Source organism: Ciconia boyciana, chromosome 1 (genome assembly GCF_034638445.1).
Source record: "Ciconia boyciana chromosome 1, ASM3463844v1, whole genome shotgun sequence".
Classification (NCBI taxonomy): Eukaryota; Metazoa; Chordata; class Aves; order Ciconiiformes; family Ciconiidae; genus Ciconia; species Ciconia boyciana.
Genome location: NC_132934.1, coordinates 109,848,431 through 109,992,609, shown reverse-complemented (window position 1 = coordinate 109,992,609; position 144,179 = coordinate 109,848,431). Strand labels below are relative to the sequence as shown.

At 39.1% G+C, this 144,179-nt stretch overlaps 1 protein-coding gene across 3 annotated transcripts; it reads right to left on the bottom strand.

Moving 5' to 3' along the window:
* Positions 1-44,453: 44,453 nt before the first annotated feature.
* Positions 44,454-140,028, bottom strand: USP25 (ubiquitin specific peptidase 25). Of its 3 annotated transcripts, XM_072886251.1 has the most exons (26): positions 139,729-140,028; positions 117,667-117,744; positions 116,456-116,600; positions 106,895-107,018; positions 100,784-100,946; positions 86,524-86,610; positions 81,513-81,650; positions 80,554-80,630; positions 79,985-80,058; positions 78,339-78,487; positions 74,474-74,601; positions 73,593-73,688; positions 73,143-73,304; positions 71,193-71,401; positions 70,406-70,476; positions 66,476-66,704; positions 64,910-65,107; positions 63,281-63,420; positions 60,399-60,512; positions 58,426-58,521; positions 54,719-54,897; positions 53,819-53,897; positions 51,925-52,004; positions 47,176-47,299; positions 46,308-46,503; positions 44,454-45,863 (listed from the first exon to the last, which is right to left on the bottom strand). In XM_072886251.1, the coding sequence occupies exons 1-26, from the start codon at positions 139,771-139,773 to the stop codon at positions 45,691-45,693; spliced, it is 3,354 nt and encodes a 1,117-aa protein (XP_072742352.1). In that variant the 5' UTR covers positions 139,774-140,028; the 3' UTR covers positions 44,454-45,690. The 3 variants fall into 3 exon arrangements, with proteins under 3 accessions (XP_072742352.1, XP_072742371.1, XP_072742361.1); XM_072886260.1 differs by lacking the exons at positions 58,426-58,521; positions 60,399-60,512 and having other exon boundaries at positions 44,462-45,863; positions 139,729-140,024; XM_072886270.1 differs by lacking the exons at positions 106,895-107,018; positions 117,667-117,744; positions 139,729-140,028 and having other exon boundaries at positions 116,456-116,597.
* Positions 140,029-144,179: the final 4,151 nt, after the last annotated feature.

Genomic DNA, 144,179 nt, shown 5'->3' with positions numbered 1-144,179 from the left:
CACTATTTTCTACTTTTAAAAGGAAATGTTAATTGTTCCCAAATAACTGCATGTCCATACCTGTACACTCACCACTACCCATCTTCCCTCCTGAAAAAACATAAGGAAGGAAAAATAAATTAAAATTTGGGAGAAAACACATTGTGGAAGTGCTTGTTACCAAGCCCATAGCTAGATTTTATAAAACAGAAATAAATGCTTTCCCTCAGTAAGTAGGCGATTCATTGTCAGAAATATAAAACAAGTTTGGGTTGGTTTCTTTGGGTTTTTTTAAAGAACATTTTGGGGGTTTGGGATCACAGATGGAAGAGCAGTTCTTGGCACGTGGTTGTCATTCTAGCTGGAGATAGATGATGAGAGGAAATGAACATGCTAGAAGACGGAATGGAGGTGCATCTCCTTCAAATGCACCTGTGATCACCTAGGACAAGTACTCTGCTGCTGGCACCCATCATCACTGGCACTGCTATTGATGGTGTCTAAGGAAACTAAACTCTGGATTCTCTTTGGTAGATCTCATTTGCCACTTAGGTATTTTATTATTTCTTGGGAATTAATAATAATTTCCAGCGTGGAAAAAATAATGACAACTAGGATTTTTCATTTTTAAACTCAGATTGCACACCCCTATTGCACCCATCATACATAGACGTAGAAAAAGCAAGAGCCCAGATTTCCGACTTAGAAGCAGAGAATAAAACTGAGTTTTTAACTAGAATGAGGGATCTCAAGCATGAGGAAGGCACAGATCAAAGGATACTACAAGTTCTGATAAAATTTGCTTCCCTAGCCCATGGGGGCTACAACAGTGCCACTAGCTGAAAATTTACATCATTTCTAAATGAACTGGAAGGCCTTTTAATCTGTAAAAACATGATTAATATGCATGCTTCCTGTGGAAGTGTGAGTGACATTGAAAATACAGAATAAGTATCTGAGGGAGAGGGGTTTTGTTGGTTTGGTGTTGTTTTTAATTTTTTTTGGAGGGGAGGTGGTTTGTTTGTTTTGTTTTGTTTTTTTTAATTTCTGGTGGTACAGTCAGTTTAAAGAATTATACCAGAGCCAACAATTAGAATCTCTTACAAGTTGTGTCTGTCTATTCTATGTTAAAATAGACTTTGAAGACTATTTTAATGATGCCATACATCTGGAAAATTTCAGTGACACTATGGGCACCAGTATTAAGCTCTCTAAAGCCACTACTTAATAGGCAAATAAATGACCTGGTAACAGGGCTTGATATGGACAGATTTTTAATGCCCAAAATCTAGGCTTGAATGAAAATGAAATAATGGCCTCACTCTGATTTCCTGAATCCACGACAAATCATTCTAAACTTCCCTGAGCACAAAGCATTTAGAGAGGGGGTTGTTGCTGGTTGGGGGGGAGGTTTTGTTTTGTTGGGGTTTGTTTGGGGTTTTTTCCCTTCAAAAAATGACTTTTGTTTCAAATTTTCCAAAAGAATTTGCAACCTAAACACAGACAGATCTAGTAAACTACAGACAATCAAACCACTGTCCAAACAGCAACCCTGTAAAATACCTTCAAGTAATGCAAGTTAAATTAAAACCATTCAATTTTAATAATCCACAAAAATTACTAGCAAAAAAATTCCATTTGTTGATTTAAAAGATGCCACCATTATGATTTGGTTAATCTGATAGTGTCTTTGTAAGCTGTTCACGTAAGACCTCTGGTTAAGAGGCAGCCAGTGATGGATGAAACAGGTCTAATTACATATCTCTTTGTAGGTTTGTCAAATGCATAAATATTGTACAAAGAAAATGGCTGTGTGATAAATTATAGTAAATTACTATAATAAAAAAGTTTACTTTTGTTTTAGATAATCAGCAAATTAATTGTGTTTGTTGCCAATTTAAAATGTATAATTAGTACTACATCTGTCTCATTTAAATCAGCTAAGCAATTCTCATTGTATCATTACTGGAGGAATTTGAAGTGTACTTAATGTATTAATGATTCACAATGGGGAAGAATTCTCATTAGTGGAAACTTTTGCATAGTCAATAACCAAGAAAATTAGTAAATAAATAAATGGGTTCTCCACCAACCTTTGAATTCCATGTAGGCAAATAGTTGCTATAAGGGTAAACCTCTCAACAAAATAAATTAGGTATACATCAAGGGTGGATGTTTGCAAAAGCCACACAATACTAGTTTAACCTTTTTGAACATTTAATGGAAAATTTGAAAAAATAAATAGGCAACACTTAACAGCTTAACAATTATGTACTAGGCAGAATCCAATGGTTTTACCCGTCCTTGCTACCAAATCTCTCATGCATTCCAGTCTGGTTGAAAACTATATAAATTACCAAAATTTCAAGGCATTCAAGCTGTTCACAATATTCTGCTTATGAAAAAGCAGAAAGAGTGAGCAGTAAAGCACATAAATGCAATATTCCAGTGTACTGAGATAGCCCTACCAGCAAATCTCAGCAGGAATATGGCTGGGACGAGACTGCTCACTAAGGGATGCAAGTGGCTACCGTAGACTACCTTATATTTGGTCAGCACTGCTTTCTTGCCCCTATGCAAAACAGGCAAATTCATGCAAGTGGTAATGAGTATCTGTTTTCATCTGGTCCGCAAGGACAGGTCAGCAGATGGACCACATTGCCAGCTGAAGACCCGAGATGGTTCAAAGCTCATTAGAGTATAGGCCTCATTGTCATCAATATACCTTTAATGTGTGCCATATAAGAACTCATAACGTTGAATAAATGAATAACTTATCCAGCTATTTTTAGCTGCTACACTGTTAACCTGGTCCCAAGTACCTTTCCACCTTAGTTATTCAAAGTGCTTTTTGGGGGGCTAAAGTGCAGGAACAAATGGGAAAAAGCGCAAGCAAATAGAGGTATTGGTTTCTGTACCTCTCTAAGACAAAATTCATATTCAAGTCACTCAGGCATTTGGGTTTGCAACATTTGAATTCAGACTAGCTGTAAGACTAAGATCTATTAGGAAGAACTTTATCAATCTGCTGTTCATGTAGCATACTGTTTAGTTCTGAAAAACAACATTCCTGTCAAACTGGAAAATATTTCATAGAATTTCTGGCTTTGAGCAATCACTGCCCTGATATTTAAATACATGTATCTTCAGGAAGCCAAGAGAATAATTTCAGTAAAACTGACTTCGCTAACCAGCCAAAAATCTAGGAGTTTGGCTTCTAAAAACTGGAAAAAATGAGTTAAGTTTAATGTCATTGAAAATAAACCTTAAAAAAAAAAAAGTATTTTTTTTTCAAAATTTCTTAATCTAGTTAGAAACTAGCAGAGCTGGAAACAAAGACTATACGAGTGAAAATAAAAAAAAACCTACTGCATTTAACTACTATCATTTTAATTTACTAAAGGTGAGAAGTGTGATAGTAGCCTGTATAAGCTTTTTTTCCCCTCAAACTATTCTTGGTATATATTAAAGATTTTCCTTTTCCTCACAGTTTAGTATAGATTCATTCAGGGCACTGAAATGAACATGAAAAATTAAATTATTGTACACACATGAAAAGACAATTTACTCCACTGTGTGACTAAAACCAGTACAAATTATGCCCTTAATTCTCTAATTCACTTCATCAGAAAAGCCAGAGATTAAAGCAAATGTCTGTGGAACTGATTGCATTGCCAGAGCCTATAAATATGTGCAAAAATAAAAACAGAATCAGTCTATTCTTTCAGGCTAGAAAGAGAACTGAAATACTCTCCCACTTCCCTCAGAAACTGAGGGAAGAAGTTTCCAGGTAAACTGGAGCAGTTTTTTCACCTCATGCCCATTTCAATGCCCAGGCACCAAGTTAGCAGGGATGTTGCGACCAAGGTAAGGGATTTGGGGTCAAACTCTAATTTCACTGTAGAAGGATGAAGGTTTCCATCTAAAGCAGAACAAGAAGAATCAGGCTCCCCATTTGAGAGAGGCCGGGGCCAGCTCTGGAGGAATATGAGGGCTGCTTGGTTTGTTTGTTTGAGACACTGTTTGGGTGTGTACGCGTATACTGTAAGTTGATTTCTATGTTGATTAAAAGCAATAAAACTGGAAACAATTTTGAAGCACCTCTCAGCTCTGCTATATACAAAAAAGTTATCTTTCAAGTTACCACTGAGACATTTAATTATATAAAAAAAAAACCAACGCTAACAATACAAAGCCCGTGTTTTGAAAAAGCCCACACTTTCCCCTTGGAGTAGCATGCAATTCCTATAAGGAATCAAGTGTAACGCTTTTCTCAAGGGCCTTTTGAGTGGATTATTTATTGCTGTTTCCTGTTCAAGTTTTTATGGGCAGGTCAAGTGCCAGAGTGTTGTTCTGCTCTGTCTGCCAAGAATGATAAAAGCTGGACTACAGTTTGACAACAGGACCATATCTAATTATTAAAGCAAGCACTGCATGGATTGCAGAGGGGTCTCCCCACCAACCCACTTGCCCTTGATTTTACTAATCTAACAGACATCATCTTCATGGAACAGCATACAGCACGACTGACAGTAATGTGTATTTATATGGGATTCTTTTCAAATTTCATTTTTAAAGTTTTCTTTTTCTTTTCTTTTTCAAAAAGTAAATAAATAAAAAAAGAATGTATTCTTGCTTCTTCCAATTTAAGCATATCGCAGCAATGGGGACTAAAGATTTCTTTAACAGCCATGAGCTAGTTGCAGTCATGCTGCTATACTTGAATCCCCCATGCTGTGCTGTCAGTGACCTCAGTGGTGACCTGAAGTAATGGTTATATTTCTTTTTTTTTTTCCTTAGGAGGAACAAGTAATGCAGCTTCTGTATTCTAGGCATTAGTTCTGCGCTTCTACTACTGAACAGAGACCAATCATTGTACCAGTGGGCATTTGTTATATCTTCTTACACAGTCAGATTTTCAGCGCAAGTTCATTTGAACATGTACACAACATATGTACGGCACATGATTTAGTTAAGGTGTTAATGGCAGCAGGGGTAAATGTATTTTCCTTGAGTGCTGCAGTGAAGTGGATTGCTTGCTTCCCATTGTAATCAGTCCCACAATTTGGAGACTTTTGAAGAGGTTCTCTTACTAAGAGCTTTCCGGGAAGAACATCAACTATTCCAGACAACAGTCAGTCAGTCCCAAATTTTATAATGAAAATTGCCATACACATTTACATTTGCAGTGAATACAAAGAAATGAGAAATGAATACAAATAAAACAGAAGCCAGAGCAAAATTTAACACAACTTTTGAGTCCCAAAGTTTTGTTAACATTGGGGTTTTTTTCACTTCTGGGTTTTTCATCTCTCTGTGCTTCTTTTGGAAGTTCAGAAGAAAAGTAAGCTAGAAATGTATATGGTGTAAACCATCTAATGCTTCAAGTGGGATGAAAGCAAGTAGAGCTTCTGCAGATGTGCATGTTAATGAAGATTTAATTGGGAGGCAGGTGCACGTAAATAAGGAGCATATGGAATGGGGCAACAGTAAACACAATAGGACAGAGCTCAACACAGATTTAAACACAACAGAATATAATCTTTTTTATACTTACAAGGTTTCCCACAAAAATGTACTCAGATAAACATTCAAAATTCAGGACACATAGCTTATATTTGTTGTCCAAACCATGATCTGAGAATAGTGATCAACACTATATTCCTGCTATCAAAATGGTGACACTGATTATAACTTTTTGGGTATTAAATATTTGATGTATTAAAAGAATTAAATTGGAAAGCAGGCTGCATGTAAGAAGAGACTACTGTTTCATGTATTCACTACATTATTTCAGAAACAGAGAAAAACCTGTCTTTAGAAATACTTCAGTGGACACTATTTGGATACCAGAGGTCAAAAAGGTGAGCACTTTGTGGATCTGAAATATAAAAGGTCATGTTCCAAATTACAGATAAGATATCTGGGCAAAAAGGAGAACAGGATAGGAGCTGAGCCTGTTCCCTTGATGCTCTGTGCCATTTTCAATTTAAATTTCAAACAAAAAACTACTGCTAATAAGAATGTAAAGTTTCTTACCTCTCTGCAAAGGAATCAGAAAAAGTGAAGTAAGCCTGGGGAAAAAACTTATATATGTAATAAAAATCAAGTATAAATCAGATCTTTGCATTTAAATTGGAAGCCAAACACTGATGAGTTACTACTTGGCAATAACTACAATAATTATAGTTATGGTAGGCCTTTTCCTCAGGACATCACATTCCTAAAACGCTACCCTGGAAAACAGGTACTTTATGTATTGCAGAAATAAGTGGACATTTTTTTCCAGAATGAAGTAAGAATGAAGTAGCAGACTTTAAAAATATTTTTGTGCTTTATTTCTTTAATATCTTCTCTGTTAATAGCGTTAGTTTTGTGCTTTGACCAGGAAGATACATGCTTTGACTTTATCCTTTTTACACATAACAAACAATGAGCTAGAATGAGCTGTGTTGTACCTACCAGCATAAAAGGACCAAAAAACACCACAAACAACAACAACAACAAATCCACCAACCTTTTCCAGTATTTTTGACAAAGTAGATATAATAGACGTAATAAGGCTCAAGAATAGAGAAGAGTTTGGCCAGCAAGATTAGAAGTTGGCAAAGTTGAAACAGATATCCTTCCTCCTCGCTGGTCTGCTAGATGCTGCAGAGATGTACATGATATCAGCAACAATGGAAAATGTTTTAGCTGGAGTAGAGAGTGGATAAGAGGTCAAGACCTTCCACTGGTGAAGCCTGGGTGATAGCTTTCTAGTTAGACAAAAGGCTATGTACTCTAGCATAGCAGAAGGCAGCTAGTCAGGAAAATAAATGTGAGGAGGACTCGAGAATCAGTACCCAATTTGAGACAGGACTGGTAACCATCAGTGTTGCCTTGCTCAGAGCCAGCTGGGTCTGGGGTAAGACAGGATGAGCACCATTGTGCAAGACCATCGGGAAATCTGCCATTTATGGGAAAGATGAGTTAAAGTCGGGCTGGCGACAGAAAACGGCTACCAGGGGAAGGAGGGAAGTTGTGGGACTGTCTTCTGGGAGACCTCTGCAGGAACGCAGCTTGCTTAAGCCCAGCAGAATAAAAGCTGGCAGAACCTGAGAGTGCTTTGTGTTCCTACACTGGGTGTAAACATCAGGCAGAGACAGACAAGAACTAAAAAGGGACTGGGCTAAAAATACCAAAGATGTCTCAGGCAGAACTCTTTATAAAGCCCAAGTAACCCAAGTGCCACCGCACTATCTACCAATAATACCTCTCCTCTTAAAAATACACTGAAGTAAAATAAATGACTAAAGTCTGCCATGTATATCTGCTACAGAATTACTTTTTTAATGATTGATTAGTGAAGACAAACCTGAATTTCAAGCACCCAGACAGTTCTCAGCTCAGAAGAAGGAGCTTGATCTTAATGGGCTGAACATCCCTGAGTTTGAGAGAAACACCGTCCTTCTTTACCCAGTAATTGTATCTCACGCCCAATGTATCAATGGACTTCTCTCAGGATTTCTGTGAAAGTAAGTATGTATTCATTTCCTAGTTAGGCAGACTTCTTAAATGGTAAGAATCACTACAAGGAAAGAGACCCCCTTTTTGGTAAGAAAACCTAACCTCCTAAAATGCAAGGTGACCTTGTCATTTGTAAACTATCCTTGCCTACTATGATAAATTATGGAGCATATAATGTGAGAGAGTATTGCTTTATTTCGTTTACAGCCATCTCGGTCTAGAACTGCTTGATTTCATAGTATCCTTGTTTCCAATAAAAAGATGAAACATCTATGTGAATATAAAATAATTCCTAAAACAGGAGAGATAAAGCATGATATTTAATTTTATTTTGTCACAATAAATAGATCAAAAAGACCAAATGAGCTACCTCATATGTCTCACTGAACTTTTTGATTCATTCCCTATAAGCATTCAAGGTTTTTCCAGTCTAGCTATTAATGTCACCAGCAATATGAACTTTCACCACTTCCCCTTGGAAAGTACGCCATGGCCTGATAAAACCTTTATTGTCAAGATAATTTAGAACAGGTGTCACGAAAAGCAGATTTTATTTCATTTTCATCTTATTGCACCTCACCCTCAGTTATTTATCTTCCTCCACAACATTTTATGTACTCAGAGATGGTGAACATCATATCCTCCATTTAGGTAACCAAGTTGCATTTTGGGGCCTGAATTTCAACATTATTTTGTAGTGGGTTCCTACCGAAAGCAGAGTAAGCCATTTTGTAGCTAGTCTAAGAGGCAGTAAACAACAGGCTGCTACAGCTCTTTTTGAACACAGATGCTGAAGTATGTCTGAACAGAGTGATTACATGAGTGTGCCAGGAGTTGATGCCCACTGAAAGCTTGGTTGCAAGAGTTAAATCATACACACATCCAGAGAAGAACAACACACACTGTTGTAGAAGAGCTTTGTGTGTGCATACATGTAAATTGCTGATGTGCCACTAAATGGTGTGCCACTAAGAACATGGAGCCTGAACGGCACAAATCTGTAATCTCAAGAAGGCATGTAATACACCACAGATAACTTCTTGTGTGTAGTGTCTGTGTGTGAGCACATGTGTGTGTATGTATTTGAGATCTTAATGCAAAGTAAGCCTGAAAATGAAAACATATACTCCAGTGTCAGCCACCACTGGACTGTGCAAAGTAAATGACTTAAGTTATTCTGTGATCTGCCTTTGTATGTGCACTAGCAAATCCACGGTGTTAGGTGAGAGCACCGGCACATGAGGCTACACATACTTTGTGGTTCTGCATTATAGAATCTGCCGCAAAATGTACCCCAGTCAGAAAACTATGTTCCAGAGTCTAGAAGATTTAATTTTTCAAAATACGTAGTGTGTTCCCTATCTCTTTTCAATCACCATGACAGCTTAGATAGTCCTTATTCCCTGAGCAGCCCAGTGCATTGTGTTGATATGTTTATTTGCATGGTTATGCTGCAAAACTGATCAAGCAATTGGTGCAGCTGGAAAAAAAAAAAAAATCCTGCTTGCATATTCCTGCTTACTTTTTCAGCCAGATCTGTTCTTTTACTTAAGCCAAGACACAGCAGCTACGATGACAAAGCAGAAATGAGTGGCCAAAGCAAAGGCTGCTTGAGTATTGCTGCTGTGTATGTGTAGCACAGTCTTAGATAAAAATATATGCATGCACATGTATATATGTATGTCTGTGTGTAGGTATGTGTGTGCACTATGCATACATATATATGTATATACACATATGTATGCATACACTTACATATACACACTCAATATAAATAATTAAAACAATTCTAAATTGATTTCCCAGGCCCCCTAGTCCTAACATACGTAGTGTAACAGACCTTTACCTCAATAGCAGCGTTAATTCTTCAGGGTCATCTCCTTCCCACTGTTTTTCCTCTATTCCCAACCTTCACAGTTTCTCAAGAAACTCGACACATTTGTCATCAAAGTTTACAAAGTTGCTGATGATATCCAGGGGAAACAAAAATAATTATGCAATGCTTTATCTGCATATTAAAAAGTAAAACAAACAAAACCCACCCAAACGTTTTGTCTGTGATAATAAGGAAAGTGTTGGAAGGGTCCTATTCAGGTCAAGACGTTTACAAAATATCTGACAATGTCATCCTGACCTCTACTGGAAACCCTAAGTATTTGCAGGCTGAAATCGTGGAACATCAGTAAACCCAGAGCAACACATCATTTAGAGATGTAACAAGTATTTCCCAGCATCTTTTCAACATTAATTACGAGACACCACAGGGGACAGTAGTGAAGAGTTGCAATACTACCAGGAACTAAAGAGGACATAACAAAAAATATTTTGCAATGTTCCAATACGCTCACTTCTATGGCTATGTATAGGGTTATGTCTTCTACGACTATATATAGGGTTTGTAGATGCACTCGCTTTCAATCTGATCATTTATCCATATTAGGTTTTGCATGTCCATTAAGGTAATATAAGGGACTAGGAGTTAGAGTCACAATAGGTACAAACAGTTACATCATGTCATGAGCTCCTAAAGCCCTTAGTATTTAGAAGATTAATCTGAAATTCAAAGTGACATTCAGAAAAAGGCAAGAAAACTATCTTCTGCTAAAATCTCTGGTACTTATAAAGGAGTGATTAACCCTTCCAGGTTCGTACCAGAAATCACAAATGCTGCACAATTCAGCTATGACAAATCCTGGAAGAGGTTAGAAAACTTACAGCCTGAAAACTGCAACTGAAATTTGCAGTTCTGCATTTCAACCTAACCATATAATTTACTAACATGTTAAAAATGACATCAAAACTCCTGGAATGGTTGTATTTAGGCTCACTACTTTTCTCAGTACATAAAAGTTATATAATAAGCCTGTGAGAGGCTCATAAAACTGTTCCTCATTTTGAGAAATTTTGGTGTTTGCCACTGCAATTGCTGAAGATGAGCCAAATTTAGAATTCTTCTACTCTGCTTGTATCAGATACATGGAAAGCCAGAGCTCGCCATCCCAGCTGGGACTTCTCTTGCAAAAGCAGTATATGCTAGGTGAGATCTCAGCTGGTGCAAACCACTGTAGCTCCAGGGATATGTATGAGAAGACATACACTCCTCTATATCTAGCTCTTATGGTTTTGCATTTAGCACCACCTTTGCCTCTGCTGAATTCACATAGCTTTTTTGGATAAAACGATAAGGAACTTTATTTAGTAAGTGTTGCTTAAGACATTATTCTTATTGGGACCATTTACAGTGGCCTCCCAGACAATCTCCTCTTTTAAATCTTTGCCCTGAACACAAGCAAAGGTAGTTGAATGTGAGGAACAGCAAAGGGAAGATTCAGTAGGAATGAAACACATACTGAGCAGCTGAAACCAGTCTCCCAAACTGCACAGGGAAGTGTGTATTCCACATACTATTAATCAAAGCCACCTGAAGCCATCTTGACTATGCAACAACACAAAGTCTCGATATAGCAAAGCACACAGAGTTGTCAGAAAAACTAGAATTTGGCCTACTGCAATAAAACTGAAAAAACCAAAGCTTCGGCAGAGAGCAAGAAACCTTTCTGAATAGGGGCATTTGGCAAGAATAGCGTTCAAAACAGCATTATTTTAACAGAACGGAATGACTGGATGTAACCTAATATTTCAATGGCACACACTTGGAAGAGCTCATATTGGTGCATACACAAACACGGCATTTTCCTCCAAAGGCAAATCTAGAAGTATGAAGGCTGAACTGGGGCAGGTGGGGGCACAGCCTTCCTGCCATTACAAGTTATGGAGCATCTCACATGCCCGCTTCCTTCTTACATAACATAAGGTGATAAACCTGCTTGACATAAATCAGTTATGGAAGAACACAAGCTTACTAAATGCATCTTTAAATCAAGGGCAGGATTCTCCCTCAGTACTAGATCAAAAGCTCAAGTTATATTTAAGCTCTAATGAGAAGCAGCCTTATTTATCGGTGGTTGGGACATAGGGCCAAGAAAGCTTCTGTGTTCCAACTCTATAGCATGCCAAATACTTTACAGTTTTGGACAAGTCTGTGACTCCGTTTCTCCATCACATAACCAGGGATTATAGTATTTGGTTACCTCATAATGGCCTTAGGAGAATATACACAGTCCTTCTGTGTTGCATTTAATAAACTCCTACCCTACAGGATCTCTAATATAAATCTAAAAGATTTTAGATCTAATTGAAAAGAAAGCATAGGAAAAGATGTGAAATAGAAAAATAAAGTGATTATTACATTAGAATAATACAGTTTCAGTTTTGAAGGTTTATTATAAGAACATCAGAAAGGGAGGGTCAAAGAAACCCTTGTTTATTTGATTGGCACATTGTTTAACAATGGGAGAAAACCAAACAATACCCCAAATGGTAAGCAACCAAAAAAAAATAGTCACCCTTGATTCTTTCTATATCTGTTAGTTTCATCCACAACAGCTATTTCTTACATCAAATTATGCCTTCAGCCACCCACATACAGCCCTGTAGCACCAAGGATACAGCTTAGTCTGCATGCCTCTCCCCCTTGTGCTCCAGAGACAGCAGTTCCTGTAGGAACTCATTGGGAAACAACGACAAAGCAAAATTAATTTTTTTTTGACAAAAAAAATTATTTTGACAAAATATTATATAATTATATAAAATAATTATACAATATATATAATAATATATTATTTTGACAAAATATTTTGACAAAAAAAATATTTTTTTTTTTTTTTACAAAGCCACAAGCCACTCCAGAGGGCACAATAAACAGGTATTACTGCCGTGAGGAGCAGGACATCTCCGGGAGCAGTTCTGTGCACCGCACTGCAGGCTCTAGCAACAGACACCTGATGTACATCTTGTATGCATCCACGGACCCACAGCCAGCATCGCTGCGGTGCATACGTACACACACTGCCTCTGCCCCCAAAAGCAAGAAAGTCTCAATGTGAAAATACAAGCACTGGCTCAGTTTCACTCTTCTCTTAACCCGCTGCCGATCCAGGTGAGAAGAGAGGTTTTTCACCCCATGCTAAATACAAGGTGACTTGTTGCATCGTGTGACTTTCTCAAAGGACTCGCGTGGTGACGCGCTAAAGGACACACCTGGCAGCTGTGGAGGTGGGAGATCTGGGAGTCGTGTACAGCGTGAGCCGATCACACAAGCGTTATGCTCAGGCACAAGATTTCTAATGCAGTATAAGCAGGTGCTAAATCAATGTGGTTTTAATAACAAACATGTTTATGGTGGTGCCTTTCACACTTTTTTAGTTGAAGTCTATCCAAGCACCCACGTGATTGACATTCCAGTATCATCGTAAAGAGAGGGACCACCTCTTACAGCAAAGCGTTCATGCGCCTTTTCAGGCTTTGTGAGCTGAAGAATCTCAAGAATCTACCCACAGTAAAATTTTACTGCATGCAGCACAAGAGAAGAAAGAAACAAAAAAGTCTCGCTTTCAAGTCTCAGACTGAATTTGCAGTATTTACATTTTGGAAAATATAACAACTTTTCCCCCATTCTTCATTCACTTTATACTCAGTGACACCTCACACTCACATTTTCTGGAATAGAAAAGGAGGTAAAGCTCAGACTTTTCTAAAGAGGCCTTGAACTTGCTGCAGCCTGTATGAACTCAGCTCTTTAGCTATCATCTAGAAAGTAGATGTATTTTCACAAAACCTCAGTAACATAAAATAGAAGTGACCTGGTAGAATAAGGGGAGATTTTGACTTTCAACAGTTTTAAGTTATTTTGAACTATATTCTATTTAATACTTCAGAGGAGGTGTAGAGAGAACGTATGGCTGCATAGCTAGATTCAGAAGTCTTAGAATGAGCCACAACATCTGATTTTATTAAGTAAATCAGAAAAGACCCTGGGATACAGGAAAAGAAAGTTAAAGTAAGCACATTATTCACATCTTTGTTTTTGACTCTTCTTACTTCTTTAAGATTATAACGGGAGACATTTTAACAAGTTTAACAAACTTGCAGAAACGTGAGTGAATCTTCTACTAAAAAAACCACCCCAGCAGCTCTTGAATGGAAACAGTTTCTCCACTGCAGAACAGCAACAGGGTTTCTAAAGAAGATGTAAATAGTGAGTTCTCTTGCAAGTCACTGTTGCTTATAAGCACAAAGTTTCAAAATTTGTGCCGCCTGTCAGTAAGAAGCTAAAATTAACTGGTAGTTGGAAAGGTGCTTCACCAACAGTGCATTCCATCTGTACTTACTTTGGACTACTGATATTTAAAATGAGAGGAAAACATGCAATGGTGACAAAATGGCATTATAGTTTAGAAAATTAATTTTTTAGAACTATTTTAATCTTCAAAATTGCTTAACCCCAAAACTATTTTCAACTTTATCTTAATTCAATTTCTGAAAATTTACAAATCCAATGGGAGTGTTTTATAAGTAGTAAGTGATAAGAAGGAAGAGAAACGATGGCCAGGGGTCATATTACCAGACAGAAGCTGAAGAGACTCAGAAACTGTGCTTCATCAGTCTCTATTTATAAGTGTGATGCAACCAACTTGCTTACACAAGGGTATTGTGAAGAAAAGATTCTCACAGTCTGCAAGATAAAAATTCTACAGAAGTGAAGGACATAAGAGTGAACATACAAGGAAAAGAAAAGATTATTAGGAGGTAATGCATTTGTCTATACAGAACACAATAAAATTGCGGCTACTGATTACGATTTTGACATGAAAGTTGTTCCCGCTGTAGTGCCAAAATGCCTATTTAATGGCAAAGGATTAATACAAAGACTTTTGAGGCCTAACAACCATTTCATTCAAAGTGATGTTTTTTATTTCCAAGGGTGGGGTTTTGGGGTTTGGGGTTGTTTTTTTTTCTTTGTAAGAGTAAGATTTGGGCAAGGTATAGATAAGTGTTCTAAACCAGATCAGCTTAATGAAATAGCGCTACTTATACTTTAAATACAAGTGACAAACAACTTCGGAAAAAAAGGATAGCATCTCATATTTAAATATGAAAAGTTTCTTTCAAGTTAAAACAATGAGACCCAAAGCTGGATGCCAAACCACAGTTCTTTATATACTAACTGCTAAAATAAGATGAGGGTTGTGTCCTAGAGTGGTCCTCTACTGGTAGGACTCCAAAGCTTAACAAATATTTTGCAACAATTCACTGATCATGCTATGGATTTAAACTACACATAAAACCTAGGGAAAAAAAGATAAGAGATGCCTTAAACTCTGCATTGAAAGTCAGTGAGATTCTTCCCACCTCTGCCAAAGGTTTCTTAGGTTATTTTTGTTAAATCAACCAGGAGCAGATTTCCCAATATCCAGAACTCAAAATCCTCAGCCTATATCTTCAAAATTGTTGAATATCCATTTGGCAAGTGAAGTACAGAGTAGAAGTCCATAGGCAGCCTACTGCCATGGGGACACTTAAGACCTGATTGTTCAGCACCTGAAATTGTCAACTTTTAAACAACTAAATTCCTTGTGTGGAGGTCATGAAAATTTGATCACTTCTCCCCTCCCCCCCCCCTTACTCTCTCTGCAAAACAAGCAATACTACTTTCTTTTCTCAAAGAAAGTCTTGTGTAATTAGATTACAAAAGGCTCGAGTTTTGTCTCTTTTCACACATACAGAAAGTGAGACAGCAGAACCATAATTCTGATGGGAGGTTTTAAGCACAACTACAAGAAAAATAACCCTCCAGTCCTTTCTATATATTACTCTTTCTTAACAGACAGTTACTAGATATGAAGGAAATTATATAAGGCATATAATAAAACAGAATATTTTGACAATGGAAACTGATAAATTGTTTCAATCTCAGCACAAAAGATGTATAATTCTAAACTGGTTACAGAATACATGCTATAGACAAAAATGTTCTCCATACATTTAACTGCATTTTAGAGGGGAACAAAAGGCTTTCTAAATACAGCTATATAGGCTTTCAGAACAAACGTGCATTAACAACAAATGTTATACTATGTGGCAATTATGACTTGGTGACAAAAAGCCATATGTCGATGACTGTCTACGTTGTTGAGACTAGAAAAAACACCACCTCTGAGCTTGCACAGTGTTACTTGGCCAAAGGGTATACCTGAGCAAATACAGACCTCCAGCCTGGTAACAAATTTCGGGCTAATCTGAAATGCTGTGAGACTTTCAAAGCCATTGACTTTGCAAGCTGGTTTAGACCACTTTTGTAGCTCTAATTTAAACACTCAAGGTCAATAGGTTCAATCATGAAATCAGTGTGAACTTCAGGAGAGATCACAGGACAGAGCCTATAATTAGCTATAAGGACATTCAAGGTAAGCATAAAATGGTCCTAAGAGCAAATCTGGGTAACTTAAAGCTGACAATGGTTACAGTTTCAGGTGGACAGACTTGCCTATTGTTTCTATATAATGCTATTACACACATACTAGCCACTCTTTCCTGATGTATTATATTTACACATGTGCTATTTTATTTAGAGCATCTGTTTCCTCCTCAGGAGGAGTTAGGACAGGAAGCATCTACACAAATGCAGCTCCAATTGTAGAACTTGACTAAAGGAAAATTATCCAACCTTTCTAGGCTTCCCATAAAAATAAAAAAAATAAAATTATATGTCAAAATCATAGTCATACCTTACTTCAAGGTGCACAACTATGAAAAAAAAAACCCATCAAGTGCACCATTACTGGTTTTCTTTTTCTTTTTTTATTCCTTAAAGCTGTATCTCCTTTTTACAACTTCCCACATGATTCCCACAAAAGCAGTAGATTCATTTTTACTTCATCATTATCATTCTTCCTTTTGCTCTCCTACAGCAACTTTACTCAAGGAAAAATCAATCAAGATACCGCCTTTCAAACGTATTTCCATGACTGAATTTGCATGTTCTGTAATACCCAGAAGTAGAGATCTACCAAAAATGAATCCTTAATATGTACACAGAAGTCCAAGAAGTGAAACTATCATCAAATCTGAAATTACAAGCAAGCTCTAGCAGAAAGCAATCTTTCCCAGGTCTTTTTAAACACTCAGATGCATCAATTTGCAGACCATTCTGTTCATCTTGCAGAGGTCCAGCACACTTTGGCTCACGAGTGTTATCAAGTGGGACCTCAAGGCATTTTCAATGGGGTTGAATGTACACAGGAAGCAAACAGATCACAGAGCACTGTACGGAGAATGTTAAGAGGGTAAACTGCATCCATGTCACAAAGCATTTTCACTTTTTTCAAAGAATCTAAGCTGCAGGCATTTTGCTGTCACTAAAATACAAGATTTTTTCCTGAGCTTCAAATCTGAAGAACACAATGTTAAAAAAGCACATTAAAAAACAGCGTCAGCAGCCACTACAATTTTTTTCAAATCTGAGGGAAAGGGGTAAGAGTGTCTATTACAGATTACATGAACCATATGAAAAAAAAAAGTATCACCAGATAGGGAGTTTATTCAATAAAATTCATATGTACATGCCAAGATAAGTCTTATTTAAATTGCATGGAGCCACAGAAGCAAGGCTAGGTTTGATAAATTAAAGTTGGATCTTACCGCTGTGCAGCTTGCTCTAGTCCCTCCTTTCCCACTTGCCCGTTCGGTCCCTGGACAACAGAATGAACTCATTTTATTTACAGTATAAATTGTCCTCCTACTGAGAAGGACAACATTGCACCTCTCGGCAGAGCAAGTTCAGTACATTATTTATAGTCCAATTTTAATTATTTAATTTTTCATAACCTACTGAGAAAAAAATTAACTAAAAAGACAAGCAACTTAATTGTCCCAATTTTTCCTTCTGCACACTCAGGAGGGAAATTCCTTGGGGTTTACCGTCTCAGGAACAAAAAGCTAATGCTACCCCCAAACAGAAGAGCATGTGTGGAGGCTTTCTTAAGAGTATCATGTTATATTCCTACAGGACACAGACTGCTTCTCAATGCTCTCTGAATTGTTAAGGAAAAAATAAAACTCGCTTCACACAGGTAGCTCTCAAATATGTGCCCACATGTTTTAGACAGAGGATAATTTGCTGTTACGGAGGCAGAGTTATGAAATCAGCTCTCTTGTGGAGAGCCACCTTTTACGTAACTAAATCAAATCCTCAGTTGATTGTCCACAAAAAGAAACTAAGATCCCTTTTCCAATCTCTAGAAGTAGCTTTTTAATTTTCTTCTTTTTTTTGTTTTTACAATAGACAACAATGTCTTTTTCTGTGGAAAAAAGGAGTAATACTAACCCTGTTTTACTCATAATACAAAAACTCCAAAATAAATGTATTGAAGCTTGCACCAAAATGCTTGTCTTAGTCTTTGTGAAATAGTAATTTAAAATAATATGAACTAAAAACTGATGAGCAACACTTTAGGGAGCAAGGAAATGCCAGAGAAACTTCCAGTAAGTGATGCAAGAATCAAACTATTAACCAGCTTGTCTACATTTAAACCAGAATAACCTTCCCTTTCTTGTATGTGTCTGCTTCAGTTATAGCCCTAGTTTTAAAACCAAATGGAGTATTGTAAATGACACTAAAACACACCTGATTTATGAAACACCGTTTAAACTACATCTTGAACAGGCAGTATTAAAGATCTAATGGTGACTGGTTCACGTCATTTACATTTTCCCCTCTGAGGGGAACAAAGATTTACAGGGCTTCATTTGAGTACTAACTTTGAATGCAGAAACAAAGTGGCCTAAGTACCTTATCCTGAATGAATGAAAATTGAAACCCTTTCAACACAACAATGCTGGTCACAAAGGCTTGCAGTATATACAACATTTACAATTACTAATGACTAATTATCTACTAATTAAACATAAGTGGTATTACACCCTAACCAATGGCTGTATTGGGATACCACAACATTTCTTTATTCTAAATGGTAATTACTGCAAAGCATAACATAAGGCTAGATCTACAAACAATACATGAAATTCAGATCTATTTGTGAGGGGACAAGGCTTTCTCACCAGAATTAGGCACTTCAGTATATGATTCAAGACAACCACCCTACTGAGGAGGCAAAGTTTGAATACTGGCATGTAACTATTTAGAGCTAGGTAATAGAAAATGCTGAGAATGAAGAAAAAAAACAGCTCTCCAGTCTTACGTCTCAACTGGACATTAGACTTTTTAATCAGAGTTTCAAGAAAGTGTCTATTATGCACTGGGGATCCAAAGCTGAAAAAAAATTACATCTACACTTTTTCCTGTCTGAGTCTTTTCTTGTGGCTTGAGACTTTCTGGCTGATTGGCCCTTAAGATAGCTAGTCTCTTATCACACGCTTTTTCCCTTCTAATGAGTTTGTAAGTTTTCATAATTTTCACTAACAACAAGTTACACCAGAGAGGGAGCTGTGTATCACAGTAAAAAGAAAGGTGGTTTTGAAAATGCAAGGAAAGTTGTCAGAAGCTTTGGCACAGGTTTACTGTGAAATTTGACATATATCTCAAAATATTTTATCAGGCATAAATTGAATTCTTCATAGGAACTTAGTATTTCTCTATCCTAAAAAAGCACACTGAAGGCAGACATTAGGAAAAGGGCTCAGGCACCTCTGCAGCCTTCCTTCCTACATCATAACATGGCACGGGAATGCTGTGATCATGGAGGTATGGGAGGGAGGAGACACCGTCCAACCAGGAAGCCTGGACACAGGAGGCAAAAAGAAGCATAAGGAAGAATGGCAAATAAGCTTGTTGAATCTTCTATAAAAATTGGAGTATTTGATTAGAGAATGCCAAGTGAAATAATTATTCTAATCACTGTTTTCCTGAGTGGTTCGTATTGTAGTGAACAAAAACCTGCAAATTTTTCTGGTTTCAAAGAAAACATTCTGATTCCATGGCATGAAATCCTGAGCTTTGATCTGTTCTTCTCGTAACAGGAGAGTTATTCTCAGAAGAAGAGAGTTCTTCCCAAAGTCTTAGCTGGAGCTATTCAGCTTTCTGAACTCCTCCCTTATCCAGTCTCCCTCATATGAATTGTGAAAAGATCCCTTGCCCATATTAGCAACTTCATACTTTGATGGAGTTTTGAAGCAATTCCTTATTTCTTCTACAGAAGGGCAAATCACTTTAAAAATAAGCATTCCTGGGCCAAAACTACATTAAGCACAACGTACTCAACTGTTTCTCGCTTAAGTGATGGAAAAATTGACAATAAAAGGCAGGAGAGAGTAAGATGAAGAAAAATGAGATAAAAGAAAGGTGAACAGCTTAAAGAGGGGAAAGCTATAGTTTCCTAGCAGCACAAGAAAAATAAATAAGAGTGTGTGTGTGTGTAAATAGCAGAAACTATACAGGGAAAAAAGGAATGCAAGAGAGAGAACGGAGTAAGTTTGTTTTGCTTTTAAAATACACATTGATTTTTTTCCTGGAATGATACTCTAGGCTCACCAGTAACTCTTTCTGATAGGTTTACATGCTGCTTTCTTTTTTTTATTTCAGAACGCAAAACTGTTAAAATGCCAAAGTAGTCCCAATTCAGTCTGATATGCCAAGACCTTGTCAGTAGTCAGTACAGAGAATTTCTCTGTAGCATATAAAAATAACTATTTATGTCTTTTTGTACCAAATCTGGTTTATGTCATGCTATACTTTAACTATTAACATGACTCTGAGAGGATTAATGCAACAGCAAGTTTCCTAACTTACAAAATATCCTATATTTTACACTGGGGTTACACAAAAACCCTCTTCTAAAACAGATACTGACACAGACTAATAGTAGATGCTGTAACTTAATCTCAGAACCCCGATGATGTCAAACCTCTTGAGCATCATATACAGTTTATGGTATGGCATTATCACAATCCTTCAATAGAATTACAGTTTTGTAACTAATCTCTCCCTATCAGCTACACTACACAGAAACTGCGAAGTCCAAATACAAAGAGACCATAGGTGTGAATGATTGCACTTGAGTCTTTTCCCCCAACCATATTTCTAAGCCTGAGAGTGATAAATGGTGCACCAGTTATAAATGGGCAATAGGGGCAGTGGAACTAAAAGCTGAGAGTTCAAAGAAAAGTCACAATTCTTAAGAGTTCAGGAAAAGGCCAGAGACTGATGTTGCAATGCTTAATGATAAATGGCCAGGGATGTTATACTCCAATTAAAGAAGATAGTTGATTGGCAAATAACCATGGCAATGTGAATGCTACAGCCTCAGACCATCCAACTCACCTTACTAGTCTGTAAGTGTTATAGTTTTCCCGTATCAGTCTAAAATTTTTCCTTGACAGAAACTGAACAGCCACAAATAAAATAGCCACAAGAGGTTCTGGCAATAAGGAAATTAATCATATGAATTCAAAATAAATCAGTCACATCTATACTAGTCCACATGATGACACCAAAGTCTGAGAGGAGAAGGACTTCGTCATTATGTCTATGAACAAGGTTTATCATAGCAGACTGAAGGCCAAATCTACTGACAATTTAGGTACCTAAAGTGGAAAAAATTCAGGAACTAGAATTTAGGCACACAAGTTCAAAAGCCTGACCCAGGAACAAATCTGCACAGACACCTGAATCTCTGCCTGTGCAACTCAGAGAAGGGGAAGCTGACAGCAACTTCCTTTTGTGGAAAGGGTATAACATTTAAACCATTTTCTCAGGCACCAAAAAAATTGGGTTCTAGACCCCCCGCCGCTACTCTCACAATCCAGGTGAACACCCTGCACACCAGGAGCACTTTCCATCCTGCACTAGTATACAAACAGGAGATGAAAACTGATGGATCTGGAAGGAGCACTGGCAGGAGGGAACTTGAGGACCTGGCCTTTTGCCATTCCCATGAAGGAAGGAAAGATAAGATGGTTCCTCATTTCAACTCCAATATTACTTCTACTCTTTAGACAACAGACTAACGTAAAAATAGTCACCACGGTGAGGCTTGGAACAAATCTCCTTCCTGCTAGATAAGATCCAGATTCTAGATAAGCTAAGTTGGAGAGATCTCCAGACATCTCTAGAAAAGATTTCCTGAACAGACTTTCCAAGGCCACATTTCCAGGGTTGTTCAGAGCTGGAGGCACCAGATTCCCAGAATCTTCTTATGTCATGATCTTACAGGATTGAATTTGCAGGACCAGGGTCTAAAATTGGATCTCAAAAGTGACCATGTACTGTAATATACAGAAAGATTTGCATTAGGAATTAAATTACATGTATTTTCTAAATCCTCCTCTCCAAAATAAACAAACTTAATCTTTGCTTATTGCTTTTTGTTGCATCTCTGCAATAACAACAACAAAAAATAGTTCTATGTCAAATATTTTTACATAAAAGTTTGAACAGTAATGAACTAAAATAGACACATATTTGCCAGAAGATTCTTAGAGACAGAACGTGAGGAAATTTTACATGGAACAGCTATTCACGCTACCTGAAAATATTATCCAGAGATGTATATCAGTGCCTACAACGACATTGCATAAAAGAGAAATAATTGACCATCCTCACTTTCATATGATAGACTTACATGATGGATTAAATGTCCTAGTAATGCTAAAATAATTCACCTATAAAATGAATGACAGGGCCACAACATTTGAAAGAACTTGCTTACCTTTAAAGACTAGAGTTGCAATGGGAATAAGAAACACTGTTCACAACATCCAGAACATTGCTTATTTTAAATATCACTTTTATTATTTTAATTATCACTATTTGATGTTATTTTAAATATCACTATTCGATATCCCCTATCAAATCACTACTTACCACGGGACTTTCCCCTTGTTTTCAGAACTTAACTAAAAAATACTATAAATGTTCTTAAGTAAAACATTCATAAGGCAGGAAATGGGGAAATTAATTCCCCATCTCACTCGTATATACAGGCTGAACACAGAGGCTTTATATGCTCATATAACATTCGCTAAATGAGCGTTCACTCCCTCATTACAAATACTAAATGGCTAGCTATTCAATTTTTCACTGAAAAGTCACTACCCTTGGTTCATAAAGTTCCTGAACTACAAACTGCTGGAGGTTAGGAAAGTATTCTTGGGAAGTATCACTGTATGCTGATACATTACACATTCATCCTTAAGGATCCACTACTGACAATTGTCAGAGATGTAAAGCTAGGCTACATGGAGTTGTGTTACAACCCCACAGGGCCCCACTAATAATACTGGGACTGGTTACAGTCCTGGTTTCACAAACGCTACACATGCAGTTAACACTTCTTCCTTTATTTTCATATGTCAGAGAATTGTATTTATTATATCAGTTTTTTCCAATATGCTTTGGAAGACATGTTCTCTAAGTGTAAGGGACATGCTTTCATTTAGTTGTATATTCTGACATCTAACAGTATTTAGAGGTAATTTTTCCAAATGAGCCTATCTAAGCAAGCAAGCAAGCCTGACTGGTCTATAAATTCTATGCAACTTAAAATGCAATTATTTTATTTAATTTTGTTTCTGTCACTGGCTCCCCTTCTGAAGCATGCTTGAACACTCACCTGGGCACAGCATGGACAAATCTTGTTTAGTCTGATTTTCCCACTGCTTCACAGCCAGCAGCATGGGCAGGACAGACAGGGAGACAAGGAGCAAGTGGCAGCAGTTTGATGAGAGGCCTGGGGCAGACAGTGAGGGAATAAAGCAAGGAGGAGGACATGATGAAAGACAAGAGAACAAGGCTGAAGTTACATGGATGTCTCCAAACAGATCGATCTAGAACAGAAAGTGGTTCCCATTCATGAAGAGAATGAAAAACACTGAAATAAGAATCAGTTCACAGAAATCCACTATTGGACAGTCATCCCTTCCTCAGCTAACCATTCTGTAGCTCATTTAGTAGAGGAGTGTATTTTTAATACACTGTACCTGGGGTATCATTTAACTTGTCTGTAATTCATTGCCTCCTTTTGCACTTCCCTCCTTTTCCAGTTCCCTCCCTCATTACCTACATACCGTCCACAGCACAGCTGGGATCTCACAGACAGCTTAACTTGCTGCACAACACTAATTCACCCCTTGCAGGTGCTCTGAGCAACGCATGGCATTTAGCAAGTATTCTGCAAGTGGTAGAAGGTAAGGGAGAGGCATGTGGTATGTCCATTTGACCCTGTCAATGATACCCATATGGTATTATTACAGACTGCCCTACAAACTAACAGAGAAATCCCGTGGAAGATCAAGATTTAAACAACAACAACAAAAGTCACATCAGGACAGAAACCGAGGGCTTTCAAAGTTTGCCATTCATTCACAATTATGGACCCAGATTCACTTCAGAATATCCTAGCTCTCAGGGCACACTTCCTAGCCATCCGAGATACAGACTCACACGTCTGATTTGCTTGAAGTGGGATTTTACATGGCAGAGAAACCTTTCTGTTCAACTTGTTCCAAAAGTGAATACTTCTCAGCAATTCAGAAAGGGGGTTTGAACCTTGGTCTCCGAGATCCCAAAGCTGTAACTTGATCACCAGCTATTTTGGAGAAAGTACCTCCTGCTCTGCTGGAGCTATTCCACTTTGTATAAACAGAGCAACAGACCCTGCCTGGACAGCTGGTGGCTGGGGGACACCCTCTGGTCATGCAGGAGATACAGCAATCTCAGCCTGAAGCTCAGCTTCTTGGAAGTAGCTTTCATAACGGTGTTATTTGCTATTTGACAGCAGAACCTTTCTCTTTCTCTCTTCTTATCTTCCACCCACCCAAAGGGCAGTCAGGAAGATTTCTTATCAATCAGAATTAGATCAGATTTCTTTAACTAGAAAATTCCCAATCAGCTCCATTCATACAAGGCAGACACGGGGCAAATGAAAAGCTGTGCAGGTATCCCGAGAACTCCTACCTACAAGCAGTCTGTTGAAATGAAAATCACAATTCAGCTTTAGGGAGGTCTGGTTTCCCCCTGACAATTTCAACCTCTGAGACAAAATTAGCAGTTTTGAAAGCAAAGATCAACCTCACTTCTGAGTCTAGATATCGGAAGCCGGCAATTGTTGCAAGGCAAACGCTGAACTTTGAAGTCCTTCGCTTTCATTTACTACAGCAAAAGTCCTTACCACTCACACTTAAACCACAGTGACTTTTCTCCAAAGTGCAGATTGCACTGAAGCTCTCTTGCAAAAGACTCTGAACTTTATCTTCCATTTTGAGAATACTGCTCGAAAAAATACAATTTGGCACTTCAAAAAGAGACATTTGACTTGTCCTTGTCTCAAATGATTGCCCCTTATAGCCCTTGAGCAACTGCAGCTTTGGGAGCATTTCAAAGATAAATGCTGTGGCACCGCGTTCATTTGGTATCAGAGAAAGCAGTTAGTCTGAGCTACTGTAATTCCCATTATCATCTTCTCTGCAAATGTCCTACTGCTTAGCGAGACATAGAGCTTAATTTTCTCAGTCTTGTTTTTAAGCTGTAGTACCTAACGTGGCTGATACTTAAGATGCAGAAAAGGTGCTTCAATATACTTATTTTCATCAGACCTGAAGAAAGTAATAGGTGCAGCCATTTGGGGTAGTAATAACTGAAAAACATCATTAAGTTCTTAAAGTTTGTGTTAAAATGTAGCCTGTTATTCTTAAGAAAACAATTGTTATCTTTCATCTCAATGAAATATAATGTGTGTGTACACACATACATATGTATGCCAATGTACACAGACATAGGTTTTTCTTTTTTTAAATTTAAGTGACAGCATGTCAAAACAAACACGCTTTGGTGTATATATACTTATGCTCCAAAATCATTTGCCATATTTGAAAGAAAATAAAACCAACAAAAAAAACCCCCAACCCCAGAATTACTAATATTTTTCTGCATTTCATTTAAAACACTTCATTAACCATACTGCTTTCTATTAGGTTCTCAAATATGCTCCATCTGATTTAAAACCTTATAGCAAGGTTACCAAGAGGAACAGAATCAGGTCAGCACGTTAAACTAGATTTTTCTTTTACATTGGCTCCCAGGCAAATCTTCAGGTTTTCCACATTATTTACAAGGACATTAAGAAGGTCTTGTTCTTTCTACCTCAGCGATTTATTCTTCCCATATGCAGATGTGATAATTCTTTAGAAGCTGGTTAATTATACGCTCTAGCAATAACAGTAGGATCTTACAGAATAACTTTGATTTACCAACCTTACAAAAAGTCTGTCCTTACCTTTCAGAATCTGATTTTACTATAGGATGTGCTAAATTAGAATAATAATTCTTAAAATAAATTAGCTAAAAAAGTCAGCGTCTGACACCCCAAGATACAGCTGCAAATACAGTAAATGCTTTTACATAAATATTTGGCAATTTGTTAAAAAATAGTTAGAAAAATAATTTTCAATATCAGAAGTATCAAAAGTTAAGCTATTAGAAATGACTTGGTGATAAGAGATGCTTTTAAACAAACACCTACTAAGTTTTGTCAACTACACTTTGCATAGCTGCAGTACACTCCCACACAAAGTTTTGTTAAGAGATGAGGGAAAACAAGGTCTTCATTCAGCTAGATGTTTTTTTAAAAAATTTATTTTATTTTAATTTTATATTAAATTTAATATTTTAAATTTTTTAATTTAATTTAAATAATTATTTTTAATTAGTAGGTATTCCGCATTCTAAATAAGACTAGGGTTTTCTTCTAAACACTGCTAAACTTACTTAGCCTAAACTATGAGGATTCAGTATTAGGGTGCAGATGTCAAATTTTGGAGGCACTTCTATTCAGATATTTTACACTTGGACTACGTGGACTCTATTCATAACCTTGATTTGACACATACCCCAGAACATCTGGAACCACATGTGTTTTGCTGACTTGCTTCATGCTGTATTTAAATATGTTAGGGGTCGTTGGTCACCTCGGCTGTTCACTGTCAGAGTCGCAGCCTGGTGGCCAGAGCTCTGTCAAGTTCTTTCTCCTGATCAGGAAACAGCTGAACAGCTTCTGCCTTATCTTTCCACTTGCAGAAGCCTGCACCCAGGTACCCTGTTCTTAAGGGTAGGAACCCATTCATTCTTACTCAGAAGACTGTGTGTAGATCACACAACCCGCGGACTAAGGCACTGAGCCTGCAAACACACATGTGCTTAAGATTGCACATGTGAGCAGCCTCAAGGAATTCAGTCACATCATACAGGTAAATAATAGGACCAGTACACAGTACGTAATATAACACATTATTACCATTAGAAAAATCATCAGAAACCATCTCCTGTATCCTGCCTGCCCTTTCCTGTATTCTTCCCCACATCCTCTCTGCTGAAAAAGACTTTGATTCACTGGGACTATTAAATGTTAGATGATGTGCTATTCAGTGTGAACCAGATGATTGTCCTATTGCAGAAAGTTGTAGGTTGTTTGTAAGAAAGTTTTCAATATTTTTTTTTTTTATCAAAAATAACTGATAGATCTGGAGTAGTTACCCAGATTTACCCAGTTTCTTGGTAGAGGCAATAGTGTTATGGCTTTAGGTAGTGAATGCAACAGAATTAACTGCTTACAAAAGCTTTTAGAAGAATCCCTGTAGAAAGGATCTGAGTAATATCAGATTTACATGAGATGAAGAGCAAGTGGCAAATACACCAATATGTTCTGAAAGATATTTAGGTAAAACCAGAGGCATCTTCTTCACAAGCCTATTTCCTAAGAGTGTGCTATTTCTGTATGTACATATTCAATTGGGCCCTGTGAAAAATTCAAAACCTTATCTAAACTATAACAGCATCTCCAATTAAGGAATATGTTCTATAGCAAAGATGCTAATATTTGTTTCCTTAAATGTCAGTTAGAAAGTTATAGTTTTTCATATTGGAAAATGTCACACCAGTAGTCAGTCATACATATAGTCAGTTTTTATATATCATCTTTATCACCAGACTGGTAATAACCAGAAAGCAAGTACTAGGGTCCTGCAAAATAATGACAACAAATAAATTCTGCCACTCTTGCTGGTACCTAAACATGCTCAGCTGCTTGCACAACTGGACACTAACCATAAGACCAAACTGGAACAGATTCTTCCCTAGACTGCTTTTGTTCACATTTAGGGAAAAAATTGTTTTTTAGTTACTTGAAGTTACATAGCTCAACAAAAAATATTTAATATTCTTTCTGTAGAACTTGATAGTGCATTTATATCAAAGATACTGCTAGCTTGGCTGTAAAATCCCTTAGGAAAAGTCTTACCTTATGTGGAGGAGACAAATTAAACCCAAGTTTGCAGCTTGAGACTTTTTTTTTTTCCCTTCTAAGGATGAATTTATGTCTTTTCAGTTCAGTACCTCTGTGCTCTCTTCTGACCTAATTTTGTCTGTGACAAATGCCAGAGTTTCAGTGGAGTCACTTGAGCTCCTGTAAGAAAAGAACAGAAGTAAAAAATGAATGCACTCAACATTCCTGCTCTGACAGATTGCTTGTCAGGACACTAAAAGCCTTGCAAGGCTATAGGTGAGCTAAAGCCCCAGAACTGCCATTCTTTAGACAAAATTGCATTTTAGTTTTCTGCTAATTATTCTGTACTAACATAACGAAGTTAAAGCTCATTCAGCCTAAACAGGTCTACAATTTGTACAGGCCTGATACAGGCTGTTTTACAGAATTCATTCCCAGGGGTATTGCATGGCTAGAGGACATTCAAACTAAATTTCAGGTTTAGACAGGAGAAAGACAACAAACACCTCCTACTGAGAGGCACTGCAAAGCACAGCTGGCCAAATAAGTTTCTCAATTTAACCACTCTCTATTCTTTCCCTACCCAAGCACCTTACAGGAAAGGTTTTTCGGTTGCTGATAGAGGGTCAGCAAATAGCATGAAAGACTGAACACAGCTGCATCTGCTCTTGCAGAAATAGGCAGAAAATGACCACAAAAGGTGCAGGGTTTCTTCCCATCCTAATCCTTCTGGATGGATCCCGAGGTGTGGTGGAGGATCCTCCACCAAAGCCCATGTCACAGAATGAGGCAGGCAGGAAAGCTCAGATACGTCAGGTAACAGAAACATAAAAAGGGCTGTACTGGGCAGGGCCGTACTGGGCAGGGCCAAGAGCTCTTCCAGACCTGTATCCTGCCGCTGTCACTATCCAGTAATGAATCCTAGGGGAAATACCAAGGCAAGCACATCATGCCTCATTTTCCTCTACTATATGCTCCCAGCTTCTGACATCCTGCAGCCTTGGGGCTCACTTGAACCACCAGGCGTTTTTTTCCAAGGCTACCCGCAACATAAGGGTTCATTGCTCAACCATGCTAAAGCCCTCCCGGATTTATAGAACTCATTTAGCTCTACCTCAACCTCTTCAAGAGAAGAGTCCCTCATAGAGCAAAGACTTCAGCTGGAAGGGAAAACTGAAGCAAGTAGGTCAGATAATCTCATAGCCACACAACACATTTGAGGAAGAAGAGTCTCTAGAAACTGTCCCAAAGTATGTGACATCTTATGAAACAGTTGGTGGGGGGCCAACAATTAAACAATACATGGCTACATGATATATAATCTTAAGTCTTAAGATAAATTAATAAAAACATTATTAAAAGATTGTTTACAGTAGAAATTGCACTAAATTTTGCTATTTTAATACCATGATCAGGTTCACTGATCCACTGCAAACACTCCAAAGTAGTCTTAACTTACCAGAAAACATGCAAGAAGTATATGACTATTCTTCTAAGGTCTCAGTTTGCTGAACAGGCAAACATTGTGTTACTTAGGAGAAAAATGCCCAGTTCCATCTCCTATTGGCAAAAAAAAAAAAAAAAAAAAAAAAAAAGAAAGATATCTTACCTGAAGCACACAAGAACAAATGTTGGCTGCTTATGCTGTTAACAAACACTTATTTCATGAGATGAGCAAGAAAATACTTTCATCAGAAGAGCAAGTTATCCTCCATTAGAACAGCTCCATTCTTCCTACAGTGTCCCCTCAATCCTCTGAAAATACAAAAATAAATGAAAAGATAACCTTTTTTTAAAAAATAGGATTATCAGATTTTTGAACTAATAGCAAAACACAGTATTGTATACATGTTAAGGGTACAGTGCTTCCCAAGCCTCTATGATAAAATTCCTCAATGTCTTAAAAGACTGACTGAGGCTCTGAAAAGTCAATATTTAATAATACATGTCAAGTCATTATAATGACTTTAATAATACATGTCAAGACATTTCAGATGCCCAAGTGATCATTTAAAAAAAAAAAAAAATCAAAATTTAAACAGTACAGCTACAGCTCTTCTTCACTTCATTATTGCTAGAAAGCTGGGTAAATTCACATAACTACTGCAAAACAGTGCATACACATTGCTTAGGTATCATCAAAACTTGCAGACCTACATAAGAGGAACACATTTGTGAAAGTATTTATAGTTCACATTCTTGTTTTTGAAGGAAGAGTAGATAGCTTTCATATATCCTATTGCTTAAACATTTCCTCATCTCCTAGAAAGTATTTGGATTTTCAAAGAAGGTTTAAGGAAATTAAGTGTTGCCCCCCAATGTATAGTATAGCTTTCAAAAGAGACGCTACTACAGTAAACACCTTAGTATAGGTGTTTACTGTAGTAGCGTCTCTTTTGAAAGCTCACCCGAAATTAAAAAGTAAAAAGCATAGACATAGATATATTAATCATTAGTATTCTCTCTTGCACCATGCTTCCCCATTTTTTTTCACAGCACTTAAATACCTAAGCCAAACAAAAGCACCTGATCATGTAGAACTTCATGGGAAACCATCAGCTTAAAAAACAAAACAAACAAAACCAAACCCCAAAAAACCAGCATGATGTGGACACCCCAGATTCTTTTGCAGCAATGAGATTTAAAGGCCCCACTGCTTCACTCACTTCTGATGTCAGAATAATAGTACTTGTTTTCTAATGTTATTTTCTTAAAATAAATTATACTATTACTTATACAACATGCAACCAGCATCAGAATACCAGCTATGGAAAACACAGGAGCAATATATTCAAAGCTTCATATTGCTGCTGTTACATGTTTTCCCAGTTTTGGCACTCCTTTTGTAAACACTTTTTAACTTGTACTTGAATTGTTCTGGCCCTTAAAACTTTTCCTCAAATTGCTGAATAGGATTTTAGAAAAAGCAGTTGGGACTGCAGTAGGGAAAGGGAAAAAAAAAAAAAAAATCATGTTTTACATATGTCTAATGTTGCTCTCTGCCTTCCGTGATTACAGAGATAGCAGGATTTCCAAAAATGGGATTCAAATCTGCGTGTTTCCTCCACTTCAAAATCAAGAAGGGCATTTACCTCTGAGAACTGGAGGAGGAAATTACAGGAGTACATTCAGCACCAGTTTGTAAAGCAAAATATTGACAGAGAGGTGGTGGTTGTTGTTGTTATTCTTTTTAAAAGAGTATCAGAAGCACTTAGCACCAGAAACTAACAGGGCTAAAGAAAGCTAAGCCTCACCTTCCTTATATGTCAGTACCACAACAGGAGTCCTGGTAAGGCAACAGGCTTAGGGTGCTATCTAGCAATTTCGCAGCCCAGTGCCAAAGATTTTTGCAAGGAAGCGTCAACCGTGTGACAACAACTCCTGTGAACCCGTCTGGTTTCTGCGGCACCATCAGTAAGGTAGCAGTGACTCTAGATTCAATTCTCTTTCTTCTAAACTTTTCAGGGATCACAGAGAAGGAGCTGTCTCAGTGCATTTATACCACCTACTCCCAAGAGGAGTTTGCACAGCGGTTTGATCTACTACAACTGAGAGGACTGGAAAACAGCTAATTCTGACACGAGTGATGACAGCAAACCTTCCCCCCCTCACCCCCCTTCCTTCAGGAGGAGAGAAGTACAACTAAATAAGGACTAAAAGCTGGATCCTAGGACCACTTGCCACTAAATGGTCATTTCAACAAGGTTGTATTGCATCGGTATCCAAGTTGCTGCTGCTGTTTATGCAAACAGTGATCCATGGTAGCCATGCAAAAAGCCACGCACAAAACACTTCTGATCTCTGGAATCTTACAGTTCACTTGGGACACAAAGGCTTTAACGGAGGAAAAAAGGTACAAACTAGAAGCTGAAAGTGGCAGTTTAAGTCCTGCTTTTCTTTTTAGTATTTACTCCCAAAAAATAGCTTGGCTGAAATTCCATTTAGCACAGAAATAGCTAATAGCTGAATAATTCCCTATGGTGCACACACTCCAACAGTTTTAATATCAGCATAATAAAACTGAATTCTAATTGACTTTGACATTACAGTTATTCTAAAATGAGTGTTATTCTGCTTTCACCTATACTGTGAATAACATTCTCTTTCATATTACCTATAAAGTGACAATGTTATTCAAGAGAAGAAACACAGATTAGACTTGGAGTGTGAATATATCAGATACCAAGAGCTGAAAAGTGTGTTTGTTCCACATAGCGCTCCAAAACCTGTATGCATGTATTTGACCTAGTATCTCTATAGATTTTTCAGTTTCTTTATACTTTTTATATGCTTTGTTACTTTTGAAAGTGATTTTAAAAATCATTAATTTTTCAAAAATCCAAACAAAAAAAAATCTTTAAATCATTTTTAAGGTTGCATATTTGCAGAGTTCTGAGTAGCTTTGAACAAAAATATTGATTATCAGCTTTCAAGATGGAACCACTGAGCCCTTGCAAACAAATCTGCTCGCATGGCAACCTACAGCCATGAAGAACTTGTTAAAATGTGAGTCTGAAGGTTTTTGTCTTTTTCTGACCATACAGTGCATTCCCTTTTCTCCTTTGTGGAGGAAGAATCAGAATACACGCATATATATACACACACGCATCTGTGCCAATCCCAGACTACAGCCAGCAACTGTTCTGTCTAATCTATTAGGAGGAACAGATGAAGACTGGCTTGATGGTCCATAATCAAGACTTTTTTTTAACATATTTTAGGTTTCCTTGAGTGGGAAAGAGGGAGCATTCATCCAGCTTCTCTAGAAGCTTGTGGTTCTAGAAGTAAGATTCAATACCCAGGTCAGAAATGTAGTCCTCAAACACATGGCCTAACCTTATTTTTCTTTTATTTCTGCTCAGTTTCCTTTCCATACACTGGGGAGGACATATCTTTCTCCACTCTGTCTTTTAAAATTAAAAGATGTTCAAGATAGGCATCCACTCTCACCGTTAATGATTTTAGTATGCTAACAGCAGAACTTTTCTCTCAGCTGGGGTTTCAAGAATATTCTCTAACACAAACCAGAAGGTGATGATGAGACTACACATCTCCAAGTTTTGTGCTCCTCCCTGTCCCTCAAGTGAGTGTCAGATCCAAGTGCTGAAGGGCTGTATTTGCACAGGGATACCTGCTCATAAACCACGACAGACAATACTTGGTTCTCCAAAACTGAAAGCACGTTTCCAAGAAATGTATAATCAATCTTTCAGAGGAGGAATAGGGCAGGAATCTAGTTTTCATACTTTTATAACTCCTCATTACAACATATCACATCAAGATTTTTCCAAGTGTGCATCATTTCAGACCTTACAGGTTACAACTACTTATTCCCACTGAACATTTCCATTACAGCATAAACTTTGCTGAATGAACCACACAGAAGATTTATAAGCCTTGATACATGAAGAGGGCATAGTGCTGCACTATGTTAGGTTTAACACACAGGACAGTGAACCGGTTCAGAAATCTCCCAGTATAGTCTAGAAAGAGCTTAACAGCAGAAACAAAGACTATAATGACAAAAAAAAATTACTGCACTTTCATTCTGCAACAAGGCATGCATATAGCTGGTAATAATGTAAGGACAGGTAAAGTACTGCTTGTTTGAGTTTATTAAAAAAAAAAAATTGCTGTTTTTATTTTACTTCTCCCATCGCTGTAGGTACTCCATTAAGAAAAATCCCGTATCTCAGTCTGGCATTCCATAGCTACAAGTTACTCACTCCAGGCTGAACACAGCAAACTTGCATAAAAAGAACAAATATCCGTGTGATAAAAGAACCGACTGTTATTACTGCATGCACTAACTCCACCCTTGACTTTGGCAAACCTTCTCTCTGGATATGTTGCGATGAGCATGATACGCAACTGAAGAAAGTTACTGCTACTTTTCAGTGAAGCATTTGGAAGTGGAACTACGGAAAAAGCTCAGCACCAGAAGCATGACATATTTCCTTCTATTCACTGCCAGGATTTTGATAGAGCAGGCTGGCAGCTGAGGACTGCTGTCAGCCCTCGAGCTTTCCATTTGCAAAGTGACAGAAGTCCATCGTCACCAGGCTGACAGCTGTATGCCGTGCTGCCAGCAATCCACAGTGTGACACAGCCGGGACAGTAAGGCTGAGCTCTGTGTAGTAAGTAGATCATCATCTTTAGTCAAGAAAACAGGAAGGAAAGCAGCAAGCACAGAGCAGCAGCTGCGTTAATGAAATCCATCAAATAGCAGCTCTTTAGCATGGACACCACAACTGGCTTAGTGCTGGCCTCAGTCCTCCAGCTCTCGCAGACTGCTATAACTTAAAAGCAGTGGAAAAGTATTTATTATGACAAGAAAGAAAAATGCAACGGATCTTGAGAGTTGGGGTTTTTAAACTTCTTGTTGATATATGAAAACGGAATACCTGAGAGATTTTGTGCTGTAAATTTGGGTTCTATTTAATAGGGCAAGTTTAAGTAAATAAACGTGTATCTTCTTTCCTGCCCATATAACTTCATATACTGCTAGGCTGTTAAAGCAAGAAAGAAAATTTCAGAGGTTCCAAAGCAAATTGGGTGAGGAGAAATACTCAGGAAAGCTCTTGTAGATATGCTACAGCAGACCCAGATTCCATCCACCTTCATGATTTTGATCATGAGTATGTCTAAACATCTCAGGTTCTCTCTGACATTTTCATATAGTGCTATTTTGGCCTTGCATACCTGGGACTGAGTGGCACAGAGGAGCAAACATTGAGCACCACTTAAATTCATCAAGAATGAAAAAGTTGCCAACAGTCCTAGTCCAAAAATTGTAAAAGACTAATTGTACCTTCCAATATGCCCAGCAAATATTATGCTGCTTTGTATCTTTTGTCCCCCCCCACAACTTTGGCCAGTCATTTTCAGTACTCTGTAATGTGCATCTCGGGGTTTTGTGTAGAAGGAACTCCTTACTGTCTGTGGGATGAAAAAATATTGTAATATGAGCCACAGGAAAGGCAAACACAAAGGCAAGATGGAGTCAAAGGACAGAAGAACTCTCACTGGGAAGAGTTTTCTTCATTCAGCCTCCTGGTAAAACCCCAGCTAGTTCCATTAGTGGTAAGTGATGCAGAAGGTAAGGCAGAATGCTATTTGGCCACGCTCCCAGCCCAGCATTACACGCTGAGAACCTGCACTTGTGCGCTCGCTGGCAGAGCACCACCTTCCTCTCCTGCACCCCTGGTCACGGCACAGCATGGCCACAGACATTTTCCTACCCTCCCTTCACCAAGGAGAGACCCGACCCTTGCCTGCCCTCCGCTTGTCAGCCCTGCAAGTGGAACCAGTAGCTGGCTGAAAATTAGCTCGGTACATGCTGACATACCACTCTGGAGAGCCTATTTAAAAGGTTAATAACTTTTAAAATCCAATTAGAGAGTCTAATTAGCTAAAGTAATCTTCGGTCTGCCTACTAAATCTCAAACTAGGTGAATGCAATAAAGATTAATTCCTTCTTCGTTTCTGCTTAAGCACCAAATAGGATGCTGGAGACCTCCAAGCACCTCTGGTTTCAGGTAGGCACTGCGATGACGCCTTCTTCAGAACAAGTTCAAATACAGCAGAAAAGCTCAAGCCACAGGCCTTGTGTACCAGTATCAAGGACCAAAGTATCGTGATGCTGATCAAGCAGGCAGGGGACACTGCCATACATGTTAGAATAGACATAAACTGCTGGTTTTGGAGCAATTAGCGTGGCAGATTGGGTCAAAACTATCTGGTTTGCTAGGAACAGTAGCAGTTAAAACATGGTGCCTAAAATTACAGGCAGCAATTTTATTTCTTCACTCAAGTATTTCTGTGGACTTTTTCCTTTGTGACTTAGACCAAGTGAGATCATCTTGTTTTCACTAGTGCTTCTTCACATGCACGCATTTCCAAACAGGCAAGAAACCTGTTAGTTAGTTACTAACCCACTAACTAGTTAGTAAGTAACTGGCTCTAGGTACCCACTGAAGTACCGTTCCATCATTTCATAGACTATTCTTTCTCTTCCCTGCTAGGCATCAGTAGCAGCCTTTTAAATAACTATTTTCCTAGAAACTTAAAAAGACCCCAACCAACCACCCACCCAACCAAAACGCCAGCTCCAACAAAAGTTCCTGAAAGCTTCCAGCATACGGCTACCCTGAATCTGTCATTAGCACACAACCTCAAGGTAAAAAGATTAAATTCACAGTATGTCAGATGATTTTTAAACGTCTTCTAATAAACTCTCCTCGATTCCCTTGTTTGCAGGCACCCCGGGGTCTCAGAAAGCCCCACCAGTTTCCTAGGAACGCTTCCCGGGAGCTGGCACACCCTGCCAAAGCCATAGGATTGGTACCAATCCAAAAGTGAATTTCAGAGCAAAAGGACCGGTGGCTAAAAGCGTTGCACTACCAACCACTGGCCGCTTTAAAACCAGAAAGCTGTTTGGTATGAGCGGCAAGACGAACTACAGCCGTCGGCACAAACTACTGAAAGAAGCTGCCGACCCTAACAAAATAGCTAATCACATCAGGCTTTCTGTGGTAAAATCTACACCATGTTTCCAGCCCAAGAAAAGAAAGAAATTGTTCTGGTTCCTATGAAGACATCAGCAAAGAGGGTAAAATTATTTTGCCCTGCTGCAGCCAAATGCAGGTATGAAGTCCGATGAGAACAAAATAACCTCTAACGTGCCCTTCTGCCCAGGCAGAGCAAAGCCCAGCATTAACTGCTGGGGAAAAAAAAATTAAAAAAATCACACGTATTTTAAAACGCCCCTAGCTTTTCAGCGACTGGCTCAACTTCGGTGTTCGTCCGAGAGCGAAGCAGCCTGCAGGCCTGCACCCATCTCCCTTTACCCACCCACTACAAGCCCGAGGAGGCGAGCGGCCGCCGCCGCACCCCCCTCCGACCCGCCACGGCCCCGAGAAAAGAGGAAGGAGCAGCGGCGGGCGCCTCCCGCGCCTCCCCCCCGCCGAGGCCCGGCTGCGGGGCCGCCTCAGGCAGGGCGGTGACCGCCAGGTGGCCCTCCCGCCCCGCGGAAGGGATGCCCCGCCCCCGCGGAAGGGATGCCCCGCCCCCGCGGAAGGGATGCCCCGCCCGCTACCCCCCGCCCGTGTCAGCGAACCTCAGCGGCGTCCGGCCGTGGGAACTGCAGCCGCCTCCGGTCACGGCGCTGAAGGGCAGCCCGTGCAGGATCGCCATCGCGCCCTTAAGGCCGTGTCGGGGTGCTGAAGAATTAAGCTTGTGGGAAAGCGGCCTCCAAGCGCAGGGAAGGGGGGCTCCTGCCTACCTGTGGCTGGAAATCTTTCGCCTAAGGGCAGAGAGCATCCTGAGGCCTTACAGAACTACGCCCCGAGCGCAAGCAGCGTCCTCCAGCTGTCGTTCTGCAGTTTCTCATCACCCAAAGCCAGACTTTGATACTTTCGGCATATCTATATAGACAGAAGAGATTTCAAATATTTCAGAATCCTTCTCCCCTGGGGATTAAATCCCCGCAGCCTCCCCAGATAAGCAGCTGTCTCCATCGTCGCAGAAAGCATTCACGTTTTTAACGGAGCGCAGCAGTGATATACTTCAGGCCTTAGCGAACCCTGTTCCCTGAGACAATATGTCATCAGAGACTCTGAAGTCATCACTTACACCACTATGCTCTCTAGGAAACACAAAAAGCACAACGGGCGTAACAGCAAACTAAACCCAGTCCAGACAAAACCCACAGGCACTGTAAAATCTGCATGATAAAAGCACTGTCAATAATACGTATGTTTTACACACTCAAAGAAGAAAGGGTGTCCAAACTAATGCATTCATTTTACATTATTTCCTGCGCAGGTCAGCTGAAAAGCCCAACAGGAAAGTTAAGAAAAAAGATGTATAGACTGTCACTGAGCACTCCAGTGAAAACTTCCAGATTCCTAGTTTAGGGAGATGCGCCATTTAAGGTAAGAAATAAAAACTTTTAAAACATTGTAATACAGTAGGTAAGAGCTTGGTCAAAATTGAACAAATAGGAAACTTCAAGTATGTTAAATGTATTCCTCGTTGTTAGGCTGTCACCATGTAAGATTTTTCAGAAAACAAAGGTTTCAGTTTCAGCATATCTGTGTTCATTTGCAGTCTGTCTGACGTCATTTTAACCGGAGTGTCTATCTTTCTCTGGTGTAAGAGGCCTACTACTAATGCTGAAATTTGTAACTCGGGGACTTAACACACAGAAGTAGCTTCCCCTATGCAACCTGATAATCTCCTACACGACCCTTCTGCACATACTATCGGGACATGTGCTATTACTCTGGAGAACCATGAAAACTATTTCATGACAGCACGCTGTGCTGGTGTCAAAGTCTAGTGCCAAGTCGAACTGCGCCAAGCGGTGCAGGGCGCTCCGTCACTACCTACAGGGAGAGACCACAAACCATCACAAGAGCTATCCCATTACAACCTCGTGGCTCTTAATGCTGCCCGAGACAGCTGTAAGGCCAAAAGTTTGTTTTATTCCAAGTAAGTTTTTGTGGAGTCATGACATACAGGTTTCTTGTTACTGGGAACTCCCTTCCAGGGGAAGCATTACTAGCAAATGGAGGGGAAGGAGTCAGGTCCCGCAAAGATCTTTTCATCGGTGTGCTGAAATACAAGCAATAACTGATGAAATCTGACAAAGCTGTAAAATTTGAAGGAAGGATATACATTGCCATGAGTCAGTCAATTACAGTGTAGCTGAGATGATTACTCTGTGAGCTGGATTCAGTTGAGTACAGGTTTAATACAGGATCCTCCGCTTCACTATGTAGGAAGAGAGAACATCGCTTCACTTATCCAACAGGGCCAGCACCCTGGAAAAGAAAGGCTCAGAAGGGACATAAAAAGAAGTAAAAATGAGCTTGCCGGTGTGACGCTAAACAGGAGAGTAGCAAAGCAGGCACTTGGCCAACAAAGCAGGCTGCTTGCTGGTGGACAGACTTGTCAGCTCTGCGCCTGCTCTGCCGACGCACGAGCCTGGAGTCGCAGTCCTGCCGATGACAAGGGGAAGGAGGGGAACGGCCGGGTGTGCGGAGAGTGACTCCTATGGAAAAGAGGGGGCTTCTCTTAACTGTTGCCATCCTTCCCACATCCAGAAACGACATGCCTGGCTCCCTAGGGCTCCTGTCCAAAATGCACCCGTTTCCTCTCCTTCTCACAGCAGAAAGGAGCCCTGTACTCCGCCTCTCACGGCCAAATCCAGCTTTGCCTACATTGCTGAGAAGCGCTGAGTCTCCTCTGGGCAAAGAGTCAAGGGCTGATCAAATGCAAGATGAGGGAACACAGCAGCCTTCCCTCTCCCGCTCTGCAGAAATCCTGAAGGAATATCTCTGTCTGTTCATACCTCTAAGTGTTTCTGCACTTGATAACACCTCTCATTTCTTTTCTGATCTCTCCTGGGATCAAACCCCACAATACTTTCATTCTGGAAAGAGGTGTTAGACTACAGTACTTAGAAGCCCTCCACATTTACTCATAGTCCAGCACTTCCCTTTAGACATTCTTTGTACAGCACCCTTTTATAGAGGGCTTGTAAATAGCATTTATAACATTTAGCACACCACTTAAAACCAAATTATTCAGTCTCAATAGCAGAAATAATACATAAAACAGATTAGTTTAAAACTGGCTATATTACAAGCCTCTCTTAGCCAGAGCTTACCATTATTTGGTAGCTACCTTAGGCCACTTGGAATCCTCTTTGTCAAACAACTGATTTCTCACTAAAAAAAGAGGAACATTATAGCCTGCCCTGAGTCCACTACTTAGTTTCAAAAGTGTTTTGACTGGGGGTGAGGGGGAATTAGCCAGCTAGTAGGATAGAGATAACTGAGGATAAGTGCAAAGTTTCGCAACTTCAACTTCTGATAGAAAATAGCCATCTGAACTCACCATACTTTCGTGCTTATCACCAAGAACTGACATTATGCATTTACAAAACAAGCCTCTTTAAAGCAAACATATATAAAGGAAAATACCCATAAAATTACTTAGCAGTTAAAATTCCATCTAAATACTTTTGAGTCACTATTTTTAGCTGCATGCCTACTACGAGAACAAAGACAGAACAAACACGCTATCCATGCAAGCGCCCTCCCTAAGGGATTGTGGCCAGTTTTAACACTTGCCAGATTTTACCCAGTGGCTTCTATTTTCTTAGAAAAATACTCAGCTTTCCTAATCTTGTGGGGCACTGTGTCAAAGGAGAAATTATTTTACTTTTTTACTAATTAGAAAACATCATTATGGCTCTTTTCTCTGTCAACTACAACCAGCAGGTAATTAACTCCATCACTTTCCATTTCAGTTAGACAATTTCACAGAGCACAAAGCACTACAAAATCTCTTAAGAAGCCCCGATAACACAGAGATGTCACTGTCTTCAGTGGAAGAGACAAGAATGATGGCAAACAAAATCAGTACTGTTTTACTTGCCCAGTGCAAGGCATTTGAATAAGAAGATTAAACTGGACCAAGAAAAAGGGGAAGGGGAGTCAATTCTTAAAACACAGCAAAGATATAACACATACAAAGATATAAATCTTTGTATGCAAAGTATATTGAGGACTCCATCCTACAGGTCGATACTGAAGTAAGAAATCATCTGCTCAAGCACCTTGCAACAACCACAGAACTAAAATCACCATCAGCTGAGAGTGGAACAAGCATCTGTGCCAAACATAATGACAGGTCTTAATCTCATCTTCAAAGGTATTGGAAGTAACACATTTTCCTTCAGAAATTCAAAGGGAAATTGTACATATTCCAAAACAGACAGTACTTGTTCAAAATAGGCTGTAAGCATGGAAGGGAGGAAGTAAGAAATCTTTTAAGCATCCAAACTCAACTTGGACTTCTCAGAACAATCTTATCTCCCTCAAGGAATGGGGGTTTTGTTATTTGATTTTGTGGGGAAGGGTACTTTGGTTGGTTTTTTATTATTTTTTGTTTTGTTTTTTTAAAGAATCTGCTTCATGAGATGCAAAACTTAAAGAATCTTTCCAAACAAGAGAGCTTCATAAGCAGATTACAAGAGTGTATTACCTTGAGCTATTAAAAGTTACAAGACTTTCAGTTCTATAGATCAAGGTTTCTCTGAAAAGCCTAACTCTCCAACCTATTCCCTAAGAAAGCATGAGGGTTTTTTTTCCCTCCAAACTGCATTACTTAACACTGACATTTTTGCTTAAAACTGCTTACTTGAAAAAAAGTTTTTTTCCTAATCCATATAAAAGTTTACTGTGTTTATGTAGTAATTCCCTCCACCTTATGATTCTGTATTATCTATAATAAAAAAAAGCAACCCATCCCCAAACTCCCACATGTTTTCCAAGCCTTTAGACCACAGTTTAATTAAAAGTTTCACTGTTACAGATTAAGGTCACAGACAAAATACAAGTTTTATTTCTTGAAGGAAATCCACAGGAATTATTGCGCTCTCCCTGTTGCCTGCCTGCCCGTGAAGTACAAATGGGTTCAGAGAACTTTAACACAGATAATGAAGAAGATACAGTCCCACAAAGTGATAGGAAATACCTAGAGAACACAGACATGGGTAGGGACTGCACACATACCAACTTAAACCAGCATAGGAAGACATAGCCTTTTGCCAAAATTTATATTTGACTGCAGTTTTAATAATTCAAGACAAAGTATGAGGATCAGGGTGAACTGAAGATTATTCAACATCAGGAACAGCCTCTACAGCCTTCATAAACCTGGAGAGATAGCGCCGAGACACAGCACATGAGACACCCCTCATGCTTCTGAAGTGCTCAGTTCAGAGAGTGCTTGGTTAAGTCAATATCCAACAAATTATTCACTTTTTTTTTTAATGTGCCAACAGATTATACAGAAAAAAATCTGCAGCTTGAACTAACTGTCCATACCATTCCTATTTCAGGCTCTCAAATGCTGAGTTGCCAAACAGCATGTGTGTAGACGGTGTTATTTGACCCGCAGATCCTGCACAGGCATACACACCAGGGCGGTTCCAAGAAAAGCACCCAGGAGCCTGTAGAGGTGAAAACTGAAGCCCACACTAATCAGATGGAAGCAGAAGAATCCTGGTTCCGTATCACTAGCTCTACCCAGTAGCGAAGGCATGGTGGTTAGACCAGCTGATGGTGAAGCAAAAACTAAACAAACTAGAAAGCCTGGAAAGCCGATACTCGAGTGACTTAAATGAGGAAAAACAGGGCGGGGGCAAATAAAAAATTAAGATAGTGAATGAAAGAACCATGGAGCCCAAACCTTTATTTGAGAGGTAGTTCAATTAAGATATGAAGGGAGAGATGAAGGATGACCATATTCTTAACACTCATGATGAATCCATCCAGTGAACACCATTCTGAAAATAAGCCTTTCTCACGATACACTTCCCAGCCTGTGAGAAGGGGATCTGGGTTGATCCTAACCACCAGAAAGCAAGTCAAGCTGTTCTTTCAAAGTGCTGCCTCAAGAAGCTGTTTGAGAAGCATGAGTCTCTTCCTGCTACTTACAGCGAAGATCTGAAATTCATGGTGAAGAAAAGTTTGTAGCCAAGTCCAAGATTTTAAGGGCATGACAATAAAGTGGGAGCACATGTGTGTACGGTAGCGATGGCCGGAGCTATAAGAAATACAGGTGTCTTCAGAAGTTTTGTGGCTTTGCTCCCATAAGGATCAAAACTGAAATAGAAGAGCTGAACCAAGTGGGAATGTTCTGCTGATGGAAACTCAACTAGGGGAATACTGATACAATTAGTTTGCCTACAAAGAAAGAAGCTCCTTAGGAATTAAGAGTGTTTTCAGTTAATAGCTTATCCATCAAGCCCAGGGTTTCAAAAGATCTTCAAGGACACAATGTGTCAAGGAAAACTGGATATCAGCCACATGAAAAATAATTCTGTTTCACTTGAAAGAATCACTCCCCTTCTGAATTCTACCTACTGCATTTTGCTAAAAGACCTCTTTGGATAAAAGCTTTTTTGTATCTGTATTAATATCCTCTCCAGAAGCAAGTAATGGAAAGATGCAACCGCTTTCCTCTCAATGCCGTGACTGATACCCATTTTTCTTGCATCCTTCTAGACACAAAACCAGAAGGTATTTTTAAAAAAAAATAACATACGTATTTTTGTTGGAAAACGCTGCATAGATGAGGTGATTTATTATACACTTAGAGTGGTGCATTTTTTCATCAACATTCTTAACTTGTGTTTATATAAGGCCTCCCACAGACATTTGGACTCACTGGATTTTGAGAAAAGGCAACAACACAAAATGAAGAATATAAACAACCACCATTGTCTCTCTTTATGGACCTTTACGTTTGTTGGACAGTATCAGACTGTTTCCTGTGTGCTACAGTTTATGTCAGGTACATAACTGAAAAACTGCAGTGCCTTCAGGGTCCTCCACGGTATAAAGCAATATCTGGAAAAAGAAACCCTTACATTTAATTGATGGTGCAGGTGATTTAGTAAATGAATTTGGGTCCAATTCCTTAATCTTTCTGTGTTCTATAAACTGAAAAAAGCCTGATAAAAACCTTGCTTTTTTCACTGCAATAAGATAGCTGATATCTTGGATTCACAATGCCTAGCACAAAACCTATACAAGTTACTGTGTAATGTAGTAAAACATACAGTTCATTTGGCTACCTGTTAATCTGTGACTGAATTATGTAAGTAGATATTTCTCTTCAGTATGGGAATTGAGAGGTTTTTTTAAGACAAAATAGTACTTAGTGATTTAACTGAAGGTTTAAAAATTCATCCAAGATATTTAAAAGATAGTAAAATAGTAAAATATATACATATTTATTTCTGCTCTACTACACAGACCTTCTCAATTCAACTCAAAAATTCAAGTCATTGCAAATGAATACAACTATCATGAATACAACTACCATGAACTACAATGGATTATTTTGATACTTTAAGAAACTGAAAAAACCTGAAACAAAAAGAGCAAATAATCTGGTCCTTGCTTGCTTCCATTTAATTTAAATATCTTAGATATTCTTCCCAAGTGAAATACTTCCTTCCTCTTTTACCTTAGAAAGAATGCCTTTTCCCCTGTGTTTGTCATGGAAGATTACACAGATGATGAGGGTAACTGGCTCCTGCAGGGGTAGAGGGGAGCTTTCCTTAAAAGTATTCACAAACATTCGAATTCAAAACCTGTTAGCAAAGAAATAAAATTGCTCGTTCACTTTTAGTTGTTTTTACCATTATTGAAAAAGGCAAACAAGAAGTCTAATCTGTTCAAAACCTTGTTTAAAAATACACAGTGCTAAGTAAGCATATTCTTGAGTTTCAAAGTACAACAGATGCAAAATGTGAAATCTTTTAAAATGCATCTTTACCCTTTTCATAATATGCATATCTTTTTCCTTGAAAGGTGATATTTCACACATCGATAGTTTCAGACCTAAAAAAAGGCTCCTGAGTAGTATTGCACTTGTAAGAGTTCAATATTCTTTTTTAAAAAAAATTGATAAAATAAATGGATAGTTTGACAAAGTATGAAGCACTCCAGTATTGAAAACAGAAGAGGAAAACAACCCTAAAAAGATTTTTTAAGTGAAGGCCACACTCTATTCACTGTATGTTGTGATCCAGTATCTCTCAAGAGTGAACAACTTTCAAGACTGATACATACTAAGATTGAACTCTGCCTCTTCTTGCATATGAGATGCCTACATTTATGCCCGCTACATTTCTAGGTGGTCTGAACTTAATGACTCCTTCCCTTCCTCTGTGTTCTTTTATTAGTTGATATTCGAATAAACACCACTTGAAAGCTTGTAATGAAAAGTTCAGTGCCGCTCCAATAAAAACATACAAACAGATATTCACATATTTTACTGTTCTAACACAAAAAGTTCTCTATAAAGAGTAGGAATCAAAATAGTGTCAGGTAACAGGATTACCTAAGGACGCATTAAATTTCTTTTTCCACAAAATAATTAAGTTTCTTCATTAAAACCGGACAGTATTTCAGTTCTACAAAACAAGCCCTATAGATCTCTTCTTCCACTTCCAACAGAAATTTAATTAGGACAGACAAAAGATTTCCGAGATATTTTGTTGCAACAATAGCAACCCATTTCAAGTAAGGAATTAATGTAAGGTTTTATTTCTGGTCACTTACATGACTAAAATACCAATTAAAAAAAACGGATTAATTCTTAAGCTTCATAAATTCCACTTTTTTAAAACCTTTATTTCCTCTACTTAAATCACTTTCTAGAAATTTTGCTCAGAGGGTGTAATATATTTCTACTGAAAATACTTTTAATTTTTCTAATTTTTTTTCTAGAATAGAAGGAAGGTGCCATTATTGTTTTGCTTCAGAAACCAGTCCCTACTATCAGAAAAGACTTGGCACGGCCACACACACACAAAAGTGTTCAGGTGCAGTATCATACAGATCAGTAAAGAATATACAAAAAACCATAGTGTATAATACTGTGACAGTTTTTCAGTATATTCGCACACAGTAATCTCCAACTACCTGTAACTAAACTGGCCATAAATCCTGAAGAACCTTGTCTATAAAATTGAGTAACCCATCAATATACTGTATCTCTTCTAAAAATACCCGTATTTTACACTAATATACAAGGTATCTGCTTGCAAACACAGAAGTAGCCATAAATAAAACTTTATTCTTTCATTTCATTTACAAGCTACCAAGTACCATGTATTTACACAGCACTGGACACTTAAAGTAGTTGCAGTCACAAAATGATCCAGACAGCTGTTGATAAAGTAAAGGATCTTAAGATAAAAGCAAAGTAATACTGTAACAGATAAGTGGCAAAAAAGCAGTTTTGCCATAATGATCAGACTTGCATGTTGCATCAATTCTGGTTGAAACGACTGAGCGCCATGCGATTCTCAGCTTTAATTGTTTGCAGTCTGGCTAAAGTTTGTACAGTCATTTCTCTTTTGCAGTTATTAAAATAAAAAAGTTAAAAACTATAGCAGCAACAAGCAAACCCTGTGACAGGAAGGCAAGGTTTAAGAACTAAAAAAGTTTATACAATGTGCTTAGGAAGGTTGCAGAATTTATCTTCCATCGGCTGGAGTTCGACTGAGTGACAACATGATTCGGGCATATCTTTCACACAGTTCATGTGTGGAGTAAGAGGGTAACTTTGGCGGGTCATTGAAACCTTTAATCTCTGTAGAACAATCTAGGAGTTTTGGCAGGAAATCCGTCAGCTTTTCTTGCAAGTTAGCTGCAAATAAAACAAGAAAAACGAACATAAGCATTTACATCTGCATGGGGAATTCTCCTTTTTCTGCCCAACATTGACTTTTTTTTTATTGGTGGGTGGGAAGAGGAGGAGTTTCACTTGGAATAATCCACCTTCTTCAGGTCTGCCAGCAATAACTAGGACATACCAATTCCTAGTAAGATGTTAATATAAATGCCCCTTCAGATGGTCTAACACCACAAATTTTTTCCATTCAAAAAGCATGTTTCCTTTAAGGCCTAATACCCCAGTGCAATACATGGAAAAACTGTTTATTTAAATGTGTACAGTATTATTCAAAGGCAGGGTAGCTCAAAATACATTCGCAAGGCACAAAAGATATAGGCTCAATTCAAGACATTGAAAACATCACATTTATAAAAAAGGTGCGCAAGGGCCTTTTACCTTAATGAATAAATGACTTACGTTCCATTTCTTGTCCAAGATAGGAACACCAACGGTTTCTCATATCTTCCACAGCAACAATATCTTTTTCTTCCATTTCATCCACCAGTAGTAATGGCAAACACGGGACAATAAGCTCATTCATAATGATCAGGCCATTATTTACTTCCTGATCATCTCCTGATTCAAACAGTGCTGCAGCATGTTCATTTAGTTTCTTCATAAACCACCACAAAAAAGGAAAGCCTTTAAGTATACAGCATTTCACATTCTACCATGCATCAGTTTGTTTGTTTTACAGCATAGTCTTTCTACAAAGCTACCTGGTAATTTGTATTAACCACAGCTGTGCTTTAACATTTACAGCAATGAGACATGTACTCTACTAAACCACTTGATCTTGTGCTATTCCTCAAGCCACTTCATCTGATACCTGCCAACTCAACCTCTGCAGCTGTTCTTTTTAAGACTGAGGTCCTATCGCCTGCTTTTGTTTTCTCACTATTGCTAAAAGTGACATAATCAAGGAAAAAACCCCTTGTTTCCTGCTGATGCCTTTTCCAGTATTTGTCTCCCCATCAAACTGTGGCAACAGGGTGAGTCTACTCAACACTGTCAACTGTTGTTCCTACCTAGCCCAGACATGATGGTAGTGAGCACGCTATTTACAATCATAAAGATGATGACTGATTATTAAAAAAATGGGAATAATGTTTTCCTTCTTACTTTTGCTTTTTTTTCCTTACACAAGTCTAAGTATTAACTTGTTAATGAAAAGGGGGTTTGGTTGGTTTTGTTTTACATGATGGCAACACTTTTCTACTAATTAATTTTGTTAAAGCTATGCAGCAAGTTCAACTTTTTGAAACATACTTCACCCTTCACTTACTAGCAAACATTCTCGTCTGTAGTGAGATATCAGCTCTTCATCATGCCCTCTGTATGGGCCTTTGGACAAGAGTTCTTTGTTATTCTGGTAAGCATAGATAAGGTAGAGCAAGGCTTCCATATAGCTGAAGTAAAGTAAAGAAACAAAAACATTAGATGCAACATCCAGGTACCGCCTATTTCAAGCTAACTACTGCGCTCTTCAAAGGATACATAACTTCACTTGCTTGTTTGACTGTAAATCCACCCCTCCCCACCAATCTCTTCATAATGTTTTTTCTAACACACAATTTCATCTTTTATGCATATTAGAACAATTTATTTTATTATCAGGTTAGATCACTTGCACATGAAGTCTGATCCAAAGCTCACTGAAACCAACGGACATCATTTCACTCACTTCAAAAATAGCTTTGGATTAGCCTTGAGTATACATGAAAACTTAGTTTTTCCTGTGTGCATTTATGTCACATTAGGTTTGATCTTCTGTTGCCATATATATCTTGATAGCATTCTACACTGTAGCAAATAAAATTTAAATCTGTCACCTTATTTCTAAAAAATAAACTGTGACTTTTTAGCCTCACTAACTGTAAGTTCTTCCAAACTATTGAAGTCTAAAGTGATGGAAGAAACCATGACAGCATTTCAAAAGCAAAAGTGGTGCTGGACTGTTGATATTTCTGTCTTTAGTCTAAATGTAGAAGATAAAAACAAGCCTAACTGGTAAAGGACGAGTAACAGAGGACCTAAGAACCTAACAGTTAATAATCAACAGAGATCTCTTCACGCACAGATTAACAATCTCCCCTCACACTGCTGCATACCATTTCCAGCAAACACCTTAAATTGTTAATTCTCTGACTTACAGAAACCCAGTTATGACAGACAGCCATTCAAAGCAGTTCAGGCATCTACCCTAAAAACAAGCAGTTAGAAATCTCATTTTTATTCAAACTAAAAAAATCTAGGAAGAAAATTTCCCTAGCGGAGTGGTTAGAGGAACAGTACACTGTGCACTCCCTCACTCCTAGTGAGAACAGGAGGTCATGGTTCAGGTTTAAATTACCAAAACCAAACTATTAAAAATGACTAAAAATTAGTAGACAAACTCGAGACTTACAGTACTGCCTCCCAATGAGACAACATAAAAAGGGAAAAGGCTACTTGAAATAGCAATGGTTCCTTAAAGCTTTACCTTCTAATATCCCTGTTCAGAAGAACAAGATGAAGCCCAACACCATAATTTCAGAATCTTCTGTGAAGTTTTTTCTTCCACCATGAGATCTGCTCATAGTGCCTTGCAATTCTAAATATTTATTGCTTAAGTAATTAATATATTACAAGTACAGTCACTGCTCTCCACCTTTTTGTCCTCAAAATACAAAGCTATGTTTCATTAAAAGAAGTCTTAATACCCTGTGCTCAAGTCCATTTCTCCTGCCCGTGAAAACTCTTCACACCACTGATCACCAACACAACCGAACAGACAGCAGAAAGCTTAATGTAGCAGGAAAGGGGAGAAGATGATTGCAAGGAACTGGAATTGCTGGATATAAAGCCAGAGGAGCAGGACGTTCTCTCCCTTTCTGTTTGTAGTTCAGTTATCTGTGAAACCACTGGTTGAAATTACAGTGTCAACAACTCAGCTGATCCGAATTAAAAACTTGCTGCTGCTAGTGGCCTTATTCCCAGTCCCTCTCTTCCTGCTCCTTCCCCGAGTTGTGTAACCTTTCCCTGAAACAACTGTAGTGCCATCTAACAGGAAGGTAAGCTATTTGAAATCATCATTACTGTACATCCACGCTCAGAGTCCTTATATAACTTGAGAGTCTGACGAATACAATTACAGTGTAAATTAGCAAACAGATTCTGCCTTTTCACACCTGAAGTGCATATAAACTCCAGCCTATGAAGCATAAGCCTAAAATCACTGAAGCTGCTCACAGAATTATGGAGCTCACTGGGTCTAGGCTTTGGAAAAGATTCAGAAAGCACAGATTGGCTAAATTTTAGCACTGCTTTGAAAAAGGCATTTCAGTCAAAACTGAAAAACTGTATTGGCTTTCTAAGAAACTTAAAAGGCAACTGCTAAGGTCTATGGTTTGTTCACTTTTCAGTTACTACCACAACAGCAAGCTGCAGGTAAAACTCCTGCCGAGGTTCATTAGCTGGCTGCATTCGTCTCACCCATAGCAGGTTACTACTCTATCATGCAGTCAGAGAAGATACGCCTGAAAGACCCTTTAATTCTCCACCTGTAGTGAAGAGGGCCTTGTCAACCACCATAAGGGATCATGAGTGAACACTGAAACTAGGCACGACTTCCCAGTGCTCAGCATAAGGTGATCTTCACTTGTACTAAGAAACTGCTGTTTCCTTTGCGCCTTCAAATGCAGTCTTGCATGTTCTGCACTCCAGTGCCAAGACCTATAAAGCTACATAGAGGAGAAAAAGATACACCAAACCACTTCTTTAATGTTGATTTTGTGTTTGTTCAACACAGCACAATTATTTAAGGAAATCAGAGACTACCTGGATAAAGGCCAATTTTTAGCTCCATCTAGAGACTGAGTGCTGCTAGGTACCAAATAGTGTTATTAAACTAAGAGAAGTTGGTCAACTGAGGGAGACTGGTTTCTGCAAAAAAGCCTCAAAACAGTCCTGCTGATGAAGGTTGTATTTCAATTATGAAAGTCTGTTTTCATAAATATTTTTGAAGTTACATTTTTACAATTTCAGTGTTAATAAGGGAATTGGAAGAGTTCATCAATTTAGTCTCATTTTCAGCATAAGGATGGTAGTACTGCCCTCTACAGTTTACAAGATGTGATCCTCAGTAAATATCTCAGTCCTTTGGGAACCTGTAGCTGAAACATGGGTGCATAATTGCAATAGATACCTTTAGAGTAGGTCAATGGATACCCCAATCCTCACCCATCCTCTAAGCATGCTTAACCCTAGTCTTACTGTCTTTGTATTAAATACCTCTTGAAGCATTTATGAAATTGCATTTCTTGCCAAAGGGAATGAATGCTACACTTGCTTGGATGTTATGTGAGTCTGATAATATAATATTTTTTATTCTTGAGCAATATCAGACTCTAAGACTGGTCATTATAGGCTTGTTTTCTAAATTACAAAGATGTTTAGTAACAAATGCCTCACCCTAATTTTGCAAATTAATGTAAATAATGAAAAACTATACCAAAAATGCTGTTCAGCACAGAGCAGAAACCTGTGCTTCCCTCCCTCCCCCCTGGCATAATCGGAATATATTATGGTAAGAAGTGGATTACTGAAAACACTGGTATTTTGCAGCTGAAGGTGCCATCCTGGAGTCCCAGTGCCAAGGAACTTGAAGATCTTCCATTCCTGCCTGCATGCTTTGAGCATGCATGAAGTCTGGGAGTAACAATGAGGGTTCCTATATACCACATCAATGCCCGAGACATTTTTGCCTCCTTAAGGGATCAAGCAATACCAGAGTGTTTATTTTTCAAATAAGCCAGGCAATCTTCTGACCGACCTTTGTACATAAGCTGTTCAGGACTGACAGAGCAGCATACTGCAATTTAGATTATTAATGAATGTACTATTTATTACACGCTAGCAACCAGAAGACAAAACAGGACTATGGACTCATTGTTTTAGACACTTTACAAAGATGTAGCTTGTCACAAAGACAAGGCAGTGTCTTTTCCAATCAATTTTCCTGTTTTGTTTGGGGCCTTTCTTGTTTGGGAGCACACAAAACAAGAAAGAGAAATATGAAGCAATTTACTACACAACATACACACAAGAAATTAAGTTTGATTCCCACTATATTCCCCTACCTACTGTGTTATACAGAAAAATGAGTGATTGACTGCAGAATTGTTTTCACAGTCAAAAATTTTTATCGTGTGATAGCTCAATTTTCACACAACAGATGTCAGCCACTGGCTATTTTGCAGCTAATCATTTTGTTCCTTTGGCTGGGCATGGGAGGAAGAGGCAGTTTTGAACAATTCTGTTTCAAAGACTCTCTTCTGCATAATGCTTTGAGGCATTTATACTGTAATCACCATCCTTGTTGCATGTAGTAGATCAGAGTAAGTTTTAGCTATAGTGCATTAAGTACATAAATGTTACCAATTTTATATAGCCACAATTCCTGACTTGGTTGGAAAAGAGAAGGGAATTAATCACCATTGCCTCATGGAGCTAAGAAGAATCAGCTACAACTATGATAGTTACGCATTATAGTTTTCCTCAAATATGTCCTTTTTTCCTGACCTTTCAAGCCCATCACAGGTGGAATTTTAGCTTAGACAAATGCAGAAGGCAAAATTGCTTTTGTGGGAAGACCCAACAAAAAGATGGATAAGATGGGGACTTGCCTAATTGTGATTGCTGAAGAAAGCATATAAAAGTATGTGCACATGTGGTGCCAGAGAGGAAAGATTTTTATGTCTGAGGGATACCCAGAGCACTTAGAGTAGGAGGGAAAGAGGAATACAGGTGCACATGGAGGGTGCTCTGAAAAGAGTACATGGCTTGATAAGGAAAGAAGAAATTGAGATTAAGAATAGGAAGTTGTGGGAAACTTTGAGGTAGATGCAAGACTGAAGACATTAATGGACCGAATAAATGCTTAAATAAAATTAAGAACACATTAATTCTTAATTTTAAAAATAGCTTTACTTTTCAATATTACATTTTGCCTTCGAATTGCTCTACCACATTTGAGTTCTATACTACCACTTACCTCTTTTTTTGGAAAAACTCCAATCCTACCATGAGAAACATGGTTGTTTCCCTGAAATTTCTATAGTCTTGATGCCATCTCTGCATATAAGAAAGGGTATACAGAATTTCATCCACAAACATGAAATACAATATTTTTTTCCTCCCCCCCTCCCCCCCCACTTTACTTAGTGCTGAATACTCACAGTAAGTGCTAAGGACTCCTAGTAAGCTTGCATGTGGGAAAAGTCTCCCTGCATCCCCCCCTCCCTCAATAAAAAGAAAATTCTTAAATACCTCAAATATTTCTAAATGAGATTATTTTTACAGAATGCATTACCATTTGAAAGGAACACAAAGCATCTTTGGAGAACCACAGTCAGAATTATATGAGATCTCCTTTTTCTTCTCAAAAAGAGTTGAGAAGCTAATAGCCTTTTTTTCTTCCCTACATTACACTCAGTTATTTACTCAGAAAGTGTTAGAAAGCTTTTTCATACACTAAATATTAAGCTTAACTTCCAATATAAGAATGACAGAGAAAAAGCCTGAACACATTACATGGGAAGTGATAAAAAAACAAAATCAAATGCAATTCAGACTGTGGAGATATTTATACTGGAGCAAAACATTTATCTTACTGCATCGCCACTTACACAAAGTGACTACCAGTACACTTTACAGGTAAATGCGCCAAGTGAAAAAGGCTCTTTTACTGCAGTTGGTTAGTAGCCAACTAAAGATAAAATAGGGGACAGCATACCACAATACATAACCACTTACAGATTCAATGCAAAGAGCATGAGAAAGGATCCATAAAATGCCAACTCACTATACAGGACAAATACTGATACAATCTTTGGAGAAACCACCAACTATCTGCCTCAGGAGCTAAGAAAGTGGCATGTATCTGCAGGGGAATAGAAGGCACCTCACTCCCTCACTCTTAAAGCTAAGTCCAGAATTGTTTATTCTACCTGTGCAATGCCATTCAGAAAATGGTAAGATATTGAGCCTTGCACAGCCTAAAAAGAATTGCAACAGAAATTCCACTATGAGAGTCCTTTCCCCTCACAGGCCAGGGATGGCACACTAACGTAGTAGACATCTACTCTAGGTCCTAAACATGGTAATGAGAAATGACAAGTAAATATTTTTCACTTGGTTTGTTGAGGGGAAGATTACTCCCATAGTCCGCCTGAACAAGCTGTTTGGACCTACGAGCATAACAATGAGGTTTAGGTGGTGCACTGGAATATCCCCTGTTACGAACAGTATTGCACAGAGTTGAAACTGATGTTGTAAAATCAGCTACAGACTTTACTTTAAATATGAGATGAATTATTTTCGCAAATATTAGTCACGATTATTTAATGTCTGAGATTTTCTCTTCTTTCCAAGTTTTTCTAAATAGTGCAGGAGGAAAAAATAAATGCATAAACTGGTTATGCATGGTCTCAGCAAACAAAAGAATCTGGTGCTCATAAGAAAATGGAAATGGCTGCAGAGACAGCTGGAGGAAAAGCACAACTGTGACTGTGACCCAGTTCTCAAGATATATAAGGCTGGCTTTAGACCACTCTCACTCCTTCGCTGCTAGCTGTTTCTGACTAAAGAGAGCCAGTTGGCTCATATGGTGATAAATTATGAAATAGTTAGTGACGTCGAGACATGTTAAGGAGTAAGGACAGACTCAAACTTGACATTTATTTATGGCTCAAGTCATTGGAATTACACATGTGGAAAAAACAGCTTTAGACCACCTGGTCAGAGCAGCATTCCTACAAATAAATGGTCTTTCAATAACCAGTTTTAACTTCTTAGCGTAAGACAAGAAGAAATTTATGAAGATAAAATTCAGCTTACTGATAACTATTTCATGTTACAGTTTAAATTAAAGTATAAAAAATACTGACCTCATATTCTTCCATGTTTACTTCATCTGGCTTTATCATTTCAAGTTTAGCTTGAGCAACCTTCATTATGTTACGGCACCTTACAAAAAGCAACAAGAAATCATGGAAGATTACTGGAAATTCACAAAGGATATTATCCATACAAAGACAGCAGCCTCAAACAGTATAAGCTACAACCTTATGCAAACCAGTATGAAAACACTGTGGAAAATATGCTTTTTATTATGCATGGTATCAATCAGCAGGAGAGGGCATACTTTAGAAGTACATGTGATGGAGGCCTGTGCTATTTAAGAATTACTTCTTATTTTGTTTTGCTAAATTGCCACATTGCTCAGTCTTTAATTTAAAGTTCAGATGGCTTGAAACTCCTCGATATTTACTTTGCAGAAGTAACATTAGAGGTTTATTCACTATGCAGAAATCAGACTAATGTTCCCTACCTTTCAATTTATTTATTTATTTAAATAAGTAAATATAAGGAATTTCAAGTGGAAAAGAGACATTGTCTTGCATTCAAGTAAGCTGCCCATATTAGCTTGTAAGGCTTTGCTGTCTACTGCTGGCTTTCAGGGCAGTGAAGAATGCAAACTGCACAGCCTTACACAGTGTTCTGAAAGAAGGTACAGAAATCTATGTGCAAAATTATGAGCAACACTGAGTATTTCTCCTTATTTCATAATGATAGAAAGCCAACTTCATCTTTACTCTTTTTATAGAGATTTTTATAAAGATGATATTTTTTACGAAATATACTTGCAAGCTACTAACTAGAAGATAAAGCCGAACACACACACTAGCCTTCCCTCTATTACATGCGCTATCTGAATACGAAGGGGCGTCTCCACCCATTAGAGAAAGTTCGTGAGCACAGGAAATGAGACATGCAGATCTTATTACCTTTCATCAAAGCTAAGATTGTGATCTCCAAACTGTTCCAGTAATGTTCTCTCAATTATCTTCTTTGGTGCCTGGTTTTGGATGAAGTAAACAATTGCATGACGCAAACGGTAATCACATTCAGGTGGTGGATCTTCCTGGGCTAATTTTAGCAGACGTGTGTATTCCAATTTAATCGCCTAAATAATTTTAAAAATATACGTTATTCTTTCTGGCTTTTAACTCTTAAATGTCACAGACACTAACAGGATAATTCATGTCCAATGGCCTCTTGCCTACAAAATAATTTTTAACAATTCCATACTCCACCCTTCTAACAAGTCTGAACTACATGAAGAAACACAACCAAAAAACCAAACCCAACAACCAAAAACCACCCAAAAACCCCAGACAAGTGGTAAAGTTGCTCCTGTCTCTCCCCAGCTATGCCTGCCAAAATCCCAGGTAGACCTTTACTTCAAAAGCAGTCCCAATCCTGTGCTACATCTCCCTGAGAGAAGGTTTATCCAATCCCTAGAGGGGCCTCTCTGAGCATTTACAGTCCAAAAGCAGTATAAGATTTCAGACACTTTACTTAAAGGAGTCTTCTAAAATCTCATAAGATAAAAAAGGTACCTTTAATACATGGTTAAAATGCAAATACATTAATAAAACAAATTCTACTGAAAGTTTAATAAACAGATATGATTTTGGAAACACTAAGTGAGAGTGGAAAATGTCTTTCAACAAAAATCAAATTGTAGGATTTCTAAAGAAAATAATACTTCAATATGAATAGTATTAGTCTCCTATAGGGCAGGACAGAGTCCGCACTGAATATTTTGGATCAACTTTAGAGGTCATCAGAAGCGTTTACTTTTCCAGCTTTGCCAGCACATTAGATTTTAATGAACATCGTCTGTTATGTTCATTAGATTTTAGTCACTGAAACTATATAGCATGAACAAGAGCAACAACAAGAAAAGTAATCAGAAAAATGGTGACAAATGTTAATATGTTCCATAATTTATCTCTCAAAATAGGGAGGTGATCAGATTATTTGCTAACACTAAATGTCGACTTGAAACAAATGACTTAACACAGTAGCTTCACACATTAGCAAAATTTCAATACAACATATGCACAAAATAAAGCTCCAAAGCAGGCAGAAAAATACCCTGTTCAATATTTCAAATTCCTTTATGTTGCAATACTAGGCAGTAGCAGGTAACTTCTTGACGTTTAAGTACCAGAAATTTGGGCCCCCATTCCCTACTAATACACATTTTGTTTCAGGACTAGACACGTGGGTAGGACACTATTCATACAGGCTTAAACACAGAGCATGTGGAGAATTTTAAAACTAAAGAGAACGTTCTGCATCAGTATTTTTAAATACTAATCATATGCATTATTATTAAAAAGGAAGTTTGGGAGAACCGATAAGTAACAAATGCCACAGACAGAGTTTCTATTATCTTACGTCAGAAGAAGTTCTATCATTAGAAAACCAACATGGATAACTATGCAATTAAATATCTTTATTGGGGTAGGCCAGAAACAAAAAGCAATTGCTATTAGACATTTAATTGTTCAGATAATTACTTAGAAGTAGGAAAAAATGCAATGCAAAACCTATATTTTTATACAAATATTTAAACAAAATAAAAAGGTATACTACAGATTCAGAAATCTTATGTACAATGGAAGAATAACACTATTTCTTTACATAGAATACAGGAAAAAGGGACAGTAGAAAAAAGTATTACATGCTTTCATTTTCTCACTGAGAATGTTATATAAAGATCTTAAGGCAACATTCTGCAAGGAACTGTCTATAAAGTTTAAAGAAGGATGATTGGAAGAGGTCATTGATCAAGAAATATCTTAACGGGTTTGTATTAGTCACATCTCAAGCCTGAGATCTAAGGGGGGAGGTGAAACCTTGGCAGTAACAATGACCCACGTCAAATGGGTTTTACCTGGGTTACAATGAAACAAAGATATCATAGAAAAACACCCACAATTTTCTGTACATACTCACTTTATATAAACCAAATAGATGAAGAAACCCGGAGCATAACAGTATTAAAAATATCACAGAAGCTTTTACAGTAAGTTTATGAAGTAACATGAGATTTCATTTGATACATTTCAAAATATGAATTTTGTTACTAAGTAGGACCACTTCATCTGCATATGTTCATACTAATGTATTCCTCAAAAATGAAGCATGTTCCGCCTCTTCTAAGTTATTGCAAACATGGTTCAGCAGAAAATGAGTAAGGAAACTTTTCTACTCTCCAACAATTTAGTGTCACAACATTTTCTCACTCAAAGACAAATTCTGTCTCCCATGAAGTGAAAATGTTTAAGCATTCAAAATTAAAGACCGAAAAAACATTTCAACTGAGCATTGTTTTGATAACTCTGAAGCACTAAATATAATTTTATTTTGAACTGCATTTCTGTTTTAAAATTATCAAAACACCCATCACATTCAAAAAATGATTTGGTGTAATTAAACTTTCTGGTAAAGAGTTTGATTTGATCAAATGAGGATTTTTTTTTTTCCCCCAACTTAAAATAAAAAAGATTGACAACTTTTCATTAAGTAATAATTTTGAAAAACAAAAACAAAACCAAAACCCAGTACTGAATCCCAAACAAAACCTATTTCACTAAACAGAGGCTATGGCAGGTGTCTCTCCATTCCCTGAGGGCAGGCACGGTTAACAGAGACAGCCCTGCAAACAAGTGTTATGGTCATAACGCTTCTTTAAGTACCCATTACAAAACCCCACACAAACAGACAAACAAACAAACCCATGAGATTTCAATTTCCTTACCAAGGGGTTAGAGAATTTTTTGTTGGGGGTACGTGTGTGTGTGGTTTTTGTTTGTTTGGGGTTTTTTTTGTTTCATTTGGTTTTTACAATTTCTTCTACTGCAACTACACCATAACAATTAAAAAGAAAAGAGACTGCTACTCAACGACAAGCAAGAAATTTCTTCCCCCCCCCCCATCACATTTGAGAGGATTTTACATCATGTCAAAGTAATTCCGTTTCCAATACCCTGAAAATTCAAAAGATCATGAGCTAAAAATTCTCAGAAGTTTGTGTATTTGACTAACACGTTTTTAAATCTCGTATCATCGTGATGAGTAATAACCACAAAAAGCCTAATGTCTAATTCCCAGTAATAAAACACTGCATAAATAAATAGTATTGACATCCGTGCAGTTATAAAAAAAAAAGTAAAAAACCCTAACTAAACTAACTAAGAAAAGCTTTTAAGGAGTACAAAACAAGAACATCTCTTTGAAATAAACAGTAAATGATGAAATACTGATGTCCCAAACAGTCTAGCAAAGGCATGAGTTTTGTTACTACCGGGGGGGGGGACGGGGACGACACGACGGAGGACGACGGGGGGGACACATTCTTATTTATTACACATGTAGGTTTCATGTTACTTGCTACTATTATTAGAAAGGCAGAATGCAGAAAGGCATATAAGCTACTGATATCAAGGCAGTGTACTGCTGAATCAACAGGGAAATAGCTGTCTATTTTTCAAGGGAGAAATATCTAAATGGAGGACTGATACCATAGAAGAGTACGTATAAGCACTGGAACAGTCTTAATATGCACCAAAAGGTGGAGGGAGAAGGCATATCTAACAAGAAAAGTCAGAGGAGAAAAAGTTGAAAATGTTAGTTGTACCTTAAAGAACCCTGCTTCTGGCCCACACCTGTCATAAACATTCCTGGCTTTACCTATAGCCATGATAATACCTTGCATGTTCGGGGTCAGCATGACCTGCCACAAGGGATTTAAGGTAGAAGTTTTGAATGATTAATATTTGAATGACCAAATTCAATATGCTTTTAGTCTCATGCAAGATAAAAAGCAACTTAATGCATGCATACATTGAAATGGCACATTTCAATACAGATCTGGTGTGCATATTCTGCAAATCAGTCATGGCATGTGTATATATTTTTACTGTAACAACATATGATTAAAGGAAGCTTATAAAAAAATTGGAAGAACTGTGTCAAATACAATTTAAAAGTTACATGGTCAAAACTTCCCAGGAAAGGAACATGCATCGTTCAGCATTAGTATCCATCAGAAACTGCACACTGAATGAGTGCTACTACCCATGGCTACCAAAGGATAAAAAAAAGTTTCAAGTAGAAAAATCACCCAGTCACACTTTATATATACTATACTAAAAACATAGTAAACTACACTGCCTGTATTTTATGCATATTTCAACATCAAAATAAGGGACCCACTGCTGCAAATGCAATTGGTCCCTGAAGCATTTGCAGACAAATTCTTAAAAAAAAATCAAACCCAAAACATTTAACAAACACAAAGCCAAACATAAGACACACATCTCACAGCTATTCACATGAGATATACACAAACAATTTGATACATCTAGGTTAGTCAGAAAGGCCTTTTCCCTTTGTTATCTGTGAGCAAAGAGAAACACTCCCTCTCTCCCTACCCAAGGTATAGCTGGCACAGTAACAATACATGAAGAACCCTATAAACTCTCCAGAAGAGTTTCCTACACATAAGAATAACATTAAAAAAAAGTGAACACACCTACAAAAGGAACAGGGAAATAGGGAAGAAAGTTATAATCCTCTAGAAAGACAATGGCATGGGGACAACGGTGGAAAAAAAGAAAAAAAAACAAAAAAACCAAACACAAAAAAAGCAGGTCACTAGGTGAGGCTAAATCCTCATGTCTTTAAAGGTGGAAACGACACATCTGTGAGAAGCCAAAAACAGTGTGATGTCAATTAAGTCATTTTATTCCCCATCCCATACTCCCAGTTACAACTGATCACAACTACAGGGCAGAATGACCTGAAATATTCATTTGCCTTGGGAAGCAAAAGCTCCCCATAGCCCGCCAAGGACACATGCTCAGACACCTGAGAATATGGGCTGCACCAATGCTATTCCCAACCAAAACAAAACAAAGTAGTGTTAAGACAGGACATTTTGATGACCCGGCAGTGTTGCTTTCTGCTGCTAAAATAGGGCAGCAGAAAAATAACGTGTCTCAGGATAACACGGGCCTCTCATCTGCTCCTCAAGTAGTACCAGGTACACACACCACCCAGGGTCTGACTTGGGGAAAAAAGAATTTTTGTATTTTTTTTTCTTAAGCTTTGGAAGAGTCAGCTCCACCAGCCATATCAGTTTCAGGTTATTTCCATGGATAATTTAATCCTTGAAGTCTGAAATGCTTAACCTTGGCAAATAAAGGGTTGGACTTGAACATTAGCTTTATTGGACTGACAAGAAAGCACAAACATTAAGAACATCACTCACTATCCTGTCACTTTTTAAATAATGTAGTAGTCTGCAGTCTATCACCAGCATTTCAAAGGCTATCTGGCCTAACACAAACATTCAACTTCCACAGCTAAAAGACAAATACACCTCTAGTGTAAATAGTACCATGCAAAGCGTGCCCAATTAGAGTAGCTAGTGCTTTCCTTTCATATTTCATTACAAATTAAGACATTGTTAAGGTTACAAATGGCTAAGCATTTAGTTTTGCAGAAATCTGTTAGGTGTCACGATGTGCAAACATGCCAAAAATTCTCATCAGGCAGCACAAGAAAGCACCGAGGAGGAGCGGTGCACACAATTGCAATCAAATGTACCTCATCGTCATAACCCCCCTCCTCTGACTCAATCACAAAAGTCCCTACATCAGGAATCGCCACCTCTACAACTCGCTGGTTAGGAGCTGGTTGAGCTGGGGCATTATCAGAGCTCTGCAGAAGAAAATCATTATCAGTATGTGTGTGGGAAAATTAAAAAAATAAATCAGAAAAAAATAAGATAAAATTACAGAGACACGCAAACTGACAGGCTGATCAAGTAGAATGATGTGCACGGCTAAAGTTCTGAAAAAAGTTATAAAGATCATTTATATTCTCTAATTACTTACAGTTTCTTAATTTTTTTAAGCAGTACATTTTAAAATTAAGCCATTATTAACAAGATTCCATTTGTCCTTTATTCACTGATTACATCTTTACAGGTTAGTATGCCAGTATTGCAACTCTAACATCCATTACAAATTTAAGGCAGTTGTTAAAGGATGAGTCTGAACGACCACTTCTTTTCATACAGTCCACAAAAAAATTACTAAATATAACTGAAGTATCTGATGAATTCATGCTAAGGGATGGCAACAAGCCAGAGGCTAACATTTCCTGATGCTCTGGGGAAAAAAAGAAAAAATACAAAAAAGCCTCTAGCAATTAAGATATTTGAAAGAATATTTAAAGGTGCATTACATTCAACAGGTTTATTTTTTTAGAAAAGTAATTAGACAGAAAAGCAGGGGAAGATTAGGTTAGTCACTGAAATTCTTGCTATGTTAAAGTAAGTTTTAAACAAAAATGGAGACAAATCTCAGCTCCTACAGTCTATCATTATGTCTACCATTGTGTAATATCCAGTTTACAACATTTGCAGAACTTAACCTTGACTCTAATCTAAGCAATCACAGAATGCCATGCTACTTGTTCTGCAACTATTACAATAGTCTCATTTTTTAACAAAGATTCCAGAAACACACATGGTATCTATTTACACCCAGCACTGTATAAATACAAAGGAAGACTGTGCAGAGGGTAGAAAAAAGGACAAAAGGGCAGAAAATGGACACAAATGATCATGTGGTGATTAACCTACAGCCCTGTTTGGTACATGTTCTGATGTTGGCTTTCCTTCTTTTAAAATAGACAAACAAAAAGTGGAGGAAAGGAATATATGCCTGCATTTCAGAATGCATATGGAAGCAGAATAATTATAAAGCATGCTGCTACACTGAGAAGGAAGCACAATTCTGCCTAAGTTAAATTTGGGTATACAGAGAGCAGCTTTTAAACATTAACAAGAGTACCTTCAGATGAACTAGAAATTGGTTTTAGATTCTAACATTAAATTCTTTTATCTAGAAACAAATGTGTTTGCATGGTTTGGGTTTTTTTGTTTTTATTTTTAAAGAGCCATCCACCTTCTTGCAGAACAATGCAGTGAAAATACTGGAACAAGACAACCTGCATCTGCCTCATTAAGCCTATCATGACATTCCCCATGTGGTTCCTCAACCGCAGCCTTGTAAAGTCCTAAGGCTGATCACTATGCAAAGTGTCATTAGCCTAAACTAAAACACTTGATCCATGGAATCAAGTCTGTAAGATTCTTCCACATCCCACCAGGACGGATGCCCACAGACCCTAGAAAGAGGACAGCATCATGCAAGACATTTTATCAGGGGTTTGCTATCTTCATAGCTACCCCTTCAGCTGCAGGTAACTCTCATTAAACTGGCTCCACCTAAGCTGTTCTGTGTTCTGAGAACTCAAAAAAGTCAGATATGCAGTAGCCTAAAGCATTAGTGGTAGAGATCTTTTCATCCAGGGTTAGATTAGTTTCCCTGTTGGCTTTGATTTCAGTTTAGCAGGGAAGGCGTGCTTCTCCACTCTCCTGACACCACAGGAGAGAGGGATGGAAAACATGTCAGGTGTAACAATCAACAAGGTGTCACAGAATTTTCAAAGGCTTTAAGAGGACTTTCCTGTTGGCCCCAAAGATACCTGGGCCTAGACTGCTTTTGTTTAATGAGGATTCATACCTGAACTTAGGAAGCATGCTTCAAATTTTGCACAGATCTAAATTGTTCGTATCTCTAGTGGTTACTAGGGGTGCCTAAGGAAGCTATACTGTACATTTTGTATGTTTTATCCTTATGGATACAGTTCCAAGAGATGCGTGTATTGCTTTAAGGCACTTGCTTTTGTGGCAAGTTACATTGGTCATTTATCTATATACTTCAAGGGAAGCAAAAAAATATTTGCTGAAAAAAAAAGTGTTAAATACTGGTTTCATTAATAACTCATGAAGTAGTTAATTTCCAATTCCTCTTAGTATTTGTTGTTTGAAGTGAAAACAGAATCACTCAACACTAATTCTTATAACCGTTTTAAGTTAATATATGATTCTGATGAATCACAAAAAAATAATTTTCACCAAGTTGTGAATTTGCATTAAAGCTACAGAATACTGTTGAAAAACCCCATATTTTTGAAAGTTACTTTAACTTCCATAGGTCTTTCAAGGGAACTCAATTATAATCTTATATTTCTCAGATAAAAACCTGAATGTTTAAATCAGTATTTTTCACGTCTTTTACATGGAATGTCAATGTTTACTCCTCAAAAAAAATGGAACCCCCTAACATTTTGAGAAGATGGTGGGCACAAACATGATTGTCATTTGAACAATATGCTGTACTCTCAACAAGTACTTTAATCACATAGAGGACATCTATTTTAGTATTTTTCTCCTACTACACCCATTACTGTAGTACACAGTTTCTGGACAGATTTTAGTGTTGGACAGTCCCTGAAGAAATAGCAATTTTCAGTTCAAAGTTTCCACACCCCCCTGCCCTTTTATCAGCTATTATATCGTTTCCACTTGCAAAATAAAAGCAAAAGTAGTATTTCAAGCTTCAAAATATCCTCACCGTATCCATTATAGCTTCTGGACCTCTATCTTCTTGTTCAGCTAAAGCTTTATTGATTGCTTGTACAGAATCTTCTTTTAAGTGCTTTGAAAGATCAGTTCTTGATGGCTGTTCTAAATATTCTGGTTCTCCTGCTTGAACTTGGTGACAGAAATAAAATAACAATTTTGTGTGTTAACATAAGCATGAATTCTGAATTTATTAGTTTTATTTGGATCACTGTCTCATAGATAAGGTAACCCACAAAAAATGCAGGGTTGGTCACACCATTCACAAATACAACTTTACACCACTCTGTGTCTCAGGTCATTTTGAACACTTTCATACAAATGGACCCATGATTTTATATTAGGAACAACAGACCTGTCCTGTCTGTAGACTCATTAAGGCTCTTGAGTGAGGGTTGTTCATAAATCATACGGGGGATGACTGAGAATGAAGATGAGATTCTACTTGGACTTTGTGGCATACAGACCCAACATATGGAATGACCTACAGCCACTTGAGTGCCAGGTGTATTTTTACTTTGCAAAATAATCAACATATTATATTCTTCTGACTTAAGGGAAATCTCAAAGTCTCCCCCACTTGAGGGCAATAAAATTGATTAGCATGAATAGTGTCTTATATTCCTTACATGATGAAAGCAAATTTTTGGCAGACAAATAAAACATTCATTTAGTACTTTCCATTACTAACAAAAGAACTAAAACCAGTCTCAAAGTGTTTGTGAAGTCAAAACATATAGAAGATGAAGTCATAGTCCATAGAGTTTGCAAAAAGGGAAATGTCATTAAATCACTGCACTTTTTACATTCAGTTTGTAGTCACAGATAGTTACGAGAAATATATGCTCAGTCTTAATGACTCAAATACAACGAGAACATCTGGACAGCAGTCTCACTACACAAATCCATTATGTCATCTGTCACGTAACGTACATACAGCCTTCTGCAATGGAGCAAAAGGTGGAAGTAACCTAAAACCTGACAGGTTTTTCTGTGTCAAAGCAGGCATATGTTCCATAGTCAGATTGCCAGTGGTCTTTATTAGCTAGGTTCCTAACAGCACTGGCCTGACTGTTGCTGTTCAGAACCTTTTCCACAGTTTTAACACCCTCGGTTTTACGTAGTAATTTCTTAAGTGGGCCCTGCTATTGCTAACTCTATTCAGTACATCACACCAAATTAGTTATTCCTCTCTTCAGATCTAAATTCTGTCCTAATTTAAAATGAGGAGGTAGGTCTCCTATTCAATCACTCTGAACAGAAGAACATATATCACTTACAGACTAATAAATTCTCAAAACAAACTGGTGAGACCTGTTAATAATTACCTATCCTAAAAGGCCAAAGTTTCTATGGAAAAAAAAATTAGTAAAAGCTAAGCACAACTGGGAGCAAAAAGACAGAAGAACCAACAAATAATTTTTTCCTTTAAATAAAAAATAAAATTCAAAAAACCTCAACAGACTACACTTCAAGTGCAGTTACCTTGGCCAAGTAAATAGTTATAATTCAAGATTACACAAATTAACTTTTTCTTCCTTTCTTAAGCTGCAAAACAACATATACAAAACCCAGTGATTTTTGGTTCTACTCCTTTTGCAAATAGGTAGAAGCAGCTAACCTGGAGCAGGTGAGGGTGCTGGTGCCCTGGGTATCTGAGATAACAACTTCTCCTGCTGTGCTTTCTGAGCGAGTTCTGCATCCCATTCTTCGAGTTCTTTTTCAAAACGTTTATTGTCTTCCTTGACGTAATCCCTTAGATCAGAAGGTAGCGTGTCCATTCCAACAAGGATCTGTCCCGTTTCTTTGTTAAACTCCTCTGCGGTAACATGAAATACAGATTTCAGAAAAAGAAAGAATAGGGGAAAAGGAAGTATGTTCAACAAATTTCCTCAAGTGAATTACTGGAAACATAGTACAGCACCAAAACCCCCAAACTATATTACTTTTAACTGGTTTTATTATCTGTGGGGCACTCCTCTGCTACTGAGACGTGTGGCTACTGCTCTTACGATCTTTGGGTTATACATTCTTGGGCACCATCAGATCATTGCCATTTTGACAGATGAGCCTTTTGGGCCATAAGCACCCTCTGACTGTGAACGTGGGGGGGGGGAAGGCACAAAAAACCCACCTTAGCTTGATTGCATTACTACCACATGGAGTTGGACACAACTCAAATTCCCAGCAGAAAAGGGGAAAGAGAGTGGGCCTACAGGGATTTGGAAAGTCAACTGATAAGAACACCAGCTATATGAAGTAACCTTCCTTTTTGCTTCGAGAATGGTCTCTGCAAGAGTATCCCAAATCCTGGGGGATCAATCAGCTGTAACTGTCCCCAGCAAGCAGGCCTCAGACTTAAGTGGCACAGCCACCCTACAGGGCCCATAAACCCTAAGGCTGCAAGTCCACTACTAATCTGGCAATCTAGAAATGTCAAAGTTAATATTGGTTCTCATTTAAAAACTGAACAAATGCACACTCTAGCTTTCTGCCCTATGAAAAGACAGGAACATGAAAATTTTCCACCACCTGTTATTGAATCTCTGCTCATTTTCACAGTCAGCTCTCCAGACACCTTTATCAGGCCCCACAAAACTCATCCTAAGGGATCTTTGCCCTCTCTCCAAACACTTCGTTACAAGCCTTATAGTTACATACTACATGAGACCTGAAAAAAAATTTCCCAATCCATGTATTACTTTGGTTTAATGTGTGGTTGGTAGGACTAAGTTATTTACATTTCAATATACTGCATAAAGCTTCAAGTTTCCACACTCCAGTAAAGTTCAGAGTTCTGAAGCTTATGAAAAAGCTCCACGAGGATTTTAATGTCAAAAGGGTCATTTCAGTATTTCCATATTTCTGTTCCAATCTTCAGTGAGATATTATCTCCAAAATTCTGAACATGTGACCACCTGGCTAAAATGTTTACCAATTAGCAAACTTAGTTTATTTTGCTGTCTCAATAATGCTGAAACACTGGCATTATCTTCATTAACCGAAAAGTTGAAGAGCAATTGTCCCACACACAAAAACAATCTGACTAAACAGTTATAAGCATAAATAGAACTTTCAATAATTAGTAAAGCCATTTCAAAAATCTGGAAATCCATCTGAAAGAAGCTCACTTTATCAATATATTCAGCTGTTCTATATCATGCAGAAAACATATCCATAACATTACCTTGTATCAAGTATTGTTCCTTATCATTGATATACATTAAACAATATGCACTGGCATTCCTGTAACCACCAAAAGAGTCCCGTTCCAACTCTTCCCAAGTTGACTTTGTCACAGAAATATCATTGTATTTCATCCATCTGTTCTGGTGGTGGTCATAAATATATGCCCAGTAGTGTCCTGCATTAGCTTGACCTTCATGAACTAGCACAGCATGCAACCTATAAGGAACCTTAAAATAAAAAAACAAAACACAAAAACAAAACACAGAACAAAAAAACCCAAAATGTCAAACTCTCCTTGCCAGCATTTAGTTCCTACTACCTGCCAGCAATAATAGGTATATTAAATAAAAGTAAGAAAATAAAGTTAAACAGGATCAAAACACGACACAGAGGAAAAACAAAAAGGTAAAACCAGCAACCCACTAAGCAAAAGGACTTTGAACTATCTTACTTACCGCTACTAGTTACAAGAGATCTTAAAAACATTAGTGAGTCTATAGCATAAATGTCTACTCTGCTGTCTTTACTGCCAGGTACCCTCTTTTCTTATTTCCTTAATATTCCTACTTTCCTTGTATCTACAGAAAACCCTCAAATATGTCAGCCTTGAGCGTCTATGATTTGCTCCAGTTCTGACCTGGTAAACTTGTCCTGAAGTCTGGAAAGGCATATGCAAATACAAGTTAATAAACTCTGTGCTTTCTATGTGCCAGTAAGAGAGAGTTTATTTAAAAGAATATCTGGGAGTTGAATACTTTACTCAAAGGTAAAATTTTTACAGTAGAATAGGAATACAACTGTTTTCCAGTATTTTAAAAGTATCAGTAAAAGCATTGCTAAAAGAAGGATGGAACACATGAAGAGGTCTTCTCCTCCTCCTGAGGCAGAGAAAGGAAGATACCACTTTCTAGGATCAATGTAAAAAGTATCCCAGGTTACATGTGTTCACTGACAACTAAGAAGAATAGGAAATTCAGTTTCTACGTGAGTAGTTGGAAATCTGAAGGAGAGAGAAGCACAATGAATAAGTGCTTCCTTACTTAAGTCTTTTAAAAGCATCTTAGTGATCGGCTCATTTTAACCTGCTGAAACAGCACATGCAACATAAGAGAAAACTGATCTTCCCTGCTATCCACAGTATGCCTGAATGACAGCAGCTTAGCTAGGATGAAAAAACTGAAGCCATCTTTTACTGGTGTCACAGTCTGGACTATGGATAAAGGGTCTATTTAACATAAGGTGTACTAAATATTTGTTGCAAATATTATTTGAGCACCACAATAATTAGTAACCATAAACACATATGTAACTATGACTGGAGAAACTCCTTGAAGTTATTTTTAACCTGATCATTCTCTTCCAGGCTATATGCAAGTGCTGGACATTTTGCAACCCCCTTTGAACTGTATAGCTGGCTGACTGCACAGCAGCTGGAATCAGACTGTCATCCCAGAGACCAAACTGCACTGTAAATCTCCCAAACACAAGAAGCATACACAGAAGAAATCCTAGCAAGTCCTTAAATCTGAATGCTCTGGGGTTTTTAACATCTGTTATCAAACCAGCGTGAAAGCCTCCTTAAAATGATTGCAAGCCCATTCGTATGCACATAAAGATATGCAGATCCCGATTGAAAAAAAAAAAAAAGTGAAGTCTCTTTAGACTTTGACAATAATTTCCTCACCTTAAAATAGGGCATTAAAATCCCAGGTGAATTTAAATCATTTTACTTAAAAGCACGCTAACTGGGTCAGCTTGAGGGCCCCTACCCTTTGCTCCAGCTCTGAAGGACTGGCTGCCAGTTTGTCTACGCTGAGCTTCCAGGAAGGTTCCCCACAGAGATCTGTGACTGGGGGACAGGCGAGTTCAGTGCCAACAGGCATCTCTTGCGATAAGCCATTATATCAACAGCAATTAACGGTACAGGGCAACACAACAAGCAAATAGTCAGCATTAAGCTTCTTAGCTTATGCTTACTACTCATGAAACAGAAACGGAGCTTCACCGCCCTGGTCATGTGTAGCTACAGAACAGATATATCAAAGCTGATATATCAAAGACTAATTCCCACAGGAAAAACAGGTGTGTCCCATTTCCTCACAGCAAGTTCACAGAAGGAGGGAAATACTCAAATAAGCAGCTGATGAAATCTATTCATTCAGGAGAATGAGACAAAATAAGAATTTCGGGAATATATTTCAGATGACAATTTGAAAAGGGTTTTAGAGACAACTGTAGTTTCCTTAGAATCAAAGAGGACACAAGGAGAAGATTAAGAGCTTCTTAAATAGCTCATACAAACACTAGGAAGTATCCTGCAAATATAATACGTTTTCCTTAAAAAGTCTAGTTTTATGTGCCCAGACCTTATCGACTCACAAGAGAAAAGCTTTCAGTCCTACAGTTGTATCACTCAGAGGAAAAGATCAATACTGTGAAACTGCTCCCAGAGAATGGGGCAACACTAAGCTATCCAGTCGCCCAGATGCAGAGGCAGGCAGGGGGAAAGTAGACAGCTATAGGCACCTGCCTCCTTCCTATTGTGCCAAAACACCCACAGGGACAAAAACAGCTGAGCTGCAGAAGGGCAGCCTTCGCTTCTAGCCTGCTATTTCAGATGGGTTCAGTACCTACTTGTTCCCTAACAATCACTTAACACACACCACTACTTTCAGGCATGGCACAGGAACCCCCTCTACAAATCTATGTACCATCTTCATTCTCCTCCATTTCTGGAATTCTGTTTCAAAACAAAAACAAACAAAAAAATCCAGCCTACATTATACAAATCTGCACTAGGACAAAGTGTTTTACTAAGTAATCTCCTTTTTCTATTGTAATGATTGCTGACTAGTATCTTGGCCATCCAGAGGGATTTCCTCCTATAACACCTAAGCCAACACAGGTAGGCTATTTGGATGTGAGATCACCAAATTACTTAATTTTACTGTTAGATGACGTGCAGCCTGTAGCCCTCCTGCTATAACACAAGTATTAAGGAAAAAAATGCCTGCCTGTAGCAAGCTTAAAGAAAGCCATCTAGGCAAGTCTGCCTGAAATCCTTAACATCAGAGTCCAGCTGCCAGGAACTATTACAAGTCATGTACAAAATTAAAAAGTACCTCAAGGAAAACTATAAGCTGAACAGACCTTACTTGGAAGGAAAATAGTTCTTTTTACTAACAGAAAGTAACACAGGAAGTAATCCTTAACCTTAAAACCTGTCAAAGTGAGCGAACATGAGTATGTGAACATAAGAAATACCAGAGGAGCCACGACCCTGTAGTAAAGCATTCTAAAAATGCTGTTCAGATTACACAGCATGAGAGTCTCCCTAAAAGAGCTTAGACTAATAGTCAAGGTTGTGACTGATACTAAATCTAGACAGAGTTTTAAAAAACCCAACAAAAAACAAAACAACAACAAAACCCATAGGCATTAACTGCAAATTAAAATCAGGAGCCTTGAATTCCCAAGTATTAGTATGGAAGCTGCAATACACAATGGCAATAAGCATCAAAGTATAAAAATAATAGTTTCTTGTGTCTAAGGTTTTTCCGCCTTAAAGCCATAAGATTACCTAGCGATATGGTCAAATTGGTGTGAGAAAAATTTTACTGTGTTATACAAAAACTGAAGTTCTGCATTCAAGTAAAAAATGTGGATCAGAGATAGAACATATTTGGGCTTTTCATCACAAAGTTGCTTAAACTTAAGTATGTCACCTGTAAAATATTGTAACACTGTCTTTCATCTCACTGTGCATAATTAAAAGGTTTGCAAAACCCATTATGACTTTCCAATGAAATTTCTCAAACCACTATATATAATTGTTGTATACTTGCTCAATTTTCAAGCATCTAAGAACTTCTATTAAAGTGACAAAAAGGATCTATTTTGAATTACCTCATGCAGAAATTGTACTTACTTGGACCATTGTTTTGTCAGAGTACATCAATTCAATTGTCCGATGTATTCTAGAGATACTTTCTTGTAAATCTAAAAGAAAAATAAAAAAGAAGCTCTCTTCCATGAGGCTGCATAATTGCACATGGCTACATCTTTATTTTATTTCATTAAAAGCCAAACAAGGGTACGTTTCACATTTGGTGCATCTGTTTATCTACCTACACACCAAACACTAAACCTTCTCAGATGATAAAACAGGAGAGAGTGATTCATTATATGCCGGTGCTTGTTTCCTAGAGCTCAACCAAGCCCACCCCTGCTGGAACAACTACTTCCCTTGTTTCCCTCAGAGCAACAGAACAGACCATAAGCTCTACCCACTCCAAAGAGCCTTTGCTCAGAAATTTTCTGAATTTTCCCTTATGGAAGGGGTCACTCTACCCTAAACTCCCCCACAGAGCACCAAGTCACAGTACGGGCCCAGCCACTATCACACTGACAGCTCAGACATGTCTGCAGAGACGTTCTTCAGCGTTCTTCCCACCTCTGTTTCACTCTCCCCTCAACACTACGCACAAAGAAACCCATGTTGAAACACCTGTGTATGTGTTAACGCCCAGTTTGCATCTTTAGTTTGTATACCTCTAGTCTACTACAATCTCTAACTGGTTCCCTTCCTATGTGCTAGAGGAAAGTTTGGAAGTATGAAACAAGCAACTCAGCACACACACGGACATTAAGGCAATTTCCCCCACTTCCACAAATCCTTTCCAACAGCAACTGCATTCCCTAGCTTGTGGCATTACCTCTAGTGTCATTCTCTACTTCAGTCCTCCAGCGATGTAAACAGCCTTCTAGGACAGACAGCTCTTCCTCAGTGATGTGTCTTGGTGCCGGATGCATTGGCAGATCAGGAGGAATTCGTGATTGTGTGAATGGTTTATGTATTACTGATCTTTGTACAGGAGATGTGCTTGGAACATCTGAAGATGAAGGCCCCTGCTGCTCTGTTGTGCTGCATTCATTCAAAACATAAAATACAAAAATTGAATCATCGTGTATACAAACTAAAAGCTATACCATAAAAATAAGCTTTTCATCTGAAAACAGAAATTTTAAAGGTAATGATTTCCTACAGTGCAATCCAGGAAAGGTACCTACAGCATCAATATGGAATTACTATATAACTTCTGAAAACTTTGTGGTAGGAATTCAATCAGTCAAGCTGCAGTTTGCTTTACCTGAAATGCTATTCAACACATTCAAATAACATCATACAAGTAAATCGCTGTGGTTTGAAATGTTTACTGCCAAACTGCAGTAAAATTGCAGCAGCTTGTCTTATGGCCCATTGACCATAAAATCCAATAAATGCAAGTTCTGTGTTTCATAACTTCTTCATGTCTTACATCTAGCAGACTTTCTTTTTCCAGTCGCCTACCTACAACTTAGTTGAACAGCAACAGTGAAAGGACCGCTGATATTTATGGCACACTAGAAATTTAGCATGAAGCCATCTAAACGTGTTCCAAACAAGTCTTGTAACTCAAACAGCAAAGTGGCCAACTTAGGAGAATTCTACAAGAGCAGAAGAATATTAAAAATGAAAACCTGTTACAGATTTTTCTACTCCCATCAAGACCACCTATATATAATCATACGCATAAAGGAATCTGAAGTTCTAGCAAGCCACTGTTTTTTTACTTTGTGTGGCATCATGATACAACTCGAGGAACTTGGATTCTTCAGTAGTTTAGAAAGTTCTGAGAACATTAACAGCTGACAATGTCACTCCACACAACATGCTGTTGTGTTTTTACAGATTGACAAAGTCATTATACTTATATTTTTAGAGAATAAACTTCCTATATAGGACTTATTTCAAAGTATACTACTTCTGATATTGCATTTCATGCAAAAAATGGTATCTTAAAAGTTTGTCTTCTCTTATCAATCATCATTATTTCTATTGGCATTATACCAGCAAGATGTTTGAAATATTTTAAAAAATTTTTAGACTACTTAACCTCTCTGAAGTACAAAGTTAACCATCTCAACTGAACCAGAACCTAGAACCTTACTTTCCAATTGCAATATAAAAAGCTCTGTTAGTGTCCACCTAGACAAACCCTATACTAAGTTATACTCTACTTTATTAACTGTTACTAATAGTTACTACTAGCTTCAATAATGAGAACATCAGGGAGACAAAGGTCCAATAATGTTGTTACTTTGGCCAGTCTGTATTTTAAAAGTCAGACTGTTAGGTTCCTGACAATCTCAGTCAGAAATGTAAGCAGCAAAGCAGAAAAGGAGCTTAACTCCCAGGCAAAAATTAACAGATAAATTGTACACCAGAAAACTTGAAGCTCCACAGAACATACATGCTGCCCAAATTCAGATTCTGAAACAACATACTTGGGAAGCAGAGACCTCACCAGATAATTGTGTCTACATGGAATTGTAGGTGGAATGGTGCTTTGTTTGAAAATGGTAATTCTCCACCTAAAGACATTTTTAGAAGCGCATGAGACAAACCCAGATTATTAACATTTTGGTTTATTTATTTAAGTCTGTCATGCTGAAAAATACTTCTAGGAAGAGAGTAGAAACTTTATGCTATACCCCTTAGGAGATGCCTAGTTGTATTAGTCCGGCGAATGAAGCAGTTAAACTTCCTCCCCTCTCTCTCAGCAGCTGAGTTTGCACTGAGGGGATGACTGGCCTCTCACCTTGGGAGAGGAGGCAGCCTTTACCTGGGCGATGTCTGGGCCGGCAGCGTGCCGCTGGCAGGGGCACTAGCACCCAGGTCATCGATGGGAGACGTGCACACCGGCTTGCTGGAGGCGAACTCCAAGGCGTACTGCAGGACATCTACCAAGGGGAATCGTTTAGGACCAGAACCATAGCTTAAATATCTGTTAACCATAAAACGTATTAATGCCATGACTCACATGTAAAAAAAAAAAAAAAAAGGATTTTTTTTCTGGTTGACTGCAATTAAATAAAACAAGCCTTTCCTAGCATGTTTCATGCACTAGAACTACCGCGCTTACACAGTTTCCAAGGAAAAGGGCAAAAGAAAAGAAATACAGCAGGGACATTTAGAGCAAATAACTACACACAAAGTGCATAGTTGGAAGGAGTTATTCTGTGTAGCCCATAATATTACTTGCATTTACACTGGGAACAGTTATCTATAGTACCGTTCTAATCTCTGCTGTAAAACCGTGAGGTACTCTTTGAGTCTCTTTATTTCATCCCGTTTAATTCTTGTTATTTCTCTGTTTTTGTGCATATACCTGTAACACACAAAAGTTAGAAAGACATGTCAGCCCATCTGACATCTGAAACTGAGGTCTGTACCCATCAGCCATGCTGCTTAGTGCTAAGAAAAACTAACCCTCTCTAGAGCCTTGTTTTACCTACAACACGTTAGGCAGTAAAACAGATCCGAGAAGAAAATGGTAACCCCATTAAGCCTCCCCTTCCACAACTTTCAGAAGATGCTTTATCCCCAGTGTCAAAAGCTCTGTTCATACCATGGATGCGTCTTATAAATGTATACAAACACATACTAGAAAGCTTCTAAATTAAGTGGTTTAAGTAGCAACCACATAGCAATACTCCTGTTTCATTGCTTAGGCTCACAAATAACACTCAGCATCTAATTGAAAGCCAAGTATTTCACCTCTACTTATAAACAGCATGCATTGGTGTTGAGAATCCTCTTCAATCCATGCAATCTATCTGGAACACCATGAAATATCTGACTGCTCACCCTCTTTCCTAAATGGACTCATAAACAGTGCAAGTTTTCAGAGTATTTTGCCTGTTTACATAACTACCTAGCAATAAATTAAAGACTAAACTGTAAGCAGGTTTTGGCACAAAGTAGCAGTAGGTCTTAAATTGTTATCTCTGTATTTTCTGAAACAGATGAAACCGACGAAAATTATAACTCGTCCAGCTAGAACAGAAGTTTACTGTTATTTAAATGAGTATAAGATGCACCAGCAACTTTACAAAACTCATGAGATTTAATTCATATTCATACTAGGACTTTTTTGATAATATTATACTGTACCTGTCCAGATACAAAATGGGAGGAAATTCTAATTTGTTGTGTATCTTCTCTGGTCTCCCCAAAGCCTGATTAAACTCAAATCTTGATAGCTCAAAAGTTAAGACAGGAGGAAGCTCAGTGAACCAGTGCTGAACAAAAGAAGAACAGAAAACCCCACAATGAATGCCTTCCAATAGCAGAACTTCAGTATTAATGTTACAATACCTGCAGGCTGACATGGCTACGGGAGAAACTGGTTTTAGAGGGTGGATCGGCAAAAGCTTTCCAAAGTTCCTATCTTTCACCTTCCCTGCAAACACCGACCATTTGTCACTCATGCTGCGTGGCAGCTTGTCAACTCATCTATCGCTATCTGTGCTAAAGCAGAGTAGGCAGGAAGGCTTCTTCCTTTCACATTTGTCTCGCTCATACTAAAAGCAGCCTACACTTGAACCTACCTGCCTTGCTAACCATCCTGTTCTCCTTTAACTCTTGAAGGCCACTGAAAGAGTTGTTTATACTGTATCAAGTGCTCTTCCCACTAGTTGCCTCAGACTCAAGTTTCTGACCCTTTCATTCACCTGATACCACTCAAAGTTTCTGATGACCTCCTCTGAAGCAGAATCAGCAACTACTTTGGGCTGGGTCAGACAAGCTCTCTCAGCACTGTAAAACTGATACTTTTTCTTGAAATGTCCTCCGTACTAACAACCTCTCCCGAAGTTTCTGCTCATGTCTTTAATCCCTGCTAATCCGTCCATGGACCACCCCACGTTATCATCACCTTATCCCAGCTTTCTTTGGGTATTCAGTAGAGGTCTACCCTTAGTCTTAATTTCTTTCCTTACCTATTTCACTTCTCAACTACAAGACAAATTCAGCTCCAATTCCAGCATTATCCATTCAATGTTTTGGATATCCAACCATCCACTCAAGCCTCCCTGATTGCTGCAGACACTGTTGCCACACATTCTGATGAAAATGCCCACAGCCTGGGCGTGGCATTCGACTCGGGGCTCGCTTCACCTTCTCCTATCCAGCCAAATGTCTTGAATAGTCTTTTCATACAATACCTCCAAGACAGCCTTTTCTTCCTATGCTCATAGCTAAAATTCGGGTCTAGGTTCCCATCACTCCACATCTCAGTGCAGTGTTTCCTCTCTTCTCCGCTTGCCCAGCCTTAGCGCACGTAGCCTTGTCACGCTAACAGATTTCCAGGGTGTTGCTGAATTTTCCTAGTTCATTGCCTTCAGCATCACTCCTCACGTGTTCACATGCAAAATGAGCTGCCTTCCCTTTTCTTGCCAATGTCAGCCTCCACTAAACACCTTTGCAGTTTTAAAGGAGACAATCATTTCTCTCTTGCAGCAACTTCACATAGCAGTAAATTTCTATGCTACAGTCAGCAAAGTCACACCACAACCCTTCCCCCTAAAAACCTTTTATTGCAAGGCCCCCAAAACACTTAACGATGACTAAGCTGTCGATGTGCTGAAGTTCAACCACCACGATGCTGACAAATGTTATCTCATTTTCCCCACACTTCTAACTCCAAGTATGTGCATTGACCTCCACCTTCTCTTGAATTTGGATTTAAGTTCCTTGGGGCAGGGAATGTCTCTTTCTGTTTGTACATCAGCTCACTTGCTGACACCTTACTCTGTGGCTGAGGCTTTTAGGCATTGTGATAATAATAATAATGAACAAGCTAAATACCCCATTAGAGGCAATGGTGGGAAAAAAAATAGAACGTTACTTTCAGGATAAAATGGATCTTTCAACACATGCAACTACCACATTAAGATTATTCTCTTTAAGCTTTGATATCTACCAGCTCAGACAAACGCCACTTGAAGTCTTTGTTCAGCGGAGACAGACTTCGTTAAAACTACAAGAAATTCAGCTTCCTTCAGTATTTCCAAACTTTCCAGTGCGCTGCAACATCTTTGAGGCATTATGTTTAAGCATAACTACTAACAGCAGCAACCACTATAAGTAAATTACTTCAGGGAAATATAACCAATTTACTTGGCCATGGCAATAATGCAGTAATGGTTTTCCAGATTAGGATTTAACACATTACTTTTCTTGTTTTGCCACTGTTGTCACTCTGTCATATGACTATTTCACTTCCATTTCCACATGCTAAGCCAAGCTGATTAAAACCCTGACAGTTTCACAGAACTCAAAGCTTAATGCTCTGGACCTGTACATGACTATCCTTCTGTTCTCCAGTTTCCTGACATTACAGGTTAAAAAAACCTCAAAAACAAAACCAGAAAAACCCCAAGCCTGCCATGTCTAGTCAAGCATTTATAACTGAACTGATATTTTATACAGGAATGCACACAGGTTTTAAGTGCAAGACAACCTTCAGTTCGTAAGATGAACAATCATGCTCTTGTAGTAGGTACATACAAGATTTCACCTTGCATAAAGAAATTGAACTTTGGATTATACCAAGATATGAGATTTTTTTCTTCCAGTTATATCGCAGGAAACATGCTAATTGTAAGAAGTCATTTCTACAAGTGCTGGAACAAAAAAAAAAAATTGAAACATCTTGTGAAAGAACACCACATCCAGTAAGATGTGTAAATACATTTGAAAACGCTTGTTAACATCTGATCTTGTTGATCGATATTTGATCAACAATAGCTGACCAGAAAAAGGGACCATAAAAGGGATGCTACAAAAAAATTCTGTTAACAACACAAAATTGGAAATACAACTTCAGACTGGAGGATGATTTCAGTGTGCATCACTAGGCTTAGTAATTAAACCCTGTGTGTATGTTGATATGATTAAAGGAAGCAAAAATTCATTACTGCAAAAGATTGACATCAAGGAAGAAACTATACCTGAATTTTTTACTTAAGTAGAAGAAACCTCCTAAGATGTCACATCTTTAAAGTAACTGTGATGAAACATGAACAACTGTGTAAAGAGAAAGTAGCTCAGCCTTTACAGGCAATGGGGATTCCCATATTTCCACATCACTAACCCACAGGTTATTAGAGAGAGCTCTGCCAGAGAAAAATGCTGAGCATATACATGCATGCCAGCGATAAGAGGGGACATTTCAGAGCACACCCTCTTGGGTCTACAACCACCACCGGTCCAACTACCTCTTTTCCCTAACCCGTGACTTCTGCACAAGAAGTCTCGTTCATCACCTCATCCCAACACCATACACTGCATACCCCAATTCTTAGGGGGGCTCCACCTGAATCCCTCCAACCCATGCCTCCAGCATGCTCTGACATTTGGCAGCCTCCTGCTCTAGCAAGAGCTCTCCTGGGAGGAACAGCAGCCCACAGAGCCAGTATTGTCTGTCCACCACCACGAGCAAAGAGGAGGAGAATTGCCCACTGTAGGGGGCAAAGAGGAGGATGCTGGGAAACGTTAGTAAAAAGGGGAGAGGGGAAGAAGGCTAGGGTGCTGAGGAATTACAAGACAGAGGCACAGAGGAATAACAACAATGCTCTAAAGCAATGGTCAAACGCACAGCTTGTGCATGCTGTTTACAGCACGGCACAGGGCAGCAAGTCAGTCAGAGCAGTGCTCAGCTACCACAGGACATTACACCCATGACCTCCCTGCAGATCAAATATCAGCAACAGGTGGGAACCAGCCTGTGCCAAATCACTGTAAGCACTTAATTGTGCCAGCTTTTAATAAGAATGAACTTTGTATCTTACAAAAAATACCAACAGATGATACTCTGGATACTCCAAAAGAGATACAAACCCCAAATTAACAATCCAATTACACCAGACATCAGAACCTGCACAGCAGCAGGTCACATGAACAACAACCATGAACCCCAATGAAAAATAAAGAGCACTACAACAATACCCTGAGAGAAGCCCACAGGAGCACTTACCTCCTGACCAGACTTTGCAGAGTTTTCTGAATGGAGAGATTCAATTTCCCCTTCAATCATTGCAGCTTCTAGGCACTCATGCAGATCTTTAAAGCCATTAACCTGGAGTGGATACTGGCCAAACATTTCTGTGTTTTCAAATTTTTTACCTTCACATAAGAAATTAAACAGTTAAGGCTTTAGGAACAAACATTTTAAAAAAGCTAACAATCCTAGGTCACCTGACCCAGTCTACTGAACAATACCCAAGTTTTCTTATTGAACAATTCAATTAACTCAATGAATTCAGTTGTATGAAAACAAGTTACTCGAAAAAGTCACTTGAACATAATATTGAAAATTACTGCATTTTCCTCTTCAGCCCATTTTTTGTATTTTTTTCCACAACTATTGGTAATAAGCAAAACTCAAAATGTCTTGGCACCACAGAGGTATGGGAAGTTTTACACATATAGATCAAAGTCCTCCTCCTGCAAATAGCAGCTCAGTAATACAACCCTACATTGTATCAGCAAAGTCAGTGGAATTGCTGGTATGAAACAGCCCTTTGTATAAGTTTTGCAAAAATAAACCATAAAAGAACATTCATGATTTCTGTCCTGAAAACAAGATCATAATTTGGTAACAGTGGATAAAGATGTAAGCTCAAACATGAGGAGAAATATGGGTGACAAGTGATTTCAATCTAGAATTTTAATTTATTTCATCCTGAAGTCAGTATCAAGACTTCTTACATCCGCCTGTTTCTTTTCATTGGTTTGGTTTTTACACCTCCTCAGTTAAGATGAGAATGTGAGGGATGAAAGTACCTGAATGCAAAGGAGCAAGAATGCTAGCTGGTAGCAAGGAATCTTCAGAATGGTTTTGAAATCTGACAACAAATCATAAGATACACTGTTTCACGCCGAGGAACAATCTGGAAGCCACTTTAAAGATTACAGCTGCTTCATTCAAAGCATCTCAGGAGTCATTCACTCTCAGGATGGGGGACAGAATCACCACCATTAAAAATACTTTCACAACTGCTGGCCTCCTGGAAATAGAGAATGCTGCAATTCTGCAGATCTACTAATGATATGCAGATAAGATAAAGGGAAGCTTGTTATACAGTCTCTTCCTCCTCAGTACGCTCTCCGACACTGCCCTTGGGCAGGTTTCCACTGACTTGTTTTCAACAAACTGTACTTTTAAAAGGGTGAGTTATCCATACCAGAAATTCCACAGAAGAAAATGCAATAATTGACATTTTAAATTGCATTAAATGAAGCAGAGAGAGTGCGAGAGACTAGCTCAATGAAAGAGAGTAATTTGCCTTCTGTATACCATTAGTAAGTGGCAAAAATGGTCTGCTAATAATTTCTTGCAATTTTTGCTCAGCATCTCACCCTAACTTCTACTGCACTTAAGTACATACGTTCAGCTCCTGAAAGCTATCAAAACAGTTTTTCTGGACAACTGCAGCTCACTACATTTACCTTCAGTCTCATATTCTCAGGAAAAACCTTCTGTCACAGACTGAATGTTTATTCTCAGAGTGTACTTCTGCAGAAGTAGCTAAAATGCTACAACTGCATCATTCACCTGTGTACTTAGACAAGCACAGAACAGTCACAAGCACAGAAGTCCAAGTAAATTCACATGCATACCTTCAAGTACACCTACTGCTAGAAATCGTCCATAAAACAACTCCACCATTGGGTTCTTTGGTTTCTCTCCATCCCTGAAAACAGAAAGCGTGTTAGTGCAAAAATCAAACACAAAGCTACAAACTTTTATAAAACTATGAGCAGAATATTCTGAATTCATTATGGAAATGCTGCCTATTTTACTCAGTTACTGTTCATTAAGTTTTGTACTTTCCTCTAATGACAATAACAATGATTCACATACTTGCAATGATAAGTATATTCCAAAAATTAAGTTTCAGAAGTGCTTCATTCTAGGAAAATTTATGTAAATCAGATTCTATTCGTGAGTGATTAAATTGTACAAAACCCTTGTAAAAACTACTTCCTGCAACACTCTAGAAACAATTAGGTATTCAAAAGACAGTTTACAGATGCTCACTTATACAAACGATGAGTATTTACTTCTGAGAAGTATATTGAACAGTTTGATGAGAAAAAGCAAACCAAACAACCAAAAATCCACTTCTCACTGTATGGCTGAAAAAGATACGACTGAGTTGGATACAGAGCTAGAAAGAAAATCTTACCTCTCTTCTTCAGCTTTAATTTGGAAGGCATCTTCTAGCCAATCTAATAATTTGTGTGTAAATTCACTAACATCTTGCTGTTGAAAAATATAAAATGATCAGTATATGTTCACATATGTAACAGAACACAATGAAGTGCCACCTTACAAGATCATTATAGCAGTATTCCCCCTGACAAGAGCTCCAAAATCACACTATGTTTAAGACTATGCCATGATTGGTTTTTTATGGGTGGCTCTTAGAGCACACTAAGGCTCTGGTGTTCCTCAGCCCTTACGCTGTCCTGTGATCCTTATTACTTGGGCTCAGCTTTCATACCATGCTAGTCCAAAGGCATCTTATGAATCCCATTGTTCAAACCCTTTGGTATCTAACAAGTGGTGACTAATATTACTTTCATCAAGCACTAAATTCAGCATACTGTTGTAATTAAACACCTTAGCCACATAACCGTATGTGGGAAAAACAAAGCACCTGAAGAAACAAAGTGTTTCTCAGAAAAGCAAAATATACCCACTACGATTTAGGCAAGAATCCTGAATATATTAGGACCCTCCAAACCAATATCTAAGCAGACAAACAGTATACTAGGACTGTACCAGCCCCTGGATGTACTGCTGGATCAGAAGAATAAAGCTCTTTCAAAAACCACAGACTTAGAAGCTAAACTAAACCCTAAAAGCAGGAATGTGGAACTATTAGTTAGTTTCTAAAATAATAGGAAAAAAGTATACTGAATAAAATAGTCATGTTGTCCGGAATTTTTTTTTTCTTTTTTTTTTTTAAATAAAAGTGACCAGAGATCATATAATATTAGAGAAAAAAACTCAGACTGTGATAATCGGAAGTTTATTTTCTGTGGACATTTTGAATTTTTGTTGTCCATTTTAAGTATTTCCTATTGCCAGATGACCATATGAAAACATGCATAAGCTTGAGTAAAAATATATAAAAATCACCTGTTGGGAATCATTTGATTTAAAAGCATCTTTAAGGATTTCAACCGCTCTTGATGGGTCAACATATTTTCTCTTCGAACCAACTAGAAGTGCAAACAGGTACCTCAATTCACGCATAAAAGGCAGATTCCGATGTTCCTGTATTTGAAGAAGAATTAAAAATATTTAACAAAGTGTTAACAAAAATCTACTTTACAAAAGCATTACCCAATGAACAAAAATTTACTTTACAGAAGTGTATATCTAGCCAATCATCATAATAATATATCAGCTTATTTGTAGTACTACCAAGGTATTGTTGCATGCCTTTTACTTGTCAGTTTTACAAAATTATGTAGTTCTCTGGGAAGAAAATTACATTTCAGAAACTGAAAGCTCCCTGAAACCACATCTAGGTGTGCCTGTTTGACTTGAAATGGGGCTGAATGGACAAGTGGACAAGCTGAGTTGCATTTAAGACAGAACTGTTATTCCCGAGACTTACAAAGCCTTAAGTAATGCACTGCAACAATATGCACTGATTTTATTTAAATTAGTATTCCTCTATGCCTCTAACAGAATTTCTTGTTAACCTACATGATGCCTAGTACCTTTTTAGGCTTATTTTTTACTGAAGACTAAACTTATAAGGTGTACACAAATCATTATTATTTCTCTTGACAAAAGAAAGAGAAAAAGCCTGCTCTCCTTTCTACCTATTTAAGTATACTTCATGGGGAATATGGAGTTCTTTTTCTGGTTTCCAGGAGAGAAGCAGAAGAAATACTTTCTGTCTGTATAATGAAAAGCAAGTAAACTGAAAGAAAAATCCATCATACCATAGATTAAACCCCAGGTTACAAATGCTGTGTAGATTGGGTATCACTCATACTCCTGAGTAGATAGCTGACAAATACTTGTGAAATTAAAACCCATGTAATATCCACTTGTGTTTAGAACAAAGTATCATTCAAAGGCAGCACAGATGTCAGATGCTGGTCAAACTGGAATTACTTGATGACAAACTAGTTCACATGCTCATCAAACAGCAGACTTGTTTAGTCACTCCTATGTCAACCCTGCATGCATAAAGCTTTTTGTTCATAAAGTCAGTTTTATTCCAGCTTTAAAAACTGTGCGTGGTGAATTAGAATATGTTCTGCATAATACCTAAAAAGTACTTCTAGTCACGTATATTCCCAAGTTTTACTTGCTCTTCTAGTCCACCTTGCAAAACATCTCCCAATTGTGTTCACAGCAAAGGCTGAAGACTTCATCAAATGCCACCCTAATTCAGCACTAAATCATTGTAATTTAAGAATAAAATCAGTCTCCCATTCACATATTTAAAGCACTTTATAACAACAAAACAAATTGTGAAAGTGATTTTTTTCTTACTATTTTCATAAAGTGATCTATTAAAAATGAAGATAATTTTAAGTTTAGATATATTTTATCAAGATGCTTCATTACCAGTGAAAATTCATATACATAATGTAGATGACTGACCACAGGATAATCTAGATCTCACCTTCCTTTTGTTAAATCTGAAGTACATAGGCAGTGAGTCTTACTGCATTACTTACCCAAATTTACACTACTAATTTGTCTGAGTTTTAAGCATACTTGTAGCTTTAGGTTAAACAACTGGCTACTGATGTCAGTAGGATTACTCAGAACAAATACCACTGTAAACCCTATAAAAGTTCTGTAAAACTAGGAAAATCCTTGTTGTTTTTTGAGAAAGCTCGATTTAATGCATTAGGCATGATCCTTGACCAGATTATGTGGGCATTACCACAACAAACAGTGATTCTGACTAAACAAAGCCTAAAATCTTCAAAAGGACATGAGCCATTCCCCAGACAAGGTATACAGTTCCACAAAGGACTTGCACATTAAAACAAAAGAACCAATAAAGTAATCACAGCACAGCATACGGCTCTCAATTTTAAAGCATACTGTAGGTACAACAACACACACACAAAAGATTAAAATCCATTTTAAAATAAAAACTGTATGGGAAGTTCATAATCTAAAACAGTCGCTATTTTATCACCTATCCTGCCTGCCTAGATAATTTCTTAATACACTGATGTTGGAACAATGTATGATTAAGAAATGCTTCTAAAGCAATCCACATGTTTCATACATAGCAAACATTCATTATTGTCAATCAGTATGCCAGGACACTGGCATAACGACAATGTTGAAACAGGGGGAAGGATGTGCTAACCTGTAGCACAACAACCCACTTCCTTGGATAATAAAACATTTCCTGAAGATATCATTGAGGCCGAATACGTAGCTGGCTTCACTGCATACAGCAAAGAGCAGCTGTTCCTATGACAGCAAGAGGTAAGAGAACTTGGAGAGCAAAGAGGCTGCAGTAACTACAGAGAACCGTATTTGTTCTACAGAAGGAAGCTGAGGAACACACCAAGGAAGAAAAATGAATTTCAAATGAAAAAGACAAGAACAGACTGGAGATTTTAAGTGTATGCCCAGGTTTACAATGCAGAAAAACAATGTCCAATTAGCTGAGGCAAACAGGGTGGGATGGGGTTGTTTGTTTTGGTGGGGGTTTTGGTTTTATTTGTTTGTGGGTTTTGGGTTGGTGGTGGTTTTTTGTTTGTTTTTTGTTTTGGTTTTTTTGTTTTTTTTTTTTTTTGTTTTTGTTTTTTGTTGTTTTTTTTTTTAGTCAAAATTTATACCAATGACTTCTGGATTAAAAATTTTACATGCCAAATTATTAATAGCATTTGTATTCAATATATAGATAGGAAAGAACAAAAACACCCCACTATGCAAGATTCCCTTAACTACAGCCACATGCTTTAATTCTAAATCAAGAGATTGTCATGACCCTAGCATTAAACTCTACTTTCCACCAACTGGAAAAACAACAGGATGTAAACCAGAGTCCTGAAAATCTGGGATTATTAAAACTTGGTCTTTATTAGCATGGAAATTTGATCCTAGGGAGCATCAGTCACATACCGTACTTAATACTAGGTTAAAAATAAAAACCAAAACAAAACTAAGTCGACATAGTTTTAAAACAAGCAGATGGAAGTAAATTCCAGGGCTTTTTTATTTTGTCAACTGGTAGCTTATATTACAACTTTTAAAGAATTTGCCTCTACTTGCCTTCACCTTATAAAGAAATAAAAGCACCATATTTGGGGGCATGCATGCTTATTTCCTCTATTTGTCTAAGTTCCAACTAGTGGAGCGATCTCTTTTCCTAAATTCTCCCTAAAACATATTTCAACACTAAGACAATCCTTTTTCAGCTGTAGATAAGACAGATGAGTACATCAATTAATAATGTTATTTCATTCTGGAATTTAAATTAACAAAGGAGAGGATACAAACTATTGCCAGAGATTCTTACTAGCAGGCTTGCAGAAAGCAAGGTTTCTGCACAAATGCATATACTTGCCTGGTGTCACACCATTTCACACAGCCTTAATATTGTCTGTCATGGTCAGTATTTCTAAGAAACAGCACTTTGGAACTGCTAAAGGCATTCAGCTGCTAGTGTCAATGCTTGGGCAAGACATTTTTCAAAGACAACAGCTTGTTATTATCTGTTTCATACCACCTCTTACATGCCAACTGCTTTTTACACCCTGAAAAATGAGGGTAAAGAACTCTGAGTACTGGAGGATATTACTGAAACAAATTATATGATGAATAATGAAATATCAGGGAGAATGTCAATCTAAAAATAAAAAAATATTTCAGTACAACTCTTTGGTAAAGCATGACTTTATCCTGTCTTTCTTACTAAAATACACTGTCCCATCACACTCTTGTGACATGTTCCCAATACTACCCATGTTGTATTTGCACACCATCTCATGACCTAATGCAAACATTTTTTCCTTAAAAAAAAAAAAAAAGTGAAAACTTGCTCTTTGAACAGGGTGGAGGGGGCAGGGGAGAAATTATACAGTTCTGACTGAACATGCACCTTCCCTTTTATGGTACATACCTAGAGGTTTAGAAAATGGACAACTATCTTCTCTACATCTGTTTTCTTTTGCTTTTTTAATTGCAGCTCTTACTTTTGCTAGTGAACATTCCAGTCAAGCCTGAAGTGCCAAACAACTAAGAACAGGCCAACAACACACTCCCTTTTTAAAATCCGAAAGAAAGAGGTAAAAGTGAATAGTCTAATTTCTGGATATGCAAAAATTTACTGCTCTGTAAACCCGTGCTAAAAATCAGGGCATCAAGTGCCTTCAGCTTCACACAGCCACTTCCTCTTCCCATTTCTGCCTTTCTATTTCATAACATAGAAACCAAGGTGCCCATATGTATCTCTCCTCAGAGGGCACCCATGTCGGAAGAAGAATTGGTCTGTTTTGTCCCTCAGTCCATGACCATTCCCCCTCGCTAGTCTGAGGCCACAAGAAACCTGAGCAAAGGCCCTCCCTCCCCAATCCCATATAAGTACCAGAATAAATATGTGAAAATTTATGCTTACAATCACCTCATGAAAAGGCCAGAAGAGACAAGCTAACAACAAAAAGCTTAATCTCAGCTCATGAGTTACAAGTAATTAACATCCCTGAAAAACCAATGAAGTGGCCAGGCCAACACTAACAGTGCTGCGGACAAAGCTACACAGATCAAAAACATGCAGGTAACCAAAAAGCACGCCTGTAGCTGCACAGTACGAGGGGTCTAGAATGAAACATGTTTGTTAACACAAGCTCCATTCACATTAGAAATGTTCATCCACTAGCGACAGTGCTGCTACAGCTCTATCAGCGAAGCCCTTCCACTGAACCTGGTCTAAGCAGCAATACGCCGAGCAAACTCTGCTTCTCTCAACACCCTGCCCCGTACTCTACTCCAAAGCTAACATATTTTATGTAAGATCCATAATAGGAAGCTCAGAGAAACATTAATTGGCGCCTATAAAGACCGTGCTAATTTGCGCTAAAGAATAGTGCAAAACTCAATTACAAGAGAGAAATGCCCCTATCAGCCACTGGGGGAAGTTAGCTTCTAATTTTACCTTTTGGTTTCGGGGCAAGTCTTGAGCATTTGCAGGAGGATTGAAATTCAAAACTAGTCTTCGAAACTCCAGGAGGTTAAATAATGACTGAAAAGGAAAGAAAAAAAAATTAAAAAACGTTTAAGCATTTCTGTAAATGATACAACATTCTTCCAAATGTGCCTTAGTGAACTAAATGAAATGTCAAACATATGAAATGCTAAAGTTTCATTTCAGAAGCTGTATTATTTCACTTAACTTTGCCAAACATATTTTCAACAGAAGACAATTATTTTTACCAAGAAAACAGCATAATCAAAAAAACTTCTTTACAGTTAATCACATAAATGGAACAATAATTTTAGATGATAGGTAAATTACTTCTTACAACAAGATTTTTATTAATTGTGTAACTGACAGTTTTCAAATTGAATTTAAAGCCTGTTTAGCCATGTAAAATTCATCTTGTAGCCCCTCTATCATCTAACTCCTCAGTGCAGAGAGAGTACATCTTTGTATATGCAACTGAAATCTACCTGCAATTATCTGTTTTGCATTCTGTCCACTCCTCCCATTATTATAGGATCTGAATACTGTACATTAGAGTAAGGAAACTGGGTTATACATCTTTGTAGGTAAGGAACTGATAACATTCTCATTTTACAGACAATAAGACATGAAAACAGGTGTCTACAGGCGCACCCACAAAGAACCCCACAGAGCATAACACACAGCCTGGAGCCAAGAGAGTACGAGAACAAGATGACTCCAGGTTGCAAAAATAAAACTCCAAAGCAGTGGCTGAGAACTGAAGTCCTCAACATTTGCGTAACTGCATCGTTGCTTTTCTGTACAGGCAGAAAGCACTTTAACTGAAGTTCACTTCATTACCACAGACTAGCACTTTAATGAAGAAAGGGTAGCAGAAAAGGTCTGAAGTATTTTAAACATGCTCATCAGAGAAGCACAGGAAGGATTTGCCCTCCTATTCATCCCCTTTGGTTTTACCATCTGTAATTAATTCCCCCCCCCCCCCCCCCGCCCCAGCCCCGATCACATATTGCTATCTCTTTTGGAAAGGCAGAGCTTGTCTACTCCAGGAATAGACACTGATCCCACAACTTGTCCTACACAGGTAAAGACTTAAGTCACAGACCACAACAGGTTTAATAGGATTTCAGCCCCACAGTGCCAAGAAAATGAAACTCAAATTGTGATGAGGCACTGCATTTATTTTAATAATTTAGAACAAGTTGGAAGGAAAAAAAAAGATGTTTGTGAAAAGTTGCAACGTTCCCGACTCTCCTTGTGAAAGAGCCTGTACCAAGTTTAATACCCCACAGTATACAGCATCTCCAGCAAAATGAAAAGGCTAAAGTTGTCTTTCCTAACATTTTTAGGTTTAAAAACAATTAAAAAAATCAAAACCACCAACCAAAAAAGACCTTTCTGACCTTGCTAAATCACCACAGACAATTGAGTAGTCAAGCGCTTTTTTTTTTCCTGTTTTGCTGTTCAAAATACAGCTTCCCTTTTTATCTGTCTTTGCAGAGAGGGGAGATTAAAACAGAGTCCTTTGTTTACTTACTCAAAGCATAGAAAATGTTAATATTTAATTCAAGTGTCATTCTAGAAGTTGATACTAATTGAAATGATGTCTCACGATGTAACTGCATTCCACTGGTGGGCTCTTCATCAAGCAAAACATAGCGATGTCTTACGGACAAAATAAACCAGCTGCTGAAATATAACGTCCAAAGACTGACTTCTCTCCATGACTAATCCAAGCGCCAAAGTGCCAAGCAGCTGAGCTGGCCAATTTCATAATACACACACACACGAATTAAGTACAGAAAACTTTACTAAAGTTTAGAATTTTTGCTTGGCATTCAATCCACAAGTTTTTCACAAAAACTATATTTCTTTAATCCAGGACTTTAAACTGTGAACACGTAAATCCATGCTTTACTAAGCTGAACGAACCTATTTCTGCAAGCTGCTGAGAATAATTAAGCGCATTGTCTGATACGCTCTTTTCGTCTTCAGCTTTGTTCTACTCAAAATTTCTTATGCAAGATATTTAGTTATTAAACTTTTCTCCAAAACAGCTTACACTGTGAGTGGTTGTACCAAGATGAAGCAAAACACTCACAGTTAATCTACTGCGAACACCACTAATGCTAACACAACAGTATCAAGTTGTAGCTCTTCTATACTGAGCTGCATCAACTTCAGGAAACTTCTATCTTCTTAAAAAAAAGGAAAGAGAAGATAATTTCCCAGTGTGAGTGTAAACAAGTATACAGTAAGTGTGTCTGAGACCAACCAATTTTTGTGTCCGAAGCTCCTCCAGGATGAGCCTACGGTTCTTCCTGAGGTAAGGAGATATAAACGAGCTCACCTAAGCCCTCATTGCAGCAGAGGCCTCCCACGGCCAACCACCCCAGTGTTCAGAAAGGGGCTGGGCAAAACAATTCCCAATTTGCTGAGCCATCTGTTGACTAGGCTTCCTACACCCAGGGTAGGCAATGCCACGGAGCAGAAGCTGTTCTTCCGCAGCCACCGAGACACACACAGCAGAGACTGTCCCTAGCCCGAGTGCCACTCGCTGGCCCCAGGCCAAAGCACTGGCCTTCCAAACACATTGCACAGGGTAGCACTTCATCTCTCACCCGCTTGGCTTCAGCTGCGGAAAGGTGTCAGGAGTCCCAGTGCAAGAAAACAGGCTGGATATAAAAAGTGGATACTTCGTATCTACTGGCTTCGATCAAATATGTTTAAAATTTACCATTGCAAAGTACACAAAAAACTTATGCATGCAAGAAAAAAAATCTCTAAAAGGTGGGGGTTTGGGTTTTTTCCCCAGTGTATTTAAACCTATTTAAAAAACTGTCATCTGGAAACTTGATCAAGGTAAGGCTAAGATAAGTTATAACAATTCAAATTATCATGAAAATCAACAGATTTTCAGAATATCTGCCTCCTATTATGTCGGTTTGGGGACTGAACAAGATAGTAAATGAAAATGAGAATGAACAACAACAAAAATCCAGTGTCAGTTCAGGGTGTTCAAAGTAACGGTGCTGAATGACATACTGTGGCTTTCCCCTGCTATAGGTGGTGATGATGTAGACGTATTTTCTGTCATGCCAGGAAGAGCTAAGTAGAGTTGTAGCTTCAAGGCTATAAGATACTAAAAACATTCACTTCTTTAAGTAATGTCTACCCTCATCATATAGATTCCAAACACAGCTTCAGAATATAAGCTGCCTTCATTTCACCTAAAATACCCTGCCTATCTCTTTTCCCCCCTTAATGTCTAGGATTATCAAATATAAGGACCTTGGCAGAATTTAGGTTGCCTGAGTAAAGGATTAATTCTTAACATTCAAGAACTGTGATGCTACATTAATACTGAAAGAATATAAATTAGTCAGAGTATTAAATCCATAAAAGCTTGGCATGCAACACAGATCATTAAGAGCTGCCAGCAGAGTCCTAAAATAGTAAAGGTACTGATATCAACAATACTTGGAGAGCAGGAAAACAGTACTTCTGTGTCTAGGTAAAAGATGACCTATCAAGCTGCTGCACAGAGCTTTAGACAGGCTCTCTCTGATGGATTCTTGCAAGTTCTGCAAGCACAGGGCAATAAAAACAGCCGTTTCAGTAGCAGATGTATGAAAACCTTTTGTTTTCTTTGACTAGCAATTTTGTATTTGTTTCCACTGTTGAGAACAAAAAAGCAAAAAATTTTGTGCAAGAACTGGGTAATTTTTCATATTTTTCATCACCTTTCAACAAGTTTACACGAAAACCATAAATTCATAATACTATGAACATAGCCATATTTCCATTCAATTCATAAAGATTAAGCTTAGAAGGAAGGAGTGACTTTCAAATTGATCTGTGAAACACATATTAAAGTGACTCGGGCTACTAATGCTAAACCAGTCAGCAAGATGACAAAAACATTCTCATCTGGCAGAAAATCATCTAGGATGCTTAAGCAGAATGAATACACTTGACTAGTGCTGTAATGACTGCAGAAAACCTAAACTTCTCTTAAGGTGATAAGTAAGGGGAAGGGAAATGAAGCTTAGCAAACAAAACAGGACCTACCTACTGGCAGACGGCTGGAACACCACTGGCATATTGTGAAACGTGGTCATCATTCAGGTTTCTCTTAGAGCAGCCCAAGAAAAGTTGTGCAATTTCTATTCTTGTGGCAGGCCAGTTTGTAGGCTCCCTTTTACCAAAGTGAAGGGTATTACCAACAGGCAAGGGATGCCACAACTTGTGTAGGTGTGCATAACGATACCTATGTGTCAGCAGCAAATACTGGCTAGGAATTTGTCCAAATTAGTGCCAAGGCTTGAGATTTAATACAAAGAGAAGAAAAATACAAAGACTAACTTGAATTTTGGCAAAGAAAATTTAGGAAGGACTTAATTTGGCTAGTAACCAAAACCTAAATACATCTTATTGGTACAGCTTGAAAAGCAACTCTTCGGCAGGGGGAAAGAAAAGTATGCATTCCTACAGAGCTCCTAAATTAATTGCTTCAGGTACTGGTATTTAGCTAAAACATGATCTTGTGTAAGTTGAAAGCTTATATATGCATTAACACAGTGCAACACCCATTCGCCTCATTTAGTCATCTGGGGCCTTTTATACATTTCCAATTTTACATATGTTCAGATTCTAAAGCCACAAAGCAGAGACCATTTCTACCTTCATTTTGTATAGCAAGCAGAGAGCAATCTTAAAGAATGAATACATTATTATTGTTCTAAAAATAAAAAGCAAAAATAGAGCTCTGCCTAAGTATATTATTTGGAATACTTTGCCTCTGCCAACATGACTAATTAGACTTAAGTTCTCGCTTCACTTTATAAACAACTTTAGTGGTTTACTGTATACAGAGCTAGTTTTAGTGGCATAGATCGGCCACTATTAGGGTTAACTTTTTATTCACGCCAATAATCTAAAACAAAATGCAGAACGCTATGGAATGTATGCTCCCACCTGCACGCATTATCGTATGTTCCTTCCAATAACATTAAGAACTTTAAATTTACTGATTTGAAGTGCTAAGGGTTCAAAATAAAAGTACTCCTAAATACTGCACTTGGACTTATTAGCGACTTAACACTCCTGCACGCCTCAAATTGAACATTAGTGTCTGGCAAAGCTCCATATTGCAAAAACATAAGCAACTTCACTGGCAACTAAATCCGCTTCTCTCCAACTTTCATGTCTTTTTAGACTATACCACTAATTTGGGAGAATCACTTCTCCCTCCTCTTTAAGGCCTTCCCCACTTTTTCTGTTTATTGATCTATTTTACTATTTTACCTTTTGGTTCCTATTCTTGAATCTACTTTTCTCACAACAAAGTCCATGAAGTGGCTGTTTGTTGCCACTGCACTGGCTGCTCTGCTCCTGCACTACACTCCTTTCCAACCAGCACCTCCTTATAACTCACACTGGGGCTGCCTCCTACTCCACTTGTGCGTATCTTATTCATGTAAGTGGTAAATCCTGTTATCAGAATAGAGACTAATAACTGGCATTAAATGTGGTCATCAGGCCTATATTTGAGCCTATGCATGCATTGCATAGCAGTAAAAGTCAGCAAGCATAAATACAACAAGAATTCTTCCTATAATGCTTAAACAAAAAAAGGAAACTGACTACTATATGTATATGCAAATTAGTTTAAACACATTTTACTTACAATGCAGAAAATAATTATTGTAACAAGACTATAGAGAATTTTAAATATATTTTCTCTTAAGCACATCGTAGCCCTGTGTATTGTCTTCTACCTTTTAGAGAAGAAAAAAAAAAAAAACTTAAGAAAATGAGGAAGTCACCCAAAACATATTTCTGATACTGCTTGTTTCCATACACTGAGAATTTGGCACGGTCAAAAGCCTTCCTGAAAATCCTTGCATTTCTTTAGAAAATTATAGGTAAGGAAGAGGGAAGGGAAGAGAGGAAAACAGCTTCAAAGCTGGGATTTGAGCAGGGTCCTGTTCAAACTTAATTGTGAAAGTATAGGAAGAGGAGTGTTTTCTCTCTCCCTCTCTGAAACAGAACTTCTACAGACACGTAGGACACTATCTCATGGCTGAACTTCAGCAAAACAACCCCACATGTACAGTGGCAGGGGTCAGGAAAACATTTAGCATTTAGCGTGTAGTCACAGAGAGATTCAACCCCAGATCTTAAAAACTTTGGAAAGTATCTCAAAAAGGACATTTTTATTTGTAAACAGACAACCAATCAGCATTCTAAACAGCTGAAAACCAAGGTATAAAATGCAGTTTTAAGCTGTCATGTTTTGCGTTTTCAAAAGGCTGAGGTGTAACATGGAAGAAGATGGAAAACAGCTTTCAGACTGTTTGACCTAGAAAGTCAAGCTAACTTAAGACCTCTAGCAGACTTGGGTTAAGTCAACATTTTAAACAAACAGCTCACCATGGTATTACCAGCCTGCATTTAGAGAACATTTACTTGTTTATAGCAACAAACTCAGAACATGACTGCAATTCAGAAGACAGATAAGTATGATCTGTCCAGAAGAATTCACTTTATACTTGTGTCTTGGCACATACTAAAAAATGCCATTCAACCACTCCTCTATTACATGTTCAAAGCAAGAAAAAAAAAAAATCTGTTAGGACATAAAATAACAGCCAACGTTTCCTTACATGGTTACAGTTTTCAACTTCTTGCCTAAATGCACAATCACATGAAGTTAGTTTGTGGTATAACCTTAAACAACACACCTAAACAATGCAATGGCTTTATGCCCTTCTAAACCTAGGAACTGCACACAGGATCACAACCCAACACTTATTCTGTATCCTTTATTTTAATTAAATGATCAACTATTTATGAGTCAAAGCTAAAGCCATCATCCCTTAAAGCTTTCCAACCCCTCACAACAGAAATTTTGCAGTATCATATACCACTAAATATAAGGTAAGAGTTTGAAAAAAATCACCCAAGCAACCCAAGGGAACTGGACCACAGAGAAGAACAAAAAGCAGGGAAAGGAATATCCTGTCAGCAAATATCATAGGATGACTGAACTTGGAAGCGAGAGGTCGATCTTTACTCAACAGGGGAATAGAGGGAGTGATGGAGGAGGGAAAGCGAGAAACTAGATTTCCAACATCATTGCTCCTCTCCGCCCCACCCCTGCCCCAGGCTGTTCCACCAAGAAAATAGTGGAAAGAAAATATTCCATCAGTCACCATTTTAACTCAAATGGGGACTGTGCACCAAATGTTCTTCAACATGCAACCTTCCATTGCATGCCCAAGGAAGCAAGGGAGTCGTGTACAATGTATGTATACACAACTCTTATTATACAATACTAGGCTTTTTGGTATTAATGCACTACCACATCATCCATCACAATCATTCCCATTCAACATGACAAATAGGACAAACAAAACAATGCAAAAGTTAGATACTTCTGGTAGGCTGCTTCACAGATGGTAAGAACAATAGCCGAACCACCAACTGGGAAGAAAATACTTGCTTGATTCTCACCCATCAAGCTGGCTTGCTTCTTCCCAGAACCAAAAGCTTAGGATCAAGTATACTGACATCAGGAAAGCAAGAAGGTTGCTCCTAAACACAATGCAACAGAGTAAAATGCCAGAAGTGGTATTAGGGACCCTGAAAATAAAAGTTAGAGGGCAGCCATGGAAATTTATGCTTGTAAGACAGTAGCTTGTTAATTCTTTGTTCTGCAAGCTATGCACTTTTGGGGAAGGGGGGGGAAAAAAAAAAAGGCTCATTTTTGAATGACTAACCAGACTCTGACAGACTCCTAGAGAAAATTGTGGAGATGCCAACCCCCAGCTGTCCCATTGGGATAGCTCATTTGGTAAAGGGAGGAGCTACAATCTGGACAGGCCCTTGGCAATTCACGAGACCCAGGAAAATGCTGCATCTCGTACTTTAGGTATGGGACTGCGGGGAGGGAAAATAGAGCAGCATTTACAGTACAATTTTAGTGTGATTCCCCACACATTTTCTTCCTTCCATCAGAAATTTGTCTTAGTGCACTGAGTAGATTATATTCACTATACGACCAACTACTCGGTATCTCCCACAACACGTTTCACAAGGGGCAAGTACTGCCAGGGCATTACTTCTTGCACATGACTGAAACCCTACTTGGAACTCCAAAAGATAAAGTTAGTCTTGTGCACTGTCTTAAAGCAAAACACCTGGGAGACAACTTGCAGAGGCAGCAAGCCTACGGACATGATTCCAATGGTGCATCCATGTCCTGCAAGTTACCTGCCTTATACACCCTACATCCTGCAAACACTTAACTTGTGCTCAGCATGACACAAAGGAGCCACTTCACAGACTCAATAAATGTATTATTTATAAGCCATTTTCAGACTATAAACTCTTAAAACCAAGGAAAATTCTGAAGTTACCTTTTTACAAGTGAGCCACTGAAATCTACTACAAAAAAGGAAGGAAAAACATGTAGTAGTATATTCGTGTTTTGTTTCTTTAAAGAACTTGATATCTTAAGTTCTATTTCAAGAGCAGATATATGCACTTACAATAATGAGAATTAAAAAAACCAAACCAACCCACACAAACAACCTCCTAGAAATATTCTAAAACCTCAAGATTTAGGGATCCTTCTATAAAAGTTAATCTAACTAAACAGTAGCAAAAGCATGTATGGGTGAACTCCTGTCAAAAATGTAGGTTTAGTACAAGTTCAAGAGGAGGTGGGAAAAGCCGGTGAGGGACTTGATTCTGTTTCTTGTCAGGTAAGGAAGAAGTGAACATGATTTAAAAGAGTTTTGTTTTGACATATTTTCTTCAGGACTTAGTTTTAAATTCAAGTTATTATCAAGTCAAAAGTCTTCAACAGCAGGACAGATTTTTAGAAGTTACACTGTGGAAAAAATATTACTGTTCATTCTAATGATGCTGAATGTAACTGTTGAAAGCAAAACTCTCTTTTGGAGCTATCTGAAGAGAAACTCCCCTCTTCCCCTGCAGAAGAGGATGACTTCTACATGTGTGTATTTCTCTAACACACAAATAAGTACATATTAAGAGGCAGTATTTCTAGCAATGTTTGAATCTTGTTAGGGTTTGCTGTCACTCACTGCAAATGTATCTTAAGGAATTTCATGCTCCTAATACAACAAACCATTGATGATTGCATTTGACTAAGTCAGCTAATTGATGGCTATAAAAAACAACATACATTGCATAAGGAATCTGTTAAAATGTCAAAAGCTTTTTTTTTCCTTAACAAGCACCCCTTAAATAGATGGAAAAAGATTTTTGTTTCTTTGCAATTTAGTTTTAGATTACATTACACAATATATCATTGTGACTGACAGTAGTTAACATTTAGACATTGTTGACCTATGTGATGTGTCAGGTTTCAAAAGACTCCTAAAGAAAGCTTGAAAATACTTCTACATAGTCAATGCAACCCAAGGAGTCAATCTGCCCTGTGGATAAATAAATATGGTATTAGCTAATGCTCTAAATTAACATGCATTAAATTTCCTGGGATGGTTGTTTGAAACATAAGTCTTCCTGGCTGGCAGACAATATTAATAATCTAAATTTTCAACCAACTGAAGGTATAAATCTTTCAGTGGTTTACTTGAATTACATTCTATAGACCTAAATACAGAAGTTTAACTATCTTTTAGGATCAAACCATTATAATTCCAAATGCCACAGATTTCCACATAATATGGGTGGTGACCATAAGAATTAGCTAGCCCTCTTTATAATCTATTTTCAAGGTATAAAGTTGCACATTGGATATAAATAACGTGAGATCATAGGTCTAGCATGGGTTTTTACATTCCCTAGCTTCTGTTCTTATCTCTGTGGTTAATGAATTAAAATTCAAGTTTCCTTGAAAACATTTAAACATTTGCAGTTGCCTATGTATAAACATTTATTTTACAGAAATGCACATACACTTAAAATCAGTCATCTTGAGATTTGGGAACATAAAATCTGATTACACAACAGAGAAGGTAAAACGCCAAGTCATATTAGCTCCACAAAGAGCTTTACGGAAATAAAATGTTTCTCTATATTAGCATCAATACAGTGTTTCTGCTATTGGAAAAAGCTATGCATGTGAAGGAATAAGGAAAGGAGGAGAGATGAACAAGAGAAACATCAAAAGATCTCAGGAAAATGGAAAATTCAAACACCTGATAGATTACTAGATGCTGAAAGGAAAGAGGCCTAAGGAACATAAAAACCTCAGTGGGAAGGGATGTGGTAGAACAAATAAAGAAGTCTTCCCATTTCATTATCTACAGCGTTACTGAAGTATCACCTGCAGGTAAGTAAATCCTGCCCATAAAGAAAAAAAAAAACCCACAAAGAAAAAAAAAGCACCCAACACCAGGAAGTCAAAAAGAACATGGATAACAGCAATCCAATTTATGTAGTCTACTGGGATTTCAGAGTAATTTCTGAAGAAGTCATTCAACAAAAGCTTTTAACTAAGCAGCAATGAGGTAAGATAGAAGGTCCAGGCACAGGCAAACAGGCAATCAAAAAGAAAAAAAGGGCAGGAGCAAACCATCTGTTCCAGCCTGAAGGGAGGTTACTGCAAATTGATGAAGTCTGTGCGGGAGTCTGTGCTGGTAAGTAAAGTTCACAAGTGATCTAGGAAAGAGCACAAGTGGCAAGATGACCAAGTTTCCTCAGGACAGAGATATGCAATGTAGTAAAAACAAGAGCTGGCAAAGATGAACTGACAGAAAGATCATATGGGACTGAGTGACTATGTAATAAGAAAGCTAAATTCAATACAGATAAGTGTACAGTGAGGTACATGGTGGAAAGCAACCCTAAAAATTTATAGAAAATGATGGGCACCAAGCTAACCAGTATTATTCAAAACTTTGAATTTATGACAGATAGTTCCATGAAAGTATCAGTTCAAAGCATGAAGTAGTTAACAGCAGAATAAAATAATTAAGAAAGATAGACAATGAAACAGAAAACATTACTATAGAATCATAGGGTAATTCAGCTCAGAAGGGACTGACGGAAGTCTCTTGTCAAACCTCCTGCTCAAAGCAGGTCACCTGTGAGATTAGACCAGGCTGCTCAGGGCTTTTTCCAGACATGTCTTAAAAGCCTTCAAGGTTCGACAGAGCCTGTACAGCCTCTCTGGGCAACCTTCACTGCCTGCCTGTCCCCATGGGGAAAAATGCTTCTCATATCCAGGCTCAACCTCTCTTATCTCAACTTACTCCCATTGCCTCTCATCCTCCCAATATCCGCTGCCATGAATAGCCTGGCTCCATCTTCTCAAAGGTCAACTAATACAGACCATTCCATAGCTTCCCAGGTTGACTTTCTGGCCTGTCTGCAGTTAAGCAGAAACCTCTTTGATTCTCCATGACCTTTCAAAGATGATAGAGTGGCCTTGCTAAGACTTTCCCCCATTCTCTCAGCACCACTGGATGCAGCTCAGTGGGTCCTGTGGACTTATCCTCACATAATCTCTGACTCAGTCCTTAACCACCGGAGGAATCTTAGCTCCTCTCCCCCAACTAAACACAGTGGTCTGGGAGACCTCATCGGTGAAGACTCAGGCCAAGCAAGGCACTGAGTACCTCAGCTTTATTTAAGCCTGTTGTCACCAAATCACCTGCTCTATTCAGCAACAGAACCACGTTCTCCTTGCTCAGCCTTTTATGACTAGCGTAGCATCAAAACCTCTTCTTGTTACCCTAAACATCCCTTGAGGCATCAACTCTAGGTTAGCTTTCACTTTCCTAATACCACCCCTTCGTGCCTGAGCAACATTTCCAAACTTCTCCTCAGTAGCCTATCTCTGCTTCCAGATCCTGCACACTGCCTGCTTGCATTGGAGCTCGGCCATGAGTTCCCTGAGCAGCAAAGTGGACCCTTCTTGCAATTAGAGGATGCTGCCAGCTTTCCTGAGCTCCTCTGCCCTTCAGAGCTGCCTCCTATGGGATCCCAGATACCAACTTCCTGAAGAAGCCAAAGTCTGGTCTCCTGAAGTCTAGGGTCTATACCCTGCTACTCCTTTCTCACTCCCATCAGGATCTCGAACTCCACTATTTCATGGTCACTGCGTTCAAGAGTACCCACATTACCACATCTCCAACCAGTTCTTCCATTTTAGGGAACAGCAGATCCAGCTGTGCATCACCCCTAGTTGACCCATCAGTACTTTATCAAGAAGTTGTCCCTGATACTCTCCAGAAATCTGGTCTGCTTGTGTCCTGCTGTGTTGGACTTACAGCAGGTGTCAGGATGTTTATTAAAGTTCCCCATGGGAACCATAGACCGTGATCCAGAGACTTCCTTGCCTTTAAAGAAAGCTTTGTCCACATCCTCATCCTGAGGAGGATGGTCTGTAACAGACTAACCGGGGTGTACCTTTATCAGGCTCTCCTCTGATCCTGACCCACAAACTCTCATCTTAAACTGTCATCTTGTGCCACAAAAGTACCACATACATTTGAGATGCTCCTTCACAAGAAAGACAACACCCTTCCTTGTCATCCTTACTTGTCTTTCCTGAAGAGCCTGTATCTGTCCATCATACCACCTCATAAATTCATAGCCCACTCACACCGTGAGAACTTTCCTGGTTCCTCAACTAAAATGGTACTAGAGCTAGAAAAGATCTGGAGAACAGAAACAAGGTGGATCAGAGGTTAGAACAGATTCTATATAGACAACAATCCAGCAGTCAGCTTAGAAAAAAAAAAAAAGAGACTACCGACTTGTTGAAAGACAGTATGACAGCAGTCCACAGAACTATAATGGCAATCAATTTTTAACTGTCTTGTCCACCAGGAGACATGGAGGCCACCAGACAAAACTAGTGGGAGCCAGGTTCAAAAAACAAACAAAACCAAGGCGGTCCTTCATGCAATAGGGAGCACAACTATGGAATTCCTATTCAAAGGACCCTATGAGTGCAAGAAGTTTGCAAGGTTCAAGGGAGACAAGTACATAAGAGAGGTCCACTGGGGATTACCAACTAAAACTGCAAAGGATCAAGAAACTCCCCCAATATGAAAGCAGTTGGAGGCTTGGGAGTGTTTTAACAGAACAGTATCATGCATACTGTTTGTACTCCTCTGTAAGCATCCAATTGCAGAAATAGCTAGGCAGAACATTGATCTAAATGGACTCAGCCTGAAGTACAACAGCCATCACTATGAAAGGAACAATATTAGTTTATCTGAAGTGCTTCAGCCTGACAGTAATTTGTTAAAAATAGGTATTAAATATTTTATTTGCTTCCTCTCAAAATGTCAGACTATGAAAAGTTACAATATGCTGAATTTGCTTCTTGTAGACTAAAAATAAATTTCTCCCTATTGTATTCCAGTTTCACCCACAGTTTTCTATGGGTTTGGATTGTTATTAATATATCTACAGATTATTTACAGAAACATATACAGATTTAGCAATCAATTCTAAAAAAAACTCTTAAAGGATGGATTCATAGAGTTTATGTACAATGAATTATTGATATTAGAACATTAGATTTCACTATAGAAGTTGCAGTACCTGTACTCATTTCCCTATTGACCTTATCTTAAAAAAGTAGCTTTTAATTCAGCTACATATACACAAAAACAGACTAAGAGCACACATATTGGCTGTATTAGGTAAAACAACCCAAACCACACATGACTGCATCCATATCAGACTTTCACTTTTCTCCTTCACAAGTTTCCTTCCTTCTCTGTCAGGTATTCCTTCTTTAACCCTACTCAACTATCTATTTCCTTGTAGCTATTCTAATAAGCACTCCATGACTGAGGGTGTCATTTCCTCTACCTACCTCCCTTTCAGTCATTTGCATGCATGCCTTTTAATATAGTCTGTTCCTCATCTGTAATTCACTTTTCACATGTTTTTAGGCATCTACAATTGTCACTGATGTCAGCATGAGCTGCAGACACCCCAGATCTTCAGAGACTCAACTCTTGTCTTCAACAACTTTCTAATCAGAAACATTTTGAAACTTCACTTAGTTATGCTACAGTGCTTTCTACACTTCAGACTTATGGATGAACATGTTAAGAGATGCAATAAATACATAATGCTCAAAAACATCTCATGCAGTGGCCTAAACTTCCCAGGAAAACAGATATCTTAAGTTATTCACTTAAAATAAGATAACTCACCTCACATTAAATACAATGAAGAGTATACACAGCTAATTCAGGGTGCTTACCTGAATGACAGCACTAAACCAGCATGTGTTGCCAACATTCTTTAATCCTACTGGACAGTTGTCTTGCCGCTTTCGATCATAAGGGTTTGGAGAGTCACTCCATACCTCTGGATGTGTCCTCTTTAAACTTGCTTTATTTTCTGCAATACTCGCTTCTAGAACTCTTTGGGAACAGAAGGGAGGGAAAAATGTGAGAAAAAGCAAAAAAAAAAAAAGACATAGTAAACCACCTTCAGTTACTAATACAGACATCTTAATTACATCATTCGCTAACTTATTGTTGCTGAATTTGGTTTTAAATTTATATCCAATAATATGTCTTCAAAAGTAAGATGCTTTACTTTTAGATATGTTACAGTAATTCCATTACCTTTTGGAAAATGGTATCAGTGAGTGAATCTCCTGTGAGAGCTCTAGATACAAGAGCCATGTCTGTAAGTCATCAATTATTTAAGAACCAGATTCGAACAGGATGGACAACAAGAAATTTTGGGCAGCACTATTAGTGTAGTGCTTTCATCTACAAATGCTTTTATTGATATGCAAAGTACAAAGTCACCAATATTTTCTACTGACAGGAAACCAAAGCTAGCTAGGCAACTTTCAAAAATGGAAGATGCTTTTTTAGTTTCCATTTCTTTAACTTATGCAACTGTATTTACACCTTACATAGCAAGTAATTCGTTTATGAGCCATGGAAAGACATCTCCCCACAATTTTTCAAATGCCAGCCAACAAGTTAATTGTACATTTCAATGACCACACTCTTTGCAGGAAACTGTTCCTACATGATTTATGCCGAATATTTCACATGACAGTAAGATCTGATGTGTGTTATGCTCCCAAACTCAAGCTTCACTCAACACAGTATTTCTGTACCAGCACGTAACCTTAGCCTGGTGACAAAGAACACCTCAAAGGTAATTTGTGATAGACAAATATTCTAAATAGAAAGATGGAGACGGATACATTCAGGTCATATAACAATGGCTCTAACTAATAAGTGAAGTTGCCTGGTGTGTGCAGTACTGACACAGTTACTATCCCCAACCATCTAGTCTATCATACAAAAGGCAGAGCTGCTATTGAACTACTACATTTGCCAAGCACAGGATTTCAGGAGCTGCAGGACAAGCATCGAAGTATTCTGTGCAGCCTGAAGGGTTGCCCGCTTCAGTTCTAGACTCACTAAACATCAAAGAAAGGCAGGTTTAGGCTGGTCTGTAAATGGAGTTACTAAAGGATAAAGTTTGAACACCTTAGAAGAAACAAAGAAACGGGCTGGGGGGGGGGGGCATGGAACCAAACACATGACGTAATCCCTCAGTTTCCTAACTGTAAATTTTTCTTTTAAACTATGCTCTTGTCAAAGTAAGAAAAGGTATCTTACAAAATATACAAGAACTATAAAACATTATATGAATTCACTGTAGATAACTGCTTTGGGGGACATATAATTTGTTATTGCTACCTATTATGGAAAAAAATAGAAGCATTCATAATTTCAGAGCCCATTTGGTATAAATACCACTTTTGTATCAATACATCTCAGGAAGAACCTAAAACTTGTAATTTCCTAAGGATTAATCAATTTCTGACATTTAGTTTTCGACATATAACCTCATAAATAGCACATCTTTTTTCAGAAGACACTGAAAGGACGGTATATAATCCTCTAAGACCTTCTGCTCTAACATCTCTTCAAACAATGCATAGGGATGGAACCTGATTCTTCAGGGGTAGAAGACACTTACACTAGCAATGATAATGTTATCTCCTAAGCAAATCCCAAAACATAAAGAAACAGTCCAATTCATTTCCCTTCTCACTGATACAATCCTTCAAAAGTGTTAGATGACCAGTGTATCTCTGCTTTGAGAGTAAAAGTTATTTGATGGGGACATTAAAAATTAGTTCAATACAAATGTCATACATATTTCAAATAATTTCTCATTCAGGCAGAATTACCTAAACTCTTCTTTAAACTAAATTGAAGGGACCTTTAAAACTGACAGGAAGACTCTGACAGACTGGAATAAATTTAGAATGATGTTGTAACAGGACTACAATACCTACTCCATACCACTTTTGTTTCAAGGAAACAATCAAACTATTTTTTTTCCCCAAGCTCAAGAATATTTCAAGATATTTCAATATTCAAGTCTAGAAAAATATATATTCTCAAACTGAAATAGTTTCCTGACCCCAAGGCTACTACCATTTATTAACTTCATTACCTACTAAAATTTCTTCCTTTTACTTGTTTTTGTATTTTAGCAGGTGAGGGATTTCCTCATCTCTAGCTCCACCTCAAATCTGTTTCCAAAGTATTTGATTCTCAAAGCTTCATTATATTTTCCCTTATTTTTACTCATAACATTATCTGTCCCCAGAAAGCACATGCAATAGCTGCACACCCTATGTGCCAAATTCATTTCAGCCATAATGATAGCTGTGATGCAAACTATAATAAAAGTGAGCACAGTAAACAGGAACCTAACGATCAGCTCAAAAGCTACATAAATAGATGTATTTACCAGCATAGCGAGTATACCTCTTATACTGTAATGTTCACTACGTTATATTCATAAAGTCCCGATTTGGAAGACTACCTTTACAAACCATCTTACTCACACATTGCTCTCAACAAAATTAGCATCTTTCCAGAAAGTTAGTACAAGACTTTAGCAATTACGCAGCCAAAACACCCTGTTTGCAACCTTCGGAGACGACAGCAGCAGTCGCTAGCAGCAGAGCCATAAGCTACGTGCAGGGTATGGCACGTCTCTAGCCTCACGGGACCAAAGGCTTCCCCACCTCCAAGTGTTGGAATCTTGTTTGGAGGGAAACTCTGGCATGAGGGTTAGTTAATGCCAGGCTTGGCATGGGACTTGAAAGCAGTGTTTTATTTCTCTCCATAACAAGCTGGGCACAACCAAGCAGCTTTGCAGAGCTGCTTGCATAGGGCTAGCCAGACAATGCAATAAGCCTCGGGCAAAGTGAGTCCACAGCACAAATGTTCAACCAAACCGTTTTGAGGAAACCCACTAAACATGCTGCAGAAAACCCCACTCCAGCAGGCTACTCAGCTAAAAGAACAAGGAGAGGTCTCTATGCTGTGACTGTCTTACAGCTGGACATCCAGGAATATCCCCAACCCTACATCCCTCCCCAGCTTCACCTTTGATCTATACACACAATGCTTAACCACAGTGCAGAGTCCCCAGCAGTTTCATTGACCATGTTAAAAAAAAAAAGCCTAGGGGTTGTGCACATCCTTAGGTACCTATAGTATGGGCTCTCATTTAATATGGCTACTACCCTAGGCACAACACAGGCCAGCTAATTCCTCCTTTCAGTCATCTTCCTAGCTTCCCCATTGAAGCCCTATCTGGCTAGCCTCATTCTCCTTCAATCCATGAAAAGTAACACAAAGAGGAGAAACTTTTTCATATTAGGAAATACACTGATCATGCACATTTCCCTGGGAGATTTAAAGAGGGAATAGTAAAAAACTTTAAACGTGCCATGTACAAGATGTTCAGCTTGGACACTTGGCCATTTCAGCTGCACTCCTCTTAACACCTACATAGTAATCAGATCTGTCCTCATTAAGTAGCACAAGGCAATTACATTCAGGAAGAGAAATTCTATGTGCATTACAACATTAATTACACAAGTCAAGAAATTCCATTAATGCTCCCTTGGAAACCTTAACAAAATCAGTGCAAGTTAGGTTCCAAAACACTATGAATACCTTTGAAAAAAAATATCCTCCACACCAAAGACTACTTAAATATGCATGCATCCTGCATTATTAAAAATGAAAGATTCCCATAGTTTAATTTGCTTATTATTGACTTCCTATTTGACTTCTGCTTCTTATTTAACCTAGAAAAACAAAAGTAAATGGCTGCAGAGTGACTTGTTTACAACCACAGTGTTCTTTTTGTTTTGAGAAGTCCTGCACAGATACTGTGCTTTCTATTGGAATGCCAACATTCTTCTGTGGGGTGTTAACTACAAAGTGATTTTTCAGTTTAAAAAAAAAAAAAAAGTCTGAAATCTTGTCCTTAAGGAAACTGATTGAACAGTTCAGATCAGGAATTTTGAACTTCCTGTATTTGTACAACTCTGACATAATTTGCCATCAACTCAGGGTGTATCTTGGTGTGTAACTGAGTTGATCTAATACCTCAATGCTGCCAAAACCCCTAAGATTCTCACTCCTCTCTGCTTCCATTCACAAGCAAAGTGCCATTTCCTTTTCTTATGCCATGATACACTCTGGATCTTTTAGTGAATACTTCTGAATGGCTTTAGGAGATTAATTCATGCAAAAAAATGCTCCAAAGAATACTACAGCAAGTACAGAAGATGTGGTACAGCGTGCAGGCCATATCTCCCTTGGTAGCAACAAGCTCTTAATTTGCCACATGCTTTTGTGCGTAATTTTGCCATCAAATATACATCTGTTTCATCACATGACCAACATTTTTCTCTGTATATAACTGAACAGACTGTCTACATACCTTTGTACATATGGAAAAATAATTGCATACTTTGTTATTTTCTGCAACCAGAAAAAATACGCCATAATTTACATAGAATGTATTTATAATACTTAGTTATGGACTAAGCAGGTAAGACCAAAAAGGGCTTTTTAGTCTGAGAAGTGAAAAACAAAGTCTACAGGAAAAAACCTAAAGCTTCAAGGCTCCCAAGAAGTGAGCACAGCAGAAGCAGCCAAAGCCTGGGGAAGGAAAAAATAAGTGGAAAGAGATTTCCATATCCAGAAATAGGCCCATCTTTCTGAGTGTCTGCCTAAATCACAACTCTGTAATTATGACAATTCTGTCCTTCAAAAAGGAACATGCAAGAGCTGAACTTCTGCATCAGAACTGGACAGAACTTCCACCATAATCTTGTATACATGCACATACTGAGGTCTTCGAAAAAACCATCCCTTAAAATCTTCTTCCAATTATTAATGAGAATATAAATCCCTCTCATCCCACCTTTGTCTCCTAAAATATGTTATCTTAAACTCATATAACAAGATGGCTTTTATCACAAATGGAAGGAGGGAGGGAGGGGTATGTTTATTCTCACAATTAGTACATGTATTTTTCAAAAGGAAAAAGAAAATGACTGTGGATAAAGTAACATTCTCCATATTCTCAGAGTTGGAGTTTTCTGATAAGCCATTTAGTCTGTCAGATACAGTGAACGGAGGAAAAGAATTATTGTGGTGAATCTCCCCCATCTAAATCAATTTTTTATAAAATTAGTCTTTTAGAAGGAAGCAGTACTTAAACTTCTAACACAAGGATCAAATCATTGCCCAAGGCCAGCCACAGATGAAAAAAACCAACATCCCTCCCACACAACCCTACACCCAGGCTTAGTTCAAGTCCCAAATATTTCAAAGTTATATCTATAGTTACATATAAACACACACTGTATAAAAAGTTATTTTAAAATCTGATCAAAAGTTAACTTGCAGACTCTTATCACGCCCAAGTTGAGAAAGTTAAGTTCATAAAACTTTAAACCAAGAAGTTAACTTCACTCAAAGCTTATAAATCCTATTTGTTAAATAGGTTAATAACATACTTTATCAGCTAAAATACAGCAGCTGCTCTTAGTATACTTAAGTCATAGTATTCTCCCTCAATCTCAGCCTTAGCATGGAGGTAAGAAAATGTTATTGTAAAATGAACACTGCAAAAAACAGGACAAAGAATTTTTTACCTTCTTAATTACATTTTGTTTTCATTGTTTTTTTTTTACCTGATACACAAGAGAAACTTTTAGGTTTAGGTCCTATTTAAATATGACCGTATATCCCCTATCTCCATCTACTTCCTCAATATTTAAACAAATACATCAACATGAAACATACTATTAAATCCTAGCCCACACATAATAGACTATTTTCCAATGTAGAACATACAATACATTAAAGCAACAACCTGAAGCCAGGCATATCAGTAGCACAAGTGAAAGTAAACAAATTATTCTTTGTTAAATTAAAAGTTAAAAAAAGCAATACAGGCCAATCTCCAACTCTTTAATTTAATTTCTGCTTTATATAAGTTGTTCGTTTACCTGCTAATGGCTTGTTCCTCATCTGTTATTCCAGTCTCCCTGAATGCCCTGTTTGATTCCTCCAAACTCAAGGCAATTGCCCTCTGAAGATCATCTTTATCATCTCCAGTGAGATCAATCACATCTGAAAAGCAAAACTATCTTTCTCAAAATTAAAAGTGAAACAGAATGAAAGGCAAGTCTTACTGTAGAGGAGAGAGAGCCCATGTGGATTGCTGAGCGCCATTCCAGTCCATCCCTCCTGTGCCCTGCGCTCTTCCAACCACTAACCCTGCTAACGGCTCCCTTCTGCCTCCAAGCTGGTAAAAACCTCAGCAGCTTGCTCTTGCTAAGATATGACGGGCAATAGTCTTCCTTCCTCCTAATGATCTTAAGTTTCACAAAGCTATGGGACAAATTTAGGAATCCATGGTTTCTGAAAGCCCTTGTGTTACTTCAGCTACCATCATCAGTTACTTCAGGGAACACATGATGAAGACAACCTTCTCTTAAAAAGGATACCTTAACCGAGCATAGTTGTTTTTCCCTCCTCGTGGAGGAACGCTTGTGGAGTTTCCCCAATACAGCCTCAAATTCTACAAGTATTTCTGTGCACTGGTGAGCCAAATACTTTCACACAGTTTCATAACATGTGGGAGAGTTCCTTACTTAACCTAATTCTTTTCTGTCCTGTCTGTGCATTCCTTTTCTGAACGTATTTAAATCCGATTTCTGTCTACTGGTATCCCATCTCAACAGGAGAATTAAGAAAACAAATACTGAAGTCAAAATGAGGATCCATACTTGGACACGTGGAGAATGCTGGATGGGCTACGGACTGGGTAATGAAGATGAAAACAACCCTACTTCTGCCTTCCTCTCCAGCTCCCATTATCTAAAGAATCAGATACTAACATCCCCTGTAAACCTCCTTGTCTCTTGAGGGTAGCAACAGCACTCGCTCTCCTGCGTAAGGAGGGATTTCACTACCCACATCACACCGCGACACCAATCGTCCCCTGTTGGGCAAAGCCATGCTTTCAGAGCAGCCAGGGACAACAGGAACGTCCATCAACTGCACAAGACCTTCAGAAAAGCCAAGGTCATTGGTTACCATGATTTCAAGAGCCAAAAGTCTCATTTTCCAAATCAGCCAGACAGAAAGAGAGGGGAAAGTGCAAAAGAGACTTATGTGCAATATTAGACAGACACGCACATGGGGCATTGGCTGGTTTCAGTCTCCCTCCTCCAAGGCCAAAGTTTACCCAAAGTGCTATGAAAGGGACTAGTCTCCAGCCTGGAGTTTGGACATTAGAAGCTAAAAGACTCTCAGAGAAAAAGATACGATTCGAAACTGAGGATTGCTCACAAAGAGAGCCGAGCAGCTTGTCTGCATTTCTCCTTCCACAGGTCACAGTTACTCATACCCAAGGAGCTTCTCCATCTAGCTTCTGACTTTTCTCCTGGATGGGCTGACTCACTGTAGAGACAGCTTCCCCTGTTTCCCTGGGCTTACTTGTCCGTGACATTTCTCATGGGATAGAAAAAAAGCACTGAACTTATGATACAAAAAACATTGCCACAGCTGTGTATGAACAGAAAATGGGATGACTTGTCCTCACAGAAAGCCGAAACTGAAGAAAGTTGTAAAAGAAACTTTTCTGTTAACATCAAAAACTAGTTTTCAACTTAGCCCTGTTTCCCCAAAATAAAGATGGTTGAATTTCTATTTTATTTAGTGAGCCTTTAAAGGAAGCACTCTTACCTGCAGAGTAAACTGGGCAATTTGTCATGATCTGGAAGCATGGAAAAATGCTACGACCACAAAAGCAGCACTTCATAATTTTATTCTTACGTCTTTTATAGTCAGCTCAGATCTTCCAGCATATCAGAAGGATACTTCAACTCAGATGCCTGAAATTCTCCTTCAGAAGTACTAAAACAATTACAAGAACCACCAGCAGAAGTCTCATCCAGAGGATTTTTGATATATGAGCTGCCATGTTGAGAACAATGTAATTTGGGCTAAAATAATACCGCAGCCTGGGTCACACGCAAGCATGGCTCTGTTCTACAGCCTGAGAGCAGGAGAAAGGCTAGAAAGGTTAACAGTGATGAGAGGATCCCGTGACCACACACATGACCTATTACACTCTAAAATGTGGTACTTATGTTGTATTTTCTACCCATTCGCAGGTAGTCACACACAAACACCTCATCCCCACTGGAGACAAGCTGTTTTTCTGGAAGTAGTAATAGTGGTCACTACGCAAGATGGAGTAACCCTCAATCCAGCAACCACACATGCTGATGGACAAGTACAGGATTACTCCGATCACTTACTTACAGAGGGGAATATTCCTTTAGCTAGTCAGGTGAGAGTGATGAAATTCTTATACAACAATAAAGAAGAAAGTTGGATTAAGAAGTAAGCTCCTTTATATGAGGAGTATTTTCCAGAAAAGAACTCATAACCTAGCTGAAAATTATGTGGTTAACAAAAGCTCCCACTGTGGTAATAAAAAGAAAAAAACCACCAAACAACACAACTATCAAGGTCAACTCCAACTCACACTTTCATTAAATTATTCAACCTCTGTGCACCTCCCTAGCTCCTTAATCTTTATTAATCTATACCACCACCCTATGTGTTCAGAAGTTTATTACCATTCATATTAACAGTGATTACATCACTTTAATATTAAAACGCCAAATCCTTGACTTCCACTTGCTTTCACAAAGCGGATCAATACAACAGTTTCCTTTAGCATGCAAGGGCTTTGGAGCAGCCAATATAGCATTTCTAAAGAGAATACAGGATTCTCTTTAGAAATGTTGTTTTCATATACACATTGTTCCTGATCTGCATGAAAAAAAGACAGTACAGCACAGACCAAAGACCTGCTGCCAGATACTACCACCACACGAGTGGTACAATTGATTTACGTCACAGAGGGTTTACCTAGCATAACTCGTCAGAAAAATACATTTCTAAATATCAGCTGATCCACGGTAACCTACTGCATGCAAGATTTTAGTTTGTAGCAGATGCAAAATAAAAATGTTTTGGAGATTTAAACTAATGTAATTTAGCTCATGTTTGTTGTACTTGGAGCAGGTCCAAGGTCTTTTTCAGCACCTCAGCTGACACAGTAACTCATTAAGCTGCAACAGCTCATGTATGACTTGAATCCTAAGTCATAGGATTATAAAGAGGAGATCTCAATAGAAGGGAACAGTCTGAGACTAAACTCCTCTTTTTAAAAAAAAAAAAAAAAATCAGCTTGCCTGCACAGTTTGCATTCCTGTCAGTTGGTTATAGATTATACAAATGTACATATACTACATGAAATTCATGCAGGTTTTTTTTTTTCTGTTTTGCTTTAAAATATCTTCATGTTTTGTAAATTCTTACATGGGGATTTCTTCTTCTCTTCTTTGGGGGGGGTTTTGTTGTTTTTGGTGGGGGTTTTTTTAGTGAAAAGATGTCCAATTTTCAAGCAGTTATTCTACAAGTATGATCACTTTGCCTTCTCTCACGATCATTAATAAATTCAACATTAACCTAGTTTTTAAAATACTTATTTCACTTCAATTTTATACTGTTAATGCAAACCTATGACTGTTTATTTTATAGCAATTAGCAGTGGAATTCATTCATGAAACTGATCTACTGAAGTCTCCTATCTGACTAATTTATTTCTGTGTTCAAGGTCTGAGTTTGAAGGGAAAAAAAAAAAAAAAGAGCTCACTTTTACCCAAAGTATTTCAGACACACATGAGTTTCCTATGATAGGCTGAAGGATGCATTTCATAAATGTATTAAGAATAATGCCACTTCTCCAAATTTAGTTACCTGACTTTAATTTACATATGCTGATTTTGTAATACTCCTCTGATTTAGGCCACAGAACACTTTTGTTCTCACTGGCTCATCCTCATAAAGGTACTCCTTACTGTATATCACATAGCCTTAGAAAAATGCAAACATTCTTAACTAAGCCATGGCTACTAAATAAACAAAGAAGTTTGCTTCTGACAACCTTCTTTATGAACGAAGAAACTGCTCATCAAAACAGTCTGGCTTAGTGCATTCATGATGTTTATGCAACTAAAATTAACATGCAGAATTATTAAACTGTTTTACTAAGAAATGTATTTTTGGCTTACAACGTTATTATATAATAATGTGTGCTTCTGGTACATAAGATCCAGAGATCTGTTTGTAATTCTACAAAGCAATTTTAAGTTGTATATTGAAATTTGTGACAAATGTATTAGCGTATATAGAGTAAATGCACACTGTATCTACCTATCCATCCCCACCTATCTTCTTTTCTAAAAAAAAATTTTTTATTTATCTGTTTACTTCGGAAGTTTCTATCATCATTTAAATAAGTGGTTGTTACTTGGTAATTGCCTAGGTCATTAAAATAGTTACTGTGTTACTGACTTGTTACTTATACCAGGAGGAGGCAGAGAGTAGGAACTTGAAACTTAAGTAGGCTGGGAAACTCAGCATGAGGGACAGATCCGAAGTAGCAGTTGAACCCAGGGACAGGCAATAAACAACCACAGTAATGCAACCGCTCACAAAGGGAGAGGAAAATGAAGGGGCAGGCCTGATGGGTTCAATGGACAGGTGCCAAGTATGGAAATCCAGCAGCAAGACTCCAATTTCAACACACCAACAAAATAAAAAGAAAAAAAAAAGAAAAAATGAAGTTGAGACTACATCAGTTTTGTTTATTACAAGCAGAGCTAAGCAAGATCCTATATTCTATGGTCTATTCTGTGATGTTAATCATCATGATGGTCTTGGGTTCCTACATGAAGATTTAAGGGAATTTCATTGGCTGTATATGCCAATTTTGGTTACAACTGGATGGGGAAAGAATACACAGCATTCCAGCAGCTGCTTAGCCAACCCAAACAGCTCTATTGATGAAAGAGCTAGCAAATATTAGCCACCACTATTTTACAGGAACTTCCTCATCTCAGCTGCATTTACACTGTCCTAGGATGATAACACCTTAAACTGACGATTCTCACACTGACAGGGATGGGAGGGAGAGAGGTAGTCATGGAACAGAGGAACAAGTGAATCTGTAAGATGAAAGGAGGATCTCAAGGTACAAGACTCCTGACATTTTGAAGGGACCCTGCCATACCAAGCTGGACACACTCCCCGGAACCTGGATGGAGATGACACAAATAATCCCTGAAATAGAAGGAAATGTCATGAAGACACACAGCAACATCCAAGTTAGGTAAGGTGACAGAAGAAACTAGTGTCAAATTCTACTCCCAGAAACAATAAAATGCACAGCTACAGAATGAGAACTGACTAGGACTTGTGCCAAGAAGGATCTAGAAGCTCCAGCTCATTCATGTTCAACCTGCAATTCACATCATCACAGCATTGAAGAAAATATGAAGCGTTACACTGAGGTATATTGTCAGAGTACTACATGGACATTTATGGAGATTCACCCATTTTTCTTAAGAACTCAGCTGAAGTCTTGCTTATTGTTTTGAATGCCACAGTTCATGAAAAAGGCAGAACAACTAGGGAAGGTCCAGAAGAGAGGAAAAAAAAATTGACAATAATGCATCCAATGCAGAAAATGCATCCAAAGACTTGGAAAGAATTTGGGCTGCTTAGTTTAGATCTGAGAAAACTTGCAGGGGACATTATGATACCCTGTCTTCGAGCATGCAACACTTCATCTAAGACAAAAAGAACGAAGTGTACTATAATCCTCACAGGGGATAGCACAAAGAATAAAAGACTTAACCTGAAGCAAGAGGGATTTAGGCAAGACATTAGGAGTCTAAAAGGACAGTGAAGCACCAAAACAAGTTACTCTAGAGACTCTGAGAAGTTTATAGAACAGAAGGGATTTTAAGAAAAGTGTTATATAAACATCACTCTAGGGAGGTTTTAGGTGCAGTTAAGTCTACCTCATTGAAAAGGGTTGATTGAATTACTTGAAACCTATGCAAAGGCTCAGACTCTAGGAAGAGGAAGATATAACAGCCAGGTCCCCAGAAGCAATGAAGTCTACAACCCTCAATTATAGTTACATTGTACTATGTCCTTATAAAAGGGCTTCAAATCTTTTGTCTTGGCTGTGGAATGTGCAATTGCAAAGACTAATAATTCTGGTTTTGTGAAAAATAATTGTGAGTTTTCAAAAGAAGGGAGGGAGAGAATTTGTCTTGACATCTATTGCATGTGAAGACAATTCATCTTCTAAAATATGTCTTCATTCTGCTGCTTCCTTTAACCCTGGGTTCTGCAAGTTTCTCAAATAATGAGAAAGAAAAGGATAAATGCTTACCAATGCAATAGTTATTTAGTGCAGCCACAGATGAAAATACACTGAATTACTGCAAATGGGAAAACAAAGGTTTCCAGAGAAATCAATAAAGTGAAAATATTGGAAAGTACTACTAAACAACTTCTTTTATTTTGCTTAAGTGCAGTGTCTAGGATTTATGCTACTAAGCAGAATACTAAAGTGATCTTAGATTAAAAGGAGTTCACTTGTACATTGCAACCCTAATACTTAAGCACTTTCTGCTCACTAACAGATTGCAGGAAGGAAAGGAAAAAAACCTCTGCAAAGGGATCAGATAAGGGATGCATCACTCTTGACATGAAAAAGCTACACTTGCAGGTGCTTGCACATACCATTTTGAACAGGCAAAAAGGCAAGCATCATGAATAACACTGATTGTGCAAGTCAGCCTTTGCTTTTAAAGATGGAGTAAATTTTATGCAAACTCATTAATATTTTTGCAGCTGCTGAAATGTTGCATTTGCTAATAAGAGAAATGAGGTTTCCTTATACCACCTAATATACAGAATGCACGTCTCAAACAGCTGAATGACCACCGTCACTTCTGGAAGAGCCAGTGCACAATCCAGGCTAACCGCTGACTGTTAAGGTATGACTTCCTGTTACATACATTTTTATTTTACCCCTTAACTAAGTAACCATTTCAAAGAAACGTAGTCAGTCAAGCTCAAATAATACATTTGATATACCTTTATGCAAGGCATACATTCAAAAGCCTTTGTAAGTGGCTGGAGGTTTTCTGCGGCATAAAAGACAGTTCTGATATTTATCTGTAACTCCCTCTCACTCACAGTTTGGATGACTTAACTTGGTGGGACCGCGAAGCTCGGTGACTCATAACATCGTAAGTTCCAAATGCACAGAGGTAGTTAAGCAGTAAGGAACAGTAAGGGTGAGTTATAATTATCTTCATGTAATTATACCTACGTGGGATAGTAAAAGGGAGTCAAATTTGAAAGGCAAGATGCTGTCAGCAACTCAGCATAGTTACTGAGAAGGGCTAAAACCATTCTTCGCAAAAGGGAATGTTGACGGTTGGAGCGATCATTGCTGAGTATGTTTTCCATCTATGCCCACCCTTCCATTCTCTTCTCTCAGGTCATCTGACGTCTTTCACCATATTCCCTTACAGGGCAGTACTTACCAATGCAGGGCCCTGAACCTTGTCCATTTTAAGTGCACTGCATTTATAAAATTCATAGTCAAAATAATTACAGACAAGCAGGTCCCAACAAAAAGAACTGTAGGGTTCTGCAAGAAGCTTTCACTAGATCTCTGCAGACAGGGGGGCACTCTGTGATCAGAGATTGGATTAGACTTTTGTTCTGCTGTGGGCGTTTAGCTCTTGCCCCTTGAGTCCTCCAACATGAAGAAAAGCTGGCCAAGATGCCTTTATCTCCTAACATGTTTTCAGTCTAGAACAACAAAAACTGCCAAAGGGCTCTCATCTTTGTTGCCAGTGAAGACCTGACTAGATGCTAAAGATGCAAAAAAACCCCAAAAGTTTGCCTGCTTTTTCCACAGCAGTTGGTGCTTCTTGATTACTGACTTGTAGTGCTATATAACTGTAAGGAATCTGGGTCTGCCTTCAGCCCTCCAGAAAAGAGAAGAGAATCCTGAAATTCACCTTGGAATGTGCAACTTGAGACTTACTCTTTTCAGATTGACCATCAGTCATGGGTAATGTAGACTCTGCAGGCTTGACTCTTCCCTCTCATATCCCTTGTCACCTCATATCTTCAATAAGGTTGCGTAGCACAGTAAGTGACAGCAAAACTAAACACTTCCATTAATTAGATTTATTAGCAATCCCACTAAACACGGGCTGCAAGAGAATCCAGCTTACTATTCCACTGCCATAGTAGATCTTCAGTACTGGAGACTATGACAACAGTGCTAAGTTTGTTGAAAATAGTCTCCATTTCCTTAATGTCAGTTTTCTGACATTGAAAATTAAATACATGTGGGGTTTTGTGTGAGTTTTCTTTCCAAAAAAGGGAAAAGAAGGACGGGGGAAAAAAACCAAACACCCAAACCCCCACAAAAAAACAAACCACCCCCCACAACTTAGTGGGGGGATAATACAACTACTATAATGCACTCCGGGCATTTTATACAGGGTTGCTAGTAATACAAGGATAAAAATGCAGTTTTTGGATCCAAGATGTTGAGAATAAACTCATCTCTAATTTAAAAAAAAAGTATAAACAAAAAACAACAAAAAAACACCCAAAACATGTTTATGTCAAGGTCAGAGACAAAAAGATAATTGTACAACTGACAAGGGGATCTAACTAAACTTCTTTACACTGGTGCCACCATAGCCACCCCAATATTAGTGAAACGAAGGGGAAAAAATCCTACTGTGGGTGAAGCTAAATAATTCTACTCATTTAATAAAAGCTACCTAGATGAGCTACATATATGGTCAAAGGTTGTAATTAAAATATTCTACATCTAGGTTTAGAATGTTGGAATGTAAATACAGTATCAAGAAACTCAGATTTTACAGAAAATCTCAGTCCCACTACACAACTTCCTTTAACTTTTTCTTTCATGTTATTTCCTATATTTATTTGCAGAACACATTTAACACATTTTTCCCCCCATAAAAATAACTATGCACTTAAGCAAAGGAATAGAACCTGCAAGGCTCAGAGAAATACAGGTTTTGGGACCTCCTGCATCACTAAAATAAAATCGTTTAATATTAAATATATTTAATATTAATTTCACATATAGAATACCTACTCTTTTACTACAAAATGCATACCTAACCTCTTGCTTCTCCCTTTGGGAAAGTCATCCCTGCCAGGGAGAAGCTGCTCTTAAGCTTATTAAGCTTTAGCATATTAAGACAGACATGCACAGACTCTTCTCCAATTTTATTTTATTTTGATGGAAGAGTACCCAGCTTTTGTCTTTATTTACTGCATGACCCCAAAAAAAATCCTGTAATAGGGGAAAAAAACAAGGAAAAAAAAAAAAGATTGAAAACCCAGTTATTCACCCTCTGATCAATGCCATACATACATGTAAAGGTAATGCTTAAGAATAGCTCTAATAAAAAGAAATACATTGAAATAAGGAAAGACAGAATATGTAATAATCTAAAAATTGTTAAGTAAGAAACATCAGCAGATTAACAGTCATCTCACAGGCAAGTTCTTAGCTTCCTTGCCTTTAAACTAAACTTATAAAAAGAAAAAATACCTACTGGTGTCTGCCTGGCTGCCCACGCTGATGTATCTGTCATTTCCAGGAAGGGCTGTTTGATAGTAAGTTGCTTCCTCTAGCTGGGGAACCTTGGCATTCTTTGCAGTGAGGAAAGCCACAGCCAACTCCAGATTACCATTGCTGTCCTTTAAGCATCAACAAAACAAGAAGTGAGTCCCCTCACCCTTTCTTAATGTTTCTTAAGAACAAAGGACAACATTATAAGCCACTTATAAGATCAATGACACATTGTACTTTCAGGTGAAATATTGATTAGAAAAGAGTTTCCAAACTTGACATTCAGCATACTTCACTATTTTTAACCAACATAAAGATAAAACATCTTATAAAAATTTACTTTGGTAGGATTCCACTTATTTCAGAAAAAAAATTAAAGGTCTTGTAGCATAGTCAGCCCCTCAACAAGCATAATCAGCACACTCTCACAGACTTCAACAGCAGTCAGCTGAATTCTTCTGAAAATCTACCATTTCATTTTTAAAGCCAGAAATACTGGCTTTTGAGGGGCAGTTGTGTACATGATTTATGCTGAATCTGAAGCAACAACTATATATAATTTAAATTCACTAAATCCTCATTTACCATAAGTGGCTAAAAATGTCTGCTTGAGGGAGACAAGTCATTTATTTTATATATATACATATATATATATTCAGGAAAACAGAACAGAGACCCGCCATTCTTTACTTGCATCAAAGAGCTCTTCTGTGCTGTGAAAGAATTTACAATGGTTGAAAAAACAGTGAAACAATAGCAAATTAGCAACGGGTGGCAAGTTGAAGGAGAGTTCTTCATTCTACGTACCGAGCAGGACCTGTCCATGATAGAAAACTTAACTACATCTTGTCAAGAAAACAAGACTTAACTCATCAGGTACTGACCAGCTGTAGTAGCACCAAGGTACCTCAAAGCACTTTAGCCAAAGGTTAAAGGCAAGTCACACCATTCCTGTCTTTTCATTTTGAACACCAGTTTAATTTTTATGTTAGTACCAAAACAGATCAAGATTCCTTCCAAAGTGAACAAGTCATCATTATTAGCTTTTCTTCCCTGAAATAAATCTAAAAAGTATTCAAGCTGGGAATGGAAGGGAAGGAAGGGAAGATGAGAGTAAGAAAGGGTGGGGTTTATGGCTTTCGCAGGCAGTTAAGATGTATATACTCAGATACAAGTCAGACACATCCATCTTACCTTCAGTGCCTGTTGTAGTACCTGGATGTCATTGATACCAGTGATCTCCCTCAGCTGATTTAAAAATGTTTGCTGGTGCTAAAAACAAAAACAGATCAAAGTAAGATACGAGCCAAATAACAGCAAAACCAATTACTTACAAGAGTATGCTTCCCTACAAACATTAGAAGTATCTCCATATAAGCTTTATGCACCACAAAGGGGTAGAGCCTCTGTTATTCAAGTTTGTCTTGGTTTCTGCAACTTGGGCACTTTTAATTCCCAAATGTAATGTTTTTGGTTGTTTGGTTTGGGGTTTTCGGTGGGTTTTTAAAAAAAAAAAAAAAATTGATGATGGGTGAGCTTATGCAACATGGGTTTAAGGAGCCTATATAAAGCCACAATTGACCCTCCTAAACAAATACAACTCCATAGCTTGGTCTTCAAAGCAGCAGGGGAAATAGTTGACTGAACTCCCATCAAAACAAATTTCTTCAACTCCCAATTATTCTCAATTCCACCATTTCCTTAACATACACAATTCTCAGCTATTCCAACCTCAAAACTAATAAATTAATTCTTACTAATCATTTAGGTGTTTTAAGAGAAGTACTATAAAAATATCCACACGAAACAGAGTTTCTCAAGGCTAAGGCAAAACCTCAGGAATCCGTCTTAACTGCCTTCCTAGACCAGTTGAATCCAACTCTCTCAAATCACAACATCAGTCAGCATCTATGACTGAGTTTCAAGTAACACTTCGAGTTAGAAAAGACTATGAGGTTCCGGGTCTCTTAAATATTCAATTCATATCAATTTTGAGGCTTTTTTTTTTTAAATAAAAATCTGGTCCCACTCCTGTTCAGAGCCACAGATGACTCTCTCTGCTCACGCTCAGATATCACATCACAGAAGCAAAAAGCAGGCACTAGGCTGGAACAATCCTTGAACTCCAGTTAAGCATTAAAACTATCTTAACCATTAAAACCATGAAAACACACAGGACTGACCATTGTTCCATACTAACAAATTCCATTCTTCCTTTGGCAGATGGAAAAAGGAGAAAAGCTTGGTAGTATTTGCAAGTGGTTTTCTCTTTTTTACTGTTTGCCCACCACATCCTGACGTTAAAACAATAATTTCATCTATAAAAGACAAGATTTTGTAAAGTACAAGGTTTTGTTTGCTAGACAAAAAGCATATTTCCTATCAGTGACAAATAAATGTTCTCATGTTACTCTCCAAATTCAATTAAAAAAACCCAACTATAATTGTCTTGCGGCTACTTCTAAAATACTTTTCTTTAAAATGAATCACTTGGAATCAAATATTCAAATACCCTTATTCTCTCCTTATCACAGCTTTGTACAGAAGAGGAAATTAAGAGCTGCATGAATGCTGAATTCCCCAGTGTGAAATTAACCTGGCAGGCACTGCTTCATGCCCTAATAAGTTGAAATAGAAGGCGTATAGTTCAGGATGTTTATGAATTACATACACAATCTTCCCTTCATTTATGATCCTAAGGGACACTGCTAACAATCCAATTTGCCTTTTTCTTTCCTTTTTAAAAACCCTGCTATTGGCACAAGAAAAGTGAAGTGATGCAGGGAAACAAACTCCCACTCTATCCCCATCCCTCACCCCCTCATTTGTTTACTCTGTGCATTTCATAGCACTGTACAAAGGCAGGACTTGTTTCCCCTATAAAGTTGCTTTCCTGCCCCTGGGTCTGGCAAGAAGCAAAGAAAAAAAGAGAGTATTTGGGAAAAGTAATTACAACAGCATTAAAACTGGCAGGAGCAATTCAAGGGCAGTGCATGGCAGCAAAATGGATTTCTTTTTGTATTTGCTACCAATGTGACGGTTAATAAAATGGAAAATAGTCTCACTATAAATTATTATAACAAGTTCTAACAGATTTCTGTATCTTCCACAATATATACAACACTTGGAAAGGCTGACTGGAGGATATTAATTGTTCACAGAGACTGGGAAAAGACAGAAGAGACATAGTTTACCAACAAACAATCTCTTAGCAGTTCAAAATATTGGCTGTTAATTTATGAGCACAGCTGCGACTTATAAACCTAGACATCTATAGTTTATACCCAGATTTCAGTATTCCGGTGTAAAGCTGTGGTTCAAGGCCCCCTTCCCAAGGACATACGCATTTAACAGATCAGAACCAGACCCAGTGGTGCTCCTTTCTCATCAAGAGATTATTTAAGTACCTAAATATACCTTTTTAATGCCAAGAGTTTCAGGCACTCAGCTCCAAAATTTCTAACTGGTAACTAAGTGAACGGCACAGAGAATCCGTAAGAATCCTAGTTACAAGTGACAGAAATTAAGAGGAAAATTAACAGTTATCCTGAATACCTCAAATGGAGCTAAACTGCTTTGGGGCCACAAACTCCTGATTTAGACATTACTGGCTTTTCAGGTAAATGTGGAAAAGCTGCCATTAATCTCTAATTGAGTTATTTCAAATCACACAGAAGTTAAAGAATGGCGATACACTTCCCTTCCTAGAAGGAGGATGAAAAAGATAAACACAAAGCAACAAAAAAAAAGTATAATTTAAGTTGTGTCCACCTGATCAACGCGTTCTCTTAATACCTGCTAATAGACTAACAGGTCTTCAGAAACAATCTGGAAACTGCATATAGCAGCTAAAAACTCCTTAACGCAGCATTAGACTGGTGGCCTTCTCTTCCGTGCATTCACCACTCTCCCCTCATCCTCTCAAATCTGACATAACCACACCACCTTTACTATGTACAGACCTTTCCTGCAACCGCATGTTTAACTTTGCCATTATTCTCCTTTATTATTAAATTGACAATATATGTTATCACCCATGAAACTGTATTAATACAGGTAATTCTAATTCTTTTCGTTACAAATGACAGTGCAGGCAGTTACTACCAAACCCTTTCCTCATTCATTAATCAGAGGGCAAGATCAAATTTTCTTTTTATTTTTCTTTTCACTTAAGAAGTTTAAGAAACACAATTTTATTCATATTCAGAGAGCTGAGATTACTTCATTCTTGATGTAACTAATGTAGTGCATCTGCACTAGACTGCCAAAGTCAAAACAGGTGAAGCTTATTTGTTTTGAATTATATCCCTTTAGTACATGCTATTGTGGCATACAGGATGATTTTAAAAAAAGGTTTTTCTTTTACCCATGACTGAAGTTTGGAGATCAATTTCTAATGCAAACGCTAAACATTTAAGTCTCTTCTGTATTGTAACTGATATTTAATAGAATACTTGGGACAGACTTCTACACACAGAGTGAGCCACGCTCCTTACTCCTATTAATGCTCTGCCCGATTACATCTACCCTAGAAGCTTTACTCTTCCTGGAGCTTGGGCTATCTTGAGTTGAAGTGACTGTAGCATATAGACCCTCAAATGTCCATGAACACTAATGTAGCTATTCTAAACAATTATGATCATAATTCATTCAAAGGCTTACCAAAAATACCCCAAAAAGCTCACACTATGCTAAAGCAAAGCTAAAAAATGAAGAAGGTGGCCTACAAGTATTTACAAATGTCTGAAGCATCTACACTAATATATGTTAATTAAATCAGGTCAGCGAGGGAGATTCAGAACACAACTAGCAGTCCTAACATACACAAGTTGTTTCCTTTTTTCAAAACAGCTCTTCCCTGATTCCCTATTTTTTCCAACCTTGCATTAGTAGAGGTTCAAATTCTGAATGATAACTTATTGCACTTTAATTCAATTTAATAAGCAACCTCTCTCTTTAAATGCAGATCCAAAGAGATTACTCCAACAGAACCAGGTGCAACTACTGGTGCAAAGAAACACACTTCAGTTCTTTCAGAGTTTATTTGTTTCTACCCACTTCTGTTTGCCATCCTTTCCTCAAATTTACATGACAGATTCCATAGTTTATCTATAGCACAGATCCTCCAGTTTAGTGAGTCCATACTCCACGTATATCTGCGGTGTACATGCACCACCAAATGTGTTGCATTATACATGCACACATATATAACACATATACACACATAATCCATGTAGCTTGAATTGCATTTGACTCAACACTAAAAAGGCTCCAGGACTTGGTCTATGACACCAGACTCTGCTGGTGCAAGTGCTGCAGGGAAACCCAAACCCCTGGCCAGGAAAAGGAGATGGTCCACTGATGCTACAGCCGCCCTAAGATCCAGCTGCTCACACCCCTCAGTCCCACCACATCACACAGTAATCAGTTCCCCAGGGCTTTCATGCACAAGCTATTCCCAGCCTTCCCCCTTCCTCTGGCTCCCCGAGGTATGCGGCATGTACCTCCAGGCTTTCAGCTTTTGGAAGATTTTAACTAACAGGAAATTCTCCCATTCACCTGGATGGAAGCCAAATTTGTATATTAGGAATGCATGCCCTTATTTCCAATTCTTTCCTTTTTCAGCCATCCCTGCCTTCCTCTCAGGAAATGCTCAATTAAGATTATCTGGTTTATAGCCTCACACAATAGCATATTCAGTAGCTGTGCCAGTGCTAGTGAAGCAGAAAAGGATCTACACTATTATCTGCTTAGGGAGATACTGTGCCCAAATTAGTTCCATGACAGTACTGTAAACTCTGATAACTTATCAAAATTAGAGCAAAAAGCTTAGTTACACAAATGGTTTTTTTGGACAAGGTAAATCTCATAAATTGACTAATTCTGAATTATACTGCAGATAAATTTAGGGAAAAAATAGCCACCGTTTGATCTGTTTATTTTCTCATCTCTTGTAGCTTCTGAAGAAGTACATGTAAGCTTTGGCTTTATTCATGGCAACATCCAAATATTTGGATATTTGCAACACAAGCACTTTCAAACTTAGAAGATAAAACAACCCTCTTCAGTTTCCAAGCACAGAAAAAGTCATATGTTTAGTAATAAATGAGATGGTCCAACCATTACCAGGAGAAAATAGGGCCTACTGCCTCACTATGCAGTTCATTTAAATAGTACATAATGAAAATGAACTATGGGAATCCCTTCCTTCAAGGGATGAATACTTGTACTAGAGACAAAAAGAAAGAGGGGGGAAAATGCAAATGCCAAGAACAAGCATCTTGACTCAGTCCCTCCACACAAAACCCACTTACTTTACCTTCCTGTGCAAGACCGATTTATAAGAGCTATTTATCAGAGGAAAACCTGAATGACATTGCACAAAATATTTTATATTAAAGACAATTCTAATGTAACCTGAGCTGCAGAGGACCTCCTAATGGTACATTTGCAGACAAGTAGCTAATAAGCTAGTTTCCTCATATGATGTTGCTGTAATGAGAAGAACACTGAGAGATTAGAGGAATGTAATCCTCTATGAAAAGGCTTTAAGTTTCTGCTACAAACAAACAAAAAATAGTTAACATACAAAGGACAAGCATACTAAGGACCCTCAATTATGACTGTGAATGTCATTTTCTGCCGCATTAATCATATCTCCCAGGAACAGTTAAAAGGCCCACATACACTGCTGAGCATTATGGCTTCCAGCAACACAGCTACACTGACCATCTTCTAAATAAGCTGTTGGTCAAGTTCCAAATAGGCAAATAAAAACTAACTCCTTCCATGAAGATACTAAGTTGAAACACAGGGAAAACACACAGTGAACTCCAGAAGGCTTTGTTGCATGTCTGTGCTCTTACCATCTCTGTCCTCAAGATTTTTCTGTGTGCATGTGTGTGTGCAGAATAAACATACCTATATAAATACGTAAATTAAAAAGTGGGTATATGTATACATATATTTTTAAAAGCAGTACTTTGCTAGTGCAAAGACCAAGGTAAATCTCTGCACTGGCTTTAAGGTGTTCATTCTTACAGTACCTCCTAAAGCAGAGCGGAATTGGGTTCCCTCACTGTTATCTGCTAACTGGGTTTTGTTTTGTTCCATCATTAAAAGAGAAACCTCTTTACATGACATTGTATTCTCTAAGAAAGTAGGTAAGATATATTTTTATACACACACAAATGCAAAATGCATCTCAGCTTTGGCTTGGACAAAATCACCTGCAGAGAGCAAAGGACGTGCACAGAGACTGCAGATTTTCAGTCCGGGACTGCTCAGCGCAGACTGCCAAAACCTGCCAATTACAGCAGCAGCTTGTGCAAAGTGGATAACTACCCACCTGCAACTGGACTGAGAGCAAACTTACTTCAGGGAAGCAGAAGGACACAATCTGTGGCAGTAACTTTCAGCCAACCACAGCCTAGACAAAATAAAAGCTTAATGGGGAAGAGGCTTGAGTGCATTACTTACATCCATACAGTCCTCCCTGAAAAATTAAAGGAAGGATCCTACTTAATCATAGTGTTATATAACCCATATCCATCATAAGACGACACTCAGAATACTCTCACCACATTTCTATGGTTTCCATGAACAACAACAAAGCTGTACTACTTCAACTGAAAATGCTTTAACAAGTGACTTCTCAATGAATTTCAAGATTTGATACTAAGGTTTTTACACAACGCTAGAGAATGCATTCATGTAAACCCTCCCTATTCTGAGCCTCACATATGTGGCCCAAAAAAAGTATCATTTACTCTCAACATGTAACACATTTATTTTAATTCAAGCTAATATTTAAACTTTTTGAAATAAGATTTTTAAAGAGAGGCTTGAGGACTTTGGTTTGTATTTACTGCCACTAAATAGAAGGCAAACCCACTTCAGATAGTTATACACATTTACAAAAAAACAGAAGTTAAATGTGAGCCAAATCATCACCTACATGAGGAATACTCTTGCAATGAGAAGGAAACCCTGTCAGTTCACAGGGGGAGAGTCTGTGACTCTCCAAACTATTCCACCCACAGGCAGAAGTGGTTTCACACCCTTTCTTCCACATTCACACGCACAGCACAGGGAAGGGATGAGACCCTAAAGCCGGATTTCTTACACAGCTCAGGGAGAGCAGTGAAAAGCAAGGGGGAAGCATCACCTTATGACTATATAGGTCTTCCTAGGCAAATTTGGGGATGCTGAAGGATTGCAGTAGTAATGCATCTGGAAGAGGCACCACTGAGTACATACAAACGTTAACATGAAGAGCATTCAGAAAGCAACAGAAACATACTTCCTTGAACATGTTTAGTGGATTTTGTCTCATTTTCCCTCAGGCCACAGAAGTACTGAAATTCAGCCCTGGACTCCAACTCGATACCCCTGCAGGTCTATTGCCTGGATTACAACTAATCATGCTCATTTTACATTATCAAGAGATTCAGTTCCCCAGTGAAAAACAAACAAAACAATAAAGAAGAAAACAGTGACTGAAGGCAATATGAGTAGTCATTATAAAGACAAAGCAGAGTAAACACTAGGAGGGAAGCAAAGCCATTTAAATTAATGTACAAGAACACAATAATAAATGGTGTGATCTACCACAACAGAAGCATGAACTGGTTCAAAAATCTTGTCATTTCCAAAGCAACATGGTTTAAAAACCAATCCTCCAAACCAAAAGAGGAACAAAAAACAGAAACGTAACTGAAGTTCTGCCTTAAAATTAGTCTATGAACTGATTTACGAACATTGTTGCTTGAATGAAGAAGCACGTGAAGAATTGCTTAGTTGCACATTTCTAGCTCTTACTGATAACTATTCCGAAACAAGCTCCAGTGACAGGCTTATAAATCAAGAAAGGATGGCAGCCTTAGTACTTACTGAAGACATAAAAGGTGTCAGAAATGTAAAATTATTGAGAGTTGTGAGGTCTGTGTGTTTTAAACCACCATCATGATTTCTCACACCCTGCTCAGCACAATAGAGAGAGCTTCCCAATAAAACAATGTCAAGCTAGGTCTTTATCTCTTGTCACTCTGCTGTTATCATAGTAATGACAACAGCTCTAAAAATGAGTAAACTAATGTAAGACAAATGAGACTAAAGATCTCATTGAACTAGATGCAAGTTAAACTTCAGGTTGTATTCACTGGAACGACCACGGGAAAGTTTGCTTCACAAAAATCACTTTTGATTCTTACACACTCCAATAACTGTGACAGTAATCAGCAAAAATACCTCTACTCTGATCCAAATCTGATGCGTGATTAGTTATTGGTGGCAGCAGGGTGTCTTCCAAAGCACCAGCGCACGTTATCCATAAATTACGTATAAAATTCAAATGGATTCCTCCTAGAGCCCATCCGAGGACAACAGCTGGGCAGTGCCATGTCCTGGTGGCACACTCCAGCCTTGGTTCACGTCCCGCTCCCACCTCAATATGTTCAGACCCCAGCATCAAAAGAGCTGCCAACAGTGTGCACAAGCCACAGCAAATTAAAACCAGTGGGCTCAATGATAGGTGACATTATACAGACAGAAAGGAGAAGGAGGCTGGAAGATGACAGATATACAGCTAACCTTGTGTGTATATAAAAAATAAACACGCACATACACATACATATTTTCCAATCACTCCTGGCTACTTTCTGTTCTAAAAAGTTTCCTTCTTAATTTTTTCTTCTGTTCATAGACATTTATCATCATTTTACAGTGTCTACCCAGGTAGTATCACCAAGCCACGAGCTTTCTCCTCACAGGAAAGACAATTGCCCAGGGTATCATAATTTTACTGTAGCAGCTATTAAAAATATCCTTTTCAATGTCTTTTAAACAATTCATGACATCTTGTCTTTCTGAGGTCTAAAACAATGCTGCAAAGATCCACACATTTTTAACTTCGCACTTTGAGATATTTTCCTTTGCATCCCAATCACAGCTTAACCCATCACGCCAAACACAAGCTGTTCTGGCTCATGTTTGGGGCTCTTCACAGTCCCTTCATCACCCATTTATTATCTGTCACTGAAAGGCTAAGATCTACCTCTCCGCTCGAGAGGGCAGTCCCACTAGCCCATTCAAGTGTTTAGGGTTTTTTATGTTTTTTTCCCAAATAGCCATCATGATAATCTCAGCCTGCTCTGCACAATATGGAACAGCTCCCAAGAAAAGAATGCCAAGCTAGCCCCTTTGTTCTCCTCGTTCTGCTGTTATGATAAAGAGGACAACCACTCTAGGAACAAACAAAAGGACTCTGGAAGCTGCAAGCCTCCTCAGATCGGTGGGATCCCAGTCTCTGCAATACTTGCAAACAATAAAGTTTAAAAGGGCTGTCAGACTACAAGCTGCTTCTGACGAGTTAGCTGTCCTTCCCTGGCTTTAGCTCCTGCCCACATCTGCCAGCCTGGGCTGGTGTTGCCAGATGCCACCCGCTCTGGCCACGAGCCACTCCTCCCTTTGAGCCAGCACTGCCACTTGCCCGAACCTCCTGCGAGCCAGCCCGGGCTCTCAATAAACCATCAGAAAGCTGCTCTTTGATTTTAATTAATTTCGAGCTAACTTGGTGAAAGCCGGGGTAGGACAAGGGAGAGGACAAGACCAAGGCTGCGCCTTTCCACTGGATTAAACTGTGGTGGAGCAGCAGCCTTATGAGAACGAATTGTTCCTCTGCCTTTATTTTAATCCTGTTTTTATCCAGTGAGAGAAACTGAGGGGGGGAAAAAAGCCTCCTGCAGTCCTTGTCCTACTTAGGCACTATTGCAGAAAACTTACTCCAAGAAGAGGTGAATACGGAATTTATACAGCAACGGTGCACTTGCAGGGATCCGATGCTGCTGGTGTGCCTCGGTGGTCACAGCTGCACACCACGCAAGTGAATGCACACACCCAGGCCCGCTCCTGCATGGGCTGAAACTGCGTACGCAGCTCTCCACTCCCTGGTTTAGGTGATCTGTAGAAAGACCTCATTTACTGCAACTGTTAATGGCACGAGTATTTGCCATTATCCCACCATTATCCCAACATTGCCAAAGATCCCACCTCACCTCAAACAACTCCGCTATGCGCCACAGGTAAGCAATACCAAGGAAGATTTCACAAACAATTTTTCCACACAACATTCAGAATAGTACAGCATGGAAATCCTAAATAAAAGTTAAACTGCACTTTTTAAGACAGGTCTCTACTACAAAGAGTCCATGGTATTCAATAGCAGGGACACATTTGGGCAAAGAGCTCAGCTGTCTGGTTTGAATAGAAAGAAAAAAGCTTAACAGAAAGCCTTTCAATACTGGCTTTTCCATTTAGTCCGATTAAAAAAATTACTAACCTGATTTCGTAAAGAAACAGGCCTTGTGATCACAGAGTGTGCACGTACCCAGGCACACCTGCCCTCCTGTGTCTCGGGAGCAACAGCCCCAGCAGCCCAAGGCCACCTCCAGCAGCTCGGCCCGAGCCCGGGGCTCCCCGGCACCCTCGGCAGCACCCCCTGCCTCCGGGGAGCCCAGGGGCTGCACCCAGCAGCTCAGCCAGCCAGCACGCAGCTCCCGATCGCGCTGCCTGCTGCTGCCCGCTTCCCGGGCCAAAAGAAATCAGGTGAGACGACACAGGGGGCTGGGGAAGAGGAGCGGAGGGGAGCACCTCCACCCCACTGCAGTGAGGTCTTCCAGAGGTGAACTCATCCTGTAGCCTCAATGGATCCCCCCCACCCCAACTTTTAATCCGAGGTGCATTACAGGAGGAAATTCCATCAGAAAAGTCAGGCACCATTATTTGCAGCATTCAGTAAAATTATTTAATAGCTTATCCTGCCCCCTACTAATCATTTAAAAAGAAACCCTGTGAAGAGACACACGTTGTTAGCTTGACGGGGAAAATAAACAAACAAAGTCTGCAGAAGAATGAGACTACAGGCAACATTAAGCCACCTAAAAGCCAGGGCAGTATTTAACAAGTTGCCCGCAAGGTGATGGGTTTCTGACAGCAGTTCCAGCTTCTCCAGCGAGACAGCCTTTCCTGGGTCAAGTACCAGGAAGCGGCGGGCACGTGCTGCGTCCCTGCAGAAAGGCCACTGCAACTCCACGCGCCGTCGGCCTGTGAAGGTCAGCGAGCAGCTTTCATTTTCGTTAGGTAATAACCTCAACGGATGCAGATGACATTAGAATTAAAATGAGCCTAAAACACAACGGAAGCACTATAGTATGTAAAGATGTGTTGCAATTTGTACCGAGGATCAGCATATAACTTTACTACCTCACAATTAAAGAAACAGTAGATTCAGCAGTGCGCTCCACAGAGGGCAACTGAAATTTCCTAGGCCCTTTTCTTTCAAGGAGAAAGAAAAAAGGCAATCTTGAAAATCTTTGGGTTTGTTTTTTTTAATGGACTTTGAATTACCTGATTTTGAAACACACATTTGCCTCAGCTCCCACAGAAAGCTGACTGTGTTATATTCTAGTATGTGAGGACATGGTCTTGAAAAACTTAATGACAGCTTTGGTTTATAACTGCTATTTGTTATAATTTAGGCCTATCAGTCTCCCCTGTCTCGACAGTGTTGTGGCAATATCATCAATAGTGACTTTCTGCCATCCTTCATCACCACATACCTAGCTGAAACTTCAGAGGCTGACTTGAGTAAAAGGAGTATGAAAGACTCCTCTAAAGAGTTCACTTTTTTGAATAATAATTCTTGGAAACATAAAATATTAAAATTCTGTGCTGCCTTCCTAGCAGCAGCATTGTGCCAACATATTCCCCACCAAACAACAGTTATAGTAAACTCCAATAGCAAAATTTTCAAGCCTTTTCTCCTCAGTAAGGTCACGAAGCAACAGAGTCTTGGGCGTCTTTGCTGGGGATAGCAGGCAGCTGCAAACTCCTTCCCTGGTCTCTAACAACGCAGCAGAGCCCGCACACTGCACGCACACCCCCACTCAGCACTAGCAAGTAGGTGGCACATTTACCAGTCGTCTTCAAATCAGCCCCAGAAAAAGCTTCAAGGCAACATGCCAAGTTCGCAAGAGCTGGAACTGGTGATGATGGGGAAATCTGTCCATCTTTACCATCAATAAATCCAGAGATTACCCAGTAGACCAGCAGACTGTCAGTAGACCAGCAGACTGTACCCAAAAAAGCAGCCCAGTCAGGCGAGGGGACAATTATGGTCCAGCCAGGGTTGTCACAAGTGATGTTTTGTGGCTTTCAGCAGCAAGTCCCATAAAACACACGCAAGACTAGAGGGAACTTTTTAAAGTTGCCAGTAAGATGTTGGTTATTTTTTAATCTCCAAACAAGTAAAGGAATATAGAGAGAAAGAGAAGACTTAATTCTAGTACCCCATTCAAAAAAATAAGTTATAAACTTGGGTGCCTGAATCAAAAAAGCTTGCTGATTACTGCCACCAAATAATTAAAAGGTTCTAATGTAAGAAAAGAAAACTGTACCGGGAAAGTCTCTAAATGAAAAGAGCACAGTCCTCAAACAGGTGAGAAATTACATGAGACATGAGCAGAATTTGAAGAAAAGAAGCTGACAAACGGGAAAGTAATACCAAGAAGGAAAATGCAACTCTGCAACAAGCTGTCCAAAAGCTACTTAGTTTTTAAGCATGTAAATTTTTTTTTTTAAAGAAAGCTTTCTCATATATATTTTTTCCCATGATTCTGTACCAAAACAAAGCAAAAGTTAAAATCTGCAAAATATAGAAATGCTTTCTCAGTCATAACATAAGATTTCTGGGATACGATGAAATACATAGCATTCAGTTCTCTAACCAGGCCATTTGTAATTATGCACTTTGGAAAGTGTTAAAAAAAAAAAGTACATTTCCAACAGCTGTGGTCCCAGGATAAATTTCTTTTTCAAAGCAGCTAACTTTCAGAGGAATAAAATGGAACTGAACACAAAAGGAAAGTGGAGTAGGAGTCTGTTCCTGCTATCTCCTCCTCTTCTGAAGAGAATGAAGAATGCCACGTGCCTGTGCATATCCAGCCTTTTCCAGCTGCTTACTTTAAAGCACTCTCAAAGCATACACCTGAATGTAAATGAATACTATTTTCAACTTCCACTTAACACTTTTTTTTTCCAGCTTAATCCCAGTAAAAACACAGCTAAATTCAACTTCTCAAAATGTTTGGGTTTTTTTTAATTGAAACTTTATTGAAATTCAGAAAGAGTCATTTTTGGTTTGAGAATAAGAATAGAAATTTTCAGCACAGGTATCCGACTTTTCTTGCAGTCATACAGCTGTGGGAAGAACAGCTATCACAGAAACCACGCGCAAACTCAAGCCTATCATTTACTATTCACCAAAAGTAACAGGCGGCATGAAACATAGCTACGCAATTCACAATCCGACACTTTCACGTCTCGGACTCAGACCCTAATGTCAAGTGAACATCCTGTTTTAATTAAAGGGAGCCCTCTGGATTACAGGGTACAACACGAGTGAAATGACGACACATCAATTGGTAGGAAGGAGCCACAGAAGCATATAATGCCATTTTATCATGGGCATTAATTTCCACGAATTCTGTCTAGACCAAGGTAAGATACAAGGGTCAATTAAATTGAAATAGCTATGAATCATGCCTTGAAAACACTAATGCCTCTCTGAAAAGCTTTTATTAAATACATTATTCTGTCTATATGTGCTTACTGTAAACCTTAAAAATATGCTTTCACCTGATGGCTAAAAAAGCTTTAGTCAAGGATATTATAAACACAATCTGCATTTGCTTGACACCTAAACTTTGATAAGCTTGACTGCTGCCAATTAGTTGACAAGAGAAACATTTTAAAATAAATGTTGTGCAGGGTATAATTTTTTTTCAGCAAGAATCCACCAGTTAAAATAATTCAGAAACCTACTATAAACAAAAGCATCAAGTCAAAGCTGTGCATCTCAGAATAAAAACTATTAGAATTTGCATACCGATATTTCTGCTGCCTTAAAAAAAAAAAAAGTGTTTTACATACACAAATCTGTCAGGCGATGTTTCCAAAGTTAACCTAGTTGCACTCCAGCCTTCAAGCTATTCCACATCACATGTTCTTTGGATTCCACCTCTCCAACATCCTTACTTCAGAGCTGCATTAAAACTGCGGACACTCAGTGTTGCCACCTCTCACAATGGTGCTGTTTCTGTTAAAGTCCCATCATCAGGTAATATCAGGTTTCAGGAAAACTCTCATGCTGATGGCTTTCAACATGCTCCTGAAGTTCATCCATTATGGCAAAGAAAAGCAAAAGTATGTAGCTACTGACATGTTTAAAAGAATGAAAACTATGAAACCTAACTGGGAAAAAAAAAAATCAGTGCCTTCTTAAACTGCAAGAGTCTAGTCTAAATAGATTTAATATTTTCATTGTGATTTTCAAATGCTTGGAATTAATGTTACTAAATACATGGAAAACCAGTCCATAATTAAATAGACAAGAACTCACAAAGCCTGCTGCAATGACTAAAGTTATCATAGTGTCCTGCTCATGTCATTTTGTGTCAATCTGTCCTTTACACCATCTTAGGACCAAATTCTTCCTTCATAGCACTTCATGGGAATCTCAATATTGACTCAAAGTGTTGCTTAATATCTCATTCCTCTTAAAGCCTAAAACCACAGATTCTGCACCACATTCACCAGAAAAACTACTGCGTAGTTCAGTATGTTAAAACCACCCCTCTATCAGAAGACAGAGCCCTGCAGCTATCAGCAGAAGGCAGCACAACACCTCTGCCACTCCAGATCACAGACCAGTGTACTCGCCCCAAATATCCAGGCAGGAATGTGTAACCTGCTGCAGCAAAGAGACACACTTACATTCCCTTTATTCACTTCTGAAAACTGGGATGGTAACATAGAGCAGAAAGGTGGTATGGACAGGACTACTCAAAAAGAAGTTTCATGAAAATTTTCCATTAATGTCCATAGAGTCCCTAGTTAGTGTATTGCAAGTTTTGAAGTGCTAAAGAAATCTAGTGATAAAGAGGTCTAAAGCCTGCAACACAATGAGCGTGGAAATTTTAATGCTGGAAGAAAGCAACATTTTAGATAGTGATTGTACTCAACCGTGGCACACGCTACGGCTGCTCTCCGTTCTACCTGCAAGTCTGACTGAGGTGCGTTGGCACAATACAGCTTATGAGAACTTATTTATATTCAGCACAGCATCAATGTAAGGTAACATTAAGAAATCTGATGTGCTGTTCAGAGCGCGCTGTTGCACTGAAGAGTTACAAGCGTTCACAGAAATATATCAAGAGATGCCATTGGCCAACCTGATGCAGAAAACAGGAAGAAGTACTTCCTTTTACTTGGCACGAAGCCTGAGTTTGAACCTTTATGCAAGGCATGCCCCCACTATCCTGTCCAGCAGTAGTCTCACCTCCTCATTTTTACTTCAGCCTCACAGCTTTAGATTACTTTGTCACCATATTTTCTCTTTTTTTTAAATAATAAAAAAGATGAAGAATTTATCAGAAAAGTTTCACGTTTACATAGTTTTACATGCAACTAGCTATTGTGATTCACAGTACTAGCTTTTCCCTATTCCCTTTTTCCTATACTTGACCACCCATTAACCAGAACTTTGCACATATCACAGTCCCGGAGTGAACGGAAGGAGTTATCACCCCAGCTATTGCACACTTAGCTCTCTGGCAGCAGTCACATGAGGGTTATACTAGTTTCACTGAACTTGGTTAAACGAACATTCACTCCAGTCAAGTATTTTCTACTCTTGGCAGATACTGACTTCTTTAACAGCACTCCAACTGATGAAGTGTAATCATCAGCTACCAGAAGCAGTCTTTATTTCCTAACGGGAAAAAAAAGACTGAAGTCTACCCTGAATGCATAAAATCATTTTGAAATACGTTGTCACAACAGCCTCTCCTACATTACTCACCATTACCCTGGCTTGCTCTTTGCATCGTGATGCTACGCTGCTACCCCAGGCATGAGTTAACAGCTCCCTGGTGAGAAGCTAAATCCTCTCAAACTACAGGTGCCTATCTGCTGACTAAAGACCATCACATTGGCAACTTAGTCACTGGGTTTTGATGAGGAAGTTTAACACTTCCATCTAAAAAAAAAAAGAAAAGAAAGAACCCAACCAAAACAAAACCAAATGCAAAAAACCCCAACACACACATGCAAACCTTTGCTGTGACTCAATGCAACCTTCCCCACCCTTACACAAGCACACTGGTTATCACAAGAGAACTAGAAAGTGAAAGCGCTCAGGATACTTTCGTTTCCCAGAAAAGCTGCTCCCCCACATGTGGCTTTCCTCTCAGTGAAAGCAGAAAAGACTTTCCTGTCTCGGTCCAGGTCCTGGCAACACACACCCCCCCCCCCACTCAGAATTCTAAGAGGTCTGTTCCATAATAAGTACAAGAAGTCAAAAACAATGGAAAAAAAAAAAAAACACCCCAAACAAACAAAACCAAAAAGTCAGGCTTTTAAAGGAATGTATTCCTACATGAAAACATGTAAGTGAAGATGCTGCTTTTAAGCTTTTTCTTTACTTTTTGGGCTAAGGAATATCAGGAAGGTCACATTTGCCTCTCAGCTTTTGCCAGATGACCAGCTGGGAATTGCAAATCAGCATCTTCACTACAGAAAGCAAGGAGCAATAACACATAAAGGAACCCTGGAAGCACCCCTGGGCACCTGGATAATCCCCCTATCACTGGCACTGCCAGCAACAGCTGTAAGGGGGTGACTGATGCAGCACCCCAAACCATTCCTGGCACAGGTGACGTGTGAGGGTTAAACACCTCCCAGCTAGTTCTGCAAAGATTTCAGCCCAGCCTGAAAAGGCAGCCTCCAAGTCAGCTGGGGCATCAGGTCGATTTAACAACTCAGCCACTGCACCGGTCCCCAGCGTCCAAGGAGTCCCTCAACCCAACCATTCACATCACTGAAGTTATGGAGCCAGCTTCTCGCTGACTGAATAATCAGACTGTTGACACTTGGGTGGGTTCTTCAGCCAGGAATAAAAGAAGATTTAGCAAAAACCAGAATGGAAATTGTATCTTTCATTCATCTTTAGTTAGAGAAGTCCATGAACACCAACTGAATGCACAGGATTGAAGAGATGCTACTTTCTGCCTTAACATACCTTTTCAGGCATAAGAGTGCAAGAAAAGCAACTGTTCAATTATCCACCCACTTATCTTTAAAAAGCACTTTTTAAAATGTGAAAAATTTTTCTATTTCGAGACATGGGTAATGTGCTTCTTGACCTTTTCATAGAAGCTGATGGGCTTTGTCATCTTTTGTAGCTGCTGCTCCTAGTAATTGTAGATACAGGGTTATCCTAAAAATACATATTTTTAGGAAGTACTAAAGATATTTTAAAATAATATTACAAAAGGTTAACAGGAAAATGTATAAGCCTTACATTTTCATACTCTGAAGCAGAATTTTTCTTTCAAGGTGTAGACCAAAAGATATTTAAAGACATTATTTCAGACAGATGCTTATAGTTGTAAACTCCTGCAACCACAATCAAAATCATAACTGAACTTTTGTGAAAGGTTTTCTAGAATGCAACAGGTTTTAAACTGCTATTAAAGGTTTCAGAAAAGTACAGATTCATAGCATATTATACCAATAAAAAATTCCAAGATTCAGCAGGATTGCATAGCTACCAAAAAAACCAACCATACCACCAAACCTAACCACACACCACCACCCCCCCAAAGCCCATCAGAACATTCACAAACCCAGAAGGCATTCAGCACATCAGTCTGACAAGAGCTTTCAAAATTACTTGAATCACTGACCTTGGCACCTTGCTCCAGCTTTCAGAAAAAACAGATAGGAGTCTACGCAGAAGGTGTAACTACATGCAATATGATTTATTTTTTTTAAATAAATAACAAGATGTGTGTACCTAAAAGTGTGACTCTACAGCACTTCAAATAATTCTTGCCAATTACCTAGTAGCTGGTGCAAACACTTTCAGTAAACCAGTCTGGTTATTCTGCTCTTCCTCACCAAAAGAGGTAATAAAACTTTAAATACCAGCAGTAGCAGGTATAACCCCCCATATTCAAGCCCATCACACGAGCAGCCTGCCTGCCACACAGTCCAAACACGAGCAGCCTGTTCGTGGGGAGATATGTAACCCACCCCCATTACGTGACCCGGGGTGCATTTCTGAGATAGGGGAGGACGCCTGTGAATTGGTCACGGGCAAGAGCAGCTCTGGCCATGTGATGAGAGCAGGAGCCTGCAGCCTCTCGGATCCACTGGGCAAATGGTCGGTCAGGCAACCCTGAACTCAACTGATCAAAACATAAAGACTCTAAAGGTTGTATCCTTGGAAGGTTGCCACCTACAGAGATTAAAAAAAAAAAAATGAGCACAACTCCCAAAATACTTCCCCTGTGTACCAAGTCCTGCATGGATATTCCATGCGATCACCTCCTGCCATTCAGGACTGCATCAACATCCCTATTTCGATTGTTGGGAGACATACGAGTATCATCTTCTGTATGAACTACCGCAGTATTAAGAAGTTAGTGGCTATTGCCTTCAGGAAATAAAAGCAGTCAGTACCACATTATTAGCTAAAATCTTTCAATAATATGTACATCAAATACACAGGATGAGCAGAGCAGAAGCACACACACGTGCTAGTACAATTTTCTCCTTACTACCTCGAAAAAGAGCAAAGGAGAGGAAATAAGTAGTATTAGACCTTGTTTAACACCATGCATTATTTCCAGTGGTAAATATCCTTAAAGTTTTGTGCTTCTTCTAAAAAAATGGGCTGGGCTGACATACCTAACTTTATTCTACTATTCCTGTGATTACACTGCCAATATGCTGCTGAATCACAGGTCTGAAATAACAGTGGGTGTGGGAAACCAAAGGACAGATAAAACAGACTTTAAATCCATTATCAACCAACATTCAGTCTCTCTCCAGAAGCAGTAGAACTTGATAATACACATTGCTGAGAGGCCAGCTAAATATCACCCTTCAATCTGTTGTTCTGAGATGACCATCACGATAATTATTAGTTAGAGCTGACACACTGCTGAAACATGTATGACCTCTCCACATCATTTTTTCCAATTACTAGAAAAATCAGCATTCACCCACCCCCATCGCTCAACCTGCTGTGTAAAGGACACCGGCCAAGGGAAGGGTCTGCACAGCACAAGGGGCAGCCTGGGACAGTCTTCCTCTGGGAGGGAAAAAAAAAAAAAAAAAAAAGAAGAAGAGAAACTCCATGTACACATGCATCAGAGCAAGCGTCCCCTACGGCAGTGGTGCAGGACTGCCTGGCGTACGGGGAATCCTGCAATACACATGCCTTAGCTCTTCAGCGGCAAAATGCTTGACAAAAAGTATTTTACTGGACAGAAATACAGACAGGGCAAAACCAGAAGCTACTTTTTTTTTAAACTTCCCAGGCCATTTACCTTTATTCACATGCTTTAGTCTTAATATGAACATTACAGATAACCAACAGACACCTAACAACGTTAGAGAAGCACACAAGAGCTGCAAGCAGCAAGAGTAACATGATTAATTATTTGCTTCAGGAGATAAATTACAAGTTTTAACTAGGAGTCAAGATGACCAGTAAACATGAAAGAAAAAATTTCTTTTGACACGATCCAGATGCTTTAACTACACAATAAACTAAAGATAGCTTCAGTGGGAAATGGGCTGTTTGTAGTTAGAGCATTTATTAATACAAACCTACATCTCCAAGTACTGCTGAAGTTTGACACATACTTCCTGTATGACAGTAAGAAAACATCTGATGAACAATGTTGGGAACCACAGTTCTGAATAAGGTATGCTGATGACTCAGGCATCTCTTGGAAGTCCAATATATTTATGCTTGTATGTGGTTTCTTCACACTAACAGAAAACAATCATGACAAACTTTGAGGTCTCCAGAACAAACTCTCGTTATTCATGGAGCATGGGATTTTCTTCTTTTGAGGGAAGATGATGAGTTAGTGGTATAGTAACCTCTCCACCTTTCAACCATGCATCAGTCTACGGTACCTTCACAATTTTTCTTCTTACATGCAAATAAGCTGAACAATGTTAAAGTTTGTCATCCAATTAGCTATTCATTAGTCTCACTAAGCAATGAGATACTCACTTTGGAGTCAAATAATATTTTTTTGCAAAATACTCTCAAGATTGGCCTCTCCCCCCCTCCCCCCACATGCAATTAGGGATAAAGTAGGTGACAAGGAGTTTCTGATAATATAAGAATCAGATGATTCAACAGAAATAAAAAAGAAAATCCCTGCCACTAAAAAAGCTTCTTATTCTATACAGTTTCTCTAGGTACTTAGACAAGCAATCATCATCCATAGATGCTGATTACAACTTTAGAATTATTGCTAGTTTCATTTTTACTGCAGTGTGGATTACCAGGTGATCTACCACAATCAATCTCCAACCACCCTTTAAGCTTATCCTCAATTTGAAACTAAAGTAATCCTGAACTACTGACCTGCAAGCAGTAGTTTAGCTGAAAACCGTAACATTTCTTCTTCGGTATTATTGACAGAAAGTGCAAATGGACAGCTCTGACCGGTATCTACCAGGTATTATGTAACAGAGTATCTGATACAATAATTGAGTGATATTTAAGTAAACCATCAACAACAGGTTTTGTAAAAGATAACCTTGCTCATGAAAGTTGGCAGGTGCACAGCAGCAACAAATGAAGTTGTTAAACACAGAAGACACAAGCATAGCACGGGACCCGGCAGCAAAACTCTGCTACGTTAGCCTGCTAGCACACCTCAATTTAACACATCACCAAGTGAGGAACAAAGAGACAAGATTAGTCCCTTCAGTCCTTGCCTTCCTGCTGAAGCGGCCAAAATCAGTGCTAGCTACTTCCAGCTATGCCAGCAGCCTTTGGCGAGACATGCCTCTCCCTCCAAATGAGCTTCTTGAATGTAAGTTGTACCACTTGAACCAATAATACCTTAATCACTGCATTCTCACTGCCCACTCTTACAACTGGAGCCATTAAACTTCCACAGTGACTATACCAAAGCAAATATACCTTTATCCCCTTATAAAAGCATCACATGCCATTAAAAAAAAAATAGGGAAGAGGAGGCAGTCACATCACTAACCAGAGCAGTTGCATTAACCAGCACCAGTTACCTTTAAAACATAAAGGATAATTTTTAAAAAGCGCTGCAATTTAATTTTAGGTTTCTTTTTCTCTTGCCAGTTCAGGTCACTTCAAGCAAAGAAAGAAAGAAGTGTCTTCTTGAGAAGACATCCATTTTTTTGGACAAAGAAACATTTTCTGGCAACTCCTGGTGCGCAGTGAAAGATTCATAAAGGCTGCCGTTCGCTTAGCCCCATTCCGCGATGCACGTCAATACGAGTCCCTCAATCCAGCACTTTTTTACTCCAGCAAGAGCGCGTCACGGCGAGCCGTGTGTCACACGCTGGAAATAGCGTTCACCTTTCGCAGGCGCGGATGCCGGCGCAGCAGGGTCACGCCGTGCATGTGCAGCATCTCCCTGCCGGCCCAGGGCTCACACCGGGGGCTCGGGCAGGACCTCGCGGTCCTCGCCGACACGCTGCTCCCCGTCCTGCTGCTCTGCCTGGCCGCTCTGCAAGTGCAACAGGCCCGCCCGGGGCCCCGGCGCCGTCCCAGCCCGGGGCTGCCCGCCCGCCGGCCCGGGGAGCGGCGGGTCTCCCCCGAGCCGCGGGGCGCTGAGGGGAGGGCCCGGCCCTCCGGAGAGGGGCTGACCCGGGGCCGCGGTGACGGCGGTCCCCCGCTGCCCGGCCGCGCCTCAGCACAGCGCCCGGCCCCGCCGCGCCCCCCCGTCGGCTTCGCGGTCTCCCCGGCCCCAGCCCGGGACTGAAGCAGCGAGAGCAGGGAGAGGCCGCGGCGCGGGGAAGGCCGGGCCCCCCCCTCGGCCAGGGGAAGCTTCCCACGGGCCCGGGAGACGGCGGGGGGCGGGGAGGCTGCGCCCCCGTTGCAGGGGGGAAAAGTTGCCGGCGGGGCGGAGGCCGGGTGCGGGGGCCGCCGCCGGAGCCGCGCAGGAAAGGAGCGGCCCCGGGAGGGGGTGGGGGCCGGGCCCGAACGAGGCCGGCGGGCAGGGACGCGGCGAGGGGCGCGCAGCCGGCTCTGAGGCCGGGCCCTGGCGCAGCGGGCGGGCCCCCGCGGCGCAGCGCAGCGCGGAGCGGCGGGCCGGGCCGGGCCGGGCCGCGCCGGTGTCTCACCTTGGCGGCGCCGCCGGGCTGCAGCACGTTCTGCTCCACCGTCATGGCCCCCGCGCGGCTCCCGGCTGCGCCCCGGGCTCGGCGGGCGGCGGCGGCGCCGTGCGGCAGCGGCTGGGCCGGGCCCGTGCTGGGCGAGCGGAGCAGGAGGCGGCGGCGGCGGCGGAGGAGGAGGGGCGGGAGGGGGAGCCCGAGTCACCGCCAGGCGGGCGGGCCGCCGAGGCGGGCGGCCGCCATGGGGCAGCGCGGATCCGCTCAGGCCCCGCTGTCACTCCCAGCGCGGCCGCCGCCGCCCAGCGTGCCCGGAGCGCCGAGCGCGCCGCCGGCCCCGCCCTCGGCTGGGCTCGGCCCGGCCCGCGCCGCCAACACCGCCGCCGCCCGGCAGCGGCTCCCCGGCGGCGCCGCCCCGCGCACCTGCCCCGGGCGGAGCCCCCCGCCGCCGCGGCTGCCCCCGGCCCCCCTCGCTCGCCGCCGCTGCCCTGCCCCTTCCCCGCGGTATTTACACCGGCCGCCTCCATCTTGGCGCGGCCCCCGCCCCCGCGGGACAGCGCCGGCCTGGCCTTGGCCCCAGGGGCAGCAGCCCCGCCCTGCCGAGGCCCTGGGCGCCCCGGGCCGCTCTGCCGGGAAGGACCCCGCGTCCTCCGCCGGGTGCGGGCTTCCCTCCGCCCCTCGCAGGGGCAGCCCCACCGCGCTGCGTCCCGAGGGAAAGCGAAGTTCCCCCGCTCCGCAGCCGCCGCCCGAGGGAGCCGCGGTCTGGCCACGCCGGCGGCGAAACCGGGAGCCCCTCGCTCCCGCCGGGGAGCGGCACCCCGCCCGGGGGTGCGTGGGCTGGCTGCAGGCTTCTCCCGGGCCGTGGGAGCCAAGGGTGGCCTGCCCTGCAGCCAGCCCAGTCTGACAGTCCTCAGCGTATTTCGGCCTCAGGACCCCGGCGCTTGCCGGGGGTTTTGCGGGAAATGTCTGACCAGTTCCAGCGCTGGCCCCTCGTATCGACAACGAGCCTTAGCACCGAACGGCACTTAAAGTTGCAACCTTCCCCTCCCTGCTTGGGGTGAGCTGGGAGGTGATCGTATTCTGCATTCAAATTAAACGGGAACGTCTTTAACTATTTCACTGCTGATTAAAGTATGGGGAGGGTTTCAGGTCCCGGCAACCCACAGTGAATTTGGCACCGCAGGTAAACGGTCTTAGGAAAGAGATTGTCCCTCTGCTGCTCCGCTCTGGGGAATCAAGGAAGGCGAGGGAAAGGACTGGGCTCTGGGCATCAGGACGAGCAGGAGAAAGCCAGCCTTGGAAAGTCCTGGGGGTACTGGGCCGCCCAGGATGCATTTGAACAGGAGCAGGTGACGGGCAGCAGAGGAACCCAGCCCGCATTTGGGATGCCTGCACGATAAATGGTAGCTGCATCTGGTTAGGCTTCCCAAGCTGGTGAAGAAGCAGCTACAGTCTGTAGGGAAAGCCGAGGGGAGCAGCACGGTTCTGATAGCCCCAAGTACCCAAGAACCACGAGCTGGGAGCCGAATGCAACGAAATGACTTGCGGCTACTGCTCGACTGTCACACAGAGCCTTGGCATGTACGACTCTGTAATTCAATTCCCTCGTCTCCCCACAGTAGAGTGTGAAGCTTTTTAAAGCTGAGATTATCAGGTAATAACATCACTGCGAGATCTTGAACTTTAAGTAAAACACCGATTTTTGCACAGCTCGTGACAACCTGCAAACGCTGCCTTATTTCACTGTAGCTTCTGTGCCGGAGATGTTGCAATTTGATCAGTATTTGCTCTTCTAAGGTTTGTTGCTCATAGATTGTATCGGTTTTAATGTTTTTGCCTTTTACGCTGCAATATGCAAGGCGATTTTTAAAATTAATGTTCCCAAAGAATTCGTTGTGCAAAAGACAAGAAACTATGCAGATAATATAATGGGATCAGAAATGGCTTGCAAATTACTTTTCTGGGGGTAAGAGCAGAAATTATCTCTGCTCAGACTGATGGCTACATGTAAGAAAGATAACAGTAGTAGTAGTTCGAGGGTTTTTTAAGAAAAGTTTTCTGTTTCACTGCTGTGCTGGAGTGATAGACCAATTTCTCTGCCCTTCCTTTCCAATATATAGCCATGCTTTTTCTCATACAGTCTTACAGCTGCTTCCACGCCCTGTGTTTTTGACGAGCGCTGCACTATTTGTGTTCAGATAATTTTCATCAAAGCTATTCATTGTTTATATTTGAAAGTATGTGCTTCGATGCATCATTTTTTTAAAAAATACATGTCTTGCAATAATTTTTTCAAGTCTTTTCTCTGTTTCGTTTAACTCAATGGAAAAGCTTCCCTGACAGATAGAATGTGTCGAAAAAAGAAAGTGTCGGAAAGAAATGTGACTTTTTGTCCAATTCGCCTCAAATCAGGATAGGATGACAAAGTATCATCTTCCATTAAATTCCTTCCCTTCTCCCCCACCTCTTCCCAACAAAACTATCACTTTTAAGGGCTCCTTCCCTGCCTCACTTTCTTTAAAATAAAAAAAGGCTGAGCAATCCACTCCCGAGACAGGGATTCATCATTGAAATACTGACATAATCTGAGCCATAGCCATGCAAATTAGGATTCTGTCGTACATATGGTGTTGCTGGAAACCAGACAGAACAGGGTTTCGTGTTCCGTCTGTAGCACAAGCTCTATATGAACTACACTGAGCACAAGACTGGAATTCATACCTCAACAGAAGACACTAATGATTTTGTCAGGGCCACAATTTAGAAAGAGCTCTTGGCTTGATGATATTAGTATTCCTTAGTGTCTATAAGATATCAAGGAACTGTCATTTCAGAAGAAATTAAAAAAGCAGATTGCTTGGTTTCACCCCTCCTTCCTTTTCTGCCTTCAAATCCCATTGACTGGAGCCCAGATGAATTTTGTGTGAACCTAGGAAAGAATTCGGCACGATAACTCAAGGTCCAAAAGCTGCACTGGTACAGCACAAAAAGAACCATATAGGAGACTTGCTTTTTCACTTATGTAGTATCATCTAATCTCCTACCTGTGAAGTAGTGTTTCTGAGACATGCTGCCTTAACAAAGAGCCCACAGTCTTAAATTTCTGAGCTCCTGTTGCTAGTCTGCAGTGATCATTTAGCTGTCACGCTCCCAGAGCTGCAAGCATTTTCTTGCTAGTATTACTGATGATACTAGTACACAGAAAGAGAGGTGATCACATTTGCTTATGAGTCTCAAGAGCTGAAATGTATTTCTCTTTTTTTAATCCCTTCCTGTTGCTTATATTGTTGGTTACAAGTGTACCTTAATGTACCTTTAATATCTTAAATAGTATAAGGCATAGCTATACATATTTTCCCAGAAGTTTATCATATTTCCACTTAGTTGCTCCTCACCTTTTAACAATATTACAGGGTTTGGTTGTTAAACATTTGGCAACGCGTTGCGCAGCCTCTGCCTCCAGCTGCCTGGTCCCCTCGGCAAGGCTACCCCTGTTTGCATGGTCTCCTCACCAGCAGTGCTGGAGAAGAGATCCACCTGAAACACAACTGCAGCCTCCCCTCCCCCCTAAACCAGTTGTTTTCTTCTACTAGATCAGTTCCCCAAAATGGTTCACTGACTGGCTGTATAAACAGCTGTGCTGGCCCAAAAGAGAAGGTGACACAGGCTCGGCCATGATACCCGTTGAGCTTCGTTTCACCTATTCCTTAAATCAGTAAGTGATCGCACCTTTCTGATGTACAGAGCGCCTGTTGGATGCAAACCACGTTCCTGCTCGCTGGGCTCCTTGTCTTCCCATTTTTGTAAAGAGCAAACAAAACGCCAGCCAACCACAAAACACTTTAGCACATGTTTTATTGTATACAAAGATCATGTACAACAAGAAATAGCTCATTATTTCCTGCCGTTTTCAATGGGCTTGTTTTTGTCTTTAATTAAGTGCATCATTTATTTAGGGCTTTAATTATATTGTGGCTGCATTGGTTACAGCTGGGGAAGTACAAGTCAGGACTTCTTGGTTTTCTTTTCCCAAATGTGTAACCTGCTATATTGTCCATGAGAAAGCACTGCTTTAAAAAGTGCTGTGAACGCTGCAAACGCACAGCTTCTGTAATTAACCCTAGAGAAGAGTTTCTCTGGATTCGCATTTATAAAAGCCGCTTTGCAGCACTTTCACTTAGGCCTTTTTGCCTGGCAGTAAATAGTTCAGCCACCTGAAACAAAACCACTGCCACTCAAGAAGCTTTTTAAGCACAACACCTTTTAAATTATAATTTGACAATTACTCTCTGTGTCACTGGTAACCATTCAAACAGTGCTGCTGCGCTTGCAAAATCTTATGTTGGTTATTCCTCAAGGGAACCAAACCAAAAACTAACCAAAGTTGTAACTCAGCAAAGAGGGTGATCGTTACCTGAAAGCCCTTTGAAAATCTAAAAGTAAAACTAAAATGATGTGAATGT

Coding starts and splice junctions, on each gene's coding strand:
- USP25 (XM_072886251.1), bottom strand. CDS start 139,773: ATGACGGTGGAGCAGAACGTGCTGCAGCCCGGCGGCGCCGCCAAG. Junction 80,059..80,553: donor ATTAAAGCTGAAGAAGAGAG/GTAAGATTTTCT, acceptor TTCTGTTTTCAG/GGATGGAGAGAAACCAAAGA. Junction 63,421..64,909: donor AGCACCCTCACCTGCTCCAG/GTTAGCTGCTTC, acceptor TCTGTCACCAAG/TTCAAGCAGGAGAACCAGAA.